Source organism: Drosophila sulfurigaster, chromosome 2R (assembly GCF_023558435.1).
Source record: "Drosophila sulfurigaster albostrigata strain 15112-1811.04 chromosome 2R, ASM2355843v2, whole genome shotgun sequence".
In the NCBI taxonomy this organism is placed as follows: domain Eukaryota; kingdom Metazoa; phylum Arthropoda; class Insecta; order Diptera; family Drosophilidae; genus Drosophila; species Drosophila sulfurigaster.
In genome coordinates this window covers 8165828-8278111 of record NC_084882.1, presented here as the reverse complement: position 1 = coordinate 8278111, position 112284 = coordinate 8165828, and the positions used below count along the sequence as shown (strand labels likewise).

Sequence of the window (112284 nt, the reverse complement as noted above, 5' to 3'; positions counted from 1 at the left end):
TAAAGATTTTACCTACATTTGAATGTTTTCATTCATAACTCAGTTAGTTCGTTCAAATGCTGCGCGAATCGATGATAAATATTTCGTAAGTAAAGTGATGAACATACAACTAAATAGCTGAATCTTAAAATGGTAAAGATACAATATTTTTTTATCTTATAATAGATTTTTGGCCTTAAAACTATAAGTTATTTTCTTCCTTTTAATAAGAACTTAGGTCCTTTATTAAAATGTTCTTGAAATCAAGATGATTTTTCTAGCATTAAAATTTTCATGTTCTTGACTCACTTTTGAGACGATAATTCTTAGTACTAAAATGAAAATCATCATTTAAGAATTTATTTTCTGTGTAGATTTAGAGCAACTTTGTTGTCCATAAAAATAACACAGCTTCTTTCCAGCAAATTGGAAATGGAAAATAGAAATTAATGAAACAACAATATTTTGCGTGCGAGTCTTAAACTTTGACGAACTCAAGGAAATGCGTCAACGGCCACCATGGTATAAATATTATTACGGTCTTATATGCAAATTGCATTGGACTCTGTTTGATCTGTCGTCGCCAGATCGTCGCCGATGGCATTGGAGTGCCCAGCTGGGTGATCGATTATGCTGGAAGTGATTGCAGTAGTCGCTAATCATAATAATTGATTTGTAAATATTTTGATATTGATTGCAATGTTAATTAAAATGCAGACTAGCAATAAATTATAATGCCACTGCCAGATCGAGACATCTCACAGACGAAACATTTCTCAGAAATAACAGATCTACAATAAATGAAAAACTTTCCTTAATGAAAGCCAACTGAGCATGCGTGTTATTTTATATCTATGTAATCCAATTAGATGGCACCTTGACCTTAGGGGATGGGGGTCTCGAAGAGGACTTATGCAAGAGTGGGGTTGAGGGTATAAGTGATTGTTGGTGAATTTAAGAAAACAATAGGCAGGGCAAACATTGACAAACTACCAAATTTCGATGTATTAACAATAATTTTAAAATTTACTGTAATCAAATCGAATATTATGTCGCTCATCCATGAGATAATTCATCAGCAATTGCGACGCCTCTTCAGAGCCAAGCGGCGGTAAGTGTTGAATATATTGCCGGAATTATATATACAAGTAGTATATGTAGTTTTCCAACAGATCTGACGACAGACGCTTAAGTTATTCGGTTGGCAAGAGAAGTCGCAATCGCTGGCAATCTCATTGCTATCGACGATCTCCTGGTGGCCAGGACTCACATAGCGAAACAGTGACTTTCAGATTGAGTAGACAAGCCAGTCTGCCTGTGGGCAACCGTTGCATAGTGCCCTTGTTGCACATCTGGCTGCGGCTGAACGAAAACACCTCCACCTCAAATCATATTACACGTCAGCGGTGCATGCGTAGCATTCGACTGCAGCAGAGATCTGCGCTGGAGAATGCGAGTCAAGTTGTCCAGATCCATTGGAGAAATTTCTGTCAGATGGTATGGCCAGCATCCAAGCAAACCACCATTGCCACGCAAACGGGTAGGAATCCTTATGTGGAGATTGTTCAAACTAATAATTACCGAAATCGATTGTCATGGACGCAGAAGTTGAGAATTATCTTCATTAAGGTAAGTCGTTAGCTCTCAACTATAATTATACCCGCCATCGTCGATCTCCTAAAGTAAATATATTTTTGATCAGCATCAACAGCCAAGATAAAGTTCGTCTGCCTATTTGGATCGACTCCTCTCCTAAACATCACAGACTACTCGTATATGAGCTAGAGCTACCAATAATTTAGATATGCAAATAAATTTTGCACTAAGAACGTTAAGGGGTAGCACCACTTTTTGGATACCTTCTTAGCGATTTTCTTAGACTAGAAGGCATGGGGTAAATGAATGAAATTTGGGTATGTTGTGAAACATATATTTTAAAGTACAACTTTTTTTTTTTACTAAAACAAAATGTTATACAGCGATATGTAGCCCCCGCACTGGGCTGAACAAAACCTCTTGATCTATATCGGTATATCTAGAGAATGTCGCAGAGATTATTTAAATTATTGATTTCTGACATTTTAGTGAACAAAAAGTCAAAATTTCACAAAAAAATTTGGGCGGTTTTTCGTCAATTAATAATCGCCCAATAAGTTTAAAAAAAAAAAACCATCCTCTGCGTACTCGTGGGCTAAAAATATGGTCGCAATTTATGGCGAAAATGTTAAAAATTGTTATGTTATTGTTATGTTGCGTGCCAAATTTCAAAACTAGTATAGTTTTTTTCTGCCCAATATTGTTTACTATATTCTAGGAAAATCAATTTTTTTTTAAATTCTACAGTGGTGTTACCCCTTAAGAGAAATTAAAAGCTACAGTCGAATGTTCTCCCCGAAATTAATATTAAAAAAAAGAACCAAATTATACAAAAACTATATTCTATATATGTATAAACCATAGAAGAGAAATTATCCCAGATTGTCGAGCAAAGCAATTAAAACCTGGCAAAACATCAACTTCTAACATTTTTAACTAATCGCAACCAACAGTCAGGTTCTATGTAACTTACTTCTAGGCTGTGGGAGATGATCAAGAATATATACATAAAAATGCCTATATTGTAGAGTCCGAGCACTCTCGACTATAGCCTTCTGTATGCAATAATTTATTTTTATCCCTTTTGCAGATCTCTAAAGTGCTGGAATCGGCACTCACCGATGGGAGTTCAAGTCCAGGCTATATAAACACTTCGGCGGCTATGGAATTGATTAGCATTGGTGATTTATTTGACCAACTGAACTCAGTCCTCGTCGAACATTTAATTGACAATGCAGACTATGTAATAACTCCGAGCCAGTCGATGACACAATTTGACTTCGTTTTTCCAGAATAGACTCGAGATGCCACTGTTAATCAGTTAAGGTATACATTTTAGAACTCCACGATTATTTATCACTTTGGTTATTTTTTTCTCTATTTGTCGAGGCAAGATATTTGAAATTTTCTTGCAATAAACCAACTCGTTTTCAAGGCGAGTCGCCAGCCTAATTCTAATTTAGTGGACATTTCAACGCCCAAAGGCGTTTTACAGCCCATAAACTGTGCATAAAATAGTTACCAATACAACTGCGGCTAGTTGGCCAAAAACCAACATTGACTAGCATTGATCGATGGAATCACCAGTGGGAAGTGGTTCAGCTAGTTGTTGCTAGCTATTTCCTCCTCCTCCGATTGGTGGACGGACACTTTTCCTAGTGAAAATTTATGAGCATTAAAAGCATATTCTATGATCGCAACAGGTGCCTTTAGTATTTATGATCTAGAGTGCCAGTTGATTCGATTTTGACCCATTTCGAATGATTCATCTAATGATGAGACATCTTGCTTGGCAAATGGTAACTGGCAACGAGCAACTGGCGCCTGTCGCCAGCTCCTCTCATCTCAATGAATGTCATCATCAAGCTGGCCAGCATCAAAGTTATGCGCTCGACACATGCAAAGAGGCAACTGAATCGGATTGGCAATTCCTGCTGCATTCCCACATGACGACAGCTAAATGAATCTCATTTAATTTGCCAAAATATTTATGCATTCCGCATTGTGGCATTGATTTTGTCTTCGACTTGGGCCGCGGCTCGCCCAAAATGTGTCCCTAATTTATGAGACTTATGAATCAAACAAATCTGTCACCCAACTTTATGACACTTTTCTTTCTCTTTTTTTTCTTTTTTTTTCGTCATTCTTTTCATATTGCTGTTGTGGGGGAACTTTTTTTTTTTTGGATTGTCTCTGTCCACGCGGCTGACATTTTAATTTGGCAGCCATCGATGGCAATTCAATAAATTAAGAGCTTGATTTTAATGGGATCGCATAAGTTTGGGAGCGTGGTGAGCAATTGATGGATGGGCAAGTGAAGGGCACCTTCAGTTAGCAAATGGGAACCTTGAACTACCAGACGCTGGACGATGCCCGATGTCCGATGCCTGATGCTTGATGTTCGATGCCAGAAAGTAACTGCAACACATTCCAAATCCTAATATTGAGTTCAAATGTGATTAATTAAGTTGCAACATATATTTGAAGACTGTCATAAATGTGTCAAATTGCATTTTCCTAAACATATAAATTTACATATTTGATTTACACGAAAATTCTCAAAGTTCTGGCATAATTTTGTAATTAATATTTGAAATATTTGAATACAGCAATTCGTTAGAAATTCTTTGGCTTTTATCTTAAGTGTTTGCAGGCTACTTGTTTGTGGCACATTCCCAGGCCTTGGCTCGTCAGACGACACCTGTTGAATGATGCTGTTGATGTTGTGGCAGGCGGCTAGCCACAGTTTGTGGCATCTGCATTCCGGCTGAAGCTTTAATGTGAGCAATTTTTATTGTGGCTGCAACGAAATCGATATCAATATCGCGGCTATTAACCAAATCAGTGGAACGGCTATCGCACGATAGACAACAATTTATGGAACTTTGTGGCAATAACAATTAATAAAATTAGAAGAAAAAGAAAATAGAATAGAACAGCGCTGAGCAGCGCAGCTCTGGTGGCCAATAGCCAATGCGGTCGCTCACACACTCATTCTCGTCGCTGGCTCGGGTTACGCTGATATCAAAACTTAATCAAATATGAGAGAGACGAAACAAAAGAGTGGCATTGAGCATTTCGTTTTTCTTTTGGAGGTGAGTCCGTGCGTCTAGCGCCAGTCGTAAAGAGTCCAGAGTTTTGGCCAGCCAAAAGCGTAGAATAGAATGCAGCAGCAACAGCAACAGCAGCGACAGCGGCAACAACATGACAAGCAAACCGGCCTGATGGGACCGTTAATACAAGTAGAGAGTAGTCTGGAGTCTAGACTGTAATCCTTTGGAGATCTTGTTGTGCGATAAACTTGGCTCTGCGTCTGATTAGTGTGGCCTAATGTGACAGGCAAGCGACGTTGCAGATGTTTGGGGCACTTTTAACTGTTGTTTGAGTGATGTAATTGGAGCGGCAGCGGCAACAGTGGCTTCCACATGTACGTGCACAACTGCCACCATTGCCGGCACCATTGTTAACCAACTGCCAGCCAGAGCATAAATCAAGTGCCCAACACGATGTTAGATGCCGACCATGCTACGAGGAACATTGCGACTTGTTAAACAGGCCAACAAACCGGCTGCCGTTGCTCCCTCACTCCCCCATCCCTGCATCAGTTGTTGTCCTTAGGTGATGGTATAGTGTGTCCACCAAAAAAGGGTGTCATTCTTTTGAATGGATGATACATCAGGTTGAGGTTCAGATTCAGTTTCAGGCTGCCCCAAACCGTTTCCAGGCCGTGTTCCTGCCCCGCATATATGCCGTTAAGATTTACGAGTGTGTGTGACAGGGCAACGCCTCAGTTGAAGATCGCGTGTGGTCCTCAATTTAATTACAACTCAATGAGTTCGACTGAACTCGCCCAACAGGTGGTGCCTAAGGAATTCCCCTCTTCATATGGTCCAAAACAAAGACCCACAACAACAAGAACACCAACAAAAACAAACAGAAGATGCATCAACTGCAGCCCAAATCACTTGACACAAAATGCTCTGTTAACTGATTGAGCATTGACATTGAACTTTTTATTCACTCAAGTCAAGTGTTATCAAAAACGATCAAAAATTGATCGCAGCGTCCATAGAGATTTCATGAGAATACCCAACAAATAATCAATAATCTTCTCAAACAAAAAAAAACATGTGAACCCGAGAAAGGGGAGCATAAATGTCAGAAATATGTTTGTAACAGATATATACAAATTTACCCAGCTCCTCACGTATCAATCTCATAATATTACCGTTAGACGATGCGTTAATCGAATGGAAAGCCATTCAATTATTACCTAATAGCCGAAGAAAGTCAACTTGAAGTGGACTTGGCTCTTAAATGCCAAACTAATTAACTTTGGAACAAAGCATAAATAACCTGAGATACCATGTGCTTGCCCCCAAGGCTGGCGCTAAGTTTAGGGCCAAGTCAATATCTTTCTCTGATATTTTACTTCATTTTTGGTTTTTATACCCGCTACCCATAGGGTATAAGGGTATTAAAACTTCAGGAAATGTATGTAACAGGCAGAAGGACGCATCTCCGACCGTATAAAGTATATATATTCTTGATCAGGGTCAACAGACGAAACGATATAGCCATGTTCGTCTGTCCATCTGTCTGTCTGTCCGTCTGTCCTTATGAACATCTAGATCTCATGGACTGTAAGAGATACAGATGTCTTTTTTTCTCGACAGCATTTCTTAAGTTTGCACGCTGATCAAGTATATTTCAACACGCCCACTTCCGCTCCCGGGCATAAACGCCTACTTAATCTGGTATATTTTGCACTCTATGGTATATTTTGTTCTTGTACAGCAGCAATATACCTGAAAACCCCTTCGGTATATTAGCATTTTTACGATATGTTGACATGGTAGAATTAAACATTAATACCATATTGTTTTACTTTTACTCAAAATGGGTAGCTGGTATCTCACAGTCGAGCATACTCGACCGCAGCTTTCTTACTTGTATTTTTTTGGAAGTTTGCAATAAAAAATGGAGCGGCTGCAAAGTCAAAAGCTAATTGAAACGACTTTATTACTACCAAAAAAAAAATAAACCCTTTTGAATGGGAAATTATAAAGTGCATACATATGCATTATATCCGCAGGATATTTACCGCAGAAAGTCTTTTTGGCGAAGGCGTCAACAGAAGTTTTATGTGCCAACGGATATTTATATTTATACGGTTTAATGTCTTACGAATTGAATTTACCAAGACGGAAGACGTCGACTGGCGCTTGGGTTCGGGGCAATGTTAAATTTTACAACTTTCGCAGGAAAGGAAACACAATCCTTTACATAAATATGAGCAACACACACGAATCGAAAAAAATAAGAATTTCATAATTTACGAGCTCATAACTGGCCAGAAATGGAAACCGTAGCAAATGTGTCGGCTTCGGCGTCTGCTAAGGCATTGGGATTTCGAGATTAAGACAATGCCATGTGGTTCACAAAGTTGATACCAGTTTTTAGTTCACGTGTTGCATGTTGTATGCAACTAGCAACTGGCAACAGTCAACTGATCGTAGTGTCAACTTCACCTGTGGCCACAATCTAGCTCGCAGCCAAAGCCAAAGGGCGCAGCTTAGGTTTCTCCATTCCAAGACAAGTGCCGCATCACATGAAATCGATATTTTCATCTCATCTTTTTATTTATTTCGTTTTTTGTTCTTTTTTTGCTGAACAGAGAGAACATTTCTATTGAACTTGTTATGTTAAACCGGTTTGATTCGAGTTGCATTGAATATTTTTTTTCCTTTAAATATTTCGACATTTTTATTGATTTCTAGCCGCATTTTTATCATACATTTGTTTTTCCCCAAAGTACATCGTATGAGTCATTTGAGCTTTGGACTTGTGATTTGACGAAACAAACTCAAAAGGTGCGGGCACGTCATCAGCCAATTCAGACATGCCTAATAAAAATATTGAAATTAGCAAATATGCGTCAAATGATTGCTGCAGCGATTTTCAAGTGAAAACCACAGCCATTCACGTTGTCAGGATTTTAATATCATTTCAAGAATTGCGTACATGGGAAACTTGTGTGAGTTTTGGCACGTAGTCCCCAAAACGATGGTACTTTCCAAATGGCCTGCACCTTTTTACGGTACTGCAACTATGTGCTTAATGGAATATAAGAAACAAATAAAATTCTCATATTTTATAAATGAGTAATTCGAATTATCTGACCGTTCTTGAAAAAAAAAAACATGAAATGGAGATAAAATAAAGAGACAACAATATCATATTATAAATTATACAGATTTAAAATTTATTGGGTTATCCCTCATTTGTAAATAAATAAATAAATAAATGAAGCTTTTTTAGATAAACAATTAAATTAAGTAAACTTAAAACTGTTTTATTATATTTACTTTATACAAAAACTAAAATTAAATAACTCAAAAACTTAATTAAATTATTTATATTATTATGTTCAGCATTTTCAAACACCCGCCAAATAGTTTCTCGTCACATACAACTCTGTATATTTCTCGCCTACGTGGCAACGCCACCCTCGCATTACGTGACAAAACGCAGCATAGTGGCCCTTACGTCTTTTCTATTTGTCATTTGGTGTAGGGTTTTTCTGTCATAGATCTCGCAAAGGCCTATCACAATGGCGAATGTATTAACGCGTTTAACGGTTCAAACAAGTGCATTCATTTCGACGCGACAACGCTTGGCAGTTTGCAAATCGTTATACAGAAACGTCAGCTATGGCTATGGCACAAAATTACAGCCCAAAAACAATCGTCGTCTTCTATCGCTGCTGGGCTACAGCGCTGTCTCATTGGCGGCATTCGGCGCGTTTATCACATTTCGAAGTTCCATCAACAAAGCGAATGCAATGAGGAAGAAAAGCTTGGTAATATAGAAACAAAAAATTATATATATAACAAAACAATAACAGTTATTATTGTAGTGAATTGTATAAAGATGGGGGTTCGTGGTGGAAAAGTCAATAATTGACCGTAAAAGACTCGCGCAGTTATTTTTAGCTTGGGGCAGCTTACGTTACACATAGACAGCTGTTGCATTACGTTACGCCTAAGTCAACAGCTGTTTGACGTTTCATGGTTTTTGTTTTGCTCCGAGCATTCGCTGCACATTTTAGTTGTATTATTTGTGCTTAGCTTGAATTTTAATGAAATCCCCAAAGGAAATTGTTTACTCATTACACGTCATACGAAACGATTAGTCATTTTGAAACCTACTTCTATCATGAGAAGTGGTTCACGGTCGTTATCACTTTTCGGGCGCCTAGATAGTTTTTTGTTGTTGACGTTGTAGCTGTTGTGATTGTTGTTGTTGCGTGCCCAAGTTCATTGAACAAACAGCAACGGCAATAACAACAAGTAGTTTTCAAACCTGTTGACATTGTCTGCTTTTTGAGGGGGACAGACCCAAACAATTGTTGACGTGCGTTGCGTGCTCTGCGCTCTGATAAGCACCATTTTTTATATTCTGGGGTGTGAAGAACTAATATTTACATCAAGTGCTTTTGATCAAACTTTAAACAAATGTGGGTTATATTATGCTCTTGTCACCATTTTCTGAAAAAATAAGTAATAAAATTTTGTTGAGATTTGAAAATGTTGGAGTTTGGACATTGAACAACTCTCGAGATTGAAATTAACTTACTTATCATCTTCATCGCACTATTACAGTGAAAACTCCCTCAGCGCACTTTTCTGATAGGCCTCTTGGCCTGTCACTTGATATTAATTTTTGGTAAAGTTTACTATTAAGATTTTAAGTGAGGAACAATCCCGAAAAGTCATTTTATATAATTTTGCCTAATTCATCTATTCTGATAGTAAATATATTAAAAAAAAAGCTTTTTTATTGTATTTCAAATGATTTCAAATATTAATAATGCAAAAAAAAATTAAACTGATAAAAAGCTTACAAATTAAATTTGCGTTAATCTGTTTTTAAAAATATTTAAAAATAAATTATAGTACTGCATTATATTAATGAATTTAAAAGAGCAAGTTTTTTTTACTTTAATAAACGGTTGAAACCATTGCCCAGAATTTAAAATTTGTAAGAAACTAGAATAACTGTAGAAGCAAAGTTGAACTATCTTGGAAGCTCCTTCTGTACACTCCCCTCCGCCGTACACTCCCCTTCGCCGGACTAAAATTTGCCGTCGTTTAAAGTCGTCCGGCCAAGAAAGTTTTCACTGTAGCTATACGTTCTATGTTAATCTAAGTGTAGCCCATTAATTTGTATGTAATAGAAAATCATGCCACACACCTTGAAAATAAGAATGAAAAGTGCATTTGGTTATGTATATAATATGATGAAGTGGCAAGTAGCTGCGAACTCCGCCCACGCACCTGACAACGTTTGCTTGAATGCTGACAGAGTGTCAGTCACTGAAAATTTATCTATCCATCGATCTGGTTACTGATTTGATACACCCACTATGCCAATGCCACCAGACACAGACTCAGACTCAGACGCAGGCGTGGTTTTGATTTTGGATTTGGTTTTGGTTTTGCTCCAAAAAGGCGTCCCTGACATGTGCCAAGTCCCTGGGCCAAGTTATGACAACGAAGCGGTGACGACGACGACCCAGAGGCTGAGATTGCAACTGCGACTGCGACTGATGATGATGAATGAGTTTTAATTGTTAACTATAAATCCAGCCTTTGGGGCCTGTGGTTCTCCTCCTGCTGTCTGGATGATGTCAGCCCAGTTATGAAGAATTATCACACGATTCTTGTCTTGTGGGTCGTGGGCGTAAAGTGCTCCGAGTTCAGTTGCGGCTGTTGCACATGTCTAACATTCAAATTGCGCATTGGCCTTTTGTTTTGTTGGATTTGGATTTATATTTGTTTCTGATTTTTTTGGGGGCTGCTTGCGCAGACATGTAGCCCAGACAGAGGGCGCAACTTGGCTGGCTGAAAATTGAGTCATATTGTATTCCTGGGGCAGCAGCAGTGGCTACATTTTGTGTGTGTGGCATTAAATGTCAGATTTATGGAGCTTATGCCAATTTATTATACAAGTGTGCGCCCAAAAAACTTGTTACCATATCAATTATGCACTTTATTTGGCAATTGGATTAGCCAAGCTTAACGTGAGAATCCTGTCCCATCAATATCACAGTTTAAAGCCCCACTCTCGCACACACACTCACGACATTTTCATATTTAAATGAAGTTCAAGTCGTGAATTACACATTAATCAAAACGTCACCAGACTCAGCTCAGCCAGAGTTCCGATATCGATCAGTATTCTTGACTCTTTCGATGCCGCCGGCCTTTGTGAGCAATCGGAAATTAAGGCGATCCAATCGCTGCGTTGATTTATGCCAATTATATATATTTTTGTTGGATGTGGAACTGTATTGAATTACCCAACGATTCATCTTGTATCGCCTATCAATGCAGCACCGCGACGAGACCGAGACTGAGAATATCAAGCTGACGGCGCGGGAAAGACGCTTTATCAAATTCGCCTCTGTGGAGTATGGCGATCAGTTGTATATGACTCCCCAGGACTTCCTAGAGTCTGTGGTGGAACAGGAGCCTAGACGTGAGTATAAATCCATTTCAAATTCTAGATAATCATTCATTTCAAAATTATTGCAGCTCGTCTTAAGCGTCGCATACTCAGCAACGAAGAGGTGGAGAAGTACAAGGATCAAACGCCTGCAGTCAAAAAGGGTTCCTCTCGTCTATTTCGTAATCTCAGAGATAAAGGTAACATAATGACGCTCATGTGTGAAAGTGAAATACCTTAACCTTACGTCATACTCCACAGGCATTGTTTCCTACACGGAATACTTGTTTCTACTCTCCGTATTGACAAGTAAGTTGGTCACCTACCTAACATATACATCGTTTAAATTTACTACCTTATTATACATTTCAGAACCCAAGTCGGGCTTTCGCATTGCCTTCAACATGTTCGACACTGATGGAAATCAACGCGTGGATAAGATTGAGTTTCTCGTCGTAAGTGAGAAAGGCAGAATTTATTCACTTTACCCAATATCAATCGCTGTCGTTGCCCTTCGTCTTTATTTTTATTTCATTATTGTTATGATTTCTTAATTGTGCAGATTGTTTCGATTTTGGCTGGTGCTTTGAAGGACATACAAGATGTTGATCCGAAAACAAAGGAACTTGTAAGCTTTACTTTTATTATGATTTATTATCTTTGAACTAATTTAAAATCTATCTAATACGCAATTTAATGTTAGCCAGCATTATTAGCAAGGAAGTAAGAGTCATGTGTAGCAGTGATTATTTGTTTGAATTAAGTACAGTTGTTTTTACAATATAATTTATTTAATTTAATGATTTAGCTGCTCCGTTTAGTACCGTATGAGGATCCAAATACTAAGAATAAGCCCACTCCGGAAGAACCTCCACGGAAAAAGGGTCTTGTAAGTGCGCTGAGAACTTTCTTACTCCATACAAAATGAGAGCTTTGGCTTTGCTTCCAGAAATCTACGCTTACGTTGTAAAATATGCACTGAAGGCATAAGTACGTAGAAGCTTAGCAGTTACTTGTTGCGTTGTTGTTACGTTACAGTTGAGTACGTTGTTTGTACAGCGGCAGGAGCAGCAAGCAGTGCACCACTGCTTTCATACGTAGCAGCTTACACCATTATTATTACTCGTTACGTTTTGTTGATTTTGAATTTTGTTATGTACAGACTTTTATAAGAGAGAAACAAAAGCTGTTCATTTGCTTTCTATACATTTTAAGCTTGTTATAAATTTTATATGCTTTTAAATTATTATTATGTTTTGCGTTCACTTAACATATTTCGTTTTTTACGTTTTTCCCCCGAAAACCAAACTTGTTGCCAAAAAAAAAACCCGATATTAAAACCTAACTTGTCTTTTCACCATTTCTAACAAACCCAAAATTATCCTGTCCACCTATCCGGAATGTATATGTATTAATATCCCAGATGGAGCGCATATTCAGTGGCGCTTGGAAAGAAAAACACGGCGACCAATTAAATGAAGGTGAAGAAAATTCACACGAGACTCCCGATGAGGTAAAGTCAAGCATGCTGCCTGAGCTTATACTACATGTGCTTAGACTGTGACTAATGCGTAATATAATAGAACTTTCTAAGCACTATAAGACTACATGTACTTACAGCGTGACTATGTTAACGATAGTGAGGGATTGCAGCGACGTCACCAAGTTGCCACCACGTTGCAACTACATTTGTTTGGCAAACGGGGAACCGGCGTCATCAACTACGATAACTTCTATAAGTTCATGGACAATTTGCAAACAGAGGTGCTTGAACTCGAATTCAATGAGTTCTCCAAGGGCCAGACCCATATCTCAGAGCTGGACTTTGCCAAAATTCTGCTACGTTACACGTATCTAGCCACGGATGAGTACGATGTGTTCTTAGAGCGTCTGCTGCATCGCGTCAAGGACGAGAAGGGAATATCATTCAATGATTTTCGCGATTTTTGCCATTTTCTAAACAATTTAGATGATTTCACCATTGCCATGCGAATGTACACGCTAGCCGATCGTGCAATCTCCAAGGGTGAGTTCACTGGATTCAGCTAATTTTATCGTCATTAAACATTGATATTTGACTTTGCAGATGAGTTTGCACGTGCTGCTAAAATCTGTACTGGATACAATTTGAGTGAGCATTTGATTGATACCGTTTTTGCCATATTCGATGCAGACGGCGATGGACTGTTGCATTATAAGGAGTTTATAGCGATCATGAAGGATCGCCTGCATCGGGGCTTCAGAGTAAGTGACCGTTTCTTTGACTACAATGAAGCACTGGATGCGTACGATGATCCAGAGTATCCGATGTTTCTTGCGTGGCGCCATCGTGTCTGTCGTCACTTGGATTTTTACATTGACAGCGATGCACTATGGCATTAACCAATCGCTTCGCTTCTGTTGTTGTTATTAAATGTGCTTATATGTGTGTCCCTGTATTGTTTTTGTTAATTGCCTTTAGTTATAAGCCTAATATTTGTGTGCTTCACTTACATGAGCTTTACATTTATATTTTTATCTATTTAATTACTTATCTGTATTGTTACCAGTTGTTAACCGACTCAATTGGTTTATAGCACGCCATTTATTTATAATATTCAAAATAATATTTTTAAGTTTTTAAGCGGCCAAATTAAACACATTAAAGTTTATTATCTATTTGAAATATTTATGTTTTTTTTAAATTTTTTTAATTTTAAAATCTTATTTTAATAGAGGATTATTATTCCTCGTTCTAATACTAATTTATTTACAGCACTTCTACAATACATAGATCCTCTTATATGTTTCTTCAAAATTCCTTCATTATGTTTTGTCGTTTTTTTCCATATTCATCGCATTAGCCACTTGTTGATTATTGGTTAATCAAATAATTTTATTTTGCCATCATCATGATTCACACTGCCGCTTGAATAGAGCTAACGACTAAATACGAGTCTAAAGTTACACGTATAAAGATTAGCAATATGTTTGTTTTGCTTTTTTGTTATTACTTTAGCCTGGTGACGATATCATTAAGATGCGTTATAAAAAAATCAAATGACTCTGATGCCAGTTCAAAGGTTAGTCTAGGTCATATGGAATCCCAGAGTTATTTCGATACACTGTTCTACTGCTACTTATCATTAATCACTTGTCGTATCACCCAATTTCACACAATACCTATATACTATTAATATGTTTGCATAGCTTATTGTTGTGTTAATTAATAGCGAAACTGTTGTCTTACAGTCGGTGGCCAAAACCGAAGGCTGGGATGCCTTCAAGTACTGCCTGAATCAAGAAATGAAAGCACTGAAAAAAGGATCCAACTAAGTGTCAACTAACTGATCCCGCAGCCGTAGTATGACAGAAGATGAAGCTAAAGTGACGCCAAAGTGAAACAAAACACACAAAAATTCTAGTTACCAATTTTTTCTTCCAAAGAATCAAAATCTCTTGTTTTAGCTCCAAGTAATTAAATCAATTATTTATTATTGTTAAACTTTAAAATTGTTATGACTTTGTTGACCAAACTATGCCAAAATTTATATGATTTGAGAACTTTATGAGCACTTGAACACTAACAAATGCAGTTAACTTACCAAAAGAAAAGTGAAACCAACAACGAATAAATACAAAATTCTTATTTAAATGTACATATATATTTCTTCACAATTACATTCAGTAAAATAAGGACACAAATGCAAATTAGGCTGTTGATTAAAAAAAAAAGTCCAATTTTGGTTGGTGTTACGAAACTTTTAATACTAAAAAGTGCATTATTACTAAAAAGAACAACTATACTGTAGAGTCTACAGTGTAGCTAATTTACACATTATTTTACCGTATATTCATCGTCTTGGGGGAGCAGGTTCATTAAGGATACTTAAATAATATAAATATACATACAATAATGGTGTATAAAACTCTTGCACTATTTTCTAGATAAATTTGCACTTGGGCATTAAACAGAATTACATCAAATTATCACAGTTAAATTGCGTACATTCGATTGACGCACTTCTTATTCTCTTCTCACTTGCCTAGCGATTATACATACTATACTTATATAAAAATAGGTCTAGTTTCCTCATATGAATTTCGATCAGTACGTTTTCCTTGCTTTTATCTAAACATTTAACTAATAACACGACATTGATTGGGAATTGTTTTGGAATAGTTGCATAGAAAAATTGCACATTTAAAATTATAAGAATTATAGTAAAATAATTAAATGTAATAAACTATTTACAACTACAAAAGTGATGTGTTAAAACAGATTAGTTTTAATCCGATGTAGCTGACGGCAAAGTCCAGCTAACAAATTTCTCCTTGTCCTGCTCCTTAGGACCAGCTGTATAATTGCGATTACCTGGTTTGGATCGTCGAAATTTAAAATTAGCGAACACATCGCGTTTGTCATTATCTGCTCCCATAGTCTGCGTATCTAGCTCCAGATTACGTTGCAATCCGACGCCGGCAACCAGCTCATCATTTACTGGTTTTCGAAAATTATAGGCTCCTTTCCGCTGCTTTAACTGTTGTTGTGCTAACGTCGATGACGCTGGTGGCGTTTTCTTGGGGCTACCCACTTTGGGCAGCGGTTTAGGATCCCGCATCAATAAGGGGAAAAGTACATCATCGGCATCAAAATACCAGGGACGGGAAAAGTGATAGCCGGCGTTGTAGTACGGCTTGAAGATGGGCTCATTGGAGCAAATACTGAATGCATGATAGGCATGCGAAATAAGCTGCGGAAATCGATCAACCCAATAGTTGGTGAACTCATGTGGTATGCAACCAAGCATCTCTTGGGCCTCGGCAGTGAGTTCATGATAATGATGCTTCTTATTGCGTAGAGCACGCAACAAGTCCCGCACACTAGCACCCATATAGCCGCGATACTTTCGCAGATCATCTGTAATCAATGGATCTAAATGGGCGTTCCAATCGTCCAGAACAACAATACGTCCGTTCTTCTCCAGTGACTTTAAAGGCTCAGCTTGAAACTGCAATTTTTCCACACGATCGCTAACGTCTTGCAGAAAGCTGAGCATTTTGGGTTCATCCCAAAATAGCGGATGATTGCCGATACAACGAGCAGGTGGACGCGCCTGTGAATCCTTCTGTATCATATCAGATATAAGTTGCTCCGCCAGTATCTAAAAGAGAATTTTGATAATTACATAGAACATAATTAGAAAATAAAAGTACAAATCATTTGCTTACAATTTTGTTATGCTCCTCAGTGCCGTCGCCGCGTAATTTGGACAAATTATATTCATGGGAAAGTATATTCGCTTGGCGCTTGAGAGTGTCACCAAAGGCATGATGACCACCGCTTAGCACATAGTAGTAGACGCAGCCCAACGAGAATATGTCCACAGCGGTTGTCTTTAAATAAATCAAAACATAAGTACTATAATCGAATATTTGGTTAAAACCAGTTAACTTACAGTACGTTGCGCCCGCATCATCTCGGGGGCTATCCATCCATCGGTGCCAGTGACCCCGGAACGACGCGAAAAACTGGTGCGTCCAAAGTTGAGCTTCTTACAAAGACCAAAGTCTGATATCATAACGCGTACCTTGCCTTTGGCATCGGGCAGCGACAACAGCACATTTTGCGGCTTGATGTCACGATGAACTGTCAATAAATACACAAGTTAAACAAATTTGATAAGATATTCGGTGTATTTACTTACCAATATCAAGGGAATGTAAGTGACCAAGTCCAGCCGCTGACTGAAGAAGTACCTGCCAAATATCAATATGTTGACGCAGTTCCAGTGAGCGATCACCCTCAGTGTAGTCCTGCAGTGTGGCTGCACAAAGCTCCACGGCAATATACCGAAATTGACGATCCTGCTCGGTGCAGAAGTAACGCACCACATTTTCGTGGGCATCGGATTCTCTCAGCAGCGCAACTTCGCGATCAGCAAAAGTGAAACACTCAGGCAGCAAACGTTTCACTGCTACAAAGCGTTCCTCAAAGTTGCCCTTAAAGACAAAAGTTCCTTCGCAGCCTTTTCCAAGTACTTCATTGGAATTGAAGCTGATCTTGCCCACACGTACATGACCTTGGCCCAAATCAACAAGATCCTGTGCGCTGATATTGCTCGCATTACTTCCATTACTGCCATTTGTACTTCCATTGGCAGCCTGCTGAGCCATTGTCTTGGATCCATTTTCGCTCTGTTTTTGCAATTCGCGCATTGTGCTGCATGTGTACCAGAACAACGCTATCATACCCATCACAATGACAATCAGTATCTGATGAACTTTTCCGCTCGGATGATCCATAAACCACTCGTTAATAAATGCTTGAACCTTGTTGCTGTTGGCCAGAATAATGGTTTTCGTGCGATTGATCGTATTGGGTCGCGATTCAATGGTAATCTCCACCATCTCTGGATCCGTTTGCACGCCAATATCAGCAGCGTTCTTCTCGTTATTTGCCAGCAAACCGTATCCATCGTTATAGTTGTGTATTGTTGCCAAACTGTTAACATCTTTGGTTGCCGACGGTGTTGGCGAGAGGTGCAAATTGCCCTTGCTAGCATCATTGGGCATATTGTAATGACCTAGCATAATGCCGGGATTCTCTTGTAGCACGTCATTTATGTAAACTGTGCGAGGATCGTTTTCTTGATTATTGTTCAACTCGGCAACGGGTCCGTCCAGCAACTTAATTGGGGGCGTTGTTGAAATTCGGGGCGTATTCTTGTCCACCAAAGACGGCAAAGCATAGAGACCACGCTGATGCTCGCCCACGTAGAGGGATTGACTGTGGCATAAGGCAAAGAATTAGATATGGTTTTACAAAGCTTATGTATGTGTAAACTTACAATAGTTTAACTGTGTTGACATTGCCAATTTTCGACTCCTCAACTATGGCCTGATAAGCCTCGTCGGAAACAGTCGTGAAAGGCACGCTGAGCAATCCATCAGGTCCTAGCAGAAATGCTGCCACCACAGGACTATTTAGATCGCGTTGCCACAAGAATTTACCCTGTTTCCGATCCAGGGTGACAATCTGGCCATTGCTTGTGGTGGTCAAGTGAATGTACTCTGTAAATACATAATAAGTACAACAATAAGTAATAAGAACAGAAACTAGTGAATATTTTCCTTACCATATTCCTTTGCCAACTCTGGCGGTGCACTGAGTGCATTGTAATCATAGAATGTTATATTCCAGGGCTTTGCGTTCTTATCCTTGGCCAGGCTATCATACATCATGACCGTATACTGAGTGCGACCCAAATAAATAGCTCGCGATGTAGCCCAGCCAATTTGATCGCCTTCTTTGCCTTCCATATTGGCATCACCAAATCCCATCACTTTCTCACGCCTGCCTGTCTTTGGATCGACCATGTACCATGTGTCGCTCTTTTTGCCCGAATAAAGAATGCCATCGGAGGAGCGACAAGGTGCATTGGCAACCAACTGCGGTATTGTGTAGGGTAGCTTCTTCAGACTTCCCATTTGGCCAAGTTGATAAATGCTGCCATCACGTGGATCGGGTAGATAATGTGGAACTTGAACATTTTGTTGTGGCTCCGCAACAATGGGTGGATCTGAAATGAAATTTTCAATTAATTTAACATGCTGGCAATGTTTCTAATAGTTCTTCATGAAGTGGTTGTCGTTCTAATCGAAAACAAGAAACAAAGCTATACTTCAATAAGATTGATTGTTAAATATCTGCCATCAGTTTTGTAGAAAATTCGAAGACATTAAGGTAATCTAAGAAATTAAGTACTGATGATTTATGTTTTGTTTTTCTATCATAATGCAATTTCAACATTAGTAATATTAGCAATAAATATTGCAATTTTAATGACTATGCTATTGGATAAACCTTCTTCACAGTTTCTACTTTATAGGGTATATGTGTTTTTCAAATAAAAACAACTGCAATGCAGTCAAAATTTCATGACAGTCCTCCAGTAATATATGGAGAGCAAAGACACTTGAATACATATTTGATTAGCGAGTGCAGAAGCCAATATTGGCCCACGTGTTTGCAAAACATTCTCTGAGTAATTTTCTAATAAATATATTAGCTTTTTATAAATCATAATTCAAAAATGCTGGGTTTTTCCATATTCCCAAAGGTTTCTTTCGAAATAATTCGCAACAATCTGGAAAACAAGCCCAGTCTACAATCAGCACATTAAATATTTAAATTATGTAGATTCACTATACTGGAATTGCTAATTCTGATAAGCTCTAAAAATGCAAATAAGAAGTTGGTTTAATGAGTTGACTGTATACAATAACAAAAGCAAGTGCATAAGCTGCAAATGACAAGTCGTGAGTTATATAACGGCTCTAAGTTAAGTACAGCCATTACCCACATATAATTTATCTCAGTCAGCCCGTTACTGTTCTCTCGAGTTCTGTGTAACTAGTTGTAATCATACAAAATACCGGCAATATCGGTAAATTAGGTGATATTGCTTGTTGTAGTAAGAAGCGTTTCCAAATGTTGCGGGTACACGGCAACAAAAGCGAACGAAACGAAACACAACAATGTGGCAATGTGACGACTTTATCGCGCCCATTTCTCATGCTTAGCCTTATCACTAATTAACCCACACAAGCCGTTGTTAATTATTCGACGGAAAGACAGCAAGAGAATCGTAATACAAGAAGTTTGTTTTGGGTTTGCCAACTGTTTGTACTATAGTATATGCTAGGTCATTTAACCCGCCTTGCCGGCCACTTTAATTAGCATGCGTATTCTAATCAAATAGCGGCATAAACATTCATCTATCCAACTGTTGGTTTGGTCATTCCTCGGGACATGTGATGAGGTAATATGTTTTTGAGCTAAAATCTAGATCGATACATCTTTATAATTTTGTTATGGTCGACGAATTGCAATAATGCATATATAATTATATATAACCGTTCGTAATCGTATTATGACATGTTCCTAACAACCAACCATTAAATATGTCTCGAATATACTTTGGTCAAGCCTGGAAAATCGAATTCAGATGGTGCCCATGTGTTGTGTTTCTAATTCCAATTTCCACGAAATGAAAAGCCACACACACAAAAAGCAACATTAAATTTTCAATTCGAAACTAGCCACATGCACAAATTGTCATATATTATAGTGTACTATATGGATGTATGGTTGTGGGTTCATTTTTTTTTTTGTTATTTCATTTATCGATACCAACAATCTTTGAGAGGGGGGCGTATAATACTCGGTACTATGCTTGAGTTGAAATGACTGGACGCATGGTGATTCTATATTACTCTCGTAAATAATATATAAATGTCTGCGGGTTTTAAAGATAACCGACGGAAGAACACCAATACAATATGAATATTCCTTGATAAAGCACACAAGCTGGCACACAACCAAAGGAAAAAACAAACATAGCTCTATTAATAGCAATAATTTAGCAAAAGCAAACATAAAACAAATTCAAAAAAATATGTACAATACATGTGTGCGACATTTATCGGATTTTAAATTTGTTATAGACCATCACAATACCCTTTACTAATTTTAATATTAAGATTGTATTATTTGCTATCTGCTCTAACCTAATGTTATACTATCAATCAGCGTTAACTGACATACTCCCAATATAACAATAAATTCGCACCGTTAAATCATAGTATAGTTACACGATGGCACTTCATTAAAAGATTCGTTTACGTTGTGAGATTGTGTGACTCTCACACACACATATAATGTACATGTAAACATGCCGCCGCTGTTATCAGAAGAAAATAAATTGAAATAAAAAAAACAAAAATTACAGTTCATTTGTAGCGTGAGCATCTGAGCCAAACACATACAAATGTTCAAGTGTGTGTTTTAGTGTTTCTGTGTTGTTTGTGTACGCATGCTACGCTTTGTTGCCGATGAGCGATGAGCTCATCACAGAGAGCAACTTGCTCTTGTTTATGTTGCAGTTTTAAGCAATTATTGCGAAATCAGCTTTGATGCAACAGCTTTGAGGTCAAAGCAGTGCCGGTGTCAAAGAGAAAGGGAGTGTGGCAGAGAGAGAATACAATTGCTGCCATATGCTTAATATCTCACACAAACACACACAATTGCGCACTGTGTGTAAGAGTGAGAGAGTGACACGCGGTGTAAAATGGGGCTGCCTTTAACGATTGCATTTCAAGTAAAAAAGAAACAAGAATAAAGTAGCAGTAATATGTGGTTTGTTCCTTCATAGTTTGTGTGCGTGTAATTTATATATGTATGTTTATGTATTAGTAATTACCATCGGCTATTGTCCATCGTATTTCACTTGTAATCGGATCGATTGCTGTCAATCCGCCGCCTAGCGTAGAGAACACCATCAACGCTTCCTCGTCGCGGGCAAGGTCCGTGCAATCCTATACAAAAGAGTAAGCAAAACAATTTGTTAATTGACATTAAAAATGAATATGGGGCAAAGAGCAAAAAGTGAACCCGCATATTTATTGGCAAATACTGTCGACTTACCGCCTTGTCTTCTGCGCTGCTCACAACTTCTGCTGAGTCGGCATTTGCACCTGTCGTTTGTTGTATTGCTGATGCAATCACGCCGCTCGACAGCAAAATGAACGCGCAACAAAAGACGTAGTATTTCATTTTGCAAACTTCAGACGACAACAACGTCGACGTCTTTGTTGTTTTTCTCATCGCGAGCGACACGGGGGGAAAATTTGTATTCTTTTATTTGAATTGTAATATGCACTTGCAGTCATATGCTGTTAATTATGTGTATCATATTTTCACACGTTTTAATTATTTATTTTTGCTCTATTTGTCACTTCACTCATTTGCGTACGTTTTTTTTACATTTAATAATGCGTACTTCTTCTATTCGTCATTGTCGCGTAGTGTCAAACTGTTCATGCAGTGCGACCTTTAATTCAAATGTAAAAAAAAAAAACTTAAAATGAAAATACTAACTCCGCAAGAAAATACCAAATAATGGTTCACTAGTTCAAATAAACTTCGCAATGATTTAACTTTGGGTTATTAAATTGCTTTGAATTATTATCTTATTCTCAAAATAACAATTATAAATAGTTCCCCACACTATGATAGAAAAACTAGCCTGACAACACTTTCAACCCTAACAAAATACAGAATTCACAAAATGCGCTAAATTTAACCTCAGTGCTGTAACTTTGAACAGCTGTCTTTTATTTGTGTTTAACAATGCGGCAACCGGTTGCGATTTTAACCAATTGCATAATTCGGCGTTTTCTGCAAACTCAAAACAATGTGCACTATGCTAAGCAACAACCAAACAACCTCAAGGGAAAAAGCAAGAGCTCTCAGGAATGGCTGACTCGTCAACTCGCGGATCCCTACGTAGAGAAAGCCCACATGCTGAATTATCGGTGTCGCAGCGCTTTCAAACTCCTGGAAATGGATGATAAGTATAAAGTGCTGAAGCCTGGCGATGTTGTGATTGATTGCGGTGCAGCTCCGGGCAGCTGGACCCAAGTGGCCGTCGAACGCACCAATGCTAATGGCAAAATAGAGCGTTCACCTCGCGGAGCAGTCTTTAGCATCGATCTCTTACATTTTCATGCTGTGCCAGGTGCCACAATTTTTGGTGGAATGGATTTCACTACACAACTGGCCCAAAAACGTCTGCGAGAATCACTCGCAGGTCGTCAGGTCAACTGTGTGCTCTCGGACATGGCGCCGAATGCTACTGGAGTTCGCATGCTGGATCAGGAAAGTATCACAAACTTGTGCTACGAAGTATTAAGGTTCGCTTTGGCCATGTCAGCACCGCAAGCAAATTTGGTGATTAAAATATGGGACAACGGAGATGTCCCCAAACTGGAGCGCGACATTCTCTGTTATTACGAAAAAACTAAAACGTGTTAAACCTCGGGCCAGTCGTGGGGATTCGTCCGAACATTTTTTACTAGCCAAAGGATTTAAAGGCGCTCCAACTCTTACCACTTAGTTCTATTAAATTACTGCATTAGGTTTATATTTTGTTTATAAAGTTACCATAGTCTAAAATATTAATTGCTTGTTTTATAACAAAAATAAAGGATATTTCCAAGACAGGCTAATTTTAATAGTAGTTACTATTCAAATCACGGTCCATTGTCACGGTTACATCAATAAAATTTTTTAACAATTACTCTCGTCATGAAAATGATCGATTTTCCCGAAAATTTCTATTTTGAATGGAAATTGGGAAAAAAAACAACCGAATGGTGGGAAAACCCAAAACATAAAGCTTTTAAGGTTGACGCGTCAAAGCGTTGGAAATAGACAATAATGTAAAGTAAAAATACTTTTCGCGTTTACATAATTTTGGTATATTTTAGAATTATGTACTAAAACACCCTGTATCACCACCGCCAATGTTGTTTGCAATAAATCAAATAGTACTGTTGTGTTTTTTGAAATGAAATTGCCTGACATAAAAACATTGAAATCCATATTTACACTGTCAACATTTAGAAAATATCGAATGTCGATAACAAGTGCTCGCGCACTACATCGATCTGGCAACGCCTTAGCTTTGTCCTCAGGTCCAAGCATCAGAATTATACACCAGCTGGTTCCAGCGCCAAACTTTCCTCAAATTCAATCGAACACTCTACCAACATGTCAGTTGCAGATACCATGGAGTACATTACCCTCGGCAATCCTCTTAGTCGAGTCCTCATCTCTTCAACATCGACGATGCTGCGTGCAATAGTAAGTTGTTATTGTGCAATTGCGCTTCGAACTGTTTATACATTAACAATACATTTTGCTTTCGATTCTCCTTCGCAGGGACTTCGTCCCAAGCAAGTACCAATAAATGAGCCAAAATTGCAATTGCAAACACCGCAATTACCTTTGAAAGTGCCATTGTATAGTTTAATGGGAAGTCATTATAATTTTGTAAGAATCGCCGGCTTAGGCGGCGCGTCGGCCATTTTTATGGGCGCCTATTGCAAATATTTCCTGAAGGACGTCCACGATCCCAAGGAGCAGCAGGAGGCACAGGCTTTCGCCGATGTTGCTAATAGAATACATTTTCTGCATTCTTTCGCACTCATGTGCATGCCTCTGGCTCATTACCCAGTATTTGTAAGTATTAACTAATTTTCGAAATTGGTACTTTCCCTCTTGATGAGATGTGTTTATATAATGACCTAAAACTGTGGCTCAGTATGAATATTGTTGTTTTCGGTAAGCTTTTTTTTGTGACGGTATCCACCTACTGCTAGATTTAAAGTTTGTAATCAAATTATACTAGCACTGTAAACTTCGATTTATTTCGTACGCACACTAATGCAATGCCAACATGTCAGTGTATTGGTGCGGCACTGAAATAATAACTGTAGCCCTCTTCCTTTTTTTTAACCAGCTATGTTTGGATTCTAATTTAGATTTTAATTTAATTAATTAATAATTAATTTAAATTAACGGCCACACACGATTTGAACTTCAATTCATTTAACGCCAAATTCAACGACAAGTAAAATTGTACAACTCCCTACAAATATTCATTCAAAATCTTTTCGTTTTTTGAACCTCACTAGAGACCGTTTAATGATTTTACTTAACCAACCACTCTTAAGTTGTTATCAAACGACGAAGTGAATGCAGAAAGCTGTCTTTAATAAATTGAACAATTGTGTTTATTTATCATTTATTTGGGCATCATAAAGCTTTTCAGTTATTTCTCATTTGTAAAGTTTAATCTTTGAACGGAATTTACAACAACTCACGTTACTTTTGGAATGAATGAATTGATTTATGCACAATTTTTATTTACTTTTTAACATTGATATAGTATATGTATATAAATATGTATGTATGTATTTAATTACATTTTAAATTTGCATGTATGTATATGTAATTGACACTCTCTTAGTTAAATTCTCATGCGCTGATTGATTTCTCTTTAGTTACAAAAAAAAACCACGAGTGAAATTTGATTTATGCTAAGCGTTCTCTAAATTTGTCCTTGTCCTTCCTTCAAAAAGATGTGAAGATTGTATATGAAATGTTTTCAAAGCTAAAGCTAAATGTTCAACAACCACTAATTGCAGCTTAAAAGTAATTTCCATACCACCACAATATGAAACTTGTATACAATAATTGCTAACATTAACGTTAATATTTAAGGGGAGCGATATGATGGGAGGTTCATAGCTGATATGGGCTTAGGATATAGGAAAAATGTTCACTTATTGTCATTTCTTAATTATAAATCTTATTTGTTTGTTGTTTTGTGCATTTAAAAACGTACCAAAAGGCAGCTTCAATAACGCTGCTTAAATTTCCATATGTTATGTTTCATTGGTATTTTAACAATTTTGTTTTCAGCCTTATTAGATAAGTAAATCGTAGAGCTTTCTTTCATTTCGGGGTTTCAAAGCCAAACAACTAAAGCTAACATCAAAATATGCAGGCGGCCATATATTATATTAATCATTTAACACTTAAGTGCAGCTCCTTAATTTTAAATATTGTCTTTTAATTAATCCCATTCTGAATTTTCCTCCAACTGCAGACTGGCGCTCTGATGACTGCTGGCACCGCACTCTTCTCCGGCTGCATGTATTACCGTGCTCTGACCGGGGAGAGGGGACTGCAGCATTATGCCACCATTGGGGGATTCTGTTTGATTGGAGCCTGGCTATCTCTGGTGTTCTAGATGGATGCGACATTCACATAAATACATTAAATACAATTATCTATTTATAAAATCAACTAAAGCTATAGCCTAGATGAAGTTATGTGTGTACAGCAACTGCTCTATGTATAAATATATATTTTAGGCGCTTTTCAAAAGCGTGTTTTCATATTCATTTTAAATGTAAGTTGTTCAATTTAAAAATTCATTAAGATTTTCATTTGGTTTTTGTAATTTGATATCAGTTTAAGCAAATGGAAGATACTTGTCTTAAATGCATTGAATCTCTTAATTTGTTGTAGATGATTTAAATGCAGTTCTATGAGTTAGGATTACTTGTTTCAACTGAAAAGGTAATGCGCAAAATAAGAAATAAGTAGAAATTATAATTCAAATTAAATAAAAAGTTAATAACTTGTTACATTTATTGTGTATACTTGTGTATACTTGTACATTAATAAATTACTATAAAAACACACATACATTAATACTAGACGTAACAGTTTTATAGTTTTTCATTTTTTTGTTTTTTTTTTGTGTTTGTTTTTTGTCTTTCGCTTCTTTTTTTGTTTTGTTTTGTAACCTTTATTGTCATTACGGAACACATTTTACATCTCCTTCTATACACCTGCAATGCAACCAACCTTTTAAAGGTCAGCCAGAGTTATCAACTGATTGATACTCTGCATCTTTAGCTTATTGTCATCGATCAATCTATAGTTCTAATTTCAAATCATCTAACATTTAGTTTGTACACGTGTCTGTTGTAAAAATTCTAAGCCGACTTGCTTGCTGATATTATTTGTTAATTGGGTCTGAATTAAATTTTAATTTTGATTTTGGCGTCTTCTATGGGGTTGAGCATTAATGTTTTTGCTACCCTAATAATTTCTGCTTGGAGGCCTCCGCAAATAGGAAGGTCTTTTGAATGCGTGCATTGGCCGCCGGGTGGTTTGTAATTGGTTCCAGTATCTTAAGTATGTAGTCTTTGAACGCCTTCGGAACGGCGAAATGTCAAGAGTCTTTCTTCGCCTTCAGATGATCCTCATGCGCCTGTCGCGAAATGCATAAATCAGTAAATTAAATTGAGTTCATTGCTTCGTGACTTACCTTCTGGGCAACCTTGAGCAACACATCGAATGTCGCGTCGCCCGTTTGCTTTACCATGCTGTGGAATACCTTCTTCTCGCTCACCGTCAACAGCTCGAATGGCGATCCAAATTCAACAGCACGTCCAGCGTCCATTACCAAAACCTTGTCCGAATCCATAACCGTGTGCAGACGATGAGCAATTGTGAGCACTGTGCAATCCTTGAACTTATTCCTAATCGTGTTCTGAATGAGCGCATCTGTTTGTGGATCCACATTGGCAGTGGCCTCGTCCATCACCAGAATGCGATTCTCACGCAAAATGGCACGAGCCAAGCAAACCAATTGACGTTGTCCCACACTGAAGTTGGTGCCGCCTTCTGAAATCTTGCTCGACAAACCACCAGCGAGTTCGGCCACCACTTCCTTGAGCTTAACCTCCTCCAGGGATTCCCAGAGTTTCACATCGGAGTACTCATCGAACGGATCCAGATTGTAGCGCATGGTGCCCGAGAAAAGCACGGGTTCCTGGGGAATAATCGAAATCTTGCTGCGCAAGTCATGCAGACCCAGGTCGCTGGTGTTGCGGCGATCGATAAGGATCGAGCCCTCGTTATAGGACAGGCGGAAGAGTGCGTTAATCAGCGACGATTTGCCGGCACCGGTGCGTCCAACAATTCCAATCTTCTCGCAAGCCTGAATGTCAAAGGTCAAGGAGCGCAACACGTAGTCCGCATCTTTTTCGGGGAAGTAACGCAAACTCAGATCGTCAAAGACAATCTTGCCCTCATCTGGCCAGTCCTTTGGTGGTTTCTTGTTGGGCTTCGAATCAAAGTCACCCTCCGGCTGCAGATCCTCGTACTCAACCACACGCTCTACCGATGTCATGGTATTCTCCAGTTCTGCCGACTGACGCATGCCCCATTGCACCATGCCGGTCATACCCATAGCCTACAGAAGCAGTGCAAAGTGAGTAGAGGTATAATGAAAGTTGTTATGGAGTCATACCTGTGTTATAGCCAAGCCGACGTCCCCACCATTTTCGGGAGAGAACAGGAAGAAGCTAAGCGTCACAATCGCAATGTAGAGCACACAGACCAAATCCAGCCAATAGCCAAAGGCGCGACTGGTGGCCAGGAACATGTAGAAGCCTGAACTGTGCATATCTTGGAAGTTGTCGAACTCCGAAATGAGCTCCTTTTGAGCACCAAAAGCACGAATCGTGGGCAAGCCATTAAGCGAAGCACTCAAGTGGGAGTAAATGGGCGAGCGAGCTAAAATATAGAATTTCTGATTAATTATATTTCATAATATATTACGATCAACACTTACTAATAGCCTCCAGCCGCTTGACATCGCGGGATGTCGTCAGATAGAAGGCACGCAGCAGATAGAAAATGAGGACCAGAATGAAGGTGACCAGAAGGTACCAGATATTAACAATGCAAAGCACCACAATGATACCGATAATCACGAGGAAGATCTGCAACACATCCATCATCACCGACGGCAAGATCTCATCAACCTGACCCAGATCCTTGGAGAAACGATTCAAAATACGACCCGATGGATTTGTGTTAAAGAAATTCATTGCTGCCCGCGTGACACCCTGGAACATCTTGTTGTGGAGCGTCGTTGAGCTCTTTGCGGCCAAGTGGAAGAAAAGCACACTGCGCACCAGGGAGAACACAATCACCAGAACGTTGATTCCCGTAAACCAATAAATATCGACGGGATCGGTGTCGTTATTAATACGGGGCATAAACGAGCGCCGCAGCCGTGAAATTAGCGAATTCGTTTCCGTATCTGTGTCCAAATCCGTGCCTTCGTTTTTATTTACCCTGAAATTGCCAAGAATTAGCCTGAGGCTCGACTCCAAGAGAAGTTTACTCACCAGTAGGACAAGAATATGTCGCCGCCAGAGCCCAATACCTGAGCACCAATGAGGAAGAAAGCAAAGATAATGAAGAGACCGTAACCATTGGCGGCAAAGTATTTCTTGTAGAGACCCATGCCAATCTGTCCCTCGGTGCGTCCCTCCTGCGTCTGCATGGGCGACTCCATCACCACGGATTCCACAGTGGATGTCAAAGATGAAACACTGTTCTGACGACTGCGCAAGTTGCTGCTGACCTGCGACAGCTTGCGCTTCTCGGGTCCCTCATTGCTGCCCTCGTCCTTCTTGCTCGGATCGGTTAACATTTGGGCAAAGTCTAGACCACTCTTGCACATGGATTCGTAGGTGCCCTTGGCACTGATCTTTCCCTTGTCCAGAATCACAATCATGTCGGCTTGCTCCAAGAATTGCAGCTGATGCGTCACCAAGAGCACAATCTCATTCCGCAGATAGCCTCGCATACATTGATCGAACAGATGACGTCCCACATGTGTGTCCACAGCACTCAGAGGATCATCGAGCAGATAGATGTCCGCCTTGCGGTACACAGAACGCGCCAGACTGATACGGGCCTTTTGTCCGCCGGATAACGAAGCGCCACGCTCTCCCACAATTGTCTTATCGCCGTACGGCAAAAGTTCAAAGTCACGCTCCAACGCACACTTCTTCACCACCTGGCGATAACGGGCCTTGTCCATGGGCAGACCGAACAATATATTTTGACGCACTGTGCCAGTGAAGAGCCAAGGCTCTTGGGAGGCATACGAGACGGTACCATTCACCTTCACGCTACCCGACTCTGGCGGCAGCTCACCCAGAATGGTTTGAATCAGACTCGATTTACCGGAGCCAACGGGTCCAATGACAGCCACCAATTGTCGTGGCTTAAACTTGAGGTTAATGTTATCCAAAGTGTATTCCGTGGCTTTCGAATCCCACTTGGCCTTCATCTTGGTAATGGTCACGCTACTTTCCGCCTCGCTGGGGCGCCGGCTGTTCGGCTGCAAGACTACGGGGGCTGTGGTCACCGGCTCCTTGACCAGGTTATTCGAGGGCTTGTTGCCCACTTTCTGTTCATCGGCATCGTTGGACTTGTCGCGCACCTTTGTCTCTTCGTGCAACATGAATTTTTGTATACGGCCAATGGAAACGAGCAGTTCGGCAATCTACAGCAAAATCATGGATAAAGTAATGGGTTAGTTAATTAAAATAAAGGTGGCATATTGTCAATTATAGAATGGACAATTCACTAGAAACTGAAGCTTATCCCTTTGAATCTATAGATTAAACTATAAAATTGAGTACACTTGTACTATAATTGGTAAATTTCTTGTTAATACGTTCAAGTATATAATTATGAATCATACTTATCGCCAAATGAATGACACTTCTATCTTATTTTCTTTTTGCAAATTATTTTTAAAGTTTTGTTACTTAATTAAATTAAGAATTGTATTTCTTTAATACGGAAACCTTTTTTACCAAAAGAAGTAAAATACAACGGTACACTTTAATCGAAAGTTGTACAAAAAGTCGTACCATAAGCAATTATCAGTAATCTTGTTGTACAGTTGTTAACATGACTGTGTTTAGATCTTAGATTAAATTATTTGTAGCAATATTATTTTTTAATATTTTAACAATTGATTTTTGTTGATTATACATATTGAATGCCTTTGTCCACTGATTTCTGCTTCTAATAACTTCCAGTCTTAAAAGACATAATATATAACAAATCTATAATTTTGGAGAAAAATCAATGTACCAACGCATAGAAGTACCGCAATGCGATCACGGTTGGTTCATGGAAATATTTTGTATATGTACTAATATTTTTAAGGAAGACAACTTTTCTTGATCTTTTAATGTACCGAAACATAACACGCAAAATCACAAACAATATATGTCTAATTTGAATATAAACCTTACCTAAATGTATATGAACTATGTGAAAAGGAAAAGTAAAATTACCTGTGAAATACCCATGGGGAAGTAGATGGTCATCGTGTTACGCAGAATATTGTAATAGGCTGTGATCACAAAGGCCTTCTCGGCGGTCAAGAGTTGCCCCAGCAGGACGTAACCAACCAGGCTGACAAATACGGATATACGCGTCACATACATGATGAAACTTTGCAAGGTACCACGAATGTAGTTCACATTTCGAATGGCGCTCATCTCTTTGGCTCGCATATCGTTGACCATTTTGCAGAACGGAATCTCCCAGGCGTACATCTTGATCACCTGAATGCCCGAAATGATCTCATTCATCATGCGCACTCGCTCGTCCGTGCGAAGAGCTGTCTTCAAACGGAGCACCGAAGTCTTCTTGCCCAAATATGCCTGCAGTGGAATGAAGAGCAACATGACGGCCACGCCAAAGAATGCCGAGACGCCAATCTATATGTTGAGGGGGGAGATTAAAATAATTGTTATGTTAAGAGTTGGTTAAGTCAAGTTCATATCTCCCAAAAGTTCACTTACCTCTCTGTACATAAGCCAAGTGATTACTCCGATCTCCACAGGTCCCAGCCATAAATAATGCACGTGGATGACAGACACATCGAGACGGCCCACATCGTTCGATATGAGATTAACCACCTGACCAATCGTCGTGTCCCCCCAGCGCAGTTCGGCTCAAGCGTAACGCCTTGCGATAAATCATACTGCACATGGCAACGCGCACCTTCATGCCCGTGTGGAACATGCCCAGCATATAAGGATGCATACCTAAGACGTTGAAAGCACTACACAAAATCACGCCGCCGGCATATAGATAGGCCGTGCTCCGATCTTCGCTGTCTGCATTGTCGGGATTGGCATAAAAGGCCACCAGACCGCCCAGACACAGAGGCTGTGTGACGCTAAAGCAAAAAAGATCAAAAATAATGGAAAGAGTAGGAAAACAAACATTATAATAAGGACCATAAATAATACCAAAGGGGTGTGTCTCAGCTTACCGGAAGCCCATTTCCAGAATAAATAAAGCGAAGCCCAGTAAACCAAAGTTCCAACCAAAGACGCTCATCGTCACCTTGAACAGGCTTGGCGTCTTTTTCTTCTTGCGCTTTTGTTCCACCTCATTTTCCCAGGCATCGCTTAGCTTCTTGCCAAGTTTATCTGAAATCCAAGCAAAGTTATACGTCCGTTAATCATATTGCGTATTTATAGACGACAATCTAAATTGCCGCGCATAGAACGATTTGTAACCTTTCAAAATCTTTCATAAAAGAGTTCTTGACTTGATTTTTTTTATCGCTTACGTCAGGCGATTTTTTGCTATTGTCTGTGTTTTATATTTGAATTATGGCTGAGCCTCTGTACACGAGTCATAAAATCGACCAAGTTCCACCCAGATGGCCAGTTATCAGTGAGAGAGCTAATCCCATCGAGCCAGTTAGTTGCAATTGAAATGCACATGGACATGAAACCATTTACTATTCGATCTGATATGTAGTCATGGGTACTTCCGCAACGCTTGACCACATGCTATAATTATCTTAAGTGGCCGATAGATCTTTATAGTATACATGTACTATATGCCATTTATACGGATTGACACATCATAGTACCAAAGTTTGTTAAAATATTTTGCCATTGTTTACCTAAATAAATATTTACTCAAGGCGTATGCCTCGATTAGATTGTACAGTAGCACTTAATGTCAACTCACTTTGTCTCTATGGGCTCATTTATTATAAGTAAATAAGCGCACGATATTTAATTGTATATCTCACATATCATTCTTCAGTCAAAAGGAAATTCATTAATTGCAGCAATGGAATTTGTCAAAGTTATCGTCGGTAATCAATGAAAATTTCGGCTGTCCGGGCACCTGATTTTCTTTAAATAGTTCTACCAATATCAAAGTTCAATTTGGCAATTTCATTGAAATACCCTTGATTAGGCCTTTATAATCTGGCAACTCATTGGATATAATATAATGGACTCCTATTTAAAAGCATTGGGTCTTCAATTTATTAATTGATTGACACCATTCTTATCGGGAGATGAGGTAGCCATTGATTTATGAAGACTGTAAGAAATTTATGAGATAATACCAATATAGATAAGTTTTATATAGGTATTTGAACTGTCATAATATATATACTCCACATACAAATAGTAGAACTACTAGTGGAAATAAACTTCCCCTAGCTCATGCAATGTCGGCTAGGTTTGAAGAACTTTTGAATGTGCTTATCCATCGTACGACACAAGTTCCAGACTACAAAACCAAAACCTTGCCACATGCACGCTCAATTCTATCTAATCATTGAAACCTGTACCCTTAAGTGGTGTCCCAGTGCCATTGCTTTAGCTTTGGCTTTTGTTATTGCTTTTGCTTTTGATTTTGCCACTTCAGACTACACGTAAAAAATGTCTGAAGTCTTGATATATTTCCATAGATAATTCCCACTGTTAATACTTGGCTTTATATACTCGTACAGCTTATAGTATAAACGTGTACATAATACGAAAAAATCAGGAAAAAAAAACCAATGACAGTTACTTTGTCATAACGATAGGAAGTCTACCGGTATCACAATTCCCTGAACGAATGATCCAAGTCAAGTGATGAACAAAGGGCAAACCCCAATTGAAATCCAATCAAAATAGATGGCGCTAACATAAAACCTTATGAAATGATTTCTTACAATATATAACTATTTTAAACAAAGATAAATTACACTCAAACCGTGTGCCTTATATAATTTATGAGCATTTATTACCTAAGCCTATTCTAATCAATGAAGTGCTTCAAGTACTATATAAGTAAGCATAAAAAATTTAATGAAACAAATCAAAGCAAATCAATGCAAATTTATTTGATTATGGAGGTAATTAGGATTATAAAACAAATCGCCACTTACCGGATCTATGTTCATTTAGAGCCCTATACAGATCGTTTTCGTCCAGAGTCTTTTTACGTCCCTTGAAAAATGTGGGCATCGTATAGCTGTATAGATAAATACATGTTATGAAACTAGATCGATAGATAATATTTTGTTAATTGAGACTTACCAAAACATAATCGAGGACAATGGATTTGCCTTCTCGCGCGGATTCGGCGGCAGCTCATCGGCGACGATGGACTGCATTTTGAGGGTCGTTAATATCTCTCTATGCGGGTCGATTCAAACTATCAATAACTTGTCATTTGTTGAGTGTTTTATCATTCAACAAGTGCCGCTGTAATTTGGATTATACAAACAAACATTAGTATCTCGTGGATTGTGCATATTAAAGTCAAAGCCAAATTCCCGACTGGAATATCAACATTTTATTGCAGATAAGATTTTTGTATTTTGATTGCTCTCGATGGTGCAAATGCAGAAGTCTGCTTATCGGATACTGGAGGCTGAAGCTGATATAACTTCAACTGTAATTGTTTACCAATTATATAACAATAATCAAAGTCGCAATCATAATCATAATCATAATCAAAGCCGTCATTATCATGGTGACTTGGCAAAATGAAAATCGTATTTAGTATTGGCACGAAATGATTGGCATTTATTATCAGGACGTTGGGAAATTTTTCTTTAAGCAATTCTTAAATTGTCCGGTATTGTAAACTTGTATGACTAAATTTGTAATATTTTTCCTTTTTTTTTGGATTGGATAATTTTTATTAAAGTTTAATATCACTTTGAAAGCTTATCGATATTTCAAATTTGTATCACAATTCTGAATCAACACTCTTTATCCTATAAGGATAAATGAACACTCGATGAAGAAGAAGAACGAAGAACGAATAATAACTCACAAAATGGCACTGGAACGGACTGGCAACACGTCGCGTTCAGATCTATCGACGAACAAGAACTTGGCTCTTAGTCAGATGCACGACGCTCTTTTATAGCCAACACCGTTATCATAAGTCGACTTTGTATTAGTGGCGCGATCAAGAGAATGAGCGAGAGAGCTGTGGTGAGTACTGATATGATAAAACGTGACGGATTTCTCAATGAAAGTTAATCAAGGCTGACACAGCAAATGTTTGCTGCAGTCCCTTATCAAATGTGTCCTAGGATTTACGGTTTCGCGTCTATATTATTTTAAGCATTGCAAATGTCTTAGATTAATTATGTTGATTACCTCTTGCTATCGCTTATATGTATTTGTTGACTCACAAATTGCCACTGGAACGGACTCGCAGCAGCACGTCTATTGACGATTAACAACTTGGCTATTAATTAGATGCGAGAGGCTCTTTTATATATAGTTAAACACTGTTATCAAATTTCAACTTTGTATTAGTGGCGCGATCAAGAGAAAGATCAAGAGAGCCGTGGTGAGTACTCAAAAGATATAGACGTGATCGAGTTCTCAATAAAAGTCAATCGAACTTAACGCAGCAAATGTTCGATGCAGTCATCACTAATATGTATGAGCCTTTGGGGTATCCCTTATCTGTATCCTAGGATTATGATTCAGCTTTGCGTCAATGGAATATCACATTGTAAATGTCTTAAATTAATTATGGTATTTACCTCTTACTATCAAAGACGTATGTACATATGTGTATGTATGTATGTATATCAGCTCGCAAATAAATTACCAAAACATAAAAGCAAAATTTCACAAGAAAAAAAAAAATAAAAAAGGAAGGACCAACTTGAGTGCAAATCAATAAACAATTATTGTGCCAATTTAAAAATGTGCAATTCACTTATATTCACTAGTTGTTATTGTTGCATTAAATAAGTGGTGCCCTATGTGCTTCTTTTTTTTTGCTATAATTAAATTGAATTGTGCAATAAATAAAACGTTAAACAAGTCTGTGCGAGCCCGAATCCTTCGTCTTCCTCTTCGACTCAGATTGCGCAGTCGCACTTTGTACGTTAACATAGCTACGAAAAGTCCTTTTTCGAAGAGTTGTCTATTATGAAGATAAATAAATTGTAAATTTTATTTATGGTATTTTAATATCAAGTCAAAATTTTATAGACTCAGACTTAAATTAAAATTAACGGTTCGCGCCAATATTTTAAAGGAATTGTTCCATATTGATGCAATACAAAACAATATTGATAACTCGAATCTAATTATCGATAAGTTTAGCTAAGGGAAGTGCACTCCAAACTGTACAGTTGTAACGCATTTTGTTTAAATTTCATTCGAAAGTAGAAACGTTACATCTATAAAAAATGCAATTTACCTAAATTGTAATAAGCATATGTATTTATTTTAGTGTATACGAGTAGGGACTACGATATAATTATATATAATTTGTGCTAAAACTACTCCTGTATGAAAGTTCATGAAGTTGTAATATATGTTTGTTTCTGTTTATATTCCTCTATATCGACTTAATAAAAACATTTCCTTGAAAAGAGTGAATGCATTAAAATACATGAGGCCGTAATTAAATACAATTAAAACACCACTACTTAATATTTGATTACCAAATAAATAATATCAAAAAATCTTTCGGATTTCGCAAACGACTTTTCGTATTATCGCATGTTTAGTTGTCAATAAAGAGCAGTTTTGCCTTTCAACAAAATATAAATTTTGACCAAATTTTGTTCGCTCTCGACATCAGGGAGATGTGCAAATATGTTAATTGCTCGACAATCACGAATCAAGCTAGCAGTTTAAAATGAGTACCTTTTCATAAGCGTTTTCGAAAAACATCGCACCATGTAGTGTAAATAAATGACAATATCGGCACTTAAATTTTGGTATATTTTTTCCGCGGTAAAACGTATATTGAGAATTGTTGCCTATGGTCGCACTCCGGCTAAGGTGTTAAATAAAATAATTAATAATATTTGAATAATCACTATAATAATTTGTATAACGCTTTAATTGTCTAGTAGTTTAGAAAATAATCACCATGCAGTGTCTTATGAGATCCATCAATATTGGTGAGTTGACCTATTACTTGAAATTCTTTCTACGTGGACTTTGACTTGTTGATATGTAAATACGGCCTCCTTATCAACCAACTTTGTTTACAGCCCGCAAAGCAGCGCATCTTCGCCAAATAGCCTCAATTGCCGCTCTGCCCGACACGCATCAGATGCTGCAGAAGACATGTAGAGACTTTGCCAACTCTGAACTGAGTCCAAATGCAGCCAAGTTCGATCGCGAACATCTTTATCCTGCGCAACAGATCAAACAGATGGGCGAATTGGGTCTGATGGGTGTGGCTGTTCCCGAGGAGCTCGGTGGCACGGGGCTGGACTATTTGGCCTACGCTATTGCCATGGAGGAGATTTCCCGCGGCTGTGCGTCGGCTGGTGTGATTATGTCCGTAAACAACTCCTTGTACCTTGGTCCCCTGCTCAGCTTTGGAAATGATAGCCAGAAGGCAGCCTACATAACGCCTTACACAACAGGTGAACGTGTTGGTTGTTTTGCTCTCTCGGAACCGGGAAATGGTTCGGATGCGGGTGCTGCATCGACGATAGCAACGGAAAAGGGCGACCATTTCGTCCTCAATGGAACCAAGGCGTGGATAACCAATGGCTTCGAAGCAGAGGCCACAATTGTGTTTGCCACCACAAACAAACAGTTGAAGCATAAAGGTATCTCCGCATTTATTGTGCCCAAAGGTCTGAAGGGCTTTACGGTTGGCAAGAAGGAGGATAAGCTTGGAATTCGAGGCTCCTCCACCTGTCAATTGATATTCGAAGACTGTGAAATACCTAAGGAGAATCTGCTTGGTCAAACGGGCTTTGGATTTAAGATTGCCATGCAAACGCTGGACGCCGGACGCATTGGTATTGCTGGCCAGGCACTGGGCATTGCTCAAGCCTCCCTAGAACTGGCCGTTGACTACGCACAGAAGCGTCAGGCATTTGGCAAGCCTATTTCCAAATTGCAGTCCATACAGCAAAAGATCGCGGATATGTCGCTGGCCTTGGAGTCGGCCCGCCTATTGACCTGGCGTGCCGCGTGGCTGAAGGATAGTCATCTGTCGTACACTAAGGAAGCCGCCATGGCCAAGTTGGCTGCCTCTGAAGCTGCGACATTATGCGCCCATCAGTGCATTCAAGTGCTGGGCGGCATGGGATACGTCACGGATATGGCAGCGGAGCGACATTATCGTGATGCGCGCATTACCGAAATATATGAAGGTACGTCGGAGATTCAACGTTTGGTGATAGCCGGTTCAATACTCAAGGAATACGCTAGTTAGATTCTTTTGCACTTTTAACGAGATTCACACATGGAAATTATGAAAATATTTTACGGAAATTACGGAAATTTGTATACGTCAACGCACTCTAAATACTCTTTGTAGTTCAGTTTCAATTTAATTTTAAGCACAAAGTACCGAATGTTGTAGTAAAGATTTGTAATTAAAGTAAAGTTTTTAAATTCAATTTGACCGCCACTGTTAAGTGACGTCGTGATATTTGTTTGGTATTTTTTTGTGGTGGTAAATACAGCGAACTTCTGTGCTCGTCGCATTTGGTCACATTGGTGCCATTTTACAGCGGCGTCAACATCTCTGCGCACATTTCGTAAAAATATCGTATATATTAATATTTAGACGTTATAAAGTATTTAGCGCTTTGCAATTGCAACAAGTGAGTGGTAATGAGGCTGTTTACAATTTGTTCAAACGCACGCTAGCATCGCACAGCACAAATACGAACCTTGTTTCGTTTCCGTCCCCTAGGCGTTCCATCACAACAGTGCCAGGAATAGCCCATAGTAGGCTAACAGAAAGCAGCGCAACAGCGACGGCAGCAACAACAGCGCAACAGCAATGGATGTTGTTTGTGTAATTGATACTGTTGTGGGCGATCATCTGGAGGACCGTCTCTGTGCCCTCGAGGAGGTCAAACAGGCGGTGCAATCGGCGGGTGCCAATTTTCATCGAGTGCAGGTGCGTACAACAATTGTTATACAATAATTGAGTTGAATTCAATTGAAAACGTCAATTGTTTGCATATATTAATTGCAGTTTGAGCGATTGGATTTTGGGGAAACGAATGTGACGGAAACATTCATTGATGCCGATGTTGCGGTCATCGATTTAAGCATATTAACCCAACAGCGTCCCTTGTCCTATCATTATGGAGTTCGCGAAAGTTGCGGAATGAAGGAAACAATCTTAATCTACAACGATGTGGAGTCCAAACAGACGCTCAGTCTCAAGGTGTGTATCACGAAAAACAGGTGTGCGTGAGTGGGGCTTGATTAACAAAGATCTGTGTAATAAAAAAAAGGGGTAACTGCAGGTAAACAACAACACTGCATAATCGACACTGTTGCCGATAAGATAATAAGCAATAAGCATTTGTTTTAAGTTTTAAAACAGCGCCCCAAACGCAGCAGCCACTACTGAATGTGTGCGTGTGTGTGTTTGCTGTTGAGCTTCCGTTCTGCTGAAAATGTTGTTATATTTTTTTGTTTTATTTTGGCCGCCGCAGCACGAAAAGTAAAAGCATTAAAACAACATCAAATGCACGGACGCCAACGCAAAACAACAAAACAACACGCACGCCGCGCACACACATACAATCGTGCACGCTAGCAAGCACACGTATACAAACAAACACACACACAAAACAACATAAACAATCGAAGCGCCTCTTGCAGTTACAGCGGCGTCCATAAAACCTGCCTGTCTGAAGATTGAATTTGCTTACAGCAGCATCCAAAAAAATAGTCCAAGTTCATTAAAACTTTGTTCTTGTATTCTTATTTTTATTGCAGCTTTCATGTGCCAACTACTTGTTTCTTAGTTATAAGCTCGATGGGGAGACCAACACCTGCAATCTTACAAACCAGTCCAGCAATAAAGAGCCGCCCGCCACATTACAGTCGCGTCTCAAGCGCAAGCTGCAAGATGTCGAAATACAATCAAAGTGAGTAACAAAAAATAAAGTAATGATGAGTGTCGTACATTTAACTCGCACCTTTTATTTATGTTTTGATTGCAGGGCGCATATGCGTGAGAAATTTCTCAGTGACCTCAGAGCTTCTCGGGAAGAGCATGGAGAGCATGGGATCGCCAGAATGAAGGAGATTCTACATGGGGTAAGATAAATGTATTTTCAAAAGATTATTGTTTATTTCCAACTCTTTGAACTTTTTTTCCCTTGCAACTATAGTAAAGTCGTTAATTGCATCCACAGTTAATTTCACATACATATAAGATAAAATATGCCGAAACAAAATTTTTTTAATGCATGTTACATATGTATGAATGCAGAACTTTTTAAGGGTGTGAAATTATAGACACTCTATTTATAAGACTTTGGAATCGCAATGAACTAATTAAGATATTTATGTTTATTTTTCTTAGATGCGCAAACGTCTGGATGATCCCCATGTGCTATCTGTTGAGGTGTTGCACAGTTTTATGTTCTCTCTGCGCGATGTGCAGGACTATGATGCAATGGTGCGGCTGGTGAACGATCTAAAGAACATACCAAACACACGCAAGTATGTGGAGACAGGCAACATGAGTTTCTTATATGCATTCGCGCTGAATCGACGCAATCGGCCGGGCGATCGAGAGAAGGCGCTAGAATCATCACTAAAGGCTTTGGAGAAGGAGGTGAATCATTTTCCCGATATGCTGTGTCTCTGTGGCCGCATCTATAAGGATATGTTTGTGGAGTCAGACTGCACCGACACGAAGAGTTTGGAGAATGCCATCAAATGGTATCGCCAGAGCTTTGAGGTGCAGCCCAATGAATATGCTGGCATCAATTTAGCCACATTGCTGGTGATTGAGGGTAAGGAGTTCACAAACACAGTGGAGCTGCAGCACATTGGCATGACGCTCAACAATCTCATTGGCAAGAAGGGCAGCTTATCGACGCTCAGTGGTTACTGGGATGTGGCGACATTTTTCGAGATCTCTGTGCTGGCCGAAGACTACACTAAGGCAATACAAGCAGCTGAATGTATGTTTAAGCTAAAGCCACCGGTTTGGTCGCTCAAATCGACCATTGGCAATATATCGTTAATACATCGTTTCCGACGCAAGCCCGAGGATCATCAACTAACCATTGAAGAGCAGGCTTTTCAGTTCTGGATGGACTTTTTCCTAGCGGCCATCAACAAAGAGATTAATAGCATACGATTTCCCATATTGGTAGCTATAGCAACAATTGCGAAAGTTATTTATAATTACTGTTTGACTTGTGTTCCTTGCAGATTCTGGAACCCAACAAGATTTATATGCCCAGCTACGTAACTATGAATATGGATGCCGATGAGAAGTCAATACAAATTGTGAACATTTGTCTGGCGCACTCGAAGAATGATTGCAAGAAGCTGCACGACTTTCTGTTCGTGGCCTCCAAGATCAAATCGGTCAGCCTTTATAAGCGGGATAATCTCTGCGCGTATCTCTATGTACATCACAATTCGGATGATTTTCAAATCTACTTTCCGTCCACCGAGTGCCGACAAAGCTTTTACGATCGCATACTAGAAATGACTGCCGATCAGCAGGTATTTGTCAATTTGCAGACTGACGAGGCGCAAATTGAGGTGAGTATCTAAGAACGAGAGAATCGCTTTTTGGACAATTATTAATTAATTTAATTGATTGCAGTACGAATACGATTACAATGAACAGAACAAAAAGATAACACTGGGCAAGGGAACTTACGGTACTGTGTATGCGGCGAGGGATAGACAAACCCAGGTGCGCATTGCTATCAAAGTTGTGCCGGAGAAGAACTCTCAGGATGTGCAGCCGTTGCATGAGGAGATCAAGCTGCACTCACAGCTCCGTCATCGCAACATTGTACAGTATTTGGGATCACGTTCCGAGGATGGTTTCTTCAAGATCTTCATGGAACAAGTGCCTGGTGGCTCGTTATCTGATTTGCTTAAGACAAAGTGGGGCCCACTCAAGGATAACGAGTCCACCATGGCCTTCTACTCCAAGCAGATATTGCAGGGTCTCAAATATCTGCACGAACAGGATATTGTGCATCGTGACATCAAGGGCGACAATGTGCTGGTCAACACGTATAGCGGCGTCGTCAAGATCTCTGACTTTGGCACATCCAAGCGATTGGCACGCATCAATCCCATGACCGACACGTTTGCAGGCACACTGCAATACATGGCGCCCGAGGTTATTGATCAGGGCGTACGTGGCTATGGGCCGGCAGCTGATATTTGGTCCTTTGGCTGCACAAATGTCGAAATGGCAACGGGCAGTCCACCTTTCAGTGAACTGGGCAATCCACAGGCGGCCATGTTTAAGGTGGGATTCTACAAGAAGCACCCCACCATACCCGAGGAAATGTCACCAAATGCCAGGAACTTTATATTGCGCTGCTTTGCAATTAGCGTTCAGGACAGACCGTCTGCCTCGCAGCTGCTCGAAGATCCATTTCTACAAGAGTAAATACTGCCACTTAACGAATCAATTCCTTTAGCATGGTGCCTGACCTTCTCTTTTCCTACAGCAAACCTCGCAAGCCAGTGAGACCCGTACTGCCCATTAGTACCTCCGAGTATGGTCGAAGCATATCCGTGCCAGCAGATCGTTTAATACAGAAGACAACGCCGCCTTTGACTTACAACACCACATCGAATACGCCTACAACGCCGGATCTGGAGTAAGTTACTGTCTGTTTCTTCCGTTTAATATTATATAACGCACAAAAACACACTTTTGCAGAGTTACACTCAGCACATCTTCAGTGGACATTATTGAGATGGGCACCAATCACATCGAGCGTCGAAATTCATCAGGTTTTCTGCTCTCACCGGAAATTGAACCGCTGACACCTTCACTGCGCACCAGCATCAGTGACACGAGCGAAACAGATGGTTTCTATCGCTTGAAGAAAGACTCGCAACGGCGCACAACGCTGTCCAAGGTGCTGGCACTGGACGAGTCAAAGATCTGTGAACTCTGGGAGAAAAAGATCAATGCGGATCAGAACTCTATAGCCATACATAAGAGTGATCTGGAGGTGTTGATACGTGGACTTCGCGACTACATTATGAGCGAGAACGAGAAGCATCTGGAGGCGACCATTAATGAACTGAAACAGAAACTCAATAACGATCCGGTGGCGTTGGAATATTTGCATTTGGCACTGTACTCATTTCAGGATGCGGTTGTTTGTGCCTTGCGCTTGCATTGCATTAAACCGCATTGGATGTTCGCGTTGGACAATCTCGTGAAGCGTGCTGTGCAGGCGGCTATTACCATATTCTCACCCGAATTGGGTGCCAATTTGGCCGATAAGGATCTGTCGGGCAATGACGACGATAGTGTGCATAACGCACATGCATCCATCGATAGCCAGGAGAAACAGGCCATTAGCAGCAGTGCTGCAAATCCCTTGCCACAGGCTGATCAGCTCGACGGTGTTGGCAACTCTATTGAGTGTGCGCGCATCTTGCGTGATATACGTGACAATCAAAAGCAACTGCAGCTACAGATTATGGAACAGAATCGACAGAGTCTGCGTGCTTTGCACAACATCAGCCAGGAATTGGCACACATCTATATGGGCGGTCGCAAGCGTTTGAGGTAAGCGAAAGAATAGAAAATAGCGTCCACTGATGCATTGAGTTGACCAGCTTCCATTTCAGACGCACCTTTAACGGCTTTAATAAGAAGTGCCATAGAATGAGTCCCAGTGGAGCTGGAAATGTTGCCGCACGCCCATCGATAAATGCGAATCCACGACGCCAACTTACCAAGCACAATTTTGGTCTGCACGAGATAGACGAGCAATTGGAGCAATGGTTGTCCCAGCATGACATTGATGATTTCTCAAAGACACTCATTCTAAATGAAGGTTTCACATTTGAGGATTTCATATATAACATGGAGAAATTGGACCTCATGCGTCTGGGATTAAGGTAAGGAATCCGTTCATATAAGATATCACTTAAAATTAATTGTCTTTTCATACTTTAGGGTTGGCATCGAGGTGCGATTGTGGAAACTCATCATACAGGAACGGGCCTGCACCTCAGAATGCATGGATGGCCCAAATAGTCCCACAGAGTCATATCACAAGCCGGTTAACAATAACACCATAACTACGAGTGCAACAAAAGCTAAACGAAGCGAGAGTGAATACGTCTCGTGCAGTGAGTGACTAAGCCGCCCGGTGAATTAAATGATCTATTCGGAATAGATGGATTTAAAATATAAAGTGTAGAAGCAGGAGAGAAGAGATGTGCATAGACACATACATCGATTGTTGTTGTTTTTACTGATTCTGTTTAATTGTATATGTTGTCTTTGTGCTAATACTAACAGTTGCAGCCCTTTAGAAATAAGCTTAAAGTTCTTCAATGCGTGCGAAAGTTTGCCTTTAATTAACTCTAAATGTTAACTTATAAAATAAAATTTAAGTGCCTTTAAATTAAAAACCTGAATAAATATATTGTGAAAAGCTTTGCAATGATTGCATAGATAAGAAGAGAGCCAATTTAATTTATTTTTTATTTATTTAAAATTGAAGTAGTAAGTATTCCTTACATTTGACTTTCGACTGCTGTTAACATCAAACTTATTGAATTTCTGAAAACTGAAACAATTATGTAACTTTTCTAGTTCGTTTGCCTTTATTTTTTTTGTAGATTTTTTAGTCTTTATTGACATTGCAGAAGATTGATTTTGACATAAGTTAGTTAACATTGTTTTGTTATTTAACAAATTGCTATTATTGTTATTCGAAAGCGTTTCGTTCTGTTGCTGCAGTTGTTCTTGCTGTTGTTGTTCTTTTGTATTGATATTGATGTTGTTATATTTGTTGCTGTTGTAAGTAGAAGTTGTTGTTGTTGTTATTGTTGTCGTGGTCACTTATGCCTTGGATTCGGCTTCGCTGGCTGTCGCTGTGGACTGAGCATCGCTGGACTTGCCATCGTCCACCTTGCCAAAGACGCAGCATGGGCACCTCTCCTTCAGTGCCACGCGGTACTTGGGATGGCTGCAAATCGAATTGAAAGTCAGCTCTAGCTGATCCAAGAGATGAGTGTAAAAGCAACTCACCTGATGCCGTATACAATTGGATTGTAGCAGGCAGCCGACTTGGCAAAGCAGGCGCCCCAGATGGTGTTCAGTGGTGTGAGACCCTCGAACTTGAATAGACCCATGCAGTTGATGACCAGATAGGGTGTCCACGCCATGAACCACAGTGTGATGGTGACCAGAGCGACCTTGGCCAGTTTGCCCTCAGCGCTCTTCTCGGCATCCTCGGACGAGCGCAGAGATTTGACATTCATTTTCTTGGCCTGTTCGCGCATGGCTTTCTCGTGGGCAGAGACGGCCTGTGGATCGTAGACGGTTGATCAATGATCGGTCAGTATATGGTAGATATTGTCGTTAAACTTACGGCAATGATGAACCAGTAAGAGTAGCAGATCAAGAACAGAGGAATATAGTAGACAAAGATCGAGTAGAAAATCAGATATGAGCGTGGATTCCAATCGCGTTCCAAGTAGTCAATACCGCACGATGTCAGATTACCCTCGGGCACATACCTAAACCGATCGATAACGATGTATTATACCAATCAAATGCATTTCACGCCTCTTGCATACCTGCTCCAGCCGAAGGCGGGCGCCAAGCACCAAATGCTGGACATGAACCAAATGTAGGCAATCTTGCCCAATGCCAGCGGTATTGTCATGGGGCGGCCGGCCATGCCCTTGACAATCACTTGATAACGATCCAGCGATATCATGCACATGGACCAAATGGAGCTGCAGCCGAAGGCAGAGCCCAGACCGGCATAAATGTCGCACATCATGGGACCCAGCACCCAGGTCTCGAAGTACAGATTGATTCCCATCATGGGCGTATTGGTGATCATGATGCCAAAGTCGGAAATTGCCAGATTGATGACCAATAGGTTAGCAGGCGTGCGCAACGATTTTGTTGTGGCGAATATGTAGATCACCACGCCATTTCCGCACCAGGAGATCATGCCGATCATGATCATGTAGGCGGTTAGGATTTTCGCCCAGATGGGATCCATAGCGGGAAACTGATTCCAATATGGGCTGATTAAGTGCGCCATATCGGGTGTGACCTATGATTTGGAGAGAAGCTCGCATTCAAAACCAAACACTTGGGCGGAGGATCATTCTTGCTTTGCACCTTACCTTGTCTACTACTGATCCATTGGACAGTGGGGCAAAGTGTGGCCCCAGCTGTGTGGCAACTGCTGCAAAGCTGTGCGAAAAGGATTCAAACAATCAGACATTGCCTGCAGAATAATTACACATGCAGCCTACCTCTCCATATTTGTTGTTGCTTATAGACTTTTTGTATTCCGATCTAACACTATATCCGGGCTAACGCTTTTGCCAAAACTTCTGCGTTACATAAAAAGCTGCAAGTTAACACTTTTAAATTTCAAACACTTTTTACATAAGATTCGGGCTGATTTGATTTTTCTTTTTTTCCTGAATATTTCACTGGAGCGGACTATTCGCGGCGATTGGTCGTGGGAAACCTGCGTCTGTGCCTCTTGCAACTGGCGTTTTTATACCCAGACGTTGCACTTACAAATTGAATTAGGCGCCAAGCCAAGACATTGTTTCACTCAAAGAGCCTAAAAATATCGGCGTTAACAGTTTTCGGCTTATAACATAAGCGTTGCACAAAGCACGAAAATAAATTATAACAAAATATAAAATATTATATGCGCTTGCAACGATGACGTGAAGACGCGGCACAATGTCAATAGTTATATTTCTTGTAGTATTTCAAAGGTTTCCAAGCTGCACATTCTATATATCATTCCTTTCCCCCATTTCTCCTCTCATAGCTAGCTAATGAGCAAGTGAGCGGCTCGCTTGAGCTGACATTGTGCCACAAAAAGAGGCAATTTAATATGTCAATGCAATGTGCAAAATATGAAGTGCAGAAGCAATCAATAAACATCAACAAATCGCAAGCCTTGTTAAGAGCACATTGACTCCACGGTGCGTATGCGTAAGCAAAGACAGTAACTGATTGCGCATACGTACTGTGGGCTCTCCCAAATCATTTGAAATTGTATTTATCTTTCTATCGATCATATTCAAAATACATTTTTATCGATTTCATTTGAATTCTGTTCATGTGTTTAGTGTGTTTTAATTAATTAACTTTTGGTAATATTTCTACCCACATTTCTTTTAGCCTTTAAATTGTTAATGTTTCTGCTAACAATTTTAATTAATGTCCAATTTAAATAAATCATTAGTTGATACAAATAATCTGATATGAATTTTTGGTAGATAATTGTCTAAAATAAAATCTCGTTTTGAGATGTTGGGAGATTTGGGAGATGTTTATGTTCATCTGTGTTTTAATTTAGTATTACAATATTCATATCTATTTTGTTCTCAATCATATGTTCTCTATATTTTAAAATAGTTAATTAAAAGATTTTGATCTGTTTCCATCATTAAATTTGAATTGTGTGTAATAATTGCATTTAAATGTAAATTTTTGATACTCAGCCTCAGAATGAAATAAATAATTATCGATCAAACGCTTACTATATTTTGGTTAAGTTAATTATACCAGCTACCCATAGGGTGAAGGGTATTATAACTTTGTGCCGACAGGAAATGTATGTAACATGTAGAAGGAGGCATCTCCGACCCTATAAAGTATATACATATATTCTTGATCAGCGTCAACAGCCGAGACGATCTAGCCATGTCCGTCTGTCCGTCTGTCCGTATGAAACACTGAATCTCAGAGACTATAAAAGATAGAGCTAAAATTTTTTTCGATAGCATTTGTTATGTTGGCACGCAGATCAAGTTTGTTTCAAATTTTTTCCACGCCCACTTCCGCCCCCGCATATCAAAAAAATCGAATAATAAGCGTAACTTTAAAGCTAGAGTTGCGAGTTTTGGTATATACAATAAATACTATAGTAGTTACGATTCCTTAAAATTTGGTTGCGATCAGATAAAAATTGTCGAAGTTATTAAAGAAATACTTTTGTATGTGCAAAAACGCCGACTTTTTAGGGGTCTTAGTTGCTTTGGCTGGCAATCTGGTATATTGTGCCGTCTATATCGACATACCAAATATACTATTTGGTATATTTTTAGTATTTTGCAGTATATCGGTATATTTTGAGAAAAATACCGCAAAATATATTTATTTTATTTAAAATGGGTAGCGGGTATCTCACAGTCGAGTACACGCGACTGTAGCTTTCTTACTTGTTTTATTTGTCTTAGATCATTTCTGTAATTTAAATAAAATTGTTTTTAATTAATATCCAGATTTTATTTTTGCATTAACTATTTATTTATTTATTTTTTATTTATAATATCATCAATACAATTATCACCATATTTTCAATTCTTTAACTTTGATTCTCTAGATCTTGCCTGTAATACATTTTCATATGAATACAAATCTTTATTAATTATGTTTCACTGTTATTATTATGATTATTCATTTTTGTTACATTCAAATTCCCACGATATTTTGAATGATTTAATTTGAATTGTTGTAGATCATGTCTGTTATAAATTAGGAAAACCATTAGCGATTTGCCGTATGTACATACATATGTACATATATTTGATGATCGAGCCGAGTCGCCTGCATTGAACGTAAGCTGCTTATTCATCCATTGTCGCAATTGATCTATTCACACTTCAATTGTGACGCTCGTGTTCCATTGTTTACGTGTTGTCTCACATGTCAGATAGCGTCTAAACAAATGACTGAATAAGTGTGCGTCTGTGTGCGTATGTGTGTGTGTGTGGCCCATGTTGAGGGTGTGCGGGTGTAACATTTGGCGTGGGGTCTGGGCTAAGCATTAAAGCTGTGGCATTGTCGAGTCTTCTATTTTGGGAGGGGGAAAATAAAGATCTCTGTTTGTTTTATGCATAGCAAAACTCAACACATTCATATAAATTGGGTCAACGCAAAGCTCTAGACTCTAGAGCTAATCTTCTTCGTTCTTCGCGTGACGCCCTTATATGGTTATGGAACGCGAGAGCGGCAAGACAGCTAAACTAAATAACTGTCAATTTATGAGACAATCAACATGTGCAAAGGTTGAGATCTTTTGGTTAAAATCAATTACCGCAAAGCAGCGCGAAAACACTGAAAACAGCGAAATGAGAAATGAGAAACGACGAATCGAAAGACGGCGCAACAACATGCAATAAAGTTAGAACAAAATGTAAACCGGAAGCTGCGCACCGTTGATGTTCATCGTCATCGTCAACACAGTAGCTGCAACATTTGCGGTTAACCCTCCCCGACATGTCTGAGCTTGTCTGTGCCCGTCTGTCTCTGTCTGTAAATGTGTCTGTCTGCCTCTGTTTGCATGTGCAAAATTGAACAGCAAACAGGTAAATAATAGAGATGCCTCATCATACAATTTATATGACAGATGATCGCACAGAGTTCGAACATCATTTCAGGTTTCATTAAACAAACAATGGCGCCCACCTGCAAACTGAATATAAACAAAATACTACACATAATATACAAATAGAGCCCAACAAAAAATACCTAAAATACAGCAACAATGACTGCAGCAAACATTAGCGATACTCGTCGACCTGAGGCACGACAGAAATAAGTAATTTGGCATTAGCAAAGCGAAATAAATGTTTCAGGTTTTATTCCTCTTCGTGTGCCACACAAAAAATAATCGAGTGAGTATTGCAAAGGCAATGCTGATACACAAATACCCTTTAATAATCACAACATAAATTATGCTTTTGTAGCTAACAGTTGCACTGCTTGCCCTACGGGTATAATTAGGAGATAGTGACCAGTGCACAGGCTTTCACCTTCTTGCAAGCAATGCATCTCGTAAAAACATTTGCAGCTTGCAAGCTTACCCATCTCTTCATCATACCCCATTCGCATGCTTTGCTTATAATTAACAAACACCTTTGCTGTGATTTGCGTTGTTGCTTTTGTTGTTGTTTTCTTTTTTTTGTTCGACAGCGTGTCGTGTGGGGGTACGGCAAGTGTTCTGCGTCTGCGTTTGCGTATACGTCTGCTTCACTGTCTGCGTCTCAGTGTGCGTGTGCTGTGTGGGGGTAAGTTAGAGAGCAGCACGCTGAGAGCCATAAAGTGAGTGACGAAGCAAAAGAGAGAGCGAGAGCTGCTGCGACTGTTCTTGCTCAAGGAACGCCAAAGTAATGGCGATGTTGGCGCTCTCCTTAGCATTCGTGTAAATGGATGTGTGTGTGGGAGCGCCCTAATCGTGTGCTCTCTCAGTGTCATTAGCTGCAGCAACAGCTGAGATCATTTCTACTTCGCACTACACTCGCCAACTGCGACAGCGGCTGCGCCGATGGCAGAGGCTGCGACTGCGACAGAGGCTGCTGCTGATGCTGATGTTATTTTCAGCGGCTAGCAGAGCAGCCAAAGATTTACAGTAACAACACGAAGCTAATCAACAGCGCTCGCGTCCGCGTGCATTGCGCTCGGTAATTTTGTGAACGTACACGGCAGTATTTTTGTTAAATTTAGCACCCCGGTCAGAGATTCCAGAAGATTTTCCGCCAAACTTGCCAGATGCGAACCAACACACATGTACTCCGGGTATCGTGTGTGTGCGTGTTGTTTTCATTTTGAAAACCAAAAACTGCGATTCGTTGTTAACTTGTTTGTCTTTTGCGGCCAATATGAAATGTCAAATTGCAAATTCCTATTAACCTTTGTTTAATTAATTAATGACGAAATCCATCCAATCGCGAAGCGCGTCATCGTGACTGTCGTCAGCGTGCGCACGCCTTTGGGGCATAAATGCAATTAAATCATTAATAAAGTCAGACAAACATCAAAATATACTCGATAGCGCCGAGTCGCTGTACATACTCGCATTTGAGTATTCTCGAGTAGATACATAGCTACATACATACATGCTACATATGTACATATGTTAAGTGCAATAGGAAAAGTGTGTGGCAAGCTACAACATCAGACTCAGCCTCAACAGCAGCGGCAACTACTTCGAAATTTATTTTCGAATAAATAGTACAAAGTTGAAGAAGCAGCAGCAGCCGCAGCCGCAGCAAAGGCGGCTACAGCAGCCGCCGCTACACGTAAAAACAGCAAAAACGCCCCAAACGGGCTAAGGGGACTTTTCAATTTTCTTACGCGTTCACAGTGTGCTGCACTCGATGGGCATTGCTTGATTTGTGAAAATGCAAATGAGTTGTTCATTAATTGCTACGCCTAGCCAGACACAACAAGGCAATTGATGGTCGTTTATTTACCAATCTAATGCTGCTGAATACTTCACATCTAGTTGTTAATAATAGTTTAATGCTTCCAAAGCTTGTTAAGTGGATGTCGCACCTTCACTTTTAGAAATTACATGCCTTCCATCAAGAAATAAATAGCAAAAGCTCAAGTCAAACGTTTTGCTTTAAATTCTCACAAACATGTATTTTTTATAATTTTGCTCTGCTTTCATTTTGTTTCCTATCAAAATATACTGTTTGTTAAAAGTCATTAGCAAATATTCTCAGCAATTAGTATGATTCATATTTTTAAAGAAAACAATCAAATTTTAGAGTTGAGCACGTGTTCTTTCAAAATTTCCGTAATATTCAAAAAAAGCGATTTGCCATCGATTTGGAACCAGTGTTGTGCTCTGTGTGCGCGTTTTACTTATTGAGATGATGATGCCCCGATCCCGATGTTAATGCCGCCGTATTTTTTGTATTTTTGTGTGTGCGTCTCCGTCTAGATCGCCGCATTTTCCGTGTTCGTGTGTGTTTGTGTGTGTGTGTGTGTTTCAGCAACTGAAATAAACGAAATAGGAAATTTTGGTATTTCTTTTATAAATAGATTTCGCCATACGGAGAAAAGTTAAGACGAGGAAAATGTGAAAAGTGAATGAAACGCACGAAAATTTGTTAAAAATCAAAGCGAATTACAGCCCACAAAAGCGGCCACAACGTGAATTGTGTGAATTGTTCGAAAAATGTGCAAATTGTGTGTGAGTGCGGTTGAGAATTAAATTGATTGCCTACTGAGAAAGATATAGATTAAATGCAATCTACTCGCAATTTGTACAATCAACTAGACAAAGGCTAAACATGTGAATTTTGCTTGCACATTACATTGTGAATGCGAAATAAATAATTATAGCAGTGTGAAGCATATTTTCTATTTACAAAACGTACAAAATGCAAGCGTCTTCGACGACAACAACAACAACGACGACCAAAACCAAAAAGCTCAGCAGTAGCGGAGGCAGCGGCAGCTCTGGCGGTTCGGTGGCCATGACGAGTGCCAGCAAAACAACAACGACAACAACAACGACGACAAACCGCAAGCCTGCAGGAGCCGCCGCCAAATCACCGAAAGCTGCGCCGGTCGCAGCGATCAGCAACGATGCGCACGCCGAGATTGCGGAGCTGTCAAAGAAGATCAGCGAGCATGCCGATGCCATCTATCAGACGTGGAGGAGCCGCGGTCTGCCGCCCGCGCAGCTGCTTGAGATGTACACAAATGCCGCGGCCTCGGGCGACTTTGCGGATGTTGCTGTTGCAGCTGCGACAGCTGCAACAACGGACATTAGCAGCGCCGAGGGCTTGCAGAAGATGGTCACCAGTTTTGTGAACAAAGACAAAGAGCAGCGCGGCAAGAATGTTGTTAAAAAAGCATCGGAAGTGGGCGTGGCTGCCCAGTCAATTGGCAATGGCAAGCTAAAGAAAACAGCGACAACAACAGCACTAACCGGAGCGACAACGACAACAACAACGCCAACAACTGGCTCAACCAAAGCCAGTAAGCCGAGTCAACAGCAGGCCAGCGATCAGTCGTTGCAATCTCCCAAAAAAGTGGCAGCAGTGACTGCCAGCAAAACGCTGCCCGATGTGAATCTCAATTATGACATCGATTTGCATCTGGATGTTAACAATTTGTCGCAGCAGCAGACGCAGCACTTGCTCAAAATCAGCGAGTTGCTGCAGAAAGAGGCAGCCGCCGCAGCAGCGGCAGCAGCATCAGCAACAGTTGCAAGCACAGGGTCAACAACGCCTACCAAGAAGCGGCAAAGCAACAGCAATGGTAGTAAGACCAGCAGCAACAGCAATACTCTAATCAATAGCAACAACAACAACAACAAGTTAACAACAGCAACTCAGAACAGCAAGAAACTGAGCAAAGCCAGCAGCAACAACAGGAGCAGCAGCAACAGTCACGCCAACAGCAGCAGCGAAAGTGCAGGCGATGCAGTTGATGCACCTCGTGTGGGCGTGGCTGTGACATTGACAGATAAAGGCGCCAGCGAGCCCACGATCAGCAGTCGTAAAGCGAGCAAAACCAAAGAGAACCACAGCGAACAACAGAAGCCGGCAATGGCGAATTCGACAGCAACAGCAACAGCAACAGCAGCAGCAACAACAACATCAACAACAATATCCACAACCAAAGAAAAGCCAGCGATCACGAGGAAAACAGCCAACAGTCGAAATAGTAGCAGCAACAGCAACACTGATAACAGCAATGCCAGCAACATTGTGGCGAACGCAAAAGCAACGGCAACACCATCGGCAACATCAACAGCAGCAGCAGCAACTACAACAGCAACAGTTGGATCGTCAGCGACTTCGGTGGACACAACGATGCCAACGTTGAATAAAATCAAACCGACGAGCGGCAGCCGAGCAGCGCTCACCAATGGCCAGGATAAGAATTGTAATAATTAAACACATTGAATGTGAATTGAGTGTATGAAAACATAATCAAGCTGACGCACATCTATCGTTGCCATCTATCTATCCATCTCCATTCCAGTGGGCAGACCAATCCTAACACGTGGTTCCGTCGCCGAGCGCGTGCTGCTCTTTGAGAAGCGTCCGGATGTGCGCAACTCGTTCCTCGACATCAAACGGCCTGTGGAGGCGCCGCCGAAGAGTCTGCTTAAGGTGAGTTGCTCCTAATTCCCCAATTCCATAAACAAACCATAATTTTTAGAGCGAATTCCGTCCGTCTGCCTGCAATGTTTGTGTGTGAATTTTATTCAGTTTGTTATCTAACAATTGCAAATAGCAAATGCAAAATCCCCACAGCAGCAACAATTCGTGTAATCCCTCCCCCATCAGTTCACCTCTCTCTCTCTCTCTCTCTCGCTCGAGACAATCAGAAATTAAAAAAAAATATATATCGTGGCTGGCGCTGTTATCGTGCCGCTGTAGCATCATTGATTGATTTAAGGTTGCCCCAAAGAGACGCTGTCGCTGCCAACAGAGATGAGACTGAGGCAAAGGCAGAAACAGAGACAGAGAAGAGGGGCGAACAATACATTTTGAGCAACATTATTGCCAATAGGCCAATAGGGTTATTCACTTCACGTGTGGGTTCAGCTTTAGTCGACTCTTTTATTCAGATGCAAATTCCAATCGATATCAAACACATAACTCAGATTATGATCGAGCCAACGTGGGCGTTGAAGTATTTTTATGTCGTCTCCAAATTTGTAAAAACATTTGATTAGAGTTCAGTTTCAATCAGCGCAACTTTAAAGATTTAATTTTCTTCAGATTGAAGTTATATTTGTTAATCATTAATTCTTGTTTATTTTAGAATACAAAATAATTAAACATCGATAATTACATTTTGTTATATTTAGTGTTAAATTTGATAGTAGCTCTTTATAATTATAGTGTTAATTCAATAATTATTTCACCTTGACTGCATTAAGTTGCCTTTAACTTAGTGAATACCCCTACTGAGTGTGCATATTCTCGAATACAAAAACAACCAAATCAAGCACTTGCGATCAGCACGATCGTGCATAGGCAGAAAAAAACAACAAATAAATAACAAACAGCCCAACAACAAATAGAACAAAAGCACATGATTATTTAAGCAATGGAAAGTGCACTTTTTTGCCGTGTCGTATTATATATTTTGGGGAAGTTTTTATTTAATTTTGTTTAATTATTTAATTACATCATGAACGCGAAGAGGCAACCGTATTTAATGGCATATGTCTGACAGCAAATTATCTGCTTTACTCATTGTATCCTCGCCCACTTTGTTTTGTTTCATTCTGAAATTCCGTCCACATTGATTTGTTGTACTTCTCTTCTCTTATTTTCTCTCTTTTTGTATTTTATATTGTTTATAGTTTCAAAGTAAATAATTGCTAAAAATAATCCACAACTCTGTCGGCAATCAATTGTGCGATTAGCTTCAAGTCTTGTTCTTTCACCTCTTCTAGTCGTATTTATTCAACAACTATGCGTATGCGTAATATTTTGTTTGTCTATCGAGCGAATCCATGCGTATACGTAATATGCGCATATGCTCAGTGCAATCAAGCATGAATGTGTGCGTATCTTTCCGTTGTTCCGTTGTGTTTGTATTACTCTTGAGATTAATATTAATGCTGTCGTTGACAGTTTTAAAATCATGAATGGTCTGTGCGTAGTGCATATATTTGATGCATCTGAACTGAACAAAAAACGAATAACTTAATTATATGCTTATAAGGAATTGTTGGAACAAAGAGCAGCTAGATCAACAAAAGATGAATATTAGTGTATTCTCTAGTTAAAAATTCCCCCTGGGTTGCTCTCAACTCAAAGCATTAATTTAATAGAATTTTGAGAAGAATGTAAATTCCGAAATTCTAGTCTACAACTATGCGAAAAAAAGAATCCACTTAAGTATAAATTAATTAAATAGATAAATGTTCAATCTGTCACCACAATTCAAGTAGGAAATAATTGAATTACTTTATTGTTGTAATTTAACTTTTAACATTGCTGACACAATCTCACTTAATTAAATTTATGTTGTTTCAAAGAGCTCATATAGATTTCAACCGTAGATCGTTTTCATTTGCGCCAATTAAGACATTGTACATTTGGATTCAATATGCGCATGAGTTTAGCACAATAGCAAAAAGCAAAACAACAAAATTATTGCTTCGCTGCAATTCCAATTCGTACAAAATATTCCGGTGTTATTGATATACACACACATAATCAGATACTATATTCTACACACGATAGTTCGGAAATGAAATCGAAAGAGAACCCACACAAAATATTAATATGTTGCTAACAATTTGTAGATTAAACAAAATTTCTTTGCATAAATTTAAGCAAATGAGACAGACGAGATTGCTCCACTAGCAGATACTCTACAATATTTGAGTAAGGGAACAATTTGTTAAAGAACGTACTTAGATTCCAAACGTTCATACCCAAGACTGTCTAACCTCATTTGCAGTTTGTTTATTTAAATTCATTAGCATATTTTAGAATAAATTTTAAGGGCTGTGGCAATCGAGCGTTGCAATTGAAAGCTCATTCCACGAAAAATGCGAATTGTAAACAGAAGGAAACTTGGCAAACATTTGAGAATAAATATGGAATTTTATTTAGTGATGCTTTGCCCCAACCAATCCAACCCAACCACATGGTTATATTGTAGGCGAATGTGTGATAAATACTATAATAAGCTACTTATATACTACATTTTATTAAGAGACCTGTGGGATGTTACATTGTTTATATTGCAGGTCAAATTGCATGCGACACCGCCTCCGGCGCCTGCACAGGAACAGAACTCGCTGCAAAAGGAGATTAGGAGCTCCAAGAGTGTCTATATACCCAGGTATGATAATGATTTCCACAGAGAGAAGTAAATGATTATTATTGCTGGATTGCAGATTCTACTTTCCACATGGCAAGCCACAGCCAACGATTGCCATGGAACGGGTTATTCGCGGCATATTGTCCGCCTTTGATAGCTTTCCCAACAATCAGGTGACCAAGGATGAGCTGCCGCGCATCCTGAAGCTATGCGGACTGCCCTTCTATTGGCGCATGCCAGTGATGATCTTCTGTCAAGCGAGCACCACGGGTCTGGTTGAACGCCAGCGTTTTGTGGAGTTCTGGAAGCAGTAAGTCGTCGATGCGTCTCTTCTTAAACCACTTGATCAATGAACTGTCTTCTTTGGCGACAGGATGAATGTATATTGCCATGAGGCTGCCTCGAGATTTGTTTACATTTTGTCGCGGGGCCAACGCTTTCGTTCGTATATTGTGCCCGATGATCTGGTGCCATTGGTGCAGGACGTGGTTGACACGCACCCCGGTCTGGCCTTTCTTAAAGAAGCAACCGAGTTCCATTCCAGATACGTGCACACGGTCATCGCACGCATCTTCTACTCAGTGAATCGCAGTTGGAGCGGCAAGATAACAATATCGGAGCTTAAGCGATCCGATTTGCTGGAGGTGAGTCTTGCAACACTTTCGATTCAGAGTTAAACACAACTGCAGCATCAATTTGCTTGGATAGATGATCAGTCTGCTGGAGGAGGAGGATGATATCAATCAGATAATGGCCTTCTTTAGCTACGAGCACTTTTATGTGATCTATTGTAAGTTCTGGGAACTGGACAAGGATCACGATTTGCTCATCAATCAGGACGATCTAGCCAAGCACAGCGACAACGCTCTCTCCACACGCATCGTTGAGCGCATATTCTCCGGCTGTGTGACACGCAGCGACAACAAAAAGTCCCCTGAGGACGAGCCTAAGATGTCGTACACAGAGTTCGTGTGGTTCATTCTCTCTGAGGAGGACAAACGCACGCCCACAGCCATTGAGTACTGGTTCCGCTGCATGGATATCGATGGAGATGGTGCCCTTTCCATGTACGAGCTGGAATACTTCTATGAGGAGCAGCAACAGCGCATGGAGGGCATTGGCATTGAGTGCTTGCCATTTGAGGATTGCCTCTGTCAGGTGAGCTCAAAATCAATAAGAATTGATAAGACTATAAATCAACTCTTCTCCTTTGTTGTTTTAGATGCTGGATATGATCAAGCCTGCGAATCGTGATTCCATAACGCTAGGAGATTTGAAACGCTGCAAAATGACGCACGTATTCTTTGATACGTTCTTCAATCTAGAGAAATATTTGGATCACGAACAGCGCGATCCATTCGCCGCACAGCGGGATGAGTCAGTGAGTATTCATTGCCCCCTGAGATTTGCTTCCGTTTCGAGTGTATGTTATTTATTTGCTATTATTGCGTTTTCAGAATTCGGATTGGGATCGATTTGCGGCACAGGAATATGAACTGCTTATATCTGAGGAGAATGATTGAAGCTCGTTTGCCAAATTCGGTTTTTAACAACTTATACATAACATACAAACTCATATCTACACACACAAACATACTCATTCATGACAAAACATATTTATTTACTTACAAATTTTTATACAAATTTATACACTACGTAAACGAAAAATCCAAGAAAAAAAACCCAAAAAGAAATCTATTCTTTTAGTGCAAATGTGCAATAAAACTTTAAAACTATTTATTTATGCTTCTTTTCCGTTATTCAGTTAACTCTTTAATGAAATAAAACACATAAGTAGTATTCGCGATTTTAGCTTGAAAACTGAACTGAATATCGGAACACGCCAAATTGAGAATCAAACATAAAAATTGTTTTTTTTTTTTTGAGTAGTAAACATTAGTCAATTGAATTTGTGCAAATTTTGTTTAGTTGAAATATGATAAATAAAATAATAATAAATTTTGTGAATTTTATTTTACTATAATTGGGCGATAATCCTCAAAAAACAGCAAGAATGGAATTACTTAATAGAAACTAAATTTTATGAATTTTACTAGTGTGAAAAAATGATTGCAATATACTTTTATACATGATGAATTGAATAGGTAATAATTAAAGGCAATTAGCCTTAAATTTGGTTTTTTTATTAACTTATTTTGAACTCTTTTTTTTTTTGTTTAATTTTTCTTTTACAACTTAAATTAGTTAAAAATATACTTTGCTTCTCTTTGTATTCGTCTTCGCTTTAACACTTTTAGCTACGCCATCTGATTCGCCTAATTTATTTGCTTTCTATACATAACTTTTATTGAAATATATATATAGTATTTATGCAGTTCACGCAGCGCCAACTGATAAGTTAGATTAGATATTACATCGGATATTAGAAAAATGTTTATTCTTCGCATTACAATTCTAATTTATTGTTTTCTTTTTTTATTACAATTGCTGGTTTGTTACAAACGGTTCTTGAATGGTTGCGATGCAGATACAATCTACGCTGCTCGTCAGTTATTAAATCACAGGTGAATATGGGGCGATATATATTGAATTGTAATTGTTTATAATAATTGCGCAAATGCCATTCAAAAATTCAATTCTGCAGGAGGCGGGTGTAGGACGGCAGGCTACGTACCGACCAAAGTATCATTTAAACGTGACTAAAAATAATATAACATGTTAATGATAATGGAGAAGAGCTAAAGTAAATCGGAGTTTGTTTTAAACTCAAACTCAATAAAGCATTTTAAGCAAATATGTGAAGAGGATCAAGAGTTTAAATAAATGAAGCACAAGCGCATAAAAAACGAGAAAATCGACAAAAACTTTGCTACTATGTATGCTTTTGTAAAACGCCTGTTTTGTATTCTTTTGTTGCTGCTGTGTTTTGCGTTTGCGTTTGCTTTTGCTTTAGTTTTGTGTTTTTTTTTGGGATAGGCGGCGCATTAGCTAATTAATTTACTGTTTAATTCGTACTTTTTCACTATTCTCAAAGTTCTTATCATTATCGTCGGTGGGTTCCGAGTCTGGGGTTTCGCTTCTCTCCATGGCATTAGTATCAGTAGATCGGCTGTAAATTGGTTTATCGTTGCCTTTCACATAATCTGCGGTTATATGCACGCTCGTTATGTCCGAACCAGGGACAATGAACATGGGATCCAAAAGAAGTTGCTCCTGTAAAATGAACAGATTATTAAACACTGCCACAACCACTAAGTTTTGTCAATATTTGATACCATTATGGAGCGTAGACCACGTGCTCCCGTGTGTCTTTCCATTGCTAATGAGGCAATTGATTCAACAGCTTCCTCGGTAAATGACAGATTGACTTCGTCCAGTCCAAGCAATGCCTTGTATTGCGGCACCAGAGCGTTGCGTGGCTCGGTGAGAATGCGCACCAACATATTAACGTTTAAGCTGTGGAAGGGCACAATGACCGGAAAGCGGCCAACGAATTCCTATTGACGAGACACAGATATTGTTTAATTAGCTCATTTTATGAGGAACTGCATTTACGATTACTTACGGGTATCATGCCAAATTCAACGAGATCTCGCGCCTGCACCTTGGTCAGGCATTTGTCACGCTCCTCCTGATCATTGTCCATGGGGCTCGCTGCCGATTGAGCGGCCCGACGACCAGATCCGCTTGTCGAGGGCATGCCAAAGCCCAAATACTGTAATAAGACATTATAATTAAATGATTTAATACTTAAAGTGAAACGAAGGAGAAAGTACTCACCTTCTCGTTAAGGCGACGGGCAATCAGACGATCGAGACCCGTGTAAGCCCCAGAAGCCACAAACAGAATGTTCGTTGTGTCCACCTGTACAGTTTCACCACGCAGCTTGCGTGGAGAGTTACGTTCCGGCACATTGACCACTGTGCCTTCGAGCATCTTCAGCATGCCCTGTTGCACACCTTCGCCGCCCACATCGCGCAACTGATGAATTCCCGGCACGGCGCCAATCTTGTCTACCTCATCCAGAAATACGATTCCAGTTTGAGCACGTTCCACGCTGCGATAAAAACAAACATAATAAACTATCGATAAATGATTGAATTTTGAAACTTACTTGTAGTTGGCGTCCTGTAGCAGCTTTGAGATAACACTCTCAATATCCTCACCAACATAGCCAGCTTGGGTGAGCGTTGTGCAATCGCAGATGGCAAATGGCACGTCCAAGCAGCGGGCAATAGTCTGGGCAATCAGTGTTTTGCCTGACCCCGTTGGACCAAGCATTATTATGTTGCTCTTCTCCAGTTTCACATCATTGTTCTGTTTATCAAGTATCTCCGAGCCAGGTCGATGATCTCCACGTGGTATCGACGTATTGCTGCTGGTGTGGAGACCGAGACCGGACCCGGTCAATCCAGCACCACCACCCATGCCCATCTGAGCCGGCTTTGGAGGCAATTCGCTGCCCGGTGTGCTATTCAGTGTGTGACCAATGCCGGTGATATGCAACAGATCCGAACGTGGTATGCCATCCATTCCACCTGAGCCGCTGGTAGCACTCTGGTTTTGCTGCTGCAACTGCGGCAGATTGTGATGAATACGCTTGTAGTGATTGTAGACTGCAACCGCCAGCACTTTCTTGGCAAACTCCTGACCCACAACATGCTTGTCCAGATACTCCATGATCTTCTGTGGCGGCGGCGGTGGCTTGCGCTGATTCTTCGGCTCCTCCTTGACACGATGCTTTGTCTCCACATCCGACAGCACCACGAAAAAGTAATTGCACTTCGCGCACTTCACGAAACGTGTCGAGCTGACAAATGTTTCCACCTGAGTGCAAGCGCTGCCGCACTTCGGACACGCCAGAAACTTATCGTTTCCGCCGGTTGTGTTTCCACCTCCGCCACCGCCACTCGCCCCCGGACCACTTGCTTTAGCGGCACCACTTCCATGTCCGCCGCTGGCATTACTACTACTGCTGCTGCTGCTGTCGCTGCTACTGCTGCCATCGGACATCGTTGTTACACCATTCGTTATGTCAATGTAAGCGGGTATCGCCATCACTGGCTCAATCATCATCCGCCTGTTAGCGGCAAGGTGCCGTGTGGCCAGGTGAAAGTGTCGAGTGCATCCCGTGCTAACTATCACACATCTTGCTGTGTGTTGTGTGTGACTTATGTTGGTTCCTGTAATAAGCAAGAAGAGAGAGTTAGATAAGTAATAAACACAGTATATATCAGTTATATACAAAAACAAGCTTATGTTATGTCATGAAATGTGATTTTCTTTGTTACATGTCCATTTAGTTGCATTAAAATGAATTCGACGTTTATTATAACTGTAATAATGTTATATTCTATCATAATTCAAAAATATTCTTTTTATATTTGTATAATACTGAACACTTTAAATAAAATAAATGGTAAATCAAATCAGAGTTTAAAATGATATTTTTTAGGTTTATTACGCAATTTTTAATGGCCATCAAAAAAATTGAATTGAGTTGAATTTAGATTGGATATAATGCAATATTATTAAACTACAATGAATGTTATAGAAAATTTTAAATTTTTACAAAATTAGTTATTAGTAAATATTAAACTGAGAAGTACAATTTTCTATAACATATTTTAATGTTAATATTCCATGTTAGCAATTCTTAGAAATTAATTTATAATTTTCGTAGACAACGGATTAACAAACTTTTTGACAATCGAATCGTTTATCTAATATTTATCTAGGGGGTTCCGCGTCTTTCCTTCCCAACTTCACGGCCAATTAACACATATGCATATACATAACAACTGACTCAACTCATTTAGATCCGATTTAGCTGACACTTTTAGAGCAAAACTTGACTTGGAAATTGTCAACAATTGAACATAATAAGCATTATTTACTATTTAATTAGCAATAAAATAAATCTTTTCATATTCGTAATGCTATTATTATATTATTACATGTAATTACAAACAGAAGGGAACTGTCAGTCATAATATAGTTACATAATATGCGTTAATGCTTGGCTTAAAAACATATTTTTGAAACTAAAAAAAAAAAGAAAACCTTTTCCTCACAACCATTATGGTACTTTTGCTTTTGACTCGTAAAATAGTTTATTAGCTTTTAACAACAGATGCATGAAATGACTGAAATTACACCTAAACAAAACGTACATTTTTCCAAAAAACCACAAAACTAGTAAAATTGCTTTAGCTAGAAGTGTCGACTACAAAATACCCTCTATTAGTTTGTAACGCAAAAAAAATGTTGCTTATTTGAACTATCTTACCCAGATGGGCTGATTTTCTACAAATTTCTGGGTACATAAAGAGTGTATATAGATTATACATTATTATTACAAAAAAAACTAGATCTTGACATTAAAAGGTTTTCAAGTAATATGAAATTTAGATTAAATAACAAAATATTCTATTATTTGTGGAGACTTGCGATGTAGAGCGTGATGTCAAAAACTTTACATATGAGTTCAGGAGTCTTCATAACGAATTTCATGTGTCCAATTTTAATGGGTATAAGTAGCCAAAAAAAAAAGGCCACAAATCAATCGGCTATTCGTTGCGTCAAAGTAGTAACCGCAATTATTAAATCTCGCACACATTTAAAACAATTCAAGTTCAGTTCAAAAACGCGGCCACTGTCTGTCTGTGTAAACAAGTAATCGAAATAGCAACAAATCAATGCTACGTTTTCTGATTGCCGCCATAACGTAATATCTTTCCGACTAGGCCAAAGCGCCGTAAAGCTGACCTTCGGCACGGGCTGTTTGACATGAATTTAAATTAAACCCAAAGCCAAAAACCAAAAAGAAAAAAAACCAAAAACAATCAGAGATCCAAGTTGGGTCCATACACCGAGAATTAGCTGCATTGAAATCGAATTACGACCTTCATCAAAGCCAAAAAATAGAGAGAGATAATTAACCGAAAGAGAATGGGATTGAAAGTCAAAGTAAACTTCGGCTGATGGCCGAAGACTTTGATAAGCGAGAGCTTTTGCATTCTGTCTCAATTGGACAACAACATCGAGTGTAAATGCAGGCTTATGTTGTTTTTATAGCTGCTTTTCTCTGTCCGATCGTAAGTTCACATATACACACACACTAATGGTACATTCAAGTCTGTACATATGTTTATTTGCGTGTATGTGCTACGTGACGCCCGCTCTCCTCAAATGACGCAGTTACGTATGCGATTTTGCACAACAAGCACAATTGTGATGTGTGAGTGTGCCCGAATGAGTTGCAGATGTTACTACAATTCCCCCCGCCATCATACTATCTCTTACCCTTTGTCCATATTTTGTATTTTGGAGCCAGCAAAAGAATGCGCCGCACCATGCTCATTCTGGAGCTCTCTTGCTGCCTGCTATTACGGAAATCTCAGCTGGCGGGGCCCGCTCACACCTCACACTCTTCTAGCTTCCTTCTTTCAGCTACGATGATAATGTTGTATATGTGTGTATGTGTTGGCAGTCTCTCTGTTCTGGACTATTTTGACAAGCAAATAATGCTGATCATTCGATTTGATTTTGGTTTTGCACAACTCTTGAGACAATGTTCGTTTTTTTTTGTTTTGTTTTTTCACAAAATATTGTAATTTTCAGCAACTTCTTCGGGCTTGTTATACGACGCAATTGTTACTTTTTTCGCTGGTGCGCTGCGGGTTTTCTGTGTGGAAAATGTGAATAAAATAGATTGCGCTCGGCGCTTTGCTGTATCTCTGCACTTGCTTGTTTGTTTGTGTGTGTGCGTGCGTGTGTGCGTGCGTGTGTGCCGTGTACGAGTGTGTGTTTTGGTTTTCTGATTTCTTTTACACGCTGATTCGTGCGCTATAGCTGCTGCTTCTTCTTGATATTTCGCTATTCACTTGTATGCGTGTACAAAGTACTTCAAATTCTACAATCCATTGCACAACTTGAATTTAATAAGCGAGAATTCCTCAAATAAAATGCAAATCTTAAATTCGGCGCAATATTTTAACCGTAATTGTCCAACGTGTTTGCGCAAACAAGTTCACATAAAATACAACAATGCGCCCGAGTCAGCTGTTCGCTTTAATAACAGCTGTTGTGTGTTTCTTCTTCTTGCAAATGCCTTGCACCGTGGTACAAACAGTGACACTAACCAACCAAAAAGGTAAACATAAGGCTAATAGAGATACACAATGAATTTGGACTACTTTACGGCCGGAAAATGAGAAACGTAATAAAAAAATTTGATTCTAAAAGTTCATCGAATTTTTGTATTCAATTTTTATTTTGAGTTGTTAAACCTAGCTTAAGTTGCCAAATTTTTTTTTAGTAGCCAGCTATAATTCGACCCTTTTTGCTTGCCTTTTTCAATTTCTTGATTTTCTTATCCTTGCTACGCTTATCCAAATTTTCTTGACGTTTTTTCTGTCGCTTCGCAATATCGTGTTCCACCTTCTCCTTGCGATCCGTCCACTTCTTCTTTGCCACTCGCTTCTCTACCTTTCGCTTTTTGATAGCCTTCTGTAGCAGCTTGGTGTCATCTTTGACTTTTTTGCCCTCGATCTTATCGAACGCCTTTTTCCACGCAATGTCATTTTGGATTTCAGCGGCCTTCTCGGTGTCACCTTGTTCCTTCAACTCGTTGATGTGCTGACGCGTGTCCTTCAGCTTTTTCAATATTTCCTTTGGATTTTGGTGGGATTTTTTTGCCTTTGTACCAGGGTTGGCGGCAAAATCGATCTTAGAGTAAACAATTTTCGCCTCTTCGTTATAAACGGGTTGCACTTTAACTGGTTGAATCTGTTCTTTGCTATCCTCCGTTTCCCCATTTACATTTTTTTCCATTTTCACAAATCCATTTTTCAGTTTCTGTTGCTTTACATTCTCATTCTTTAACGATTTCCCTGAGGATTGTAGAATCTTTTGCACTCCTTTGCTCCGCTTCAATTTCTTTGCTTCGCGTCTCTTTTGTTGTTTCTCTGTTGTAGGCCTCTTTTTCTGTCGCAGTTTGTTTTTGATGGAAGCAATTCGTTCATCAACGTTTTCATCTTCTGAGCTATCTGCTTCCTTATTTCTCAACTGTTTTTTCTTGTTTTTCCCATTAGTCTTAGCGGCGTTTTCATCATCCGAAAGTAAGTAATCTTCGTAGGTGTCCTCATCTACAATAAGGTTGACGTTTAATACGAAATTCGGAATTATATCAATATATTTACCTTCTTTTGTTGAATATGGCACTTTGTGTGTTTTCAATAAATTGAGCACACGCTGCTGGAAACGTTTCATTTCTTCAAAGCCATTTTCTTTTTTATCAGACACTTGCTCCAAGTTATGTACGCGGTTGTAGTACTGCTGTACCTTATTTTTAATAATATCTGCATCTATCATTTTGAATTATTTTCTTAAAAATCGCTAAGAAAACAATGTTTGTGTCCTCACACGTGCACTTGCTGCTAGGGTGACCGTAAATTTTCTATAAATATGTACTAATAGAGTCTGAAAAATCCACCAAGACACTGCAATTTTGCATAGTTTCAAACATGATTAAGAAAAACTATACGGCCTTAAAAAAGGTATTCAGTAGATAACAAGGAATTTTTTTTTGTCTTTATCCTTTACTTAAAAATGCTGTCCAATGAAAGTTCAGCACTTGTGATTATTTACGCCATAGCAGATAAATTTCCCATACCTAACCAGTGTGGACTTACACAGCTGGTATATTTCAGTATATTTCTTAAACGCTTAATAAGTGTGTTTGGAAATTGAACTTGTGGTCACGCTGGCATTTGGAGAATGACTAATTTTGCCAGTGTTACAAGTGTATTTACTTACTTATTAAGTATTTACTTGATGCCGAGCTTATTACATACAGCATACAAAAAAACCACAACAAAGTGCATTTTTACGTAAATCGGCGGTCAGAATTGTATTGTAAAGCTGCAGCAAAATGAAGAAACAATTTGCAAAAATTAAAATTGCTGCAGAAAATTTATCTAGGTAAGTTCAAAGGCCAGGGCAGCAAAGAAGACGAAGGCGACGACAACGACGACACACATCGAAAAATACATACTTGTTATGTATGTAGTTTGTCTTCTCCAGCCGCACACAATAATCGACGGGCAGGTGTTGCCTAATAACAACAACAATAACAACAACCACTGTAAATCAATGCCAAAATAAAGCACAGCATTTGCATTTCACGTTTCATTTCGTCTGCTTCGTCGCTGCAATCAACGAGTTGTCAGCTGCGCCGCTGATGACCTAACGGCAGTGGTAGCTCATTTTATGTGTAATGGCATTTTACACGCACACCACTGCAAACATAAACAGATATACATTTACGCAAATATTGTATCATACACACATTATGTTTGTATTCACGGCAGATCAACAAAATCAGACTGCAAAGATTCTGAACTTGAGACAATAGAGAAACAAGTGGACAGATATCGTGATACCATCGAGAAGATTGTGCGAAAATTACCAGCTTTAAGTAGCGGAAGCAGCAGTAGCAGTAGTAGCAATGGCCAAGTTAGCAACGAGGAACATGACAAGCGGATTAAGAAGAATAGTCACTACAAGATTGCACAAGCGTTGGATGAATCCGCCAGGGAATTGCCCAAGGATATGCCACTGCAGAAAGTCCTATCGAATTGCGGTGAGTATTGATTACGGACACGCCTTCCAAGCGCATATTGTGTACATGTATTATTGCGTGTGTGTGTTTTAGTGTTTGTTGTATGCTTTATCGACATTGATAAGAAAAAGAAGAAACAAAAAAAAAGGAATGAAATTTGAGTTCGCGCAAAACGCGCAAGGTGTGCACAATAATCTGCGTGTGTATGTGTGTGGAAATAGGCACACACATACAATACATATGTAAATAACTATGCATATATGATTATGACTGTGTGTCACGGGCTTGCGTGCACTTTATAAATGTGTGAGTGTGTTTGTGTATATGTTTTGTGGCCTCGCCTTGTCTGCGCTTGGCCTTGTGGCATTTACATTTCTCAACATTGACGCGACGTCGATTTCTCATTGTTGTTGCTTTTTTTTTGTGGTGTTGTGGTTTCTGCCGCTTAGCGCGTTTTTTAATCATAATAATTTTATGATGACTTTTTTCGTTGCTTTCTTTTCAACATCCATTCGCTGCTGGCTGTTTGCTGCTCTTATTTTATTTGTGTATCTATTTAGACAGTTTATTTATTTTTTTTTTTTGTTTTGCTCGTTATAGTGGTGTTTATGTCTACTATTTATCGCCCCTTACTCAAGCAACTCCCTCTTGTTCATTTATATTTATGCTTTGGGTTTATTGCTGTTTTCTACAAAAGTCAATTGTGCATTTTATTAATGAAGAAAACAAAGGCAAAAGTAAAAGTAACTGCAATCATTATGATGTGATTGCCGATTAAAAGTAAAAGTTGTGCCAAATATTATTCATATACTCGATTATGAATAAATATGGACGCAACCCCCACACCTTTTTTTGTTTCTGCCCTCCTACATTTTGTATTATTACTCATTATTTTGGTTCCACTTACACTTTTTGCACACATACACTACCATACACAAGTACACACTCACACACACACACTGTGCAGGCAGATATGCGTGTGCCAATTGAAATTCAGGCGCTCTGTCTGCGGCGACGGAAACTGTGACTGCGGCAGAGCAACACACTTACAACTGCAACTGTAACTGTAACTTACCTTGGTTCAAGTGTATTTGATTAGTGTTGCATTTGCGACATTACGACATAAGTAAGCTCTTTGTTTACAACACAAAAAGTCGTACATGTTTAATAAATATACTGTGCGCGCTTTAAACAATGAACTTTAGATTAGCACCGCCTTTGTATAAATTTAAAAACAGACACTAGTGATTGTAAAAGTAAAACATTATATTTATTTAGTTTTACTTTAATAACAGAATAGTTGGCTTAAGCACGAGTTTTTACTTAACTCGCTAAAGTGAAATTGCAGTTTTGTGAATACCACTGGATTTTACTGTATCGAGTGTGAATTGTATGATGTCACGTTTTAATAAGCTTTAATCAGCAATCGCAATAATTACAAATAGACGTAAACATTAATTATTCGTTTGTAGCGAATAATTATTAAAATATTTATTACAAGGATTTTTTCCTTAATACAAAAATCAATTGTAAATTAATGTGTTTCTGAAATTACAAATTGTGAGGTGGCGCTGACTTGTGATTTTTTATACTGTATTCTTTAATCTGTATTCTTTCTTTAATATTTTTTTTATTATAAACATAATAATTAATAATTAATGTTAATTATTTTCTGTGTCGAGTTTTAGTTTTGTAGGGGTCGATTTAAATGTCGAGTTCCATCAGTTTTAACCCACTGTGCCTAGTTTGCTCGTTGTAACTTTATTTCTTAGCCACGATGCGCTTCAATTCAATTTTTTTCCCTATCTGTCGTCTCACTGCTACAGAGAGGAGAAAAACGAGCATATCTTATGGTAAATGTTATACTCCAGTGGTGTTGTCGCCTCGACTGCCTACTTCTCGGGTGCCTCTCATTGTATTATTCGCTCGCCACAATAGCGACGGCAGCGGCAGCACTGCACTCAACACAATTATCACAATTTTGCTTACTCAGCATCGTCAGGCTCGTTACGCCTTCGTCGCCGCAGCTGTTGTCACAATGTGCGGCCCACAGTTTTGAACCGGCACAACAACAACAATACTATCTTTGCTACCGTCTTCGCCCGCGATAAGGTCTTAAATAAGCATTGACTTCCTCACTTGGGCTCTCCAATACAAACACAAACACACATAAAATATAGTAGACACTTTGCATCATTTTGTGTGGCTGTAAAAAGCAACTAAAGTTTTGTATTTATTTTGAATCTTTCGCAATTTGCAGGCGAACTGGAGAAGACTATTGCCGAATGCAGCATCGAGAGCGAACTGGAAACGGAGACCAAAGTTGTGCGGCGTTTAAAAAACATCTTAGATAAAGAAATACAAGAGATCTCAACATTAAAGCGTAATGTGTCCCGCACACTCCAGGAATACACTTCACTGAAACGCAGTCATGAGGTAAGAAAAACAAAACAAATCTCTTTGCTAGCTTCATTATTATCAAGTACGGGACTGAGAGTTAAAGTTAATTAGTTAACTCGAATAACATCAGCATCAGGCGGTCAAATTCTTCACGATAACAGCACAAGCACTTATCCAAATTGAGGAATTCGCTTTGATTATGATGAAAGTGAACAATGGAAGAGAAGCCGCAGCTGCGACAATAACAAAATAATAGCAACAACTATAATCACAACAACAACAATAATGGCAATGGCAATAATATTTATACAACTTCTCGACTGTTGCCGTGCGTGAGTGCCTTTAAATAGGGGACAAGCGCACAGTGGTTTAGTAGTTCAGTAGTAGATATATTTTTGCAAAACGTTGATTAAGTACAGCTTTTAGTTTGGCGCAAGTGTGAAAGAAAATTACTTTTGTTCAAATTGGAATATAAATTTAAATTTGAATTTAGTGTAGCTTGTCGCTGTAAGAAGAGACGATCAGGTTTAATTTGAGTCGAGTTTAATGTTGTTTGAGTTGTAACTTATTTTACTTGGTTTCAAATTGCGCTTGAAGCACTGTGCGTCGTCGAGCGGATGACAAGCGCCAGCAAGAAAGCAATCAATTTTTTTAATTTCAGTTTATTTCTTTTTTATCTATAAAACTCGCACAATTGATTTGTTGGTGTTGTTGCTGTTGCTGCTTGCCAGGCTATTCGCTTTATGCTGGCGTCGGGTTTCTTTATGATATGTCAGGGAGGATTAGGTGACTTTTGTTGTGTCTTGGTTCCACATTGCCGGGTTTAACGTTCTGTTCCAATTTCTATAGACACACTTTAAGAGTTTTGTATATTTATGTCTTTTCCGTTAAGGTTCTGCCAAAACTGTTACGATTACTTGTCAAATTTTCTGACAATGTTGACAACTTTTTCTTTTTTTGATGCATTTTACTTTATTGTTATTGTTTTTGGCATTGTTTTCCGTTGTTGTATATAACACATATAAGCTAAGACAACTCAACGACACGCTTTATGCCTTATACGCGTATGTCGAGTCACCCAATCGAGTACCGAGCTGGTCATTGTCGTTGTTGTTGTTACTTTTGTCTAGAGTTGCTGTTGCTGTTGCTGTTTAAGGTGTCGGAAGACGTTCATTGACTTGATGGAGACACAGTGACATCATAATTGAAAATTGAGTGAGTCGAGTCAAATTGAAGCGAGTTTCGTTGAATAAGTAGCATCAACTTTACGCATTAATTGCCCCACTCAAGTGTCAAACTAGTACTACATACAAATAACGTTTGATAGAATTTCGAGTTATGTTCGCAAATAATGGTCAACAGTTATTTACACTCGACCATAATCTTATCATCCGTTTCGCTGTGCCTCCATAAAGTTGATGCGGGCGCCTGCTAATCAACGTCTAGCCTTCTATTGGGAGCGCTCTAATTGAGCCATGTACATATGTTTATACTTTGAATGTTCATGAGCTCAACTGACACAGTTACACGTATGTATTTGGTGTGTACCTTGCTTGCAAGTGCTAGCTTTGGTCTGGGCTGACACTGGAATGCCAGTAGGTAATGTTAGCTCAACGTCACTGTAGTTTTCATGTAGGTCGTTAGAGGTTACCCACATTGAAACGTGGATGTGAAGTGAGTCACACGGAGCCATTGGAGATGGTATTGCGACTTATAATTAGATGCTTGCCATTGTTTTGCGCACTCGGTTCGGTTCGGATTGGATCAGAGCTGAAGATTGATTGGCAAACAAAACGAGTCACAGCAGCAGAGAGGGGTTGAGATTTCAATTTGTCACGATTTGTTTATTTTTAGCTAACTTACGTCGCGAGAATGAGAAGGGGAGATCCGCGTGTATTCAAGTGAAATTTTCTGGATAATCGGTTCTTAAAGTACGATATGTGCAAGATAATATTATGTTGAGTTAGTTCTTTAGTTGGTGGGATTGTTGGGGAATTCGTTATTTTTGTTTCTCTGCTTCTGCACAATACTTCAGCAAATCTAAACAAATATTTGTATTCAAATGTTTTGAGGTTCTTCTGTTATATTGAAGTGGTTGTGAGCATAACAATAATAGTAGTTATTACTCTTATTCTTTGTATAAGCTATAAGTTCGCAAGAATTTATTCTGAGAGCTTCACTCATATTTTCTTATCGCTGTGCCGCTGCCGTAAATTTGAAGCCATTTTTATTTACACGAATGATTCAAACTCGCGGCAAATTGAAATTGGGCACTAGCAAGTTGATATCGGTCAGAGGCGAACATATATATACATATGCGTTGCGCGAGATATTTGAAGCATACGTATATATATATTGTAGGGTTTAGAGTGAACAAAGAGATTGATTGGAGCAGCTGGTCAGTGAATCTATTTATAAATATATGTTAAGTGTCAAAGCACAAACTACAGACAGTTGTCGACCTGGCTTTTAGTCATGCTGCAAGATCGTACAACACACTTGCAGAGATAATACAGTTTGATAGTAGGAGGTGGTGTGTGGGAAGACGAGACAACTAAAGCGTCATACTTAAGCTAGAGCGTGTGAAAACGACACCGGTAATTTGTGCAAACAAAAGAAAGCAACTCAATGCGCGGCGAGGTGGGGTGAATAAATAGTGAGAGATTGTTGTGCTTATCGCAAATGTTTGTCTAACTGTTTTGTTTTTTTGTCAAATTTACAGGCTGCCATTCGGCTGGAGGAACCCGCCGCTAAGGTGAACAATATAAAAAGCCAACAGGAGGAGTGCGAACTGAAGCTGGAAAAGGAGCGAGATGCCTGGGCGGCCCAAATGCTGGAACTGATTGCCAAAGAGGACGAGATTGTCAATTGCATTCGCGACTATGTGCTCAACCAAAGAAACTATCATGAGCGGGCACTGCAGCATGTGAATGCCTCACTGGCGCGCATCCAGGATACCATTCAGAGCACAGAGAAGTCCCGCTTTGGCACCTCACTCAAGGAACATCTGTCATCGAATCATCGCGATATTTCCTACATTGTGGAACTTTGTTGCTGTTGTCTGCTGGAGCATGGACTCGAGGAGGAAGGTTTGCTGCGAGTGGGATGTGCGAGCACCAAGCTTAGACGGATGAAGCATGCACTGGAGGCGCAGCATGTGAAGACGCCGCTGCCGCTAGAATATCAGGATCCACATGTCATTGGTTCCATATTAAAATTGTATCTCAGGGAATTGCCGGAACCGTTGCTGACGTACGCGTTATACAAGGATTTTATAAAGATAGCAGAGCGACACACCGAGGCGGAGCGGAAGACAGAGATTAAAGCAATACTAGGTAAACTGCCCAAGGAGAATTACGTCAATCTTCGCTACCTCACAAGATTCCTGGCGCTGTTGCAGCAACGAGCTGTGCATAATAAGATGAACTCCCAGAACCTAGCCATTGTCATGTCGCCCAACATGCTTTGGCCACGCGTTGATAAGAGTAGCAATGCCGCCGCTGATTATATTGGCCAGGTGAACAGCTCATCGGCAGCCAACATCATTGTGGAGCTGTTAATTAGCCAATGGGATTACTTCTTCGACGGAGAAGTTGAGTTTTATTTGACCCTGCAGCGTCAAAAACTTTTTGTCGAAGGCAAAAGCAAATCGAATTCCTCGAATGAACATTTGGACAAGCATGAAAGTGGTGAGTATTAATGAGATACCATAAACGACATTTAATAATTGAATGTTTGTATTTATTGACCAGAAGTCATTGAGAGTCCGCGCTATGGAACACTGCGTCGCCAGAAGCCCAATGCACCTTCGCCACCTACCAAGAACGAAGCAACAACCAATGGAGGTGGTACAACTAATCATTCGCACTCGACTAGGCCTCATGCGAAGGAGCTATTCCCTCAGCAGCCGTCGCAGCAGCAAGATGACAAGCTGGAAAAACAAGAGAAACCCGCCAAGCCACCGCTTCCTAACTTAGCGCAGTTTCAACAGCCTGCTACACAGTCTGCCGTCAGCCAGCCGACGCACACGCAACTAGAACCGCTGCCGCCGCCTCCGGTGACACCGGCCAAGCCTGTGCCGATGACGCGGACACAATTCTTTGGACTGGACAATCTGCCGTCTCCCACAGCTGATCGCAGAAGCATCGACAGCATTGGTAGCTTTAGATTGAAGCCGGATTTACCACAGAAGCCGCAGCTACCCAAGCGCCCCACGGCGCTAGGCGTAGGCGGCGGGAATGGAGTTGGCTATAAAAGCGATAGCAAGAGTGACGACGAAAGCATCACGCCTACACAGGCACACATCGATAATGGTAATAGCACTGTACGTTTTACAACTGAGAAGTTCATCGACCAGCTGCGGCAGGAGAATTGTTATACTAATGGAACGCGAGAAGAGCCGACAACTAATCCTATAGCAACAACTTCAACATCAACAACAAGCACAACAACTGTTACATCAGCAGCAGCGGGCAAGGAGCAGAATCATAACCACAACCATGAACAAGATCCAGCAAATAATGCACAGAAAGAGCAACAAACGCCAACCACGCCCATATCGCCAAACTCATTTCAAACGCCCAAAAGGCCGACGGTACCAGCGCCTCCGCCGCCAATGTCTCTACGAAAGCAGGTCGATTAGATAGTTTGTGAGAGTAAAAACGAGAATAGAGTCCTTAGGGTTCGCTACGATGGCGCTTTCTTAGTTAATCGTAAGACTTGAACGCACAGTAATTTAGTTAAACAAAGCTTTTTAATAAGTTGCTGGCGGCATCGTGGATGTATATATGTTATCATATATATAATACCACTTTATGCTTTAAGGAGAGCAAGCAACTTAATTCTGTATTCTGCATTTGTATTCTTTGCATTGTGCATTCGCAATTTGAACTGTATGTGTTTTAAGCCATATGTTAAAACGATATCCATATACGATATACATTTATCTATAAACTTATTATATACAAACATTATATATATATATACATACATATGTAGTCTGTAGTAGGCATCCATGATTAACTCAATTGTCGAAATTTGATTAGCTGCCCAGCGAATGTTTTTTTTTAAATTACTATGTTAATATCCTTATTTGAAGGTTGTGATAGACAGGAAGAGAAAGGTTTGTGTTTCCTTAATTTTGCGTTGCTCTGTTGCTCCCCATTTTTCTGAAAGACAATTTCTATTGTGATTCTTTAATTTAATTAATGCGATTTGAAAATTGTTCAAAATTTGTTGCGCTTTGTACTTTGTTTATTTTGGGCTATATAGAAAAATTATCATGCAACCACTGTGTATTCCTTTATTCGTATTTTAATTTGTATGCGAAAGCGATGAGAAGATACATACGCTTAAGCGTTATTTTACGTTATGTACATATCTCTTTAAACGAAGTCTTATCAATTCTTATTTTGATGTATTCTGTATTTTTGCTTTACTAATTTGTATTGAAATTATTATGATTTTTATCTATAATAAAAACAATGTATGAAGATTTGTTGTGTATATGAAATATACATTAAAAGTGATTATATTTTAAAACAGATTTTTAATCGTTTTTAATTTTGTTGCCTTAAATGCATTTATTTAAATGTGAATCCATTAATCCCATTCTCCCATTTACATATATCTGAACTAGTTAAAAGTAACGCACTTAAGTCAACAATTCTACTATATGTCTCCAAAAGATTTGTGTATTATTTTTCAGTTCCAAAATTACCTCTCCAAGCAATGGATAAATTTGAATATTCGTGCCATAATTGAATTGAATACCTGAACATACCGAAACATTTCCAAATAAAGCTTAATCTCGTGACACTCTTTCTAAATATTCCAGCAATATAGATTATCCTAAGCAATTTAACATACATATATATCAAAGTGCAATTTTTTCTAGTTTGTATTGAAAAAGACCAAAAAAAAGAAAAATCTTATGCAAAATAAAAAAAGTTGTACACAATTATAGTACTTATTATAGTACAGCTGGAAAATCAGCAAAAACAAGAAGTAAAATTAATGTTGAAAAATTGAAATATATATTCTGCTACAATTTAAATAAATGCGCCACACATTTGGAGCACAAATGGATGTATTTATTTTACGAAAGTTATTTAAATTTATTCCATATGTATAATATTCTATTTTATAGTAGGAATATAGTTAGGGACTAGCTTATACAGCTGTCGGCAGCTGTTCGCTGCGGAATGCAAATGTCAAAAGCAGAAAATGATCCTGTAATCTTCAAGAATCTTATCAGATTGTAGGAATAACCTAATTGTGGTTCCACTGGACGTTTTGAATCGCTGCAAACTGTCTGCTCATCCGCTTCCGGCGTGTTATCCAGTTCACGCACATAATCCATAAAGTTGTCTACGCTTAGAGGCGTCTCTTCCGCTGGCTTCGAGTTACTTGCACTTTGGATTTTTCGTTGAAACTCACTGCGATAATAATCGTTGATCATTGACATCATGCTCTTGGAATACCTTTATTTAAGTTGAAGCACCATTTCAATATATTCTTAGTAAAATTTATGTCTATCGCTTACCAATAGATAATGCCAATGAGCAATATGCCTTGCATAAATGGACCCACCATTGTGTCTTAAAACTTCAATACGTCTATAGAGCTATTGCTGTTGCTGCCGTTCTCGAAAACTTTCCCACCATTGATTAAGCATATAAAACTGTTCCTTAATGTTTGGCCATGCCATGGTAACAATCAACATTACGGTATTAGCAAAGACGAACAATTTCATCATCTCAAATGCTGTGATTCGAAAAATATTGTTTATAAATAAGTCATAATTTTCTTGGGATTAATGCATATTTACAGACCCTCCGGCGTGCGAAGGTAATCCCCGAAGCCGGAGTTTAAGTCCTTTTCCTGCTCTTCCTTGTGCTCATGCAGATGGGGCTCTTTACCTTCTTTTCCCTTGGTCTTACTGCCTTCCGTCCTCTCCTTGTGCCCACCGTGCCCGCCGTGACCTTTGCCGTGTCCGCTGTGCTTGTGCCTGCCGTAGCCTGTCGATGTATTCGTAAAGGCGGACTTCTTGGATTTCATGGCATCCAAATTGAGCACAAGCAGCAGCTGCTCTCAACGTCGTAACGACACCAGCTCTGTTCCAGCAATGACGAGCCCCAAAAAAACATTTTACGACCCATCGTTGTGGCTGCTCGCAATTTTATGGCTTCATTTTTATCGATTTGCGATTCCCATTTGCCGCGAGTTGCCACGTTCAGCAGGTGAAATTACGGGTACACCTAAACTGCCAGTAGAGCAATGAGCTTAACATATCTATGCCTATTATATTTTTGTGTCAGCGCTCTCGTAGCTTGGCTTGGGACAGAGTACTGACTAGATCTGCTCAACTAACAAATCAATTCTCTGCTGGGGTTGCTTACAAAGTTCTGAAACTGATAAAATTTTTCTTTTTAGATGATTGCACAGTCCCTTCGGTCATTATTCATATGACAAATATTTCATTAAACGCACTTTATTTTGGTAACGCGACATATTTAAATATTGGATATTTTTCTTTGAGTTTTCTACCACAGTGATTTTAATATGCGCAACTCTTAGATACTTTTACGTCTTGCAGTATAGACATCTTTTTTTGACTTTCAATATGAGTTCTGTCTTAATTTTTTTAAGAGAGGTGATGGCATATTCAGATATTCGGCATATACAGACGCAAATGATTTTAATATTATCAGCGTCGTTGTATTTAATGTTTTGTTGTATTTAAACATTTTAAATTTCAAACATGGAATTGGCTAAGCATTATTACACTTATATAATATTACCTACATACATTTAAATTTATATCTAACTAATCGTATGTATTTTACTTATATTTATCTATTAATAATAAACAATTTGCTAGTTTATCACGTGCTACAAATGCGTATTAAAACTGACAGCATCGTTGTATTGCTCTTCTTGTTGCCTATCCGCTTCCTGTTCACTGTTCACCGGGGTGCGGAGGCAACAAGTGCAGATTCCGCCCAATATGACGAGCACACAGAAAGTGGACAGCGACAAGGCGATGTTGAGCTCCTTGAGTACTGTGAGAAACGAGGCGGAAAGCAGCCAAACACGTGCCCATGTGACCACAGAGAAGGCGAACGGGGCACGTTTCTCGGGCGGCAAAGACTCGCCCATGCAGGTTAGTATCATGGCTTGGGCACACGAGATGCCAGCTTTGGGTAGAACGGCAAAAAAACATCCATAGAGCAATCTCATAGATTTCGGGTACTGCAAGATCGAAACGGCATTAGCTTGGAATGTGTCAGAAGCAGCAATATACCTACTCTCGACATGAGTAAAGAACCAGCAAAAGCATCCCACGCATCCACCCACGATGCAGAAGCCGCCCGCCCATTGCCACTTGTGGGCATTGTGCTTAAACGTCAAGTACATGGCTAAAATGCAGCCTAGAATTTCGAAGACACCAACCACCATGGTATTGGGTGACAGAAAGTCGCGTCCAAAGGAGCGTATGTTGAGCAGCAGACCCATGTGACCAATGAGGAATGTGGCCAGGGCCATGTGGGTGGCCAGCATATGAAGCTTGGCCCGTTTGTGACCATGCCATAGTTCTAGCCAACGAGCAGGAGGCGGCTGAGCGCGGAGCTTCTCGCCCAGATGTTGCAACTGTATTTCCAAGTCGTGAGGTATCTTGGAGTCGCGATCATTTATGCTGACTGCATAATGAAGTAGGTTCATGACGTGCTCCACTGCGGCATCCAGGGATACGGATCGCTGGAGCTGCCAGCGTGGCGAGTCTGGTAACCAGGGCAGCAGCAAGACTATGATGAAAGGCAGCGACGTAATTCCAATATAAATCTGCCGCCAACTGTGGGCACCAACAGCAATTGCAGGAAGTACGATGATGCCAAGGGACCAGAAAGTTTCATAGAGCAGCAGCACGCCCTGGCGATACTTACCCGATGTAATGTCCGTAACTGAAAGATCAAAGCAGACGGGATGTGAGAAACATAAGGACAGAGAGCAACCAGTGGAGTACCTACAAATGGTCTGACCAGCAGTCATCATAAGGGAACAGGACACGGCCGACAGGCAACGAAACGAGCAGTGCAAACTGAAATCATTGACCAGACCAGTTGCCACACCACAGCAGAGCAGAGCCCAGATGCCAGAGATGTAGACACGCCGCGGACTGACGACCCGCATCAGACGCGTGGCAACCACGCCGCCGACAAACATGCCAAAGAGATGCCAGTACTGCGACCAGGCCACAAATATGTCACACAAACAGACCAGGTCGAACTCCATGATCAGCGAGTGAAAACTTTGGGCATAGTGGAACTGTTGGCATTGTCGCACCGCATAGTTGCCATCACCGTAGGATACCAACACGGAGCATTGATCCTCGCTGACGCTGCAGTTGTCCATGGCACCATAGGCGCTGGTATCGCAGCTGAACTCCTCGTTGGGATAGATGTCCGGTGCCGTGAATATGATGCAGGCCATAAACCACGCGGCGGGAATTTTGCAGAGGAAGATGATCAGCACGGAGCGCAGTTGCCATATTCCAAATTTTCCCAGAATCTGTGCGATGATGTCGTCGGGTTCGCCTTGATTTGTCTGCTCCCTGCATTCCGTATCCTGGCCACCGTGTATATAGGATATCTGAGCCAAGGCATCGGGATGTGGCGACGAACGACGCGACTTGGGATTGTCGCCATGGACGGGGTAGATTTCAGTCATCATCGGTGGCCTGGCTTACATTTGCATTCGTAATTTAGTAGCGACGTCTTGCTGGTTTCGACCCTCCAGCATAACTGCGACTTCGCTAGAGGCTTGCGTCAGCAGCTGAACAACATGGTAATCGAAGCGAGAGGTTTCAATTGGTGCTAGTCAACGATATCGTCGCTAATCAAATTGTCACTGAAATTAATCAGGCAATTTCAATTGTCCACCTGTCCGCCAACGAAGTCACACATCGAAAGTTCGTAAACGGTTGTGTCAATAAGCGAGTGGATTTTTTTATTTCTAACAGATTTTCCATTAAAGGCATTGACTTGTTCTGAAACAGTTGCACAACAATTTTATTCAATTTATTTACCCGCTTAACGACTCGTTAGCGGGTGAGCCGAGACGCAACCACAAAGTACTTTTCAATGGCGCCATCTGTCGGCGTAACAAGTATAAATCGGGTGTCATTTACAAACTCACAAATAAATAACCGCTAACCTTTCTTCAAACAAAAAGTTTTGAAAACTGCATTTCGGATAATAATGAACTCGTAAATAATATGATAATAATAAGTGATATGCATAATTGTTCTAAATTTTGAATTAAAATGTTGTAATACGTTTAGGGTAGTTTCAATTGTCTAATTTGTTTAAGTAATTCATTTGGATTGAATGTCTTAGTATTATTGCGTAATCTATAGCGAAAGAGTTACGTGAATGTTGTTTACGTCGCAGTGAGTAAGTGACAATTCAAGTCCAGCTTGAACTAAGAGCTACAAACGGCCAACTTGTGGCTAAAACGTGTTTTTGTAGGACTTAACGTCACTGGGTAAGCTTTTCACTTTCTTTGGAGAAGAAAAATAAACACTTGTGAATCGCACTTGCACTTGCAGTTGATGCTGGGAGAAATGCAATGGCAACTCAGTTGCATTTATGCTACCAAAGTGAACACATGTGCCAAAGTATGGAGATCGTTAGTACGGAACCAAAAATGGATCTCTACCGAGAGGCGATCGTCTTTATAACAGGTAATCTTACACTTGAGAGTAGCTCCATTATTATTGCGTATTTTTGGATACAGGTGCCACGGGATTTGTGGGCAAGGCCTTGCTGGAGAAGTTGCTCTGGAGTTTTCCACAAATCAAACGTATCTATATGCTTATTCGACCCAAAGGCGGCATTACGGCCGAGCAGCGTTTCCAGAACTTCTTGCATAATGGGATCTTTGAACGATTGCGCAGTTCGTATCCCGAACGCCTCAAGAAAATCGCCTTTTTTCCTGGCAACATTGAAGATGACAACTTTGGTAAGACGATTGAAAATGAGTGAAAATCACTTCAGAGTCATTAAATCAATACCAACAGGTTTAAATGAGCTCGACAGACTTGAGCTCTGTGCCCAGGTGAACATTATTTTCCACAGCGCGGCGACAGTAAGTTGAAATTTGATATATACACGCACCACCCACCCACTCAAATATACAAATAATCAACGCCCACAGGTGCGATTTAATGAGTGTCTAAAGGTAGCAGCACGTGTCAATTCAGTTGCCACCTACAATCTGCTCGAGATGTGCAAGGAGATGCCACAATTGAAGGTAATTATCAATCTTAAACATTGAATTATCACATCAGCACAACTGGCAAAGAAACTTTTGTGGTAAACAACTTGCAAATAAAAGTGTCTTTACCATAGTGCGTAAATAACGATGTTAAGCGAGCTTTAGACTTATAAATGTTTTAATCTGATTGAGGGAACGTTCTTTGAGGGAGCCATTTTCACTTATAACTATCATGAAACTATCTGTGACAACTTAATGAAAACTCATTTTATGATTTCAGTAAAAAGGCTTATATTCAATACTTATTTTCAAAATGGAATAAATTTTGCAAGCATGCCTTATTTTTGAACTATTTTTTATATAAGAGTTAGATTAAATTTGGATATTGGTAAGGTTATTGTATTTTTATGAATAATAAAATCGCCATTATGTTACTTATATAAAATATTCGTTGAGAAACATAAGCATAGAATTGTAAAAATTAGAAAAATTAGAAATTGGAGTTTATCCTCGACTCTAACATTTACTTTAACTTGTGTCATTACCTACAAATACAACGCAAAAAATGAATCTTTTAATCTTATGATAATTATTTTGCAGAGCTTTCTCTATGTTTCCACCGCTTACTGCAATCCGGGACGCAAGTATGTTGATGAGCGAATCTATCCAACACTGCCGCCAGTGGATTGGCTGCAGTTCCTCACCTGCACCAAGAAGATACCCGACGAGTATCTCAATAGAATGGCTGACTACATAAAGGGACCGCATGTGAATACTTACACCTTCACTAAGTCAATAGCCGAGCAGATCGTTAACTCCTACAAGGACCTAATACCCATTGTTATTGTTCGTCCTTCGATTGTGACGGCTGCGTACAAGGAACCGTATCCTGGATGGATTGATAATATTCAGGCAATCAGTGGGATTATGATGGAAATTGGCAAGGGCGGAATAAGCAGCATATTGGGCGATAAGAATCTTATCTGCGATATTATCCCAGTGGATTTTGTTGTCAATGCCATGATCATGATGGTGCACAAAGCTCAGCTGGGCAGGTGAGTAAAACTAATAATGGGGAATGTATTTTTCTAGATTCTTATCTTTCGGTGCAGCATCAGCATTTGCAATGCCACTTCGGGTGTTACGAATCCCATCAGTTGGCAGAGATTGGGTCAACTCACCATGAAATGGTCACGCATTTATCCTACCAAACGCATGATCATGTTTCCCAACTTCAAGTATCGACGCAGTGCTTTCAAGCATGAAGTTGCAGTGTGGTTGCTGCACTTTGTACCCGCTATCCTGATGGATCTTTCTACTCTGGTATTGAAGCAGAAGAAGCGACTTGTTACTCCGATTGCCAGCAAATTTCGACAAGCCTGTTTGGCGGGTAGGAATTGCGAGTTGTTAAAATTAATCATAGGATTAATCAAGTTAATATCCTTGCAGGCAGCTTCTTTTCGCTTAATGAATGGATCTTCAAGAATCGCAGTAGATATTATTTCAAGGATCTGATTGAGAATGGCACATTTCCCATGCTCTATTGGAATCTGGATGAATTGAACTATGATGATTACGTTCGGCGTCATATGATTGGCATTAATAAATATCTACATCGTGAAAAGTCGACAATTAATGCGAATAAAATGCATGTAACAAGGTGAGTTTTATCATGGATTTAAAGTCTCTTCTCATATATAATATTGGAATATTCTAGAGTCTATTGGTTTTGGATCTTCGCACATATTTTCTTTTATATGTTGATTGCCTATGTGCTTATGTTATAGTCAGAAATTAAATAAACGACTGTTGAGATTTTGTGCAAATCACAGAAAATTGAATTTTATTAGCTAATTTGCAAGTTGCAACTCCTGATCTTAACCCCTATAGGCGTGTGTTATTGACATCGGACTCAATAGTCCAAACTGGCGTATGCAATGGCGACTGCTCCTTCTTGTCCTGTTGCTCCAATTGTGGCACAACAACTGGAGCTGAGCTGGTTCGGGGCGTGAGCAGCAAACACGTGCAGATGCCTCCAAGTATGCTGAACACACAGTAAGAGGTCAATGACAAGGCGGTATCGATCTTTTTGAGCACATTGAAGAATGGTGCTGACAGCAGCCAGACACGTGCCCAGGTGACCACGGAGAAAACAAAGAGTTGCTTCTTATTGGTGGGCACTAGTTCGTTCATGCAGGCCAAGAGCATTGACTGGGCACAGGAGACACCAGCCTTTGGTATGGTGGCAATAATCATCCACAGCGACACCTTTAAATCAGCATCCACTGTAAAACGAAAAGTTAACATTTAAAGAAATTGAATTGAACTTGGCAGATTCGCAGAACTTACTTGAGTCGGCGCCAGTGAAGAGCCATCCCAGACAACCAAGCATGCCGGCGAGTATATTAAAGCTGCCAGCCCATTGCCACTTCCATTTGTTGTGTTTCAGTGCAAAGTGCAGTGCCAAGAAGCATCCAATGATCTCAGAGAAACCTGAAGACAAGGAGATTATTGAAAAGAAGATACTCAGTAATTGTTTTGGGAAGCACAGAAATATTTCAATAGTATGTATAACTATTATTAACAGTACTTGAACAGTTAACATAACATTCACATGTTAAAGTTAGAGGTTAACATTTTGCCCAAGGTTGAGCTACAACTCAATTTCATATCTATTTTCAATAAATGTTTCCTTCGCTAAATACTGATCTTTTCAACATTTTTAGAGACAATTGTCTGATCTGATCTTTCGACATTTTGAGAGTCAAGTTGTGGGTGTAAAAGTAAGTAAGAAGTGAAATTTGGAAGAGATCAATACAAACAAAACGAACAGATGAATATTGCCTAAATTATTTAACCGGGTATAAAGCCACTGTTCACAAACAAATCTTACCCATTGCTATGGTGTTGGGTACCAGATAGTCTCTGCCAAAGGATCGTATATTAAGCAACATGCCCATGAAGTTGATGACAAAGAAGGCCAGGGCCAAGTGGGCAGCCACCATGTGAGTCTTGGCACGTTTGCCCTGCCAGAGCTGTGACCAGGGAGCTGGTGCTGGTTGTGCCTTCAGCTTTTCGCTAAGCTGCTCCAACTGCTGCCGAAAGTCCGGAGGTATTTTGAAAGTTCGATCGTTGATTTCGGCGCCTTCGCGCACCATCTGCTCCACGCTGTCGATGGCGTATCGATCGGCGGCATTTCGTAGCAGCCAGCGAGGTGAGTCTGGTGTCCAGTAAAGCAATACAATCAGCATGATTGTAGGGAATGTAATTCCCACATAGATCAAAGACCAGCTGTTGAAGAAAGACGACAACGTGGGCAGTAGAATGACGCCAACGGACCAAAAGGTGTCGTAGAGGATGATGGCACTAACGCGATGAATTCCAGCAGTAATATCGCTAACTGTTAAGGACACATTTGAATTAAACATATAAGAAGACATTGACTTGAATTTGACTTACAAATGGCTTGGCCTGCGGTGAACATGATGGCACAGCACACGGCTGAGAGACAGCGGAAGGCGCAATGCAGGCTAAAGTCGCGGGCATAGCCGGTGACAACGCCACAAAGGATCTGGGCAATGGCACCCACACAGTAGGTGACCCGAGGACTGATCCCACCCATCATCTTGGTGCCCACCACGCCACCAACGAGCACGCCAAAGAGATGCCAATACTGTGTCCAGGCAACAAAGATATCGCGCAGGCAAACAAGATTGAACTGCATGATCAGTGAATCAAAGCTGGACATGTACTCGAACTGCTGGCACTCGCTGCTGATATTCGAGGACTCATCCAGCACATAGCACTGGTCATCCGAGACGCTGTAGTTGGAGCTGCTGTTCAGGTGGTTTGTATCGCAGGTGAACTCAGTGCCGGGATAGAGTTCGGGGCCCGTGAATATGATGCAGGCCATGAACCAAGCGGCAGGAATCTTGCACAAAAAGATGATCAGAATGGTGCGCAGTTGCCAGATGCCGAAGTTGCCCACCACATCGCCAATGATGTCGCTGCATGGAGCTGCTGCACAGCTGGTTACAGGTGAAGCTGGCGTTGATCTCCTGATGCTGCCTGTTCTATTGCTGTTGGCACTCGGTTGACTCGACTGCACGACATTGCGATGAGATAGTTGCGGACTGGGCGATGGAGAGCGACCGCAGCCTTGGATTGCTGACGCTTGATTAACCATATCTATAGTAGGCAATTTCTAGTGGGGCATTTTGTTATTGAACACAATGCCTGACTGCTCTTCTGTAAATATCAAAACGAAGGCGAAACATGTCGGTAAGTTTACTGTGCGTGCCACGCTTTGTCATTTATTTATTTTGTTTATGTATAAATATTAACAGTCGAAACATATATATTATCACTTGTTTACCCTCAAAACATTTCTTCCCCAATACCCCTTTCGCCAGACTGTTCAATTGAAATCAATTGAAAGCAGTTACAGCTGAAATCAGTTGACTTCCCAAGTCGACAGTATTGAGTTTCCAAGCAAAAAATTCATGAAATGCCTGTGGTTCGAAATTTGATCCAGTTTTTCGTGAGTAATTTGCCTTAACTAACGAACGGGAAGATCTAATGAAGCTAGAATTAATCAATTTGAAATGTTTGCCACACTTTCAAATCACTAATTGACAAACTATTTATTTATTATAATTGTAATTTTGAAATAGATTGTGTAGTGCAATGTTATAGCTAGAGAATAAATTTTACACTGTCTTTGATTCAGAAGTTAATATTTTAAACTTTTTGTGTTCTTTGGGTTGACTCATAGAATTTATTAAAAAAGGTATGTGCCTTAAAAATATAACAAGGAATAAGTTATATAAAATACTTTATTAAAAGCCTAGAACGTTCTCCAAGGAAACGGACGGACATAACTATATCAAGTAAGATAGAAAACTCCATTTAAATATGGATATGGTATATGGGATAGATTGATTTGCAACTTGGCACTCTTGTCCGTGGCTTTTTATAAAGGCATACCACTTGAACTCTGAATTGTTTAGAAACATAAGTAAGTTTCAGTCCGCATATTGCAGTCTTATCATCATTGCGGGTAAACATTGATTATCAGCATTTAACTGGGCTATTCTCGTATCTTTATAAAGAATTGCAAGATATCTCTCAATTGTTATGCCCACTAGCTGACCAAAATCGCATTTGTAATAATTATTTACCAGTTAATATTGATTTTCTATTAAAACATGGCTTTTAGCAACTTCATTTCACAGATTTCCCGAGAGAGGTGCTAACTCCGGCTGATATATCAATATGCATATGGAGCAGAGACAGTTTGGAACAATGCCCCAGACATCTGTCAAGCGTCGTCGCATGGGGCGTGCAAATATTTTAATTTCAAATTTAACCGGTAGTGTTAATTGCAGGGGGGTTTGCTTGACAAGATCTACGAAAACTGGTTCCCCAATATTTCATATTTGAATTTTCCATTTGAATTCCAAAGCAATAGATTGGCACTTTTCTGTTTGCTGACCATGGGACGAACACAATTAGTTGAATTACGAGTAGTTATTGAGCAAATGCAAATTATTAATATAGCAGAGCGCAGTTCGTTAATGGACTATGGGCAATATTAGAATATTGTTTTAAATTAATTAGCCAAGCAAATGAAAGTGATCAATTTCCGCAACTGATGCAATTTATGTCTCTATATTGGAAACGTTTAGAACAACTAATGCTAATCAAAACCATTTAGAGAGTTTCAGAGGCCTGACGTATATATTAGTTTGATTTGTATTTACTTTTTATATTTACATACACATATACGTATTTTACAATTTTGGCTCACTTTTTGTGGAGTTTTTTGGACTTTAATTAACACAAAGTTTTTTCTTTTTCAATATTTTATAAGAGACTGTTTTATTCCATAAAATTCCAGCAGTGTCTCTTTTATTTATTTCGAAGCACACAAATGAATATAAATTTATTAAGCAACAATAAACAATATGTTTGATATGTCCAATCGTAGATGACAGATATTCAATTTGCCCGTAGCGCGTTTTTTCGAGCAGCGACTCCAACAGCGCGCGAGCGACTTAATCGGTTGAGGAACGGAATCCAACTGACGACGACGATGGCACCCGAGGCGTTACGTAGAATTCGAAGACAAGTCAGTTGTTGCTCCGATACTCGACGCGTTAATTTTCTTAATGAATTTGTGCAAATAATTTAAAGCTGTTGACTGTCTGCCTTTCAATCCGAATGTGATGCGTGTCAACTAGCTCACTCCCACCGGAACTAATGCCTATCAAGTTTATACAGGATATTGTTACAAGTGACTGAAGTTTGTATGTCTACCCCGTTTCCACTTATAATCAATAAAATTCTTTATTTTATTGCTGTGGAGACAAATAGTGGCTGTTGCATTCACCGCCATATCAGTTGAATCTTCAATTGATTATGAGTTTTGTGATACAACTGCTGATAAGTGTCATTAAACTTATAATAATCAAGTAAATCCACTTAGTATATTTGATGATAAAACACCCTTTAACTTACGCCTACTATTTTCTATTTTAATCTTTAGTGTACCTGTTGTATTTGTACTTGATTTTGTCAAGTGTGACGCATTGTAATTTATTTTCGATTTGCTGACACAGATTATTTCTTCATCAAGTAAAGGGTGCCAACTGCTTAAAGCAATTAAATGCAACATAAGCAGCTAAATTTACAATGTTAAACTCATTTTAAGTTTTTTTTTTAAGTAATTAAAGTAATTCTTATGTATTGAATCACGAACTCTCTTGGTAAAAGTGTGTCAAACTGTGTTAATTTTATAGTTAGAAAGTGTATTACTTACAGTAATACACAAACATTGAATATCGAACTCTCTTTATTTAACATAGCATTGTTTGCTAGATATGTCAATATTTATGTCATCATTAGTATTGATTGGTTGAAAATGCAAATATAACTTACAGAAGAATGAAATTATAATTAAAATGTGTTCTAGGTCTCTAAAAGTGAATCACGCGTATAATTTACAATACTAATTGAACTCACACCTTGCACATTAGTTAATCAATAATTAAAAACACCGGCAATATTTCTATTTAATTTAATTAGCCATTGATTAACGCTTCTTCGCTACCAAATGATTTCAGTAAAGTTATTGCCGATTGCGTCAAATCGCAGCCAATACTCTGACCCGAATACATGTGCGAAAAGCGGATCTTTAATAAATTTATAACTATCTATATATTTAAAGTATTATTTTTATAATATACTAATATTTTATGGCATATCTACTGATCTCACATTTCTCGCATGCGGCATTAAGTTCTCTCTTCCGCAAGAAGAAAAAACTATTGCATACTTTTAGACAGCGCAGGAAATTCAAATACTGTGCATACTACTGTGCGGCTTTTCGACCGTCTCGCTGAGTTCCTTCATGCTATCACACTCATGGATCGTATTGAAATTGATGTGCCAGAGATCAGCAATGCTTACGGCAACGGTTTGCTCAAAGTTCCGCAGCAACTCATTGCTGTAACCACTCACATCGGAGCTGGCAGTGCTGCAACGACGCATAATTACGGCGGAATTGCGACGATAGGTGTTGGGCGTGGGCACCTGACCAACATGCACTTGCTCCGTATTCCAATAGAAACGATTAAGGAAGCGCATGATCAGGCCATACACCCAGCCAATTGTGGCAATTATGGTTATGGGCAGCAGACGGTGCACCACAGTCAGAGTGCTCAGTAATGGAGAGAAAACCAGACAAAGGCGACCAAAACTGACCACGGATAGCATCAGCAAGATGCGCTTTCCCGGCGATACCATTTCTCCAGTGCAGGTTGTGAGTACAGCTATGGATGCTGAATTCGCAAACTTTAGCAGCATCCAAAAGATAAGCTCCAAGCCCACGCGTCGGGAATTGCGATCTGAGTGTGAGAGAAGTACTCGACATAAGTGTGAAATAATCCAAGAAATGATCGGTATATATTCATGCTTACCGCTATCGGGTAGCAGCCAGACTAGATAGGTGCATAGACCGGCGACAATCATTAGATTGCCAGTCCAACGCCAATAACGACGTGTGTACAATATAAAGTAGAGGCCGACAAACACGCCCATCATTTCAGCAAAGCCCAACGCAGCTGTATTCACATGAACTTGAGCTTCACCCAGGCTGCGAATCATGAGCAGGATAATGTTGTACAAGACCTGAGCACAGCCCCAGATAAAATGAATATAGATGAGTTGTCGGCGCTTTGTTTCTTTATCCCAAATCTGACAATAGCTGATTTTGGGCTCAGCGCTCATTTCGGCAGCATAGACAGTCAGTTGAACGTCCATAGTCAGCGGCACCATGCGATTGTTGTGTGTGGCAGATTCTAGAAGGATACGCAACGCGGGCTCCACCTGTTGATGGCGCAGCAGCCAACGCGGCGCATCTGTTATCCAGCGATGCAGCCAGACGAGAACAATGAGCGATGAAGATATGGCTACATAGAGATGGCTCCAATTGTCAAAGTAGATGGAGATGGCCGGAAGCAGCACCAAACCAATCGACCAAAATAGTTCCGACAGTGTGACCACCAGAATCCGTGCCTTGCCCGACGTTATGTCCATCACTAGAGGATGGAAGTCAGCTTGAAATAAGTTTGTTGCTTAAGTCTTTTGTTTTCGCTTACGAATTTGATGGCCAGCGGTGTACATGATCGTGCAGCAAACAGATGTGAGGCAACGGAAGTAGATGTGCAACTGATAAGTATCGACGAGACCTGTGAGATTGCCACAGAAGATCTGACCCAACATGCCAAGGAGCATAAGACGTCGCGGACTGATGCTGCTCATGAAAAAACGATTACATAATGCTGTCTAATGATAATCTTAAGAAAACTCACTATCTCAGCGCTTGATAAGCCAATAGACCACCGAGCAAAGCACCGAGCGCGTGAAAAGATTGCGTGACTGCAACCAAAACGCGACGCGAACAAATCAAATCGAACTGCGTTATCAGCGACTTGTACTCTGTATTGTGTTCCACTTTCTCGCACGGCAGCATCAGCTGTGCTGATGTCGCATTCCATGTCTGGCCGTAGTGTCTCACAAAATTCTGGGACAAACTCTGAGCATAGGCATTGCACACCTGCACACTAAAGAGTCGATCAGTGTTGCGACTATGCAGCATGCTGCCATGAGCCTGCGCTGTGTGGCTGCCATTCCATGTGGCAGGATGGCAGACTAGCTCACCCCGTTGGGGATACGGTGCAGTATAGATGATGCAGGCCATGAACCAGGCCGTTGGTATTTTGCACAAGAAGATCAGCAGAATTGTTCGCAATTGCCAACGCCCGAAGCTGCCATTAACGTGCTCCACAATATCCACATTGGGCGGAGCGGATGATCTGCGGCGTTGGTAGTTGCTTTTACCTGCTGTCATGATCAGGCTGACATTTACACGCGTACTGAGCTTTTGCTAATTTTTCACCGATGATATGTATTATGCCGCAATGGGGGAAATATTTTAAGTTTGTTTTTGTTGTTAGCTCAGTCCACAAATTGAGTGCAAATTAGTTGACGACGCGACGTCTCTTTTTACTTTGTATCATAATGAGAACTACGTAAGGCTAAATGCAAATAATAAAGTCTAAAATAAGATTAGTGCTAGATAAACGATTTAAAGAAAACATAAATCAAATATTATGTTGAAGACAAATTTAAATTTAAAGTTTAACGGTTGTTTTAATTCCACAAGAGAATATTTTTAGACTAGTCATTGATATTTATTTATCCATTAATATCAGACATAATCAAGTTATCTTGTGATCACCATTAACGCTTCCGATCTGAACAAGAAAGCTACAGTAAAGTGTGCTCGACTGTGAGATATCCGCTAGCCGTTCTCAACAAAAGCATTAAATATATCAAATTAATATACCTTAAATAATTCCGAAAAATACCGATAGGTCGATAATACTTTATGGGGTCAAATTACGCTCCTTCTGTTTGTTAAATGAATTTCCTGTTAGCATACAATTATAATACCCCTCTATTTAATGGGTATTGGCAATAAAAATTAATTCAACTTGAATTATTACTGAATGAAACACAACGATAAAGTATTATTTATTGAATTTATTCATTTTTACCTGCATTTAATCGCTTCTCAAAATGTACTCTAGTTTCTCCGAGTACAAATTGCTCAGTTTTGTTGAACTTTCTGATCATGACACTTGAAATTAAAAATTAAATAATCGCTTTGGCATGTTTAGCGCAAAGTCATGTTGTTTATTTATTTATTTATTAAGTTTTTGTTGTGTTGCTATAAAATGGCACATTTCAGATGCCTGCCTACTGAATGCAATTCATTTCTGATCTGATTTCTACATTTTATTATTATGAAATTCGGAGTACTCATAGGACTTTTGGGATCAATTTTTCCAAGATATTATGTTCCATATATCATTTAATTATTTTTGTTGCTTAATTCGTTGCATTTATCAATCGAATTGTATTCATTGAATTTTCGTTTTGTTTGAATTTTTTGTTGTATTTTCTTTTTATAGTTCTCCAATTCGTTATTGTCTTAAACAATTATGCCAATATTAACGCTTTACTTTTGAATTGTTTGCAACTAATATTCATGTAAAAAATGTAAATGTAAATTTAAGTATTCCATAATATTAATGTTGTATTCTTTATTTTTAAATGATTATACGTTGTGTGATGCTTATGGTATTTACAAAGTACGAATATACTAGAGAGTTAAATAAAATAAATGCGTTTTTGGATCGAAATTAGTTGTTCAGAGCTGAGCACTAAATGTACATTGATTTGGCGTTTGCAAAGACATAACATTCACATAACAATAATAAAATAATTAATAATAGTTTAAAATCATATAATTAAATGTGACCTAAGACTAATGTATGGCGTGTAGTTGATGCGCTGGGTGAATTACAATTATCTTATTCCATCTACAATATTACAATTATGGGATACATGTTGAAGTTTATATACAATACGAGTGTAATGCCTGGAGTGCGACTTATTTTCGAGGAGTGTAGTTAGTTTATAAGTAAATATCTAACAGTTTAATCTTACAGTAAATGTTAAATATGCGCACAGAGATTTATCAATTTTCTGAAAGCAGCTGTTGCTAATTAATTATTTATAATCAATGCGCTTTGTTTTGATTGAGTTGTTATATTTCGAATTTTGCAGTTTTCAGTAACATTATGCTTACGACACTAATTTAAAGTCCGTTGTGTTTTTATTTTTTTTTTTTTTTTCGAGCATATGCGTGAGTTTTTCACTTTTCTTGCTTCGATTTGTAGTGATGTTACTTGAGGGTTCCGTTTCCTTATGACTAATATCTAGATAATTTTTGGTTTCCTTCATCCATTCGTTCAATGATCCGTGCTGAGCGCATCTTCAATGTTGCTGTCCCAATTAAATTCCGTAACTCCTTGTTTGAAGTAGATGTTGCCAAGATTGGCAAATCGTTGCTCGAACTTGGCATCTTTCGCTTTCAGATGTTCAAAGCTGCAACAGAGAAAAGTATACATTTTTATAATTGTAATCGGTTAGAATATAATTCTTAAAATTCAAGATACAGCAGGAGCCTAAAAATACTTAAAATACTTGAAAGGCAACTACCTGAATTTTTAAAGAATCCTACAGCATACCTGTTATCCCATTCATTCCTAAATACTTTTCTCGCTAAACCAAATATACAAATGGATTTAGCATGAACTTGGTACGAACAAAGTAGATTCATATTCTTTGTACAAAATCGTTACTTGTGTACTGTACCTTACATGCAAAAATAATAGAATTTCTTTGCTAAAGGAAGTCTTTCCATCCTTCCACCCTGCGCATTTGGCTGGGTAGTTCCCAAAAGCTACTAGGCTTCTTATGTCAGTAAACACAACGAACTTGTGCGCAAATCGAAATTCAATTGTTGTTGCAGCTGCGCTTGGTGCAGCTGTGCAATTAGAGGCAGCCAAGAATACAATTCTTACCTTACCCGGGGCATTGTTGTGCACAAAATGTCATAGGTCATAAGCAGCGATTGTTGAAAGAACGAAAATACGAATAACCAAAAGACAAAGGGGCAACAGGCATCAGAGTTTACAACGGACTCAAGGAAAAATCCCGCCACAGACTGCGACCTACGAGCGGATTTAAGTCATTGCAGTGAATGGAAACACTTTTTACAGCCCAAGCTTGTTGATGTCGTTGTTTTTTTTTTGTATTGCGTCGTAGTTGTGACGAGTCGTACCTTAGTCCACCCTTAAGAAGCGCATGCGCAGCTGCACATCTGCCTTTCTTGGCCGCCCCTTCCGTTCCGCTTCGCCTGAGGAAGCGGCAAGGAAGTTGGGTAACTCGGTTAAGTCGTGCATCAAGTCAGAATAATAATAACACAAAAAAAAAGTTCCCATTGAGTGCGTTTGCCACATCGCACGTGTGTCATGTTCAATCTGCGTCGCATCGCTAGGGTTGTTGGCTGGGAAAAATGAAGGAAGTCGGAATCAAAACGAGTTTGCCTCTAATTGTCGTATGCAACAAATGTACATCATGTATTTCATCATATTCATCATCATCATGCCTTAACTAAATATATATGTGTATTTCTAATAATTCATTATGTATGTAGTTGAAAATTTAGCCTAAAGTTAGCTTTTTGTGATCATTCTATTGTCCTCGTTGGCGACTCTACATGTTCCGCGTCTTGAGCACCTGCTTCTGTGGCGGACTTGGCATGTTCTCCTTTCCGCTGGCAAAGAGCAGCGATTTCTTCGGAGTGCTGGTCGCCGACTTGGGAGTGCGCGGTGTGCGTGGACTGTGCGGGGTGCGAGGAGTGCGTGTCTTGGGCGATTTGCAGTTGAGGATCTCGTTAAGCTCGCTGTTGTTGTCCTGGCGCACACACTTCTCCGAAGAGTTAAGCAGCCACGAGGTGATCTTGTCGCATTCGGCACGCAGCTCGGAGTCGATCAACAGATCCTCAATCTTCTCCAGATCTGTAGTATTCGGTTTGTTTGCTTTACTCGGGGTTAGCATAGCCACTGTGGGCTGTTGCTTCGATTTGAGGGCAATGTTCTCGAGCTTCAGCTGCTCGCATTCTTCTCGCACCTTCAACAGCAGCTGCTCCTTGTTGTCCAGCTCAAGCTGGGCGAACTGCAGCACTGTGGCGAACTCGTCGAGGGCCTTCTTCATGTCGGCCATGTACAGCTCACGTGTCTCGTCCTTGCGCTTCAGATCGCTGTACATGTCGCAGTAGTGAGCCAACTGTGCGTCCCCATCGATGCGATCCTGGAACGAGTTAGCAATCTTATTGAATTTCGCCAACGTGTCCGATTCGCTGGCAAGCAGCTCGTGCAGCATGGACTCTTTCAACGATACCTCACTCTGCAGTGTCTGCGATGAACTGCGCAACGCTTCAAGTGCCTTCTGTGATTCGTTGAGCTGCTGGCGCAGCTTCTCCGCATCTGCTTGCAATGTCAAATAGCTCTGCTCCAACGCTCCCTTGGCCAGCTGCACCGACTCCAGTTCGGCCTTGAATTGCTCCACATCAGCATCGGACTTCTTGAGGCGCTCCATTAGAATGTTGACCGTGGAGCGAGTGTTGTTCAGTGTCAGCTGATAGTTGTACTTCTCCGTGATGGTCTTGGCCATATCCTGCTTCAGCTGCACCAGCTGCTGCTGCAGAGTGTCGCTCAGCTGGATGTAGTATTCGATGCCGTTTCGCAGTTGCTCCTCGCACTTCTGCAGCTTCTCGTCACGCTGGCGCAGCATGTCGTTGGTGGTCTCCAGTAGCACCATGACATCCTGTTTCTCCAGCTCGATCTTGATGAGCTCGTTTTCGGCCAGCTTCTGGCGTTTGTCCAGCTCAGCGCGCCAATAACACTTCTCGCGCTCCACAGCACTTTCCAGATCATTCTCGACCTGCTGTTGGACCTTGGCAACCGCCTGTTGTTGCTCTGCATGCTTGGCCTTCTCCTGGCACAGCTGGCGAATGGTGTCGCAGTGGGCATCGATCTCGCAGCTCTTGTCGAGCAGCTCATCCTGCAGAGAGCGGATCAGCGTGCACTTGTTGGCCAGATCGTTCTTCAGCGTGTTACGCTCCACACGTAGACACTCCAGCTCTGTCTGGCTGACCTTCGCCTCCTGACCATAGGCAAGAGCATCTTGCTCAATCTGTTGCTTCAGCAGAAGCACATCAGACAGCAGCGTCGCATTCTTCGACTGCAGATCCTCGATGAGCTCCATGTGCTGTGTGGTCTTCTGCTGTTCCGAGCTGCAGTTGTCGCGTGCCTGGGCTACCTCTGCCTGGAGACCACTGAGCTGCTCCTTCAGCTGATCTTGAGCTGTTTGCTGCTGCTCGCAGACTTGCTGCAGCTGCTCATTAGCCAGCTTGTAAGCCTCGTTTTCGGCCAGAAGCTGCTCCACTTGCAGCTCATGTTGTTCGCGCTGCAGTTGCAGCTGCTGCTCGAGATTGGCGTAGCGCTCGAGGAGCTGTGTCTGCTCCACTGTCAGCTGCTCGTTGCGTTCCTTGTGGCCCAGATTCTCGGCATTAAGTGCCTGCAGCAACTGATCCATTTTGGCCGTGGTCTGCTCGTGCTCCTCGCGCATTTTCAGCTCCGTCTCTTTCAGCTGATCAACATGACGACGCACCACATCCAGTTGGCTGAGATAGCTCTCAATGAGCTCGTTCTTGTTGCGTATCTCCTGCTGCAGTGCCTCTTTGCCCTTCAAGCGGTTCGCGGACTTTGCCTCCTTCACTGGAGTAGTTGCTGCTGAGTGCAACGGTGTTGAAGCGGCTGTAGAGGCGCCACTTGAAGTGCCAGCGGTCTCAGCTGTGTGGCTAGACGCTGGACGGAAACGCAAGCGCTGTGGCAACGAAGGAGTACGGAAGAGACGCAAACCCTTGCATTTCTTATCCTCCTTGGGTATGGCGAACTCTTTGGCCTCCTTCGAGCTGGAGGCGAAACGCACGGCATCCTTAAAGAACTTCTCAATCTGCTCTTTTCGCTCTGGCGGCGGCACTGTAGCCGCACTAGCTGCTGTGGGCGTGGCACTGCCAGCGGACCCTGCCGAGCTGTTCGAGTTGGGCACGGAGCCAGCTGGTGAGCCGCACACGACATCCACATCGTTGAAACGCTTCAATTTAGCTTTGGAGAACGACATGTTGGATAATAGTAGTATTTCGATTCGTTGGTTGTTAACACTTTGCTTAATTATAGAACAACTTATATTGTTTCAACGTCAATAACAAAAACTCAATAGAACAATGTAAAACACAACTTTTAACTTTGTTTATAATAAAATATTTAACAAATGCTTTGTGTCCGTTTAATTTAGGTAGTACTGTATTTGGTTCGTTGTTGTTTTAGCTATAATGTTTCGTTCGTTTTTATAATTTAATTTTTTTTTGTATCCCGCAACCGTAACCCGCCTGCCCCTATAGCTGTAGCTGTAGCTGTGTTGCTGTAGCTGTGTTCCTACGCGATCTGTTGTCAAAACCTAACTGAAGCGTTGAAAGTTACGACTGCGCAAATGCAGACAGCGCAACGAGGCGATCGGGAAAAGAAAAACAACCCTCGTGGTATCTTAAGGTACTGAGCAGGGAGGGTAACATACACACACACACAGTTGTTGTGTGTCTTGTCCCGTGGTTTGGTGGTGGTTCGTGCCGTACTGCTCACACTCACTCAGTCATACACATGCCTCCTTATCTGTATCTTTGTGAACTATAGAAATGTTCTTTTGGCGCGCGCAAATGTTGCAATTGTCAAGACGACATCGGAATCCCTTAGATCCTCTAAGGAACTCCCTATCGCTGCGTGAGTGTGTGCGTGTATGTGTGTGTGTATCTCACAGCTGCCTAGACACAATCACCTCAATGGTAACGAGTATCGGGTACATCGGCGAAATAACCGTTAGCCCCACCTTCGATAGCACACAGCTGGCAACCAGCATTAAGTTGCACTCAACCCGCATAATTAAAGGAAAATCGAGAAAATGCGCCGCGAATTGAATTGAATTGCGTGGAAAATGATTTGCGTTTGCAATAAATTGAATTGCGACTGCTGATATCAATCACCTTTATAAAACACCCCATATCAATAGTTTCTTTTGTTGCCCCGCAGAAAAACTGCTGCCGCTGTGTTGTTATGACATCAAGGAAAATGTCAGCAAAGTACAGGCAACAATTCCTTTAGGTATTTCGTAGAACAACAACTAGGTATATAGAGTGGCTTATGCATTGTATATACATGGATTGCGTCTTTGCAGATGCGATAAGAAGCCAATGCATATAACAACTCGTACTGCCAAAGCAAATTGTTTACTTTACCTTTTCCCGCTGTGCGAAGCAATCGCAGCTAGTCAAACGCTCAGCTGGCAGATGGTTTCTTATAATCGTATGTGTGGACATTACTTCGAGATGCACAACTGCTGTGCTGAATGCGAAGGACATTAGGTGGTTTTATCAATGCTACAAACAACTTTGCTCAGACACACACAAACAAGCCAAACTACAATTAATACAATTTCTTTACACTTCTTAAAGCAAACTTCAGCAAATGTAAGTTACCAGTGAAGAGTGCCGACAATTTCCCATGCCTGACGAAGCATAAACAGAATTAATTCCCCTTTCAATGCGCCAAATATAACGCCATCTAATAGAAGGCGCATTCATTTCATATGGGATCCATTAATTCGATGACGCCATTCCGTTGTCTATGTCTGCGACGCAACAATAACCTTTAGCCAGGCGATGTCAATACAATACGATCGCTACAAAGAAAGGTCGTTGTTAAGGGGTTTCGCACCCTAACGCGCTACAAAGGCCTTAAAGGACTGACAATGAGTCATCGACCTTAGCAGAAGACAGTAAGCGGGCCGTTGACGATACGCGCAAGATACGTGCAGCTAAAGCGGCCATAAGGATCGGATTTCCCCATCCGGACAAACTTGTTATACCGATATGTGAGAAACTAGAAACCGAGAATCTGTTGGGGTTAACACCTCGATGTGGAAACTATCAGCTATTATTGTATTTGTACATAAGCCAATTATCTTCGAACTAATAACGGATATGTAAAAGTCGAAGATACACGAAGAAGAACATACAATGAGTGCAAACTGTTTGCATTTGGCACTGTTCGAGAAAATTAATGCACATAAGTTATGAGATGATATTCTCCACATTACTTACTTTATCACAGGTTGCGTTACATCGACTTAAACAATTAATGAGCATCACTTAATTCCTAATTCAATTTTAAATTGTATTTCTATGAATCACATTAAGCCGATGAAAATGGAATAATTTATTTAAATTACTTTTTAATATAAGCTGAACCCCTTCGCTGCCATTGCTTTACCAATAGCGTATTAATTTTAATTATAGCTAACCTTTTAAATAAATAAATACTTTTTAATAAAAATGGGAAATGAACTTAGTTCTTCACATATTAAAAGGAGATTCACATAATATTAGGAGCTGCTTCCCTTATTTGTTTTTAAAGGGATAGGATTTATTCTTCATCTTGCAGCTTGCTAGCTAATTAAGAGTCACTTCATACAAAAGTACTTACCGTTGAAAACAGCAAATTCTTGGCAAATGCGTACAGCTCAATGTCCAGGCTATTGAGCTTCTCGATGCGTCGCCGCTGATCGGGTCGCAGATTCGTAACAGCAGCTGCCGAAATGGTTGCATTGTGCTGCTCGAAGGGTATGGCAAAACGCAGGTTGAAGGTCTCTTCAAAAATGTATTGGGACATCTGTAAGGTACAAATATTCACCTCATCATTATTTGCATTAGAACATAGAAAATCGATGAACGCACCTTTTGATATTCCGTCAGTCCAAAGTAGGCCATGGCGGCCAGATTGCGCTTGGCACTGGCCAACATGACGCGATCGCGTTCGTGCGCCGGCATCGATGATTTGTTGTAGCAGCCGACTAGAGCGAGATCGGCTAACATGCGTGTTTGCCTGTTAGCGGCTAGATTTGATTCGCAGCCAGCAAACTGATCAAGATCCACGTCCAGCCAATCCTTGCCCTTGTAGCAGGGCGGCAGTTCGCTGGCTGTGGCCTGGCGACCCAGACACCAGTGGCGCGATCCCTTCCAGGTGGCGCCGCGACGCACATGTCGATACTCGGACATGTAGCGTGAGATCGGTTCGCGTAGCAGCGAAATATAAAAGTATCGGCGCTTTGCCGTCTCTCCCTCGTTCTTGTCCAGCTCGACGTCCACACAGCTGGTCAACTCCGTCCAGTCAGCGTGCAGCCCACACTTCCAGCCTGTCGAATATCTGGAGAAGAGCCAGTTCTCATTACGATGCGGACGGAAGCAGTAGCAGCGTTTTCGCTGCCGTTGGCATTCGCATGGCCGCTGCAACGAAATTGTTATTAGTAAAACATATAAAGGCAAAAAAATGGTGACAATGTGACTTACCTTGAGGTCCAAATCGCGCACCAGATGTCTCCCAAAGGAAGTGCCGCCCGTCTTTTGTATGTGCAGAAAGACCATCACATCGTGGCCGTCCATGTCGAATTGAAAGTCATCATTCAACACATCCTCATAGCTCAGGCCTGCATTGGCTATTATGTTCTGTGGTGCTGAAGATTTCGAGGTAATGGCTGTGCTCCCGCCCACATTGTAATTGTTGTTGTTGTTATTGTTGTTGCTGTTGCTGTTGCTGCTCCTGCTCGCCTGATGCATAGCTACAGGCTGGAGTTCATTGTAGGCCAGCATGTCCGAGGATTGAAGTATTACGGCGCGCTTGGAGAGGGCACATACCTGCGGTTCGGGAAGAGAGCAAAAGTCCAAACATTAAAATGCGAGTGCAAAAATGTTGAATGTAATTTCATTACTCGTTTTCATTGCCGTCGTGGGGCTTAAAATTCAATTTATTACCTTCCTTCCCCACATCAGCGTGTGTGTTTGAGTGGGTGTTTATTTGTTTTCAACATTAATTAAATGAACAACAGGATTAAATGCATATTTTTCGTTTGAGCAGCGCGCAGCATTCGAGGCCCGTCGGCTGTGAAATCTTCAGGCATGTCAACGCTCTGGACATGATCTGCGCATCTTTTCAGGTTTTTTTATTTACTTACTGAAATGCGCACTCTCATTTATTGCATTCGCTCAACAGTTATTAACCATGCTCTTCAGATATTTGCCTCAATTATTGGCCTTTCATTAATACGATGTAAGTAAATTGACTGTCAGTTGACATAAATTTCGTTGCATACTTTCAGGCTGCATGGAATTCAATGACTGCTTGCATATTGGAATTCTAATTGGAATGCTGAATGTGCACTAATTGGAGGTATTTGCTTCAAATAGTTTCAGACTCTAAATTGTTTCGAACATAACAATCTCAAATTAAAATTATTAGGCGCAGTTGGCCAAGTTTTCTAGATGACCAAGCGACACATGGTGTTGTGGCTGCCAGGATGTCTAAGTTAAGCCGAAACTAAGCTCTGAGTTTCGTGTATTCAAGTACTTATATGCAATCACAGTGAATAAAAGTTTCTCGATTAAAACGAGCAACTTTGCCGAATTCTCTTATCTAACCATTTCCGCTGCCACAAGCTGAGAACACAACAAGCGTTAAGAAGGCCGGAACGGAATCAGAGCAAGTAACAATAACAACTGTAATGGGGCAACGGAGAAGCTCATTAAACAATTGGCAGTTGTTTTGGGGTGGTTCATAAGAAATTAAGAACATTTTGGGATTGTGGAGCAGATAGGCTTTATCTTAAAGTTCTGCGAGAACTCGTAATGTGCACATGCTCCAAAAGTTTCATCTTTAAATGACCCAGCCAAAGACGCAGTGAAGTGAGAGAAAAACCATTGAAACCATTTGCAGTTGCATGTAGCAAAAGTAAAGGTGGTCTACCGCTAGACAGATGAAAACTTTTGAATTTATAACCCAACAAGAACAGATACGAGTATAGCAAAAACAATGGCATAAAGCATTCATTTCGATAACAAATTTAAAGAGGAATAGCCTCGGGCTTCAGGTGACTATTATGATTTGGGTGGTCATAATTTCTGATATACGATTTCCTACAGGGAATTTATCAAGTGATTGTAAAAATAATAAATAAAAATATAATAATAAATTAATGAGCAGAGCGTAAATGCGCATAAAATGCAATTTGCCCAAAATGAGACGAAAATCCACCACTAATGGGTAATTTAATTTTATTTTCGCGCAACCATTTTGGCCAACGCAACTAAAATGGCCTTCATATCATCATCCAGCAACAGCAACATCAAAATAATAACACTCTCATGTTTGTGTGTGCAACAGCAGCAAGCACTTTGCCGGCGATTTAATTGCTTTTTTATAGGCAGACATAAAAAAAATTACATGACTATGACCAACCAACAACGCTATAGCCACAGGTCCAAAACCACCAAACAAATTCCCCTGTCGCCCAGCTCTCTTTTAGGTAAAATGGTGGCAGCGGTCCGTAATAATATAATAATAGTAATCATTTAGTGGGCAAATTTGTCGGATGTTCACGCGCCCGAAAATTCCCATACACACACAGAAATACACATACATACGTACAATGGCATTATGAGAGTTTATTATGTTAAATGTGTGCGTATTTTTTTTGTTAAATATTTAGTGCACACTCTCTTCATAAGTGTTTTGTGCTATGCCATTTTGTTTCCTTCCATTTGAAATATTATGTAACTAAGCGGCTCTGAAAAATTATTTGCAAATTCACCGTGTTCAACAGAATTTACAGTAATTTGTATTAAACAATGTTGCATATTTGCGGGCGTTGAAGTTCGTAAATTCATGCAAAACTGTGCAATATTTACTTCCATACCAACTGCACTTTTTTAATATTGCCATTTTATTTCATTGTATAAATTGAATGCAATTCGAGTTAACAGCTACTTAAAGCCCTATAAAATCGAGCATTCTTGGCCCAAGACAGGTGTCAGGCATATGACAAGCCACTTAGCTTACTGTGAAGGCAGCCATAATACTTGTATCTGCGAGTAAGATACAAAACGCTGGCAGCCAAAAGTCAACTAGAGTGAGCCACAAAAGCCTCAAGTTTAAGCAAGTAAATTAATATTTACGAGTGCGCCACTGAGATTTAAGATTTAACATTATATGCTTTATGAACCACCAGACAAAACCGCACTCAAACTGTGATGGAACACATATCACATCCTCACACTCGCTCTCTGGAAAAGACTCGTAAATTTAAAGCACTCCGAAAAGTAAACAATAAAAGTTTTTTTTGTGAATCTCAAGATACAATTTGATGTTGGCAACCATAAAAACGTCAAGAGAAATAGAACAGCAAATGGAAACTGTGAAAATAAGGTACCTCCACATGGCCGTAAAATTCTTTGCAGATTCAAATTAAAGTGCAAACAGCAATCTCACAGAATTCGAGAGAGATTCCAATTCAAGAAGTCCTTACAATTTATTTTATTATCGTAAGACTTGCCAAATTTTATTTTTTTACACATATCGTAATTGCGCCGGTGATATCTGGTAGACATACTGTCAAGAAATTTACATTAAAGGAAAAACTAGTTTTCTTACTCTTTTTCTTAAAAACTTACGTGTTTTGCTCTGCAGTTCACCAATGACCTCATCATCATCATCATTATCATTAGATTGCGCTAATAGCGAATAAAACATGTTTAAAAATATCAGAAATAAGAACTGCAACACGAGTGGAGACATGATTACAACTGAAGGTGACATTTTTAGATTCACTCAATAACTTACTTCTAATTGCGATTTTCATGATATCGTTTATGGCTGCTAATGAATTCGCAATGGACAGCAGATACACACTTAAAGGATTGATCGTGACGAACATAGCCATACTTGCAACCGCAACCTAACTTGCAAATGTCAAAGTAATGACATTCATCATCAGGGTAATAGGGGACAGAGCAAGTTGGCTCGTAGCAGCCAACACAGGTGAGCTGCTCATTATCGCCACAGGCTGAAAGGTGTAAGGATAAGCAAGAATTTCGTTAAAATGCACTCCTATAGTTGCCTCTTTAGTTTGCTACGTACGTAGTCCAGTGGGAGCTGCTAGGTCAGCTGCCAACAAGCTGCCGAGTAGTGTTGAAGCTAGACGTGATGCAAATGCAAACAACATGACTCAACAACAAAAGCAAACAACTTGCTTCGGGCATGACTACAACACTAACTCATTTGGCCAACTGACTTTACGCTATTTAAGCAATTCGACACTGTTGCTATGGCAATTAGCCAAATTTTTCAGACACTCAATTAAACTAGAACCATAAATAGTTTATTCATATACCTTGAATAAAAAACATTGATTTATAATATGTGTAACAGATAGACTTTGCTATGGGTTAGCATTACTAAATCGATAGGTAGCTGTAGATTCCCATTAGCAGTAATTTGAATGGAACGTAGCTATCAATTACAAGTTGTTGACATCGGTAGTTCAGCAGCAGCAGCAGTAGTCAGTAACTAAGTCGTTCGACAGCAGCCAGAAACTTTTACTCAATTTAAACTAAATTGCCTTCTATAATAATAACTCTATGTCCCATAGAATAGAAATAACAACCTTCTATAATAATAACTCTATGTCCCATAGAACAGAAATAACAACAGTATACACTCAAAAAATAAGTATTAAGCAAAACCTAAGACCGATAATGCAAAATGACTTAGTGACATATTCATTTTATACAATAAAATCGACTGCTAATGTTAAAGGAACATTCCTGCATGAGTCGGGTTAGCTTACAAAATGTACCGTTGTCACTCGGTTATGAAAGCCAAGAACATTCGCATTGATAATGCCATTTACCTTTTTTTGCGACTAACAATTCAAGGGGCTACTCGAAAGCACACAAATCTATATACAATGAAGAACACCAAATGGCCTGCCGAAAGGACCATTCAAATGCCATTCGTAGTACTCACATACTCAAACAAATGCAGGTACAACATAAGCCATGACCATGACGTGTATCGTAAAAGTACCGTTTGCTCAATGTGGCTGGCATGAAAACCGGAAATATAAAAATTAAATATCACAACATGGAAGCTTGCACACACTGGCTAGTAATAAATTACATTACCCTGCTGCATTTTATTATCATTTGAACAAATGCAGGCTATGCAACATACAAAAACACACAAATTCTATATGAAGGAGAGGTTAGCGCGGGTTTGGTTTTTTGAAATTTACAACGTAAATTGTGTAAATTCTGTGCATAAAATTGCTGCTTATTATATTTTAGCATGCCAATGCGATTATTGCACGGCATTTGTAAATTATTTTTGACTCTCTCAGTCCGGTATTCTCACAGTCACGTCATGCCTTTAACCAACAGTAGATTTTAAATGTTTTGCAGCATATTTTTGGGATGCTATTTAAATGAAAATATGCTGAAATTTTGTGGTAATATTTGCAAAAGTTTAAAGCTTTTACTTTTAGTTGCCGATGGCAAATTATGTCTATTAAAATGTATCAAAGGACAAAAAGCACAGGAAACTAATTTCTTGCTTGAATTTCCGATCGCTTTCTACTGAATTGATAATTTAATGTGCTAATATTATAATATGAGTATTGACTCATTTAAAGTATTTATTATTTTATATCTATTCATTGAAATTTTCGTAAAGGGTGTTTTCTCTTCGTTGGTGGCCCCCAGTCGCGGTAAACTTATAGCAAACTTATGGCAAACTAAAATATTATATAAACAATAGTGTACATTAAACTTTAGTGCTCAATCATAAGTTATCATAGTTTAGAACCTTTTGCGTCAGGTGCTACCATCAATTTGCCTCTTCTGAACTATCTGGATTGATGTATTTATTCTGTATTCGAGACACTTGAGTATGTGTGTGTGTTGAAAAAGTGTTTGTCATTTCATTTATCAAACTGTATGTGTGTGAATGGTTGTGATTTCAGGCATTAAATCATTGACAGTTGCTTATGTTTTCAATGGATTTTCTATTATTTGCAGACCCAAATGCTAGACCAGCCAGTTGCAGGAGAAAAAGGCCAACCAGAAATTATGGCAAGTAATTTATTATTTTTTTAAAGAACAACGTTGAAAGCTAATCTATTTTAAGTGGATGTAAAACATTCAAGGCAAACTCGCTTCATCCGCTCTGGAATGTGTGCGTGTGTGCTCCCTAATGAAATGTAGCATAATATTTTCAGTTTAGACGCTGGACGAAATGCACGACTCAGAGTGTGGATGGTGTAAATCCCGAAAATAAGCAAAGACACAAGCAACAACAACACACACACGTAAACACGTAGATACGGACATGAGAAAATCCCCTTGCCTAGGACATAAGGAGCTGAATAACTGTGGAGAGTCCTGGCTTGCTAGCTGTCCGGCGCTTTTGGTCAATGACCATAAATTCAACTAAAATATATTTTGACATTTTGCACGCAGAAGCGGGCTGATGAGGGGTTGGGTGTAAATGCGGCTTTTGGGGTGTTAGAGTGTGTGTGTATTTGTGTGTGGTTTGGCTAGGCTAACAGCTAACTAAGCGTATTGGCCCCAAGGATCTCTGGGTGCAAAAAGAGGCCAAAAGAAGTCGCTCAGTTATATAAAGGTCATTGCAATGATGAAGCAAGGACCAGGCAAGCATTTCCTATGAAGTGTTAACATGCGATAACAGCAGCCCGACTCAACCAAATCAAACACAATGAAGCACAACTGATACTGAACATTCTCATGATAATGATGGCGACGACGATGATGATGATGATGAAGGCTAGCGACGATTCTGGCCAATCCTGTGGACTCGTGAACTCTTATATTTATCACTTATTGCTCCGTCATTTGACATTGTTTCGGTTTTGCAGTGAGTTTCCAAGAAGTAAATGAAGTGAAATGGCTTGAAAACGATGATAAAGCAAATCAATGCTTCACCATTTTCTAGTTATTTTCCTTCAGATCGAATTTAAGTAAATGTTGAATAAATTTGAAGACGCAGCCCTAGTCGAAGCAATTTAATTGTTCTTTTTATCACTGAAAAAATTCTTTATTTAACGCTCGTAAACCTGGTCAACAAATTGTGGAGGGTGTATGGCATAATTGGCGACAGTTGGGGTTCGGGGCGCTTTCTTCACAGGGTCATAAAAATGTGCAAAGTATGTGAAATTCGTTCTCAGATATATGCAAGTGTATATAGGATATATCCAGCTGCTCAGAAACTTGGCTTTAAGCCTTAACAAGCAGCGGCCATAAGGTTTTAATTCAACGCCAGCTTATACAAACAATTTTCTTGTTAAGTGGACTTTTTTGGACCCCACTTTTTCGAATTTTTTCTGCGTCACTTGCGTATTTTCTTTTATTGCACACAAGTTCTTGCGTAAATTTAAATGAAATGGAATTTCTTCCTTATAAGCTGATATTGCGCAACAAAAACATGAAAAAAGTATTGTTTTTGTTGTTTGCAACCTGGGAGTAGTAAATCATAGTAAGGTAATCCACTAGGCTTTGGAAATGTAACTTACTTCATATATAAAAATCCATCCAGACTATTTCTTTTAGCCATCTGTCATAACACACAATGACAAGGGTCTTTACAAGGGCTTTAAAAACAATTTAAGGAAGTCTAGAATAAAGTTAAAGAGTTGATCCACCCTCAATATTTAAAAATGTAATCAGTGTAAACAGTGAAATATTTCAGCTATTTAATTAATTTTTATTGCACAATTACTTTAATAAATTAGTAGCTCTTGAATCACCAACATTTATGTAACGCGTTCAAGTGTGTTTTTCTAGTAGGTTAAAAACGGTGAGTCTTTAAATTTGACTTTTTGTCTTGTTTGAGGACCAAATTCAATTTTGTGTGACATGGTCAAATGTTTTTCCACAATGTCATTTCCTTGATGTTTTCTTTTATGTTGTTTTTGTTTTTGGTGCCTGAAAAATGCTGATTGAAATGGAGCAAAAAAACCTACTTGCCTTGTGCGGAAAACGACAAACGGCCTGGGTATTAGCCATGCCTTTGTTAGCCTCAGTTTATTTATCTTTTCGTTGTTTTTTTTTTAGCTGATTTGATTTGATTTCATGGGTCCCATTGTGCTCGACTCTTTTTTTTTTTGTAAATGTTCGCACTTTAATCAAATGCTAGCTAATCTTTTGGACAGCAGCAGCAGCATTTGCTGTTGTTGAGGCTGCTGTTATGCCCGTGGGGATTTGTTTTCTTAGGCTTTCGAGGACAATAGGCTAGACAAGTCGTTTAACGCATTACGTATACGCCATCCTGGTGCTGATGCCTGCAACAACAACAACAACAATGAGAAGGAGAGCGACAGCGTTTGTGGCTTGCTTAGAAGCTTTAGTTTTGGCGAAAAATGTTTGTCCATTGTGGGGTGAACAAAACTGGCCAGTTAGAGGTAACTTAATTGAGATTTGATATAAATGGAAACTGAAAGCTGACTATCATACATATGCACAAAGTGTCCAATTATAATTTAATTAAATTTTGAAACACAGAATGCACATTTGTTGTTGCCATAAACAAGATCCGAGCACACACAAACTTTTAGATGCATGCCAGACACGTACTATGCCCCAGCTGTTGTTGTTGTTGCTGCTGCTGCTGCTTCAGCTGCTGCTGTTTTACATGTGCAACAATGTGACACAACAATGGAGGCGAGTCGTGCAGCAACTCGTGCAACGATCCGCATGAGTGCTAACTGCCACTTCCCTCGGTGCGAATTGGACAGGATAGGAGGCGGGGAAAAGGAGGGGAAAGTGGGAGGAGGGCAGTTGACAGACTTTGTGTCAATGTGTTCGCTTGGCTTATTATGCTATTGCATGCAAGGCCGCAACAAATCATGACAAATGAAAGCATAGAGAAAGACATAGAATGTTAAAATATGTGCTAGCATAATGTCAAGGGGGCGTGGCATAGCAAAAACAAATACTCAGATATACATATGTATGTAGGCGCATAACTAAAGTAGCACACACAAAAATCCAGAAAACATGCACACAATTGTCTTTATTGTTGTTGTTGATGGTTTGCTAACAATTGTTTTACACACACACATACACACACACACAACCGAACACGCATACTAACACAGACAAACTTGTGGACCCTTTTGTTTGACTTACTCCCTTTTGTGTTTATTTATTTACTCAACAACTAGTAGATGGCGCCTTTCAGAGCTCATAATGTGTTTATTCCAAGTGTTTATTCAATAAATTTTTCTCATATTCCAAAAGCTTTTAGCTTAGAAAGATGTGGGCTCATCCACATAGAAATGCATTAAATAAAATAAATGTTGCCGTATCAAAAATATTAAATGATAAAGCCACTCATACTATTAAAGCATTTTTTTGTTGAAATGTTTACGCCCTTTATCGGCGTCAACTTACAGCAATCACGTGACACAAACTGATAAACAAATAACCGCAAAATATGAAAAGAAAATAAAATGAAGCTGCAAATTGAATTGTCTTTGTGCTTGCAAAGTGGAAAATTCGACAGGAATAATTGTAAAATGTTAAATAAATACAATTTAAATGACGTCGACAAAATGGCATGCAATATCAACAAAGTGAAGCTTTTCAGCGCGTGTCGATCATAAAATACCCTATCAGTGTTGTTATTGTTGAACAAAATAAAACCCCTTCAGTATATCTATTGTCAACAGAAGCCAGACTGACTTTAATTTCAATTGTAATTCTTTTTTACTAGGTACCTTTTCAATAAAATCAAAGTTATTGTTTGTTATCAACCATGCATATAAAAGGGTATAAATATAGTCAATAGGCTCCATGTAAAAAGTGTACAAAATGTTCAATATTTCATGTTCATGTGTGAAATTACTATAAAGCGTAAACTCAAGTGCGATTAACTTCATGTTGCTCATAATTAAGAATCCTTGTCATGAAATAAAGGGCTAACTGGCTTTTCTAAAGGATGGAATACTATGTGCATACAAGTTTATGAAGTATGCGACAATAACCGCAGGACATTAACCGTAAAAGCCACGAATAAGGATGAAAGCGTCTAGACACTGAGGGTGGAGATCATGTTTCTCACGCCAAGTGTAAAAATGGTTTTGAGTACGTTGAGTGCATAACTAACTAACATCGACAATATATTTTTATTTAAGAATTTTCTGTCAGTGCATTAGAATTTCGTCATACGTCGAGTGCTGATAAACAAAAATGCACCAAGCAAAACAATTTGTTAATAACAAACTAGAAACTATTTACAACACGAGATTAGGCCCCAAACTGGCCTTATATATCAAGTCAGCAGCTGAATGCGCTGACAGTCGTGAAACGCAAGGTAAACAGTTAACAGCTAAAATGGCTCGAACGCTCGTTGTAATTCTCTTTTTCGTTCTGGCAATAACTGCCATTTCAGCAATACAAAGGTGAGTGAAATTTGAAAAACCGAAAGCGATTTCAAAGTGGAATTTTCTTATAGTGAACCTTCAGATGAAGTGCTCCAGTTGGCCTACAATCCAACCTACGATCTGTGGTTCTTTTTGCCAAGTGGCAGACCCGGTAAACTCAGTGCAGAAATTAAAGATGCCTACAATCAAAGACGACCAGGAGGCGTGTGCTTTAAACAAGTAGATGACTGGTTCTATTGTGCAACGGGAGAAAAAATACAGTAGTACTCACTAATTAGTTACAATTACAATTTCATTGCTGAGCATCTGAAATTACCTGCAAAGAGAGAGAGAATATATTAATTAAATTAAATTGAAAATATAATCGTCAATATTAATGTTAAGTGCTTTCAATAGTCTTCCACAGGCTTACGTGTGCATTGACAATAACTGATAGCTAAGACAATAGAACCTAGATAAAAATATTTGTGTGTAAAACAATTGATTGTAATTATTCGAAAAGTTGTGGCGTGTTTGAAAATCTTTGATGTCAATTTATTAAGAACGATGTCAAGTCACATTTGCCACCTATAAAAGAACGAATATACAACACACATACATAAGAGAATAGATGTCTGACCACTATGCACTCAAAATATACTGAAACGTACCAAGAAAAAGATCAAAGACTTGACACAGTTACAAGGGAAGTTCTGGCGACATTTCTCATTTTACTAGCAACAATTTAAGAGTATATACACTTGGCTTGCATCTGGCTAACAGAAGTCTATGGATGAGTTAAAGCAAGGGCCGCAAAGAAATTCAAGTTGCAGTTGGTGTTATTATGTTTACTTTGGCCCCGCATTGGGGCTTGGCTCATTGCAACGGGGGGGAAAAAACGCTGGCATTTCATTGCAACGCCGCGGGGCAGACAGGCAGACAGTTCGTATACATTTGACAGTGCTCCGACACATTTATTTCAATGTTTATATTGTGGTACTGTGCAGCACGCAAAGGGAAATGAAATATGAAATAATTTATGGCAGAAGACGAACGACAACATCTGAGTAGTTTACTTTGTGCAGTCCAAATTTATGATTGGTATCTCGCAGATACGCTTTTAGTCACTTCTGATGGCTCGCTTATTGTTATTGTTGGCGTTACTAAACATTATTAAAGGGGAAACCTTAACAGAGACACCACCACCTCAACACTAAAGCCAAATTTAATATTTGCGCTTGAATTTGCTTGCAACTTGTTACAACACAGCGAAATAATGCAGTGCGTGAAAAAGTCAATTCGTTACAATTTTTGTAGTTGCCGTTCCGACTTTTATGTATGTGGCGCGGGGACAAAAAAGCAAAACGCAAGCCAAGTTTCCGACAACTGTTGTCATTGCCCTCAATTCTTTTAGCAGCTATAAAATGTAGCAGACAAAAACCCGAAAATGGAAGAGATGTTAACAGACTTTTATTTAGTGGCAAGCTGTAAAAGTATGTCAGACATTTGGTTTAAATAAAATAAGTACTTTCTATATATGTACTGTGTATACTTAACTTTTTGTTGCTTGAGAGTTCTAAATTATCTCATGCTTTTTTTTATAGAAATAGTGAAGTAATTGGGTTTTATTTAACTTGCAGTATCATGGCAATCAAATATAATGTCTCTGCGAAAAGTTGTCAAATTCGATGCCAAAGAGAGAATTTTTTTAATATGATAACTTCAAAACTTGCCATTCGCAAAAGATTCGTGGCAGGCCGCAAACAACTATTTCCAACTAATCAAATTGGCATTCTGACTGCAAAACTTTCAGCAAAGCACACATGAACACGCATACAAATGAAATCGACAGATTGTCAGCAATCGAAAATCAAAGCATATTTTTCGGCATGCAAAAATAGAAAATTAAGCCAACTTAACTTCAACTAGAATACTCTGTATGCACTCTATATATGTGTCTACAATATTTTAAATTATCGCTCTGAGCTTGACAACCCGATTTGGACTAAGCCATTTTAAAGGGTAAATCAACGTACGTGCATTGGCTTTTTATTTCCTTTCCATATATTGTATATATTTATTGATACAAAGTGGCAAATAAACCTTTTTTTGCACTCGATGTGGTTTTCAAATTTCCACACACACACACTCCCACACACACTCACTTACTCACACACTCAGTTGCACCACAAATTGAAAATGTTTTGAACGTTGTATTTTCGACATGAATTTTTGCACCGCAAAATGTTTGATCTGTATGTGGGTGCAAATTGGCTTTTTTGCATTAAATTTAAAGCATTTTACCAACAGCATACGAGTCTTTTGTATTTGTATAAGTGTTTTTAATTGTTATTCCTTTTCTGCACTTTGCGTGATTATATTTGCCAATGGGAAGGACAAGAGAGAATGTGTCTTTAAATGCATCTCATATCTCTGACAGCACCTCTTTGTTTTGTTGCTTCATAAATATTTATGAATATTACGAATATCATGCAAAAATGCAGTATCAAAGTCTAAATAACCAAGGGAAGATGAGAGAAACGGAAACAAAAAGATATGTCATCCGAGGAGCAGCGCAATCAAATCAAGCGTGAGTACCAAAGCCCCCAGCTAGGCAAGATAGGAAAGGAATGGTAAGCAGGAGACGGTGACGGGGACTTAGACAAAGAGTAGCAGATTGGATAGCAGAAATTGCTGAAGGCAACAGAAGCGAAGCAGTCGCATCAGATGCAGCAGTGTGAAAATTACACCCGTTGACAATAAGCAACCGCATCCACATTCGCATTCGCGTCAACATCAGCATGAGAGAATGTCAGCAAAGATTCCAATTCGTATTTTCTATAGAGTGCGAGGAGTAAAAAGTAACGGACATGGGTCTCGCATATATACAATACATTTTTGTACCTGGTCACGTGAGGTCTTGTCAAATATGCAAATAAGTAAAATGATGGGTTGTTAATGGCTTTCAGAAATTTATGGAGAAAGAAAATTTGCATCGGTGCTCCTGGACAATAATGGAAATGACGTAAACTTCATTATTTGCTACAATGCAAACAAGATTTGACATTTCAAAAAAGCATATAATTATATCCGCTACTCATAAGGTAGAAGGGTAATCAGTCTTCATGCCAATTACAGGCAGAAGGAACCATCTTCGACAGAAAAAAACGTGTTAAAATCAAGAATAATATCTTGAATCTAGATTATTTATATGACAAAATTGATTCAAAAAGGTTTATTCTTAAATCAAGATCGAAAATCTACAAAAATCTACATTGCCCAATTTTGAAATTCAAGATTATAATCTTGTTTCAAGAATGGAAAAATATTAAAATTGAAATTAAAAAATCTTGATTTAAGATTGGTCAACCTAAAAATCTTATTTCATTGGTCAACCTAAAAATCTTATTTCAAGATTATTTCTTTTAGGATCGAAAATCAAGATCAAGAT

The 112284-nt window shown here is 39.6% G+C and overlaps 22 protein-coding genes across 39 annotated transcripts; 10 read left to right on the top strand and 12 right to left on the bottom strand.

Moving 5' to 3' along the window:
• Window positions 1-845: 845 nt before the first annotated feature.
• Window positions 846-4107, top strand: LOC133838092 (uncharacterized). Of its 3 annotated transcripts, XM_062269057.1 has the most exons (4): window positions 846-1090; window positions 1152-1608; window positions 2666-2901; window positions 3801-4107. In XM_062269057.1, exons 1-3 carry the CDS (start codon window positions 1029-1031, stop codon window positions 2870-2872), a joined length of 726 nt encoding a protein of 241 aa, XP_062125041.1. In that variant the 5' UTR covers window positions 846-1028; the 3' UTR covers window positions 2873-2901; window positions 3801-4107. The 3 variants fall into 3 exon arrangements, with proteins under 3 accessions (XP_062125041.1, XP_062125040.1, XP_062125042.1); XM_062269056.1 differs by lacking the exon at window positions 3801-4107 and having other exon boundaries at window positions 2666-3033; XM_062269058.1 differs by lacking the exon at window positions 3801-4107 and having other exon boundaries at window positions 847-1090; window positions 1141-1608; window positions 2666-3033.
• A 4021-nt stretch (window positions 4108-8128) lies between these two features.
• On the top strand, window positions 8129-14719 carry LOC133835851 (calcium uptake protein 3, mitochondrial). Of its 10 annotated transcripts, XM_062265983.1 has the most exons (12): window positions 8130-8437; window positions 10974-11118; window positions 11175-11285; window positions 11347-11394; window positions 11458-11540; window positions 11648-11713; window positions 11894-11974; window positions 12509-12598; window positions 12706-13111; window positions 13172-13329; window positions 14084-14147; window positions 14317-14378. In XM_062265983.1, exons 1-11 carry the CDS (start codon window positions 8189-8191, stop codon window positions 14126-14128), a joined length of 1482 nt encoding a protein of 493 aa, XP_062121967.1. In that variant the 5' UTR covers window positions 8130-8188; the 3' UTR covers window positions 14129-14147; window positions 14317-14378. The 10 variants fall into 10 exon arrangements, with proteins under 10 accessions (XP_062121966.1, XP_062121967.1, XP_062121970.1 ...); XM_062265980.1 differs by lacking the exon at window positions 14084-14147 and having other exon boundaries at window positions 8131-8437; window positions 14317-14719; XM_062265984.1 differs by lacking the exons at window positions 14084-14147; window positions 14317-14378 and adding an exon at window positions 13929-13973 and having other exon boundaries at window positions 8131-8437.
• An 86-nt stretch (window positions 14720-14805) lies between these two features.
• On the bottom strand, window positions 14806-21950 carry LOC133835847 (serine/threonine-protein kinase/endoribonuclease IRE1). Its single transcript, XM_062265972.1, has 8 exons — window positions 21554-21950; window positions 21330-21444; window positions 18204-18647; window positions 17916-18138; window positions 16773-17854; window positions 16524-16714; window positions 16297-16461; window positions 14806-16229 (listed from the first exon to the last, which is right to left on the bottom strand). Exons 1-8 carry the CDS (start codon window positions 21731-21733, stop codon window positions 15354-15356), a joined length of 3276 nt encoding a protein of 1091 aa, XP_062121956.1. The 5' UTR covers window positions 21734-21950; the 3' UTR covers window positions 14806-15353.
• A 179-nt stretch (window positions 21951-22129) lies between these two features.
• Window positions 22130-23128, top strand: LOC133835856 (rRNA methyltransferase 2, mitochondrial). The gene is given in 2 exon segments (XM_062265993.1): window positions 22130-22924; window positions 22926-23128. Coding segments are annotated over 2 exon segments (765 nt in total). The 5' UTR covers window positions 22130-22258; the 3' UTR covers window positions 23025-23128.
• A 366-nt stretch (window positions 23129-23494) lies between these two features.
• LOC133835857 (transmembrane protein 256) lies at window positions 23495-26127 on the top strand. Its single transcript, XM_062265994.1, has 3 exons — window positions 23495-23773; window positions 23852-24151; window positions 25584-26127. Exons 1-3 carry the CDS (start codon window positions 23681-23683, stop codon window positions 25725-25727), a joined length of 537 nt encoding a protein of 178 aa, XP_062121978.1. The 5' UTR covers window positions 23495-23680; the 3' UTR covers window positions 25728-26127.
• Window positions 26128-26190: 63 nt separating this feature from the next.
• LOC133835845 (probable multidrug resistance-associated protein lethal(2)03659) lies at window positions 26191-34537 on the bottom strand. The gene is given in 12 exon segments (XM_062265967.1): window positions 26191-26759; window positions 26817-27746; window positions 27804-28069; window positions 28128-28636; window positions 28690-29858; window positions 30664-31092; window positions 31177-31314; window positions 31316-31556; window positions 31653-31812; window positions 33567-33652; window positions 33718-33885; window positions 34463-34537. Coding segments are annotated over 11 exon segments (4044 nt in total). The 5' UTR covers window positions 33795-33885; window positions 34463-34537; the 3' UTR covers window positions 26191-26720.
• A 1866-nt stretch (window positions 34538-36403) lies between these two features.
• Window positions 36404-38033, top strand: LOC133835853 (short-chain specific acyl-CoA dehydrogenase, mitochondrial). Its single transcript, XM_062265989.1, has 2 exons — window positions 36404-36569; window positions 36663-38033. The coding sequence occupies exons 1-2, from the start codon at window positions 36539-36541 to the stop codon at window positions 37844-37846; spliced, it is 1215 nt and encodes a 404-aa protein (XP_062121973.1). The 5' UTR covers window positions 36404-36538; the 3' UTR covers window positions 37847-38033.
• An 89-nt stretch (window positions 38034-38122) lies between these two features.
• On the top strand, window positions 38123-44063 carry LOC133835846 (mitogen-activated protein kinase kinase kinase 15). Of its 3 annotated transcripts, none has more exons than XM_062265969.1 (12): window positions 38123-38240; window positions 38333-38542; window positions 38621-38815; window positions 39376-39527; window positions 39603-39699; window positions 39968-40765; window positions 40828-41166; window positions 41231-42033; window positions 42099-42251; window positions 42314-43177; window positions 43228-43512; window positions 43571-44063. In XM_062265969.1, the coding sequence occupies exons 2-12, from the start codon at window positions 38423-38425 to the stop codon at window positions 43752-43754; spliced, it is 3990 nt and encodes a 1329-aa protein (XP_062121953.1). In that variant the 5' UTR covers window positions 38123-38240; window positions 38333-38422; the 3' UTR covers window positions 43755-44063. The 3 variants fall into 3 exon arrangements, with proteins under 3 accessions (XP_062121953.1, XP_062121954.1, XP_062121955.1); XM_062265970.1 differs by having other exon boundaries at window positions 38127-38247; XM_062265971.1 differs by having other exon boundaries at window positions 38129-38542; window positions 43240-43512.
• Window positions 44064-44198: 135 nt separating this feature from the next.
• On the bottom strand, window positions 44199-46139 carry LOC133835854 (opsin Rh1). Its single transcript, XM_062265990.1, has 6 exons — window positions 45901-46139; window positions 45769-45838; window positions 45205-45695; window positions 44997-45144; window positions 44654-44931; window positions 44199-44591 (listed from the first exon to the last, which is right to left on the bottom strand). The coding sequence occupies exons 1-6, from the start codon at window positions 45906-45908 to the stop codon at window positions 44465-44467; spliced, it is 1122 nt and encodes a 373-aa protein (XP_062121974.1). The 5' UTR covers window positions 45909-46139; the 3' UTR covers window positions 44199-44464.
• A 4963-nt stretch (window positions 46140-51102) lies between these two features.
• Window positions 51103-58794, top strand: LOC133835848 (pneumococcal serine-rich repeat protein). Of its 2 annotated transcripts, XM_062265973.1 has the most exons (8): window positions 51108-53305; window positions 53405-53535; window positions 56142-56236; window positions 56292-56525; window positions 56589-56859; window positions 56924-57373; window positions 57438-57596; window positions 57673-58794. In XM_062265973.1, the coding sequence occupies exons 1-8, from the start codon at window positions 51790-51792 to the stop codon at window positions 57736-57738; spliced, it is 2922 nt and encodes a 973-aa protein (XP_062121957.1). In that variant the 5' UTR covers window positions 51108-51789; the 3' UTR covers window positions 57739-58794. The 2 variants fall into 2 exon arrangements, with proteins under 2 accessions (XP_062121958.1, XP_062121957.1); XM_062265974.1 differs by lacking the exons at window positions 56142-56236; window positions 56292-56525; window positions 56589-56859; ... (1 more) ...; window positions 57438-57596; window positions 57673-58794 and having other exon boundaries at window positions 51103-53338; window positions 53405-53537.
• Window positions 58443-64377, bottom strand: LOC133835850 (ATP-dependent Clp protease ATP-binding subunit clpX-like, mitochondrial). The gene is made up of 7 exons (XM_062265978.1): window positions 63482-64377; window positions 60291-61359; window positions 59957-60233; window positions 59742-59891; window positions 59452-59673; window positions 59192-59389; window positions 58443-58875 (listed from the first exon to the last, which is right to left on the bottom strand). Exons 1-7 carry the CDS (start codon window positions 63537-63539, stop codon window positions 58843-58845), a joined length of 2007 nt encoding a protein of 668 aa, XP_062121962.1. The 5' UTR covers window positions 63540-64377; the 3' UTR covers window positions 58443-58842.
• LOC133835855 (surfeit locus protein 6 homolog) lies at window positions 63947-65639 on the bottom strand. The gene is made up of 2 exons (XM_062265992.1): window positions 65380-65639; window positions 63947-65325 (listed from the first exon to the last, which is right to left on the bottom strand). The coding sequence occupies exons 1-2, from the start codon at window positions 65549-65551 to the stop codon at window positions 64493-64495; spliced, it is 1005 nt and encodes a 334-aa protein (XP_062121976.1). The 5' UTR covers window positions 65552-65639; the 3' UTR covers window positions 63947-64492.
• A 320-nt stretch (window positions 65640-65959) lies between these two features.
• Window positions 65960-74745, top strand: LOC133835849 (rho GTPase-activating protein 92B). Of its 2 annotated transcripts, none has more exons than XM_062265976.1 (5): window positions 65960-66160; window positions 66550-66821; window positions 69061-69236; window positions 71923-72889; window positions 72956-74745. In XM_062265976.1, exons 1-5 carry the CDS (start codon window positions 66111-66113, stop codon window positions 73840-73842), a joined length of 2352 nt encoding a protein of 783 aa, XP_062121960.1. In that variant the 5' UTR covers window positions 65960-66110; the 3' UTR covers window positions 73843-74745. The 2 variants fall into 2 exon arrangements, with proteins under 2 accessions (XP_062121960.1, XP_062121959.1); XM_062265975.1 differs by having other exon boundaries at window positions 65961-66160; window positions 72953-74745.
• On the bottom strand, window positions 74379-75883 carry LOC133835859 (uncharacterized). The gene is made up of 2 exons (XM_062265996.1): window positions 75745-75883; window positions 74379-75682 (listed from the first exon to the last, which is right to left on the bottom strand). Exons 1-2 carry the CDS (start codon window positions 75792-75794, stop codon window positions 75367-75369), a joined length of 366 nt encoding a protein of 121 aa, XP_062121980.1. The 5' UTR covers window positions 75795-75883; the 3' UTR covers window positions 74379-75366.
• Window positions 75773-76337, bottom strand: LOC133835858 (uncharacterized). The gene is made up of 2 exons (XM_062265995.1): window positions 76034-76337; window positions 75773-75965 (listed from the first exon to the last, which is right to left on the bottom strand). Exons 1-2 carry the CDS (start codon window positions 76257-76259, stop codon window positions 75826-75828), a joined length of 366 nt encoding a protein of 121 aa, XP_062121979.1. The 5' UTR covers window positions 76260-76337; the 3' UTR covers window positions 75773-75825.
• Window positions 76338-77032: 695 nt separating this feature from the next.
• On the bottom strand, window positions 77033-79082 carry LOC133838777 (solute carrier family 22 member 3). Its single transcript, XM_062270004.1, is given in 4 exon segments — window positions 77033-77426; window positions 77428-77453; window positions 77510-78163; window positions 78230-79082. Coding segments are annotated over 4 exon segments (1716 nt in total). The 5' UTR covers window positions 78933-79082; the 3' UTR covers window positions 77033-77093.
• Window positions 79083-79836: 754 nt separating this feature from the next.
• Window positions 79837-82297, top strand: LOC133835730 (putative fatty acyl-CoA reductase CG5065). Its single transcript, XM_062265780.1, has 8 exons — window positions 79837-79944; window positions 79998-80222; window positions 80281-80348; window positions 80418-80513; window positions 81078-81532; window positions 81590-81867; window positions 81927-82137; window positions 82195-82297. The coding sequence occupies exons 1-8, from the start codon at window positions 79869-79871 to the stop codon at window positions 82262-82264; spliced, it is 1479 nt and encodes a 492-aa protein (XP_062121764.1). The 5' UTR covers window positions 79837-79868; the 3' UTR covers window positions 82265-82297.
• LOC133835724 (solute carrier family 22 member 13) lies at window positions 82238-86568 on the bottom strand. Of its 3 annotated transcripts, none has more exons than XM_062265771.1 (5): window positions 86240-86568; window positions 83937-84725; window positions 83371-83877; window positions 82827-82970; window positions 82238-82762 (listed from the first exon to the last, which is right to left on the bottom strand). In XM_062265771.1, the coding sequence occupies exons 2-5, from the start codon at window positions 84661-84663 to the stop codon at window positions 82362-82364; spliced, it is 1779 nt and encodes a 592-aa protein (XP_062121755.1). In that variant the 5' UTR covers window positions 84664-84725; window positions 86240-86568; the 3' UTR covers window positions 82238-82361. The 3 variants fall into 3 exon arrangements, with proteins under 3 accessions (XP_062121755.1, XP_062121754.1, XP_062121756.1); XM_062265770.1 differs by having other exon boundaries at window positions 86257-86568; XM_062265772.1 differs by having other exon boundaries at window positions 86287-86568.
• A 709-nt stretch (window positions 86569-87277) lies between these two features.
• On the bottom strand, window positions 87278-89924 carry LOC133835723 (solute carrier family 22 member 19). Its single transcript, XM_062265769.1, has 4 exons — window positions 89351-89924; window positions 89138-89292; window positions 88457-89077; window positions 87278-88384 (listed from the first exon to the last, which is right to left on the bottom strand). Exons 1-4 carry the CDS (start codon window positions 89887-89889, stop codon window positions 87834-87836), a joined length of 1866 nt encoding a protein of 621 aa, XP_062121753.1. The 5' UTR covers window positions 89890-89924; the 3' UTR covers window positions 87278-87833.
• A 3069-nt stretch (window positions 89925-92993) lies between these two features.
• Window positions 92994-95990, bottom strand: LOC133835722 (myosin-11). The gene is made up of 2 exons (XM_062265768.1): window positions 93855-95990; window positions 92994-93764 (listed from the first exon to the last, which is right to left on the bottom strand). Exons 1-2 carry the CDS (start codon window positions 95637-95639, stop codon window positions 93168-93170), a joined length of 2382 nt encoding a protein of 793 aa, XP_062121752.1. The 5' UTR covers window positions 95640-95990; the 3' UTR covers window positions 92994-93167.
• A 5929-nt stretch (window positions 95991-101919) lies between these two features.
• Window positions 101920-102714, bottom strand: LOC133835740 (uncharacterized). Its single transcript, XM_062265790.1, has 4 exons — window positions 102536-102714; window positions 102239-102461; window positions 102070-102172; window positions 101920-102007 (listed from the first exon to the last, which is right to left on the bottom strand). Exons 1-2 carry the CDS (start codon window positions 102618-102620, stop codon window positions 102241-102243), a joined length of 306 nt encoding a protein of 101 aa, XP_062121774.1. The 5' UTR covers window positions 102621-102714; the 3' UTR covers window positions 101920-102007; window positions 102070-102172; window positions 102239-102240.
• Window positions 102715-108686: 5972 nt separating this feature from the next.
• On the top strand, window positions 108687-109231 carry LOC133835739 (uncharacterized). The gene is made up of 2 exons (XM_062265788.1): window positions 108687-108872; window positions 108926-109231. Exons 1-2 carry the CDS (start codon window positions 108805-108807, stop codon window positions 109116-109118), a joined length of 261 nt encoding a protein of 86 aa, XP_062121772.1. The 5' UTR covers window positions 108687-108804; the 3' UTR covers window positions 109119-109231.
• The last annotated feature ends 3053 nt before the right edge of the window (window positions 109232-112284 follow it).

Bases quoted from the DNA above. Each gene is read 5' to 3' on its own strand.
- LOC133838092 (XM_062269057.1), top strand. From the start codon at position 1,029: ATGTCGCTCATCCATGAGATAATTCATCAGCAATTGCGACGCCTCTTC. The intron at 1,091-1,151 runs GTAAGTGTTGAA...GTTTTCCAACAG, and splicing joins CTCTTCAGAGCCAAGCGGCG to ATCTGACGACAGACGCTTAA. The intron at 1,609-2,665 runs GTAAGTCGTTAG...TCCCTTTTGCAG, and splicing joins TGAGAATTATCTTCATTAAG to ATCTCTAAAGTGCTGGAATC.
- LOC133835851 (XM_062265979.1), top strand. From the start codon at position 8,189: ATGGCGAATGTATTAACGCGTTTAACGGTTCAAACAAGTGCATTCATT. The intron at 11,395-11,457 runs GTAAGTTGGTCA...TATACATTTCAG, and splicing joins TCTACTCTCCGTATTGACAA to AACCCAAGTCGGGCTTTCGC. The intron at 12,599-12,705 runs GTAAAGTCAAGC...ATGTACTTACAG, and splicing joins CACACGAGACTCCCGATGAG to CGTGACTATGTTAACGATAG.
- LOC133835847 (XM_062265972.1), bottom strand. From the start codon at position 21,733: ATGAGAAAAACAACAAAGACGTCGACGTTGTTGTCGTCTGAAGTTTGC. The intron at 18,648-21,329 runs GTAATTACTAAT...ATTTCATTTCAG, and splicing joins ACGATGGACAATAGCCGATG to ATCCACCCATTGTTGCGGAG. The intron at 18,139-18,203 runs GTAAGGAAAATA...ATGTATTTACAG, and splicing joins AGAGTTGGCAAAGGAATATG to AGTACATTCACTTGACCACC.
- LOC133835857 (XM_062265994.1), top strand. From the start codon at position 23,681: ATGTCAGTTGCAGATACCATGGAGTACATTACCCTCGGCAATCCTCTT. The intron at 23,774-23,851 runs GTAAGTTGTTAT...TCTCCTTCGCAG, and splicing joins CGACGATGCTGCGTGCAATA to GGACTTCGTCCCAAGCAAGT. The intron at 24,152-25,583 runs GTAAGTATTAAC...CTCCAACTGCAG, and splicing joins TGGCTCATTACCCAGTATTT to ACTGGCGCTCTGATGACTGC.
- LOC133835853 (XM_062265989.1), top strand. From the start codon at position 36,539: ATGCAGTGTCTTATGAGATCCATCAATATTG. The intron at 36,570-36,662 runs GTGAGTTGACCT...CTTTGTTTACAG, and splicing joins TATGAGATCCATCAATATTG to CCCGCAAAGCAGCGCATCTT.
- LOC133835846 (XM_062265969.1), top strand. From the start codon at position 38,423: ATGGATGTTGTTTGTGTAATTGATACTGTTGTGGGCGATCATCTGGAG. The intron at 40,766-40,827 runs GTAGCTATAGCA...TGTTCCTTGCAG, and splicing joins GCATACGATTTCCCATATTG to ATTCTGGAACCCAACAAGAT. The intron at 41,167-41,230 runs GTGAGTATCTAA...AATTGATTGCAG, and splicing joins CTGACGAGGCGCAAATTGAG to TACGAATACGATTACAATGA.
- LOC133835854 (XM_062265990.1), bottom strand. The intron at 45,696-45,768 runs GTAAGGTGCAAA...TCCAAATCATAG, and splicing joins ATGGATCAGTAGTAGACAAG to GTCACACCCGATATGGCGCA. The intron at 44,932-44,996 runs GTAAGTTTAACG...TACGATCCACAG, and splicing joins CTTACTGGTTCATCATTGCC to GCCGTCTCTGCCCACGAGAA.
- LOC133835848 (XM_062265973.1), top strand. From the start codon at position 51,790: ATGCAAGCGTCTTCGACGACAACAACAACAACGACGACCAAAACCAAA. The intron at 53,306-53,404 runs GTAATAATTAAA...TCTCCATTCCAG, and splicing joins CAATGGCCAGGATAAGAATT to TGGGCAGACCAATCCTAACA. The intron at 56,237-56,291 runs GTATGATAATGA...GCTGGATTGCAG, and splicing joins AAGAGTGTCTATATACCCAG to ATTCTACTTTCCACATGGCA.
- LOC133835850 (XM_062265978.1), bottom strand. From the start codon at position 63,539: ATGAGCATGGTGCGGCGCATTCTTTTGCTGGCTCCAAAATACAAAATA. The intron at 61,360-63,481 runs GTAAGAGATAGT...TGCTTATTACAG, and splicing joins ATACAAAATATGGACAAAGG to GAACCAACATAAGTCACACA. The intron at 59,390-59,451 runs GTATCAAATATT...TTCATTTTACAG, and splicing joins GTGGTCTACGCTCCATAATG to GAGCAACTTCTTTTGGATCC.
- LOC133835855 (XM_062265992.1), bottom strand. From the start codon at position 65,551: ATGATAGATGCAGATATTATTAAAAATAAGGTACAGCAGTACTACAAC. The intron at 65,326-65,379 runs GTAAATATATTG...ACCTTATTGTAG, and splicing joins GCCATATTCAACAAAAGAAG to ATGAGGACACCTACGAAGAT.
- LOC133835849 (XM_062265975.1), top strand. From the start codon at position 66,111: ATGAAGAAACAATTTGCAAAAATTAAAATTGCTGCAGAAAATTTATCT. The intron at 66,161-66,549 runs GTAAGTTCAAAG...TATTCACGGCAG, and splicing joins GCTGCAGAAAATTTATCTAG to ATCAACAAAATCAGACTGCA. The intron at 69,237-71,922 runs GTAAGAAAAACA...TCAAATTTACAG, and splicing joins CACTGAAACGCAGTCATGAG to GCTGCCATTCGGCTGGAGGA.
- LOC133835859 (XM_062265996.1), bottom strand. From the start codon at position 75,794: ATGGTGGGTCCATTTATGCAAGGCATATTGCTCATTGGCATTATCTAT. The intron at 75,683-75,744 runs GTAAGCGATAGA...ACTTAAATAAAG, and splicing joins CTCATTGGCATTATCTATTG to GTATTCCAAGAGCATGATGT.
- LOC133835858 (XM_062265995.1), bottom strand. From the start codon at position 76,259: ATGAAATCCAAGAAGTCCGCCTTTACGAATACATCGACAGGCTACGGC. The intron at 75,966-76,033 runs GTCTGTAAATAT...TTCGAATCACAG, and splicing joins TTACCTTCGCACGCCGGAGG to CATTTGAGATGATGAAATTG.
- LOC133835730 (XM_062265780.1), top strand. From the start codon at position 79,869: ATGTGCCAAAGTATGGAGATCGTTAGTACGGAACCAAAAATGGATCTC. The intron at 80,223-80,280 runs GTAAGACGATTG...CAATACCAACAG, and splicing joins CATTGAAGATGACAACTTTG to GTTTAAATGAGCTCGACAGA. The intron at 80,349-80,417 runs GTAAGTTGAAAT...CAACGCCCACAG, and splicing joins TTTTCCACAGCGCGGCGACA to GTGCGATTTAATGAGTGTCT.
- LOC133835724 (XM_062265771.1), bottom strand. From the start codon at position 84,663: ATGGTTAATCAAGCGTCAGCAATCCAAGGCTGCGGTCGCTCTCCATCG. The intron at 83,878-83,936 runs GTAAGTCAAATT...TGTCCTTAACAG, and splicing joins CACCGCAGGCCAAGCCATTT to TTAGCGATATTACTGCTGGA. The intron at 82,971-83,370 runs GTAAGATTTGTT...CCTTGTCTTCAG, and splicing joins ACCCAACACCATAGCAATGG to GTTTCTCTGAGATCATTGGA.
- LOC133835723 (XM_062265769.1), bottom strand. From the start codon at position 89,889: ATGACAGCAGGTAAAAGCAACTACCAACGCCGCAGATCATCCGCTCCG. The intron at 89,078-89,137 runs GTAAGCGAAAAC...TCCATCCTCTAG, and splicing joins CACCGCTGGCCATCAAATTC to TGATGGACATAACGTCGGGC. The intron at 88,385-88,456 runs GTAAGCATGAAT...TCTCACACTCAG, and splicing joins CTGGCTGCTACCCGATAGCG to ATCGCAATTCCCGACGCGTG.
- LOC133835722 (XM_062265768.1), bottom strand. From the start codon at position 95,639: ATGTCGTTCTCCAAAGCTAAATTGAAGCGTTTCAACGATGTGGATGTC. The intron at 93,765-93,854 runs GTATCGTTGAAA...AACTCGTTCCAG, and splicing joins CGCAGACACTGCAGAGTGAG to GATCGCATCGATGGGGACGC.
- LOC133835740 (XM_062265790.1), bottom strand. From the start codon at position 102,620: ATGTTGTTTGCATTTGCATCACGTCTAGCTTCAACACTACTCGGCAGC. The intron at 102,462-102,535 runs GTACGTAGCAAA...TACACCTTTCAG, and splicing joins AGCAGCTCCCACTGGACTAC to CCTGTGGCGATAATGAGCAG.
- LOC133835739 (XM_062265788.1), top strand. From the start codon at position 108,805: ATGGCTCGAACGCTCGTTGTAATTCTCTTTTTCGTTCTGGCAATAACT. The intron at 108,873-108,925 runs GTGAGTGAAATT...ATTTTCTTATAG, and splicing joins GCCATTTCAGCAATACAAAG to TGAACCTTCAGATGAAGTGC.